The 143,887-nt window shown below is 32.6% G+C and overlaps 11 protein-coding genes and 1 pseudogene across 23 annotated transcripts in view; 7 read left to right on the top strand and 5 right to left on the bottom strand.

The window, feature by feature from the left end:
• Positions 1–8,604: 8,604 nt before the first annotated feature.
• LOC112293505 (uncharacterized) lies at positions 8,605–13,894 on the top strand. Its single transcript, XM_024542994.3, has 12 exons — positions 8,605–9,078; positions 9,477–9,723; positions 10,070–10,182; positions 10,661–10,740; positions 11,108–11,249; positions 11,374–11,454; positions 11,656–11,760; positions 11,956–12,138; positions 12,290–12,382; positions 12,581–12,720; positions 12,840–12,906; positions 13,257–13,894. The coding sequence occupies exons 1-12, from the start codon at positions 8,677–8,679 to the stop codon at positions 13,371–13,373; spliced, it is 1,770 nt and encodes a 589-aa protein (XP_024398762.1). The 5' UTR covers positions 8,605–8,676; the 3' UTR covers positions 13,374–13,894.
• Positions 13,895–14,682: 788 nt separating this feature from the next.
• On the bottom strand, positions 14,683–18,121 carry LOC112293506 (26S proteasome non-ATPase regulatory subunit 7 homolog A). The gene is made up of 10 exons (XM_024542995.3): positions 17,734–18,121; positions 17,291–17,383; positions 17,011–17,092; positions 16,739–16,835; positions 16,414–16,489; positions 16,060–16,118; positions 15,798–15,920; positions 15,603–15,660; positions 15,074–15,159; positions 14,683–14,869 (listed from the first exon to the last, which is right to left on the bottom strand). Exons 1-10 carry the CDS (start codon positions 17,921–17,923, stop codon positions 14,801–14,803), a joined length of 933 nt encoding a protein of 310 aa, XP_024398763.1. The 5' UTR covers positions 17,924–18,121; the 3' UTR covers positions 14,683–14,800.
• A 39,545-nt stretch (positions 18,122–57,666) lies between these two features.
• LOC112293412 (uncharacterized) lies at positions 57,667–61,801 on the top strand. The gene is made up of 5 exons (XM_024542781.3): positions 57,667–59,670; positions 59,822–60,298; positions 60,460–60,847; positions 61,100–61,337; positions 61,472–61,801. The coding sequence occupies exons 1-4, from the start codon at positions 58,601–58,603 to the stop codon at positions 61,226–61,228; spliced, it is 2,064 nt and encodes a 687-aa protein (XP_024398549.1). The 5' UTR covers positions 57,667–58,600; the 3' UTR covers positions 61,229–61,337; positions 61,472–61,801.
• Positions 61,802–62,513: 712 nt separating this feature from the next.
• Positions 62,514–65,499, bottom strand: LOC112293414 (proteasome subunit beta type-7-B). Its single transcript, XM_073539553.2, has 8 exons — positions 65,288–65,499; positions 65,004–65,145; positions 64,582–64,678; positions 64,279–64,348; positions 63,971–64,075; positions 63,251–63,353; positions 63,056–63,142; positions 62,514–62,699 (listed from the first exon to the last, which is right to left on the bottom strand). The coding sequence occupies exons 1-8, from the start codon at positions 65,432–65,434 to the stop codon at positions 62,623–62,625; spliced, it is 828 nt and encodes a 275-aa protein (XP_073395654.1). The 5' UTR covers positions 65,435–65,499; the 3' UTR covers positions 62,514–62,622.
• A 6,032-nt stretch (positions 65,500–71,531) lies between these two features.
• LOC112293726 (uncharacterized) lies at positions 71,532–76,981 on the top strand. Its single transcript, XM_024543496.3, has 12 exons — positions 71,532–72,492; positions 72,859–72,959; positions 73,275–73,352; positions 73,458–73,576; positions 73,777–73,836; positions 74,192–74,293; positions 74,456–74,691; positions 74,797–74,892; positions 75,133–75,620; positions 75,753–75,958; positions 76,092–76,255; positions 76,401–76,981. Exons 1-12 carry the CDS (start codon positions 72,272–72,274, stop codon positions 76,570–76,572), a joined length of 2,043 nt encoding a protein of 680 aa, XP_024399264.1. The 5' UTR covers positions 71,532–72,271; the 3' UTR covers positions 76,573–76,981.
• A 584-nt stretch (positions 76,982–77,565) lies between these two features.
• LOC112293727 (uncharacterized) lies at positions 77,566–81,370 on the top strand. 3 transcript variants are annotated; one of them, XM_024543497.3, is made up of 6 exons: positions 77,566–77,801; positions 78,541–78,804; positions 79,049–79,429; positions 79,688–79,939; positions 80,160–80,382; positions 80,721–81,370. In XM_024543497.3, the coding sequence occupies exons 2-6, from the start codon at positions 78,616–78,618 to the stop codon at positions 81,143–81,145; spliced, it is 1,470 nt and encodes a 489-aa protein (XP_024399265.1). In that variant the 5' UTR covers positions 77,566–77,801; positions 78,541–78,615; the 3' UTR covers positions 81,146–81,370. The 3 variants fall into 3 exon arrangements, with proteins under 3 accessions (XP_024399265.1, XP_024399266.1, XP_024399267.1); XM_024543498.3 differs by having other exon boundaries at positions 77,672–78,025; XM_024543499.3 differs by having other exon boundaries at positions 77,716–78,248.
• A 684-nt stretch (positions 81,371–82,054) lies between these two features.
• Positions 82,055–84,527, bottom strand: LOC112293729 (chlorophyll a-b binding protein 8, chloroplastic). The gene is made up of 4 exons (XM_024543500.3): positions 84,093–84,527; positions 83,195–83,311; positions 82,967–83,028; positions 82,055–82,837 (listed from the first exon to the last, which is right to left on the bottom strand). Exons 1-4 carry the CDS (start codon positions 84,510–84,512, stop codon positions 82,222–82,224), a joined length of 1,215 nt encoding a protein of 404 aa, XP_024399268.2. The 5' UTR covers positions 84,513–84,527; the 3' UTR covers positions 82,055–82,221.
• A 17,647-nt stretch (positions 84,528–102,174) lies between these two features.
• On the top strand, positions 102,175–105,455 carry LOC112293241 (putative calcium-binding protein CML21). Of its 4 annotated transcripts, XM_073539503.2 has the most exons (6): positions 102,370–102,728; positions 103,040–103,085; positions 103,259–103,483; positions 104,031–104,230; positions 104,394–104,568; positions 104,692–105,455. In XM_073539503.2, the coding sequence occupies exons 3-6, from the start codon at positions 103,297–103,299 to the stop codon at positions 104,817–104,819; spliced, it is 690 nt and encodes a 229-aa protein (XP_073395604.1). In that variant the 5' UTR covers positions 102,370–102,728; positions 103,040–103,085; positions 103,259–103,296; the 3' UTR covers positions 104,820–105,455. The 4 variants fall into 4 exon arrangements, with proteins under 4 accessions (XP_024398214.1, XP_073395604.1, XP_024398212.1 ...); XM_024542446.3 differs by lacking the exons at positions 102,370–102,728; positions 103,040–103,085 and adding an exon at positions 102,175–102,347; XM_024542444.3 differs by lacking the exon at positions 103,040–103,085 and having other exon boundaries at positions 102,371–102,728.
• A 10,525-nt stretch (positions 105,456–115,980) lies between these two features.
• On the bottom strand, positions 115,981–119,273 carry LOC141046390 (uncharacterized). 2 transcript variants are annotated; one of them, XM_073539943.2, is made up of 4 exons: positions 118,767–119,273; positions 117,601–117,646; positions 116,708–116,775; positions 115,981–116,486 (listed from the first exon to the last, which is right to left on the bottom strand). In XM_073539943.2, the coding sequence occupies exons 1-3, from the start codon at positions 119,271–119,273 to the stop codon at positions 116,732–116,734; spliced, it is 597 nt and encodes a 198-aa protein (XP_073396044.1). In that variant the 3' UTR covers positions 115,981–116,486; positions 116,708–116,731. The 2 variants fall into 2 exon arrangements, 1 of the variants encoding a protein (XP_073396044.1); XR_016497820.1 differs by lacking the exons at positions 115,981–116,486; positions 116,708–116,775 and adding an exon at positions 118,472–118,572 and having other exon boundaries at positions 117,093–117,646.
• On the top strand, positions 118,929–123,708 carry LOC112293123 (inorganic phosphate transporter 1-1). 5 transcript variants are annotated; one of them, XM_024542236.2, is made up of 7 exons: positions 118,931–119,070; positions 120,389–120,480; positions 120,782–120,888; positions 120,992–121,180; positions 121,354–121,555; positions 121,696–121,949; positions 122,327–123,708. In XM_024542236.2, exons 3-7 carry the CDS (start codon positions 120,810–120,812, stop codon positions 123,223–123,225), a joined length of 1,623 nt encoding a protein of 540 aa, XP_024398004.1. In that variant the 5' UTR covers positions 118,931–119,070; positions 120,389–120,480; positions 120,782–120,809; the 3' UTR covers positions 123,226–123,708. The 5 variants fall into 5 exon arrangements, with proteins under 5 accessions (XP_024398003.1, XP_024398004.1, XP_073396042.1 ...); XM_073539941.1 differs by lacking the exon at positions 118,931–119,070 and adding an exon at positions 119,426–119,564; XM_024542235.2 differs by lacking the exon at positions 120,389–120,480 and having other exon boundaries at positions 118,929–119,070.
• Positions 123,528–130,313, bottom strand: LOC112293019 (sedoheptulose-1,7-bisphosphatase, chloroplastic-like; annotated as a pseudogene).
• A 5,856-nt stretch (positions 130,314–136,169) lies between these two features.
• Positions 136,170–143,887, top strand: part of LOC112293613 (uncharacterized) — an 8,221-nt gene continuing 503 nt past the window's right edge. The window contains exons 1-9 of one of the 3 annotated variants that reach the window (XM_024543253.3): positions 136,170–136,823; positions 138,093–138,458; positions 138,960–139,219; positions 139,504–139,645; positions 139,955–140,329; positions 140,574–140,705; positions 140,858–140,986; positions 141,362–141,551; positions 141,692–143,887. The exon at positions 141,692–143,887 is cut by the window's right edge and continues 503 nt beyond it. In XM_024543253.3, coding sequence (XP_024399021.1) covers positions 136,695–136,823; positions 138,093–138,458; positions 138,960–139,219; positions 139,504–139,645; positions 139,955–140,329; positions 140,574–140,705; positions 140,858–140,986; positions 141,362–141,551; positions 141,692–143,887 — 3,919 coding nt within the window. In that variant the 5' untranslated portion in view covers positions 136,170–136,694. Of the gene's footprint in view, positions 136,824–138,092; positions 138,459–138,959; positions 139,220–139,481; positions 139,646–139,954; positions 140,330–140,573; positions 140,706–140,857; positions 140,987–141,361; positions 141,552–141,691 lie in introns of those variants that run through there. The other 2 variants (XM_024543254.3, XM_024543255.3) reach the window with 2 other exon arrangements.

The raw sequence follows: 143,887 nt of genomic DNA, 5'->3' as shown, positions 1-143,887 counted from the left end.
GTCTAGATGTGAAAGCTTGCAACTATTATCAAGTGAGATTGGTCAATTGATTAATTTGACAATCTTGAATTTGTCAAGTTGTAAAAGATTAGAACAATTATCAAGTGAGATTGGCCAATTGGTTAATTTGACAACCTTGAATTTGTCAAGGTGTACAAGACTGAAACAATTACCTAATAAGATTGGTCAATTAGTTAATTTGAAAACTTTAGATTTATCAAATTTAATTCATTTGCAACAATCATTAAGTGAGATTGATCAATTGGTTAATTTAACAACCTTGAAATTATCATGATATGAAAGTATGGAACAATTATCAAATGAGTTTAGCCAATTGATTAATTTGACAATCTTAGATTTGTCATGGTATAGAAGATTGCAATAATTACCAATTCAGATTTACCAATTGGTTAAATTGACAACCTTGGCTATGTCAAGATGTGAAAGCTTGGAACAATTACCAAGTGAGATTGGCCAATTGGTTAATTTAACAATCTTAGATTTGTCATGGTATACAAGATTGAATCAATTATCAATTGAGATTAATCAATTGATTAAATTGACATCCTTAAATTTGTTAACTTCTTTAAGCTTGTGGCAATTATTAAATGAGATTAGCCAATTGGTTAATTTGAAAACCTTAGATTTGACATGGTGTACAAGCTTACAATAATTACTAAGTGAGATTGGCCAATCAATTAATTTAACAATCTTGAATTTGTCAAGATTTGAAAGCTTGCAATAATTACCAAGTAAGATTAGCCAATTAGTTAATTTGAAAACCTTGAATTTGTGAAGTTGTAAAAGCTTGGATCAATTATCAAATGAGATTGCCCAATTGATTAATTTGAGAATCTTGAATTTATCAAGTTGTAAAATTTTGGAATATCTATCAAGTGAGATTAGCCAATTGATTAATTTGACAATCTTATAATTGTGGGGATTAAAATACTTACAATCATTATCAAATGAGTTAACCAATTAATGAATTCAAATATTCTAAAATTGTAAGCATGCAATTACTAGTTGAATGGTTTAAAGATCTTTAGTTTATAAGTTTGTAGAATGATATTAGCTGCAAAGTTGTTGTAGAATCGACACTATATAGATACCCTTCAACGAATGGGGGCAAGATGAAAAACTGAGAGGAACAAGACAGTAACGAATGGGGGAACAGAGGATGTGGAGTAAGTAGAGCAAAAATTCAGTTTCTGCAACACAACCAGGTAGACCAATTTCTCCCTTCAACAAGTAATGCAGTAGAGGGGAAGATTAATGGAGTAGACTAAAGCATGAGGCTCAAGAAGACAAAAAAATACAGTAATAAGAGCCGACTAGCCGTCCGAATTACAAAACTCTTTGGCCACTAGGTTTTGTTCCTTTCGATTGCATCTTTCACTGAAAAGAACCAGGGTGGGAAAAGGATTTATCAACCAAGAGAAGATCTTTTAAGAAGGAGGCGGATGATGTCAAGCAGTATTTCGCAACTACAGTTTCTCAAAACACAAACCGTGAACCAACAAAATTGTTCATGATCCTGTCTCCGTTGAACCACGACTCAATTGCGATATATCATATGTTTACGTCGTGGAGCATCAAGTACAAGTGATAACTGTTACAAAGTCAAAAACTGGTGGATCTGATTCAAACCGTGAGTGTGTTTCAAAAGTGGATTACAAAGGCCATAGTGAACTGTGCGATATTTTCAAAGAGTTGGTAAAGAAATATATGCTGTAAGGCAGTCAGAGGGTGATTATGTTCCAGGAGCAGGTAAGCAGGGAAGTGGTGATAATGGAGAAAGAGAAAATGGGAGTGGAAGCAAGGGAAAGAGAGAAAGTGACAATGGAAAAAGAACAGGAACGAGCGAGGATAAGAGGAGACGGGTAGGGGAACGGAAAGGTGGCAGCAACGAAGGGGTCAGCAGTGGATGTGTAGAGCGTGCCGAAGCAAGCGAAGCCGAAGGAAGGCATGCTGGCACCCACACTGGAAGCAATGTGATGGTCAGCAGAGAAAGTGGAGGCACACGAGGAGGTGGAGCAGGTGACTCCATAGAAAGACCTGCAAGTACCCCACAGCAACATCATCTGGAAGGAAATGAATCAGATGATACATTTGAATCAGACTGCGATTCTGTTCGGGAATATCCCAGTCCACATTCTCTTGTAGAATGTGAACTCACTGAAGATCTTGATGATCTGGATTGGAGTTGGGATGGTATCAGTCCATGGTTACCAATGTGTACCGAAGAGGTATGCTTGTGCTTATTTTTCATAAATTTTGTGGTACTGGTTGAGATATGTGATGGTACGAGGGAATTCGTAAGACCTCGATCAGTTTATATCACATCACTCCTAAGGTAACTTGCGAAGCCCAAATGAAGTGGTATATGTTAATTAATGAGACAAACAGGAAATAGTACTCCCATTTTCAAATTGCATAATGTTTTTGCTTATCGCCAATAGATGCAGATGCAGCAGCAGTTAGTGCTTAACCCTGTGTACTTACTCTACGTTATTTTCTACCAAATCGGAAGATTATTAGAGCATACAATATTACAATTTTAGGATAACCTTAATCCTTAATTTCTGCATCCGCTTTAATCTTATTTTCAAATTTAATAGCTTGAGGACTTGAATCATAGCACTGTTGTGTCTTCTAACTGGAGAAGGTAAGATAGTTGTTGCAATTCATACAAGCACATTTATTTTATATATATGTTTTTTACTTACTTATTTTAATAAGTTTTTTGTTCAATATCATACCTTCAATATACATAAAATTACTAATAATTCTCTAAAGGTTTTAATAGTTCTTTTAAATTTTAATGATTCAATATATGATTTTTTTTTTGAATAGTAACTATTTTTTGAAATAACTACTCATATGAACTATTAAAAATAAATTTTGTAATGTTAAAAGTCATTTTAGTTTTTGTGAACATTAACTATTTCTATTATTTTTACTACCTTTGAAAGATGTATCTTCCAAATGCTGTTTTTTCTATTGTTGGATGGTATTTCTACTATTAGATAAGCTTTGTATCATCAATATTTCTTTCTTCTACTAGTAGACCTTCATATTATTGCTTTGACATAGATTAACCATACAAATACCAAATCAATATTGGCAAATTCTTTATCATGAAACTAATTTAATTTTGCATACTGTATTAGCCAATTTTTTTAAATCAGTACTCCAGAATGTGATGATATTCATGTGTAACTTTTTTGTACGACTGTAGCACCAAACCAATTCGCCTTTTGAAACCTAGTTGCTTTGAATCATTATTAGAAAGAACTTTTGTTTTAATATTTGGTTGAATTTGTACCAAATATTCACTTTGAACATAAAACTAGATCTGTGTATTTATATAAATAAAAAATTATAGTCCTAACTGGTCAATTTAAATATAATAGCACAGTTTTAGGATTTAAAAAAAATCCATTTGCATTTTGATATTTAATATCTAATGTGTTTTATAAATTTCAAAATAATTTAAGTGCTTATTATTTAAAATAATATTTTTACTTGTTCTAAGAATATAGAAGAATATAAATAATATATTTTTCTTATATTAAAAAAATAAAGAATCTAATACTATATATCAAGATAAAAAAATATATATATAAATTCTACACAACTCAAGATAGAATTTTTAAATGTATTATTTTGATGAATAATTTGCAAGTAGATTTTAGAAGCTACAAAATATTATAGATTGAAAAATACCAAATATTATTTATAATGTGTAATGTTTTTTAGAATTATTTGTAATCTATAGTCAAATATTTATCAAGTATCTATATGAAGTTTTTATTCTACTTATAAGATTAATTTGCAGAAAGAAATTAGAGAAGAATAAAGATTGAAGAGCAACAATTTGAGGTTTATATCTTATATCTAAATTCTTTATATCAAATTCCTTATCTTTTCTATCTTATATCAAAAGAAAAAGATGCCACATTTAATCAACCTCTATCCACTTTTTGTGATATTAAAAAATTAAGATGTAAAACCTATAATTTCAGTTGACTTTTAGTCATTTAATAAATTTTGTTCAAATATATTAATAGACTCTTTTATTTTAGATATGAAAAATAAATTTTATTATAATATTCATAAATTTTATTTTTAAATATAATTTTTTATTGTAAAATATATACATTTAAATACTAATCTTAATTTTTTATATATATATATATATATATATACATAGAGAGAGAGAGAGAGAGAGAGAGAGAGAGAGCAAAATATGACTTTTAAACAACATAAAAAAAATTGGTAAAATAAATCTTTAGAGCTCATTTGAAAACAATTGATGGCTTTAAATATGGAAAGTTTTCAAACATTTATTTGTTCTTGTAACACTTATTCTAAAACAAAGACTTTATGTCATTAATCATGTAGACTTTTTTAACTTCTATCTATTCCAAAACAATTTTAGTCATCTGCTTGAATGAACTTTATTACAATTTTTTTAATATTTGATTTTTATAACTTTCTTTTTGTAATAAATAATTTTTTGAATAAAAGATCACATTTGGTACTTTATTTTTTAAAAAAATATTAGAAAAAAATTAAATAATTATTTTTATTATATTTATTAATATTATAGAATTTCTAATTTGTATCAAGGTCTTTCAAGATGTTTTTAGTACATTTAATGTTGATTTTAAATTAGCTTCTATTTTTAATCATCAATTTGATAGACAAATAAAAAAATATAAATCAATTTTATAAATTATATTTATAAAGTATGATCAATTGCTACTAAGATAATTTTAAAAAGTCTTGCAAATAAATAAAAAAAATATATTTACACTCAATAAATACTATTCTTTTAACTATAATTATTACTTATAATTTAATAATATTAACTATTTAAAATTTAAAATTTTAATTAATAAATATTTATTAAAAATATAATATTAAAATTTTTATAAAAATATAAGAAATAATTAAAAAGAAGTTAAAATAAATAAATAAAATAAAATAAAAATAACAACAAAAATTACAACAACTAATGCAAATAATTCTAAAAAAAGTAATCTTTATTTATAATTGGTTATAATTCCTACTAATGCATCTTAATTTGTAGATTTATTAATCTTTTAATATTGTTTAAAAATATATATATTTAAAAAATATTATGTTATAGAATTTATTTGATTCTATAAATATTGATTAAAATTTAAAAGATCTTATAAGTTACAAGGTTGGTTTTGAGTAAAAATTTATAATAATAGATTCTTAATAAAATTTTTTATAGATTTTAGTAGTTTTTAGAATATTATATTTTAAGATTTCAGTAAGAATAATTTTACTACTTTTGGAAGCTATTATGAAGAAATGGAGCAAGATTTGAAGGCCTCATGCAGCTACTTAGCTAATACGATGTTTTTTTTTAAATATGTTATAATTAAAATTTTCTAAAAAAATAATTTAACTAATAGAATTAGAGTGACGATTAGTTATAATAATAATTGTAAGAAAGAGGGTGTACATATTCCATAAAAGTTGTAGCATATTAGAGGTAGTTAAGAGGATAAAATTAAGGCCTTGTGGACCCTCTAAGACATCCTATATACTACTTGTGAACCTAGGTGAGGCTTGAAACTTTGACCACATAATTAAGGTATCTTTGAGACAAAATCCAAATGACTAAATTTTTTTCTTTTCTGTTTTAAATCTTCAAATTTTAATAATTAATTAATGATATTTTTTAATTTATTAAAAAGATAAAAGAATTATCTGTATGATTTTTTAATTATTAAAATATACCAAGTAAAAATTTAGTGAACAAAATATAACTAGTTTTAGAATGTATGTTTGTTTGATTGTCTTTTTCTCATTTGTCTTTTCTCTCTTCTTTTTTCTTTCTTGTTATTTTTTTTTTTATTATTTACAGCACTAAATAAAATATAATTTTATTTAAATCTAACTTTTAATTTGAAGTAAGAAGTGACTTTTACACTCAGATATTCATCCTTAGATATCTACCTTAGATATTCATTACAAGACTAATTTGGAATTTATAGTTGATCTTTGTTTGATTAAATTATTTTTTTTATTTAAATTAATTGAGTTTATTCTTGTATTTTATATTTGGCTTCAACAAGACCAGTTCAAATATATTTGTGTTTTTTTAGTTAATTTATTAGAGATAATCATAAGTTAACACTTATCACCATTAATTATATATTAGTTAGATTTATTAGCTACTAATTAGTAGCCTTAAGAGGATGTACATCTATATGAAATTATTAAGTTATATAGATATATTTTATTATCTAAGTATTAATTAGGATTTAGAAAGTTTTATATGAAATTATTAAGTTATATAGATATATTTTATTATCTAAGTATTAATTAGGATTTAGAAAGTTTTATAAGTCATAAGAGTATTGTTGAATAAAATAGCATAAAAATAGAATCTTTATAAGTCTTCGAGGCCATTATCCTAATTGGTAAGTATTCTTTTTATTTGTGATAATTGATATTTAATTCTTGAAATCAATGTCTAAAAAGGTATTTTGTTTATAAGTCTTACTTTTTATAAAGCTTTAAATAATAGCTAAAAGATAGAAAAAAAATTAAAAAATATTATATCTTTTTAATAATTTATATAGAAAGTAGAATTTTTAGTTTATTTAAATTTATTATTTTTATAAATAAATACTAAAATATATTAAAATATCTCTAAATATAATATTAATATTTCAAAAATATTTAAATATTTTTTAGAATTTACTTAGAATTTATCAAAATTATATGTTAATTTTTAGAATACATCTTAAAGATTTTAGTAAAAATATTTAAATTATTTTTAGAGGATATTATTAAGAATTGGAGTTAGATTTGAAAGCTTCAAACATCTATTATGCTAGTTAGGTGTTCTTTTAAAAAATAGAAAAGTCAAAATTGCAAAAACAATAATTCTACTTATAAAAACTAAAGTAATTAGTAGATATAATAGTTGTAGAAAATGAAGTCTATATGTCATATATAGGTTATAGCACTTTAGAAGTAGTTAAAAGAATAAGACTTAAGCCTTATGGTCCCTTTAAGATATCCTATACACAACTTGTGAGCTTTGGTGATACTCAAATCCTTGACTATTTTACCAAATTATTCTTGAAGCAAAATCCAATTGCTTAATTTTTCTATTATTTACATTCTATCTTCAAATTGTTATAACTTATTCATAGTAACTTATATTTAATTATGTTTTTACATCTTTAGAAAGATAAATAAATTACTTATTAAAAAATATATTATTTTTAATTTTATTCTTTACTATTTACTAAGTAAAAATCCAATAAATAAACCACAACTAGTTTTGGAATGTATATTTCTTTGATTGTCTTTCTTGTATTTATTTTTCCTTCTTCTATCTTCTTTCTTTCTTATTTTTTTTTTCTTACTTTACACCACTAATTCTAATAAAAACTTAATTAAAATTATCTTAAAATTTGAATTAAGAGTGAATTTTACCTTCAAAATATTCATTTATTTTTTAAAAAAATTTGGATGTATGAAAATTTAGGAGGTCAAAAATTTTGGTTCCAAATTTTATTGGAGATAGCTTTAATAAAAACAAATATATATATATATATATATATATATATATATAAACACAAATTTAATCTCAAAAGGTGATACTCATACTTCTAAATCTCAAAAAGTGAAGGTAAAGAGTGGATTAGAGATTGTCATCCTACAAACAAAAAAAAAAATCTAATTAATTAATTAATCAAATTAAATATAGAAAACAAAAGCAAAGGCATGACACCCCACACTTGTATTAGAGATGTTTCTTCTCACAATCATCATTGCAAAGCCTCAAGGCTCTGCCCTAATATTCCATCTTAAAATATTTGTATGAAGAATTAAACAATAAGTTTTCTGATAATATAATATGTTTCAAATTTCGCACATTGTTTCTGTCCATGGGCACCGCGCTCTTTCAACGAAAGCGCTCCCCGCACCCTCTATCCTGCCCGGTTCGCCTTCTGCCCGGATGGCCCCATGGATGGGTGCCCGTGCGGGACGTTCATCCACAGGACATTCCTGGTTCGGGGAAGGAGGGTTCTTTCCAATCCAGCGTAAGGACGAGGTTCGGATAACCCAGAGGGCTCTACTGGATGAATGTTCTATGTCGAGGATGAATGCCCATCCGCTGACGTAGCCATGGTAGGAGCTTGGGGGTGTCTCAAAACACAAAGAACCAAATCTGCAGGAAAAAAATCTCCAGTAAGACTTGGTCAATTATAAAGGCTGCGGCTGGCGTTGCCGTAAGGGTTGATTCTACTCCCGTGAAGCTGTGAAATTTATTTTTAGGATATGTCAATGAGTCACGGTACCGTAAAACCACAGTAGCATAATTACTCCAGGGAGGAAGGTGACAAACTTTGCGGGGGTAGATTACATTAACTTTAAAGTTTGCGTTATTTTATTGAGCATCTCACGATGTGTGTTGCAGAAACTGAAATGAGCGACGTTGTTCTAGAGGTGTCGTAGGGGACGGGAACGCCATGCTGGAACCTAGCGCTAAAGGATGCCACAACTGACACCGCGAGGCGCGCCTTCGTCACTGTCTTTGATTGTGGATACGAGAGTGTGAGATAGACGGCACGAGGTCGTCGAGTTTGAGGGAAGGAGGGGCAGAAGTGAAGGATGGCGAATATGGCGATGGTGGACGAGCCGCTGTATCCTATAGCCATTCTCATCGACGAGCTCAAGAATGATGATATTCAGCTACGCCTGAACTCGATCCGGCGCTTGTCCACCATTGCTCGAGCGCTTGGGGAGGATCGGACGCGCAAGGAGCTCATTCCGTTTTTGAGCGAGAATAATGACGACGACGATGAAGTGCTGCTGGCAATGGCCGACGAGCTGGGAGGGTTCATCCCATATGTTGGCGGGGTGGACTACGCACATGTGCTGTTGTCGCCGTTGGAGTCGCTGTGCACGGTGGAGGAAACCGTGGTGCGGGACAAGTCTGTGGAGTCGCTTTGCAAGATTGGCTCGCAGATGAAGGAGCGAGATGTCGTGGAGTGGTTCATTCCGCTTGTTAAGGTTAGCAGGGGTTTTTACCATTTTTCTGTTGTGACGTGTTGTGTTGCGGTGTTTTGCGTTTTTTTGCAGCATTTTGCTAGGGTTCTTAGGGGAGAGATGTGCAGGGAACTGTCATTGGGGCGTTTGGAGAGGAAATGTCGTCTAGCGAGAGTTTGAAGCTTTCGGTTTCGGACCTATCTTCTAGGGTTTCGATGTATCGAGGTTGGATTTTGCAAGCGTTTCGTGTGAGGAAGTAGAAATTTTTTCGTCTGGCCAGGCAATGTAGCTGGTGGAATGTAGCGCGGAGGGAAATATCTTAAGTTTAGGTCTTGTTGCCGTAACTAGGCAATGTACGGCACTATTTCAGCATTTTCAACCTGTAGGTTCCCTGTGTTGACTTTCTCTGTCGATGATAACAGAGGCTCGGTGCTGGGGAATGGTTCACCGCACGAGTGTCAGCCTGCGGGCTTTTCCACGTCGCTTACCCTAGTTCTCCAGATCTTCTTCGGGCTGAGTTGCGTTCGGTCTACAATCAGCTATGTCACGATGAGATGCCTATGGTGCGACGATCAGCTGCACTAAATTTGGGAAAATTTGCGGCTACCGTCGAAGCCATGTACCTGAAGACTGATATTATGACCTTCTTCAGGGAGCTCACTCAAGATGGTACATCTGCATTCTTGAGAGCGTTGTATGCATTTTGTAAAATTTTAACAGCTCCTTGGGTACTGAAAAGTGAGAAATGGTGTGTGGTCATGGCAGAGGATTGGCATTTACCCACTCTCTGCTGACCCCTGATTTCTTCTGTCAAGAATATCGTGAATTTTCTCGGCTCACCGCTAGACTCATTTAAAATTTTCAAAGCATCTTTCTGGATCAAAAATCGATTTCTGTTGTTATCTCCCTTCTCCTTGTAACTGAATGTGCCAACTCTCAAGAGCGTAACGGTTAGGGAAAATTTCCACTCGGTGTACATTGGCCTGCAACTGAAAGAGCGGAAATTTGGTTGCAGATCAAGACTCGGTGAGGCTTCTAGCAGTGGAGAGTTGTGCTACTTTGGGCAAACTTCTGGAGCCGGCTGACTGCGAGGCAAATATTCTCCCCGTTATAGTCAGTTTCTCACAGGTAGGGACATCACATTTCAATCATGTACATCTTTCGGGATGTTCCTTCATTTCTCTCACCACTTCGCGGCTTATCTGTTCTATATGGGCAGCCACAGTGATTGACAAATCTCATTTTAAAGAATGCTATCCACTGAGTCAGTATGTTCCATCCGCAGTAGTCTTTTCTTAAAGGGCTTTAAGTGTGTCGCTTGTGTACTTTTTCCTGGAAATGTAGTTTGCTTGCTGACTGCCTTTGAGACAGGTCGTTAACATAAAAGGGTTACTCTAAAGAAAAAACGCCTCATCTTGCTGCTTGGATTCGAGCTAAGCAGACTCATTGGTTATAATTGATAGTTGTCTCTGAGACTACATTTTAAATATATTAACCTTGTACTTTTTCTGTTAAATCTTCTTTCAGAGCTAACCCCAGGGATGTTCTTTGAGTATAGTTATATACATACAATAATTAAATCATGAGTTTCCCTGTGGGATTCCAGGACAAATCATGGAGGGTACGATACATGGTGGCCAACCAGTTATATGAGCTTTGTGAGGCGGTAGGACCAGAACCAACCAGGTGCTTGTTTAAAAATCGACTACTGCAAATGTGTCATTTAGACTGAACTTTGATCTATTTATGACTGTTTCGTTTTGGTATTTTTACATGATTTTGGCTCTGATGGGGGATGATTGCGTCTACTTTGGCTTATGGTTCTTGATTAACGCTTATTGCATGATCCAACCGGGCTTTGTTGGGATGGGACATCTTATATTTGAATCTAGTAAGAAGACATGTGACAGGGCATGCAGATATTTTTTCGACCTTTCGTTAATGCAGCATGTCTGTCTCAAGGAGATTCAAAACACAACTTACGTAAACATCATTGGTCATAAGTTTCTTGAATGTAGGCACTGATTTGGTTATGTTTTTCATCTGGCTCTAGGACGGAATTGGTGCCAGCATATGTACGTCTATTGCGGGATAATGAAGCAGAGGTCCGTATCGCTGCTGCAGGCAAAGTCACTAAGTTTTGCGGGATTGTCAACCCTCAAGTTGGTCAACAACATATTCTTCCATGTGTGAAGGTTGGTCCTCTGCGTAACTGAAGAAGCTTGTTACTTTTATTTCAGTACATGCCTATATGTTGCCAATTCAGTTTCACAATATTTCACTCTTCCCCCACCTATTCAATGTGGAATGTTGTTGTAGGAGTTGTCAACTGATTCATCCCAACATGTACGAGCTGCTCTTGCATCGGTTATCATGGGCATGGCGCCATTGCTAGGCAAGGTTAGATTCATTTTTGCTTATCGATCCATCTGTTTGCATGGTAAAAAAAATTGTTTGAAAGTTCTTCGGTGATTATTGGTTTACTGTAATGTATTGTACGTGTTTTATAATTTTTAAAATTTTCCATGACCAACTGAGTATATATGCTATCCAATGAGAGACAACGTGTAATTCCGTGTTGCTTTGGTTTTATCTATGCAGGAAGCTACTATTGAGCAACTTTTACCCATATTCCTATCACTGTTGAAGGATGAATTTCCAGACGTGCGGCTAAATATCATCAGCAAGCTAGATCAAGTCAACCAAGTAATGATCAATTCTATTAGTGAAGGACATTTCATTACATGTCCCTATCTTGTTGCTCTGATAAATCTTTGATTTAGTTATGTATTGTGGCCTTTCTTTAATGGACATGACATTAGTTGGGTTCACATCAAGACACTGGATGTGTTCCACAAAGAAAAGAACCAATGGATCTGAATTTGGACTTTTTGATCACAGGTAATAGGCATCGACTTGCTGTCTCAGTCACTTTTGCCAGCCATTGTGGAGTTAGCAGAGGATCGGCATTGGCGTGTCCGTCTTGCCATAATTGAGTACATTCCTTTATTGGCCAGCCAATTAGGTGTCGACTTTTTTGACGACAAACTAGGTGCTCTATGCATGCAGTGGCTTGAAGATCAGGTTCTTATATTCCCATCAAGCAATATGTGGATGATTTCTAATCACAAGTTGCTGACTTATATCGCCAAAGTTGTCCTCGAGCTTACACACCTGTACCTTAAGGTTTATTCATATATTTCTTTTAATCGTTTTTTTTTTTTTTTTTGAACAGGTGTACTCTATCCGAGAGGCTGCTGCGAACAACCTTAAGCGTCTTGCCGAAGAGTTCGGTTCCGAGTGGGCATTGCAACACATCATTCCACAGGTACTTGCCCGACAAGTTTGTGATGAGGTCTAACTCGGTAATGAGTATGGAAGTTATGAGCTTCTCTCACAGTCGATACATTACAGCCTTTGTTCGTTAAACACACGAGCTATGGTTGAGAGACCTGTGTATTTGTGATAATTTTTATACTACTGATAGGCTGAGATTTTTTTCTGACCATGTTGTGAGGACTTGCAGGTGATGGAAAAGATCAACAATCCTCATTACTTGTATCGCATGACGGTGCTTGTGGCCATTTCCCTTCTTGCTCCTGTTGTTGGTGCCGAAGCCACCTGCCAGACAATGTTGCCTGTGGTCATCAATGCAGCCAAAGACAGGTGTTGTAGTATTCCGCACCCATGTAATTAAGCTTGATGATTGATTTGCTGCAAAACCTAGTATTAGGTAGAATTTGAATCTTGTGTATTGAGTTTACTCTTTGTAATTGCTTTGACAGGGTTCCTAATATCAAGTTTAACGTCGCTAAGATGCTGCAATCTATGATTCCTATTGTCGATTCCACTGTAAGCACACCATCTCGTATGCGCTTCCCTCAATCGTTTATTTAATGAATTTGAGTGTTGCAAAGTGGCACCTGCCGTATTGTGCAGCTTCATACTTATTAGCGTCTATTCAAAGAAGAGTTTGTGTAGTAGATTGACTTGAAACTGTCTGTTGTGCTCGTTGATTGAATGGCTTGCGTTGAAGTTGTGGTCATTTTTACCTCTTCAGCTTTTACAGACACTAATTTCTTAGCTTTACTGTTCACTTGTGCTCAGTAGTATCCTAGTGTTAGTATTTTTGCGATGCATACGTAACATGTGTGACGTTAAGGCTGTATTTATTTCGCCTTTCTGACATGACATCCTTGCAGGTTGTGGAGCAAACAATTCGGCCGTGCTTGTTGGAACTTCAGGAAGATCCTGATGTGGATGTCCGGTTTTTCGCTGGTCAGGCTCTGCAAGCCTGTGTCCAAGTTATGTGTGTTTAATTCGAGTAATGCACCGTTGTCTACATTCGTTCAATGACTGCATTGTCGTCGTCTCAACAAACTCCGCAATTTGTCAAGGAGATGTTCTTGTTAGTTCCTTAGGTTTTCCTGCACTGGTGTTAAAGACGGATGTACCAGATGTGTAGTACAAATTTGACTTCTCAAGGGAACCACACCAGTTGATGAACGAAATTATTGTAAAACTAGGCAACCAGCAGGGACCCCCTCTGGCCTTCACCTACGAAGGTACACAAGTAAATGTGCTTCTAGCAAATCTGATCCACATCTGTAGTTACTATTGTGTGTATATCTTCTACAGGATGAAGTTAGCGGAATGAAGCCTGACAACGTGGATTGGTTGAGGATTACTGTGTGACCGATTTCGTAATAGTTTTATCTTAGGTGACTTAGTCAATCCATAATTGGGTCTTTTGATCAGCGTATTCCTGAGGAACTCGTATGTAACATTCTTTTTAGTGTGGTTATTATATTCTGTGTTCTGCATAGTCATTTGGAATTTTTATTACTTGCAGGTTATGCCTGAATTGGAAATAACTACCTATCGTCCCATTGGTCACCACCAATCTGCAATGAACATGGCTTCTCTCATCACTGCGGATTTGTGCTGGCATTTGATGTGTCTTTTGACCTGGGCCCAAAGTAGTTTATATTTCGCGCGCACTCAACGTAAATTCTATGAAATGAATTCTGAAATGACTTTGTAGATTGTCACCTGATTGTAGTTTCATGTACATTCCATCTCAATTTGATCCGTACTACCAGTGTGAATGTGAAAAATTTACATATTTTGCTTCGCAGAGAATCCAAACAAGGTAAACTTGTCATTACTTGGGTATAGATACCTGTTTTTATCTACTGAAATATAAGAAGGAATTTGCTTGATCATAATTTTACAGTATAATATGTTTCTGCCATAAGCACTTTTGAACTTGGTCCATGCTGACTTGCACACAAACATTAAACTCGAAACGAAGGTGTGAGAAGTGAGGTTTGAGCCCAAGACACTTTCCAAGTCAAGAGCTCAAGTCTCGATCATGCTTACTGGATCGAGTACAAAATGGATATTCGTCCAAAACTCTTAATCGCAGTAATGAGATCATTAGAAGCACAACCACAAATCGTAGCCTAAAAGATCGTAAAAAATATTTAGAGCATTTTGGAGAAAAAATGCATACCGTTCTGAACTAGAACCTTGCAAATACAAAACACCACTGTATAAAATTCAGATTGTGCTCTAAAATAGAGTTTTAAGAACTATGTCCATATCAATCATGTGTCATGCTTGCAATTTGGAGAGAAACAGTGGGATTAACTCTTATGAAAATGTAACGATGAATTCACAGAGGATGAAAAACCTACAGCAGAGCAATGTCCCACTCGAGAGCCGAGCACCGGTGTTACACTACCTAAACTGTGATAGCAGAAACACTAGCCGATGCCGCATCTGCAATTCTCTCGTGCTCCTTATTCAAAATCTGCAAGCGACAACATTTTCATCACATTCCTAACATGATCTAAACTTTACCAGACACTCGAGCAAATTTCGAATATACTAAAGATATTCCCACTTGCTCTAGCCGAGTGATAGCTGATGATATACGCTAAAAGAGAATTAGCGTATATCATCAGCTACATCATTAAAAACTTAGAAATGGGCAGCCTCAACAAAAATCTTATACCTTGTTATTTATGAGGTTGTGTAAAGCAATAACACTCCGAATAAGGGAAGACAGGTAAATCACCAACATCATGTCGTTTGTTTTCACTGCATAACCAACACAAGTATTTAACATGAGCACCCTGACTTCTGAGACATGAAAACCAAATCTACACAGTCAAACCAAAACAAAACCAACTAATATTCTTTCATTTCAAAAATACCAGAAAAGCGAATTTAGTAGTAGTGTTTGACCACTAAGTATCCAGATTTTGTGAATGCCCACGCTTGAAGAACTTGACACAAATAACTCCCAAGAAATGATTTTTAACGACAAATGTTCAAAGTATCCGGAGTACTCGCCTTGAAGCTAGTCCATACTAAACATAATGATGACCCATTTCCAGACAGAGCTGCACTTCAGTATGCGACTTAATGCTAAACATGTTCACGTGATTCACTGGTGTATGAACTAAATAAAAATCAACATTACATCGAAAATGAACAAGCAGTATGGAGAAACGTAACAAACCCATACAACATTAACTCACCAGCAAAGGATTTAACAAGCTCATGGACATTGAGGTTGGGTAGCAGGTTGAATACATCCTGTTCGGAAATAAGAGACGAATCATCAGAACATCATTCCCGCATAATATATTTCGCAGTCAAAGCATGCTTCACAATCAAGATGCAACTGACTTGATTATATGAATGAAATTTATAGATGTAAGATAAGAACTTACTTGTAGATGGTACAAAATTTCATGATTCAAAGGCAATTTACCCTCCACAACAAGCTCCAGATAAGCATGGATCTCTTTCAGTCGTGCTTCCAACCCCTTTAATGCTACAAGCTTTCCCCCCACCTGTACAACATTCAACAATATGGTCAATAACAAGCAGACTGTTTAAGTTAGCAAGATGGTCAGTCAATTGATAATAAAATAATAAAATACTGCTACTACACCAATTACAAAAGGACAAGTTTATAGACTAATTCCGTACCTCGGTAGCAAGAGTGCTGATGGTCGCATCCTTCACATCCCTTAACAAATGTTCCACACCTGCACACGAAAATATCAAATTTGTTAATCTGATAAAGGTTATAAGCGTAGATTACTTGACGACATGTGCAAGCTTCCCTCAAAACGCAGGTTACAGAAGAAAGAGAAACTGAAACCATCTGCACTTGAACTGTATAAGAAAAATCTGCTGCCATCCTCAACTGGTCATTACATATAAAAAAAACATTACAACTCTTCTATTGACGCTGACATAAAGACAGTTATTTCAAATTAACAACATTCAGGTCTGAATGTGGAAGATCACAGAAAACGTTTGATGGTAGTGAATACACACCAATTTCCTCGGCCTCGTAGGCTCCAATCTCAGAGGCAACATGCACAAACGCCTTTTGGCTTTTTTTTGTAGCATCCTGTAGACAGATCATAGATCAATCCAATCGAGCTTCCAAATCGCGATGATGCCCACTGAAGATATGTTTTAAAAATGTTGGATTGCATCTAATTTGACGCATGATTAAGAAAGCTCTGTGGTACTCAAGTGCCCTAATCCCCGTAGAACCAGGGCAGAAGCTGAGACGACCTAATAATTCATGTGATCAAAAATAAATATCAAATTTTGCTTGCACACTTTGGAACTATTTGAAATCATGTATAATTACCACTTTGACTCCCTCCACCGCATAGTACGCCTTTGTGGGAATGCCAAGCTCCCTAGGCTGTACATCAATAATCACCAGGACTGGATTTGGACAATAACTGCATCAAAGGAATATGAAAAACTTCGGTTAAGAGTAAGACTCTTGAAGGGGTAGCAAATATTGCCAAGTATAAGTTCTATTCATTCTAAGAACTACTATACATGAAGTAGTTACGGCCACGTCGTACATCTACATAGTACGACATGCAGAGTTCAGAATAAAATTGGACTTACTCCCGAAATAGCTCATTAATGTCAAGATCATTTTCTCGAAGCTTAGGCCCAGTGCTGTACCACCCCACCACATGCTCTTTTGCTGAGCAAACACGTCTTACAACAGTCAGTTTTACCACAAACAGATTTAACAAATCTGCCATACTCAAAATGTTACGAGACATACCAGTCAAAATTAGAAAATATTGGTTAAAACACACCGCTAAACTTGCAGCTGCGTTCTTCATCCAAACAACTACAAAGAAGTTAATCAGTTGGAGGAAAGAAGTAGTAAGAATACCGTTAATTCTCTTGAACATGTCGAACATAGTCTCATGATAGTTGTGGTCCAAGAACCATATGCTGGCATCCTTGTCATCTTCCTCAAAGGGCACTAAAAAATCACTCCCATCCCCATCGCGATCGTTTTTCAGTCCCAAAATAGAATTTCATATCGCCCTATGGTATTATTTTTTCTTCCAATTTTATAGTCCATAAAAAGATCACTCATCGCGCTTGCAAAGTCCAAAAATTAGATATGAAAAATAAGTAGAAACGCGACACGTCCCTTGAGCAATCTCGCTTTTCAACTCCACCCCATGATCACTACCCTAACCCTAAAATGTTGACCTCAGCGTCAACAAGACGAAATCAATCACCGCGAACACAACCATCACACAACCAATCGCCGATGCAAATACTCAAGTTACATATCCAAGAGCGCTATGATCCACTCCAGCTCACCTGCATAGCTGTTGGTGATATCAACACGCCCGCGGAAGGTGGATCCCAGGAGCACACCCAGTACGCGCTTACGGGTGTCCTTAGCGACACGGTTGTAATTATCCACAATACTTAAAAGCACCAGCGGGTGCACCACAACATTCTCTATTCCAGTGGCCCCTGCTCCTACACTCGTACTTATCACATCCATGTCGATTGATTACGATTCCCAGCCCCGAAAACACCGACTCTCACAGAACCCCCTCCCCTCCCTGCTTCACCACACCCAGAAAAACCCACAACCGAAACCGCTCATGAATTCCTCCCCGAAGTTCGACGACTCCTCTCGTACAAATGCTGCGATTAGAACGATTGCCGCGGCTGCGATCTCGCGAGCTGGAGCTTGGCAATGTGACGAAACAGAGAGCATGTGGCCGAATTTTGCTTTTAAAGTCTGGCCATGATATTGTTAGGGCTAATCGAGGAACCCTTTTCACACATGCTCCCTGATGGATACTGACGGAGGGCTTTGAATCCGAGCTGGCATGATCGCAGCCAACCACATCGCGTGGGCTGCGTGTTGAGTGGTCTACGCCAATCAGTGTTGCCACGTAGGAATTGTAATTGCGAGACACTGTTGCCTTATGGGCTGTTTGGTTGTGATTTTGAGATTATGATTTACAACAGTTGTCCATGAAATGATATTTTCCTCTACAAAATATAATGGGAAAAAGTCCTCGTAGATTGAGTCCACTAACAGTTTCAATAAATCAGATTTAAGCTGCGGTATTATTTAAACAGTTTCACATATCATTAATAGGTGCACTTTTATATTTTTAATACTTTCTTTTTACTGTAAGTCCACTCCAATTGTAAATGTTTCTTCCACAAACATGAAAATAACATAAATATCAAACCTCAAATGATGAAGTCTCCAGTGTAAAATATATACATATAGGACTTTGGAATGTATATACTTATTTATGTATATATTAAAATAATATTGCCAGATATCATGAAAACAAATAAATCATACCATAGGCATCTAAAGAATAAAAATATAAATAATTCTATAAATCAGTAACTATTTTTATGTTATTTAAGTTTTTTTTAATGAATAAATATATAACATTAAAAAATGTTATACTATAAAAATTACATCCTACTAGCAATTGTGTATAATAGTTGATTATTTGGAAGGTGTTGAAAATAAATATTGGATTGGAGAGGATAACATTAAGTTGTGGTGAAATTTTCAAAAAAATTAGAAATTTATTTATTAAAACCAAAATCATATATAAATTTATGCTTGTATAGAACCAAGCCATATTAAGAGATGTAAGATTGTTATAACAAATAGCTTACATTCAATGTTTAAAGAAAAAATCAGATACAATATATATATATATATATATATATATATATCAACTTATTTGTAATATTTCCAAGGACATGAAGTTAAATAGATTTGTTAAAATGTAATAAAATCATATATAGTTAACAACAAAACAAATCTAAAAGAGATGTATTTATACTAAAATTACTAAAACATTGAAATGAATAATACTAAACATAAAAACTAAAGGACCTTGAATTAAGATAAAAAAATTAAAAAATAAAAAAATACAGGCATTAATTGCATTGATAAATATCTTAGCCTTGAAAAATGTCATGTAGAGGCTTTTTTGGAACCATAAAGCTTATAACTTAAGTGTTTTAAGTGTAAAATGTTTTTATAATAGTTTTTTTTTTTTTAATTTTTTAAAATTCTTTTTAAAGATATATTTTGGAGAAATTATTTAGATCCAATTAGCATTTAGAAAGCTCTTTAGATGATTTTCAAATAATGTATTATCTATCTAATTTATTTATATCTACGCTTACTTAAAACTATTTATATGAGTAATACAAGTATCTACAACTTTATTACAACCTTTGAAAATAAGATCTACAATGGACAATAAAAAAAATCAACACTTAGAATATGGTACAAATAATAATTTTGATAAGTACAAAGGTGTTTTACATGTCTTTTGGTATATTTTTTTATATAAAAATTAAGACCACTTAGTTATCATATCATTATTAATGTTTTTTTATAACTACCTTCAAATAATAATTTTAAAGTATTATTTTTTGTAAAATATGTACTTCTAAAACTATCACCAAGAACTAAGACTCTTTTTAAGATCATTGTCCAAAATATATTGCATCTCACCACTGATTTAATAAAGAATATGTGTTTTTTTAAAGAATCTTCATGTCAATTTTGTTGTCATGAAAGTTGCAACTACTTGAGTGGTTAAATTGAAAATTCTGCAAATAATAGTGGACATATCTATTGTTTTTTTGACTTTCTATTATGCTAAAGAAATATTTGTAAAAATTATTATAAATATATATAAAATAAAATTTATTCTTTATTATTTATTTATTTACTTATTTTTATCATATTATTATTCTTTTTTTGATACGTTTCTATTTTGGTTGAATATTATCTATAACAAATATACATATTTTTAGGTGTACTTTTATAATTTTCAAATGACTTCTATTCGTCCATCTATGCATCAATGATAGTATTTCTATAAAAATATATAAAAATTAAAATAATTTTTTATCTTTTAAACATAAAATCATTAATTATTCTTTAAAAAATAAAAATTAATATTATATTAATTAAATTTATTGAAAATAAAAAATATATGTTTTTAAAGACCGCAATGCTTGTAAATCTAATATCTAAGTTGTATAATACTTTTGTAGTAGTTTATTGAAGTTAGAAACTTATTTGAACAAATTTTTTATAGAATTATGGTGCTTTTGAAAACTCGGAAAACATCTAAGAAAATTCTTTAATGTTTCTTGAAGAAAATAGTATTAATTTATATTTTTATAAATCTTAATTTTTTCTAATAGTTTCTATTAATTTAAAAAATAAAGATAAATGACAAGCTACTTATTTATACATAAGTGAGGTATTTTCTTCAATATTGGCTTAAAAAAACCTTTAATATTATGTTCCATAAAAAATTAAATAAATCTCTAATTACTAAAAATAAATCAAATTTTACAAGTACTTGAACAAAAACATATTTAGAAGTATATAAAAGATCTATATGTATATTATATCTATAATTTGGAGATATATTTTTTTAAATTATCTATTTTGAAAGATTTAAATTCTAAAGTATCAAATTATTTGATAAGTTATTAACCAACTTAATTAACTTAATAAAAGATATAGATTAGTAAGCTCTAAGCAATGGAAAAAACTTCGATCAATAAATTAAAAAGGGATAAAAACATACTCAATCTATCAAAAAAATTAATATATATATATATATATATCTTATCATGTGATGTGGGATTGGATGCCAAATCACATTGGATGGATATAGTTTATTTTAGTTCAATGTATTTTTATCCACTTAGTATTTTATATTAATTTATCTTCTTAATATCAATTAGGATTGAAAATTTAGGTAGAAAAACATTTATTGACATCAAACCCTTGTTAAGTTAAGTCTTATGAGTATTATTAAGAAAAAAAATTCATGGTTGTAAGCTTTTGCTTGGCTATGGTGATTTAGCCAAAAAATAAAATTTTAGGTTTTATTTATACACTTGTACTTATGAATTCTTTTTTTTATAGAATAAGAAATAACTTGACTAAATTGTGTTTAGATACTTTATCTTTCATTTGACAAGAATATTTTTTCTTCTTTAATTTTGTAGAATATTTAATTAAAAATAAAACATAATTATTTTTTAAAAAAAGAACTTTTATCTTTAATTTTTGTAGGTTGTAATACTGAATATTTTTTTGTATTGTTGCTAGTCTTAATATAATTTTTTGTGAGTTGAGGCTACTAGTTGTTCTTGTAGTTCCAAGATGCAATGCAATGTGGGATTAGAAGGTTGTGACAATGATGTGATATTATTTTCATTTTTCATTGCTAAAATATGACATTGGTGCGATGCTAGTGGGAGTTTTGAGGTTAGACCATGAATATGCTATAGTGTTGTGATGCAAGGGCTTGATTATAAAAGTGACCATATACATTCTCTTCCTTGTACATGCTGCATTAGTCTTTAGAAGTAAGTTTTTAAAACCTATGTTAAGATATTTTTGCTTTTAAATCATATTGTTTTGATATTCGTTGTTGGATATTCGTAAATTTATTTTTCAAGATTAAATGAAGGCTTATAAAGGTAAAAATAAAAGAGGTAAAGGTGGAACTAGTTGCAATACTAACAGAAAACAAATTTCTTCACTATAATGGCCACAAAGTAGATGCCATATTAAGATGTTCATGAAATGAATAGAAAATTTAGAAAAATTCTACTAGAGAAGATTTAAGGTTTAAGGTGTTTCGAAAAGAAGAAGTACAAATAACAATTGTTGGCTGCAAATTTGATAATATCTAGATTTGAAGGTATTAAGTATAGAAAATTATCTTTAACATCTATTTAAAGCTCTTTTCTTGAATGTATTTTCAAGAAAGAATTCATTATAGACAATAGATTGTAAAAAACAATGACATGCAATAGCCTATTGTAGTACACAACAACTTACTATAATATTTTGTAATAAATTATGGCATACAAAAGAAGTGATACATAATAATAGGTGATTATAGATGAATGCATATTGATAATTTTTTTATTCATCTATTATTTTCATCCCATCAATATGAACTTATCTATTACATTGGAATTTTCAAAAAATAAAAATAAAATTTTTTATCTAAAATTCTTGTGTATTAAAGTTTCGAAGTTTATTCTTAAAGCATAAGGAGTCCAAACTTGATAGTTTTTGGATTATTTCTATATAGAATTTTTCCAAAAAAGCCAATGGTATTATTAATTTATAGATTGGAGGTTATCAAAAATATTTAACATACATTTATTTAATACTTATCTTTTTCTAGCTTAGTTTTAATCTTTTACTTCTTTATATTTTGGATTATGGATCTTCATGCAATTTTCCTTTATTGTTACAAGTTTTATGACTTGTAACCATTAACCATAGATAGTTGTCGATTGCTTTGATTTACTTATAAATATTGCTTCTATATTGTTGTGATAAGGATCTAATTTGGATTTTGACTTTTGTTTCTAGTATCATCTCTTAATTGTGGATATTATTGCCAAAGACTATCAATATTGACCCATTTTGTATTTTATTAGTCTATATTTTTAGACATATTATAGGAATGAGGTTGGACTGATGGCTAGTAAGATCCTTCTATTTACACTAATCAAACAATGCTTGTTGGCTTTATAGTAATTCAAAGATGATTGCCAATGAACTTAAAAGGTTGGTAGTAATTGTATGTGTAGATTGTCTTTAAGTCATTAGATAATTTCAAGTTGTTAAATAGTTTTATTTTTATTTTTTATGGTGTAGACTAAGGATCAATATTACTGTTTTGTCTCACTAGACTACTTTAAAAGTGACCACATTGAAGAATTCAAGTCAGTATTAGATGTTAACAAGGCTTTTTAACCTATTACAAGATTAAATATCAACAAAAGGCTTTGGATTTAGAGAGTGGACACATTTCAAGAAATTTAGGCCAATCTTTGTATTATGGTAAGAGATTGATTTTTAAAACAAGTAAGATATATGTCTTTATTAAATTAGAAGTTTCTATTTTAAATCTCAATAAAAAAATAATAATATCTTATTTTTAATGAATAGAATGCATTTGAATTATTGCCATAATATTTGAAATATAAAGCACTTGAGATATTTGAAAGATGGAATAAGAAACAATTACTTTAATTACTAGGAATAATTTTTTTTTAAAAAATTATAGCATTAAAAGTACTTTTATATAGCATCATTCTATTTACTTTATCACAAATGGTTTTAGCTATAAAAATGGCTTTGTTTTTAGTAAAAGAACTACTATCTTTTCAATTATTCCAAGTGTTTATTTGAAAATTGATTATAAAGGCTTTACGCTCAATTCAATGCAACATATTTAAGACTTCTAATATATATATATATATATATATATATATATATTTAAATTATATAATTATTTAATAAAATTTATAAATTTATTTTAATCTAAGATTGATAAGCAACTTTTAGAATTGGTAATACCAAGAATTGTTTTCAACTTTGATAGCAAGACAATATTTGTACAAGTTTTCGTTGACATTGAGAAGTGTGACAAGGTTATTTATCAACATTATTTTTATAATATGGTTTTTTAGATGGCAAATATTACTATGCCTAATAAGATTGCTATTACTACAAGTAGCTTGTCAAAACTTAGTCTAAATAGACTATGTATTGTAGGAAGTGTAGTGAATCTGGCCACACCAAAAATTATCTCAATTGTCTAAAAAGAAAAAAATAAAACTCAAACAAAATCCAAAATAAAATTTATAAATGCTAAAGATAGTAGAAAAATCTTTTGGTTCTTGTTTCGTAAAGTTTTATTTTATATTTTATATTTTATTTTATATTTTTTTATTGTACTAGAATTAGAGCCAATATTTTTTTTGTTCAAGATCAATTCTTTTTATGTGACTATTTTTTCTTCTATTTTCTTATTGATGGCTCTACAAACAAGGTGTGAAGGATTCTTTTTTATTTTTTAGTTATTTTTTGGTAACTACAATAAAATTAAGATGCCATCAAAGGCTATATATTTTTTTCTTTAAAGTGGCTCTTAATCTTTTGTGTAGTAGATCTATAAAGTTACAATTATTATTAATAAGGTCTTGATGGCCACTACTATCTTATTACTAAGCCTATTGATTTATGGTTGATAGCCACTACTCTCTTATTACCAAGCCTATTGATTTATGGTTGATTTCCGCTTTCATCACCATTTTATTATTATTATTAAGTATTTTTTAATCGATGAGCCAAAAATATCTTTTATAATTAAGTTATGTTTGATAATTTTTCTTAATTTCTTTGTGACCAATTTTGAATCTCATATTACCTGAAGTTTGACCAATTCTAATTATACTTGTGCCAAAAATGCTTTATTTTTATTTTTATTTTATTATAATTATTTATATAGAACTTCAATATTATTTTGATAATATTTATTTGATTTTTCTATTTTTAGTTAATTTAAAGAAACTATAAGCCTACAATAACTATCTTATTTGCAACTTTATATTAGTAGCTTTTTATTTGGTAGCAAATTTTGTATTTTATTAAAGATTGATACTATAAATATAAGTTCAAAAAAATAGTGTGGTAATAGAGCCCTTGAGGTATTTGGTTTGTTATCAAGAAAACCAGTTGATGTGTAAGATTGTTCTTTAGAACAAACAATAATAGATGGAAGAATTTTATTTGAAGGATACTTATTTTTGGCTTGTAGTAAATTGCATCTTAATAGTATTATAGGAATATGAATTTGATTTGAATATGCAAGAATATAGAATTGTCTCAATAATTAGTAAAAATATTATTGAAGGATTTAAAATTGAAGGAGTATTGGTAGTTATGAAGTTGAAAGGTATTCTATTAGAAATATTGATATAATATTAAAATTCTAAAGATAGATTTGGAATTCTATTTTGGATATATAATTTATAATTTGTAGAAGATAACTAGTTGGTGATGTAATTCATGCTTTGAATTAAGAGTCTTTTTTTATAGATTCACCTATTATATATGAAGTGATTATAAAAATGATTGTTATATTGATTTGTGGTGGTTTAGAAATCTATTTATTTTAAATATTATAATAGAATTTTTAGATAAAAATATTTTTATGCATTAGAAGCAAAAAAGAAGAAGAAAAATTTAAAAGAAGTGAATATTAGATACAAAGAAAATCTCATATTACATGAATATATTAAAATAAATGAAATCTTATAATAAAATATTTTTACGTCAATGAATTATATTAATTTTTATATGATTTAATTAAATAAAAGGAATTTAGAATTAAAATCTAATTAGATTTTAAGTTATATATATATAATTAAAATACTTAAATTATAATAAACTCTTGTATGACGTTTAATAAGCTACTAACTATAAGGAATTTATTGTAGCTAGCAAAAGCCTTATATTTTATTTTCAACATAAGATAGAAAAATTGTTATTAGAAACATATCAAAAAATTTACTTTACAAAATATTATAGATGTATGTTTCCTTTGATATTAACATATTGACTTTAAGTTATAAATTAACAAGGATTTTTCATCTAATTGATAAGATGTTGGAAGACAAAGTGTATATGTTATCTTTGGAGGTAACTTAAGTAGTCACTAAATCTTCAATAAATAAAGATTTTATTAACTTACAAATTAAGCTTATAGGTAAAAATTATTACATCATTTGATGAAGGTACTTTGCAGCAAATAAACCTAAGTCCTTTATTTAATATACTATTTGCTACAAAAGTAGCATGTTAGTCAAATATTGTGGCTAGATATGCTTAAGAACATTGAAACTTATGTCTAAGAGTAGTAAGGCTTGTTGATAATAATAATATATTTGTTATTAGCCTTATTGGTGGCAATACCACTTGTGTTAGATTTTTATAGGTTATAATAAAATGTAGTATTCAATTAGTCATAATTAAAAAGGAACTTGCTTAAAAATTATATATGATTGTTGTAGACCTTAAGCCTTATCATTTTATTGTTGTGATTGTAATAAAGAATATATAGTAGGCTATTAGCTATACCAAGCAACCATTGCAATTGATTTTTTGTATTGAGCATGAAATATTTTACTCATACTTTTGTCTAAAATATATAGTGGTTAATACTATCAACTATGGAATTATAGCTAGTTAGCATGTACTTTATTTTTTTGATTTTAACTTACACAATCAGATTAAAGAAGCATAGATAAGATAAAGTTAGTATCACTCACATAAATATATATATATATATATATATATATATATTTATTTAGATAAAAAGTATTAGGTAGGAAATAAATATAGGTAGATTTGATAATATCTTATGGTAAAGCTTTTTAGAAGCTTCATAGACATGTATTTGACTTTAGACATGTTTATAGTTGATTGATTGGTTGAAATCTTGGCCAATAAATTTGCCATATTTTGGACATGTTAGTGGCTTATAATACAAGTTAGTCATGTAACACATATTTATGAAACTTTTCTTGCAAGTTAAATATATATCATAGATCCAATAGAACATTAACATATAGCTTTTAGTAGATAGTATATATGGATGCAAAAATAAAGCCTTCTTTATTCTTATTAATGCATTTTTTGTTCTTATTTATTTTTCAAGATTTTTTAGTCTTCTTGTCTTTAATAATAGTCATTCTTATTTTCAATACTTCATCTTTTTTTGAATGAATATTTATTCTTTTCTAGTCATACAAGTATATTGAATATTTTATTATTTATGATTTATAATCTTGAAAATTTGACAAGAGTATTAATTCATTCTTTATGTTTTGTTTTAGAAGTGAATGAATTATCTCCACTTCTTTAGTTATATTTTAGAAGTTCTGGACTATCCATCTTTAAACTAACATTTTTTGTTTTTTTAACATTAATCCTTTCTTAAAGATACTTGAATATCTTTCTTTGTGGAAATTTTTATTTAATATTAGGGATTAAAAATTATCTTCCTCCTAATTTGACTAGTGGTTTTATTAAAGTTATATTTTATAGAGATGGAAGATAAAATTATAGATGCTATTCTTGACAAAAATAATAATAGATTTGTAACTATTTCAGATTATTATAAGCTTATTAATATTATTAAAATAGAAATATGATATATTATTAATATCAATTATAGAAGTATTATTTCTACACCTATGAAAGAAATTAACAATTAAGTTTAAAGTCTATACTAAAAAGTTGTACAATTAAAATAAGCAAGTAGATCAAACTTATAATTGAAATTGAAAAGTTTTGCTATTACAAATATAAAAGAGGCAAGATTAACTATGAAGGAGCTAAAGATATGTATTTAAAAGAAGTTTGATAGAACAAGATTAAAATTTCAAGGATTTCTACAATAAATGTTCTATTTAAGGTTGCATCATTCTCAGTAATTTAATGGATGTATTCAAGTTGAATTCATAGGTGTACTTTTATATGGAAGTACTATCTCTTTGTTTGTATCTTTGATAGAAAAAAAATAAAACTCTTCTATGATTTGAATTCATTTTTGGAAGTATTAATAGTTATATTAAAAAAAATATAATAGAAAATATAACATTGATCAAAATTATATTTTTATAATTAGAATCATGTTTAACTATCATATATTCTATTGAATTCTAAAACCTTCTTTATAATTTTGATTGAAATAAGAAAGTTCTTATCAATTAATTTTGATATAGATAAAAAGATAATATCTAAGATTTATTGTTTGTAATGTTAAAAATAGATTTATTAGAATAATTTATTTTGTAAGCTATTGCATGTGACAATCAACTCATTGAAAGATGCAAAAAGTCAAAGATTTGGTTAGAAATGTATAAATCAAATCATGGCAATAATATCTAAGTTTTTAGAAACAAATTTATAAAGTCCAAAACAAATATAAATTGATATAGTATATTTCAAATTTCTCACTGAGCAAAAAAAGACTCAACATTTTCAAGAAAGATTATGCTTATATTGTGGAGAACCTAAGCACATTGCTTAACATTCTTTTAAGAAAAAATATAATTAAAAAATGATATGCATGATTGCCAAAGATGAAAATTTATCAATTAATAAGTTTGCACAACTACAATAAAAACCATGTGGCTAAAATCTTGAGCAATTTTTAATACTATACTAGCTTCTAAAGGTCCTATTTTTTTTAAAAGATCCTTCAATGTATTTTACAATTGATATTTTTTTACGACCAAAAATTCATAAAATCTTTGCCTTATTAGATTCAAAAGCCTCAACTTCTTTTATAAACAAAGACTTTGATTAAAAACAAGAAATATCCTTAATTAAAAAAATTAAACTTGTATATGTAGAAGTCAATTTTTTTTGTTTGTTATCTTGTAAACATGCACTTATATAACTATTATTTTAGATGTATCAACTAATGGTCATGATAGCTTAGTAATACTTAATATTATTAGATTTCTATTTCTTTTTAATTTAGTTATTTTAAATTTATTATGACTAAAAAGGTATAATCCTTGAATAGATTTAATATCTTATAATTTCAATTTTTTCCATAGCTTAATCCATATCTCTACACAAAATTACAAATCCAACACAATTAAAGCTTTATTGGTAGGTGGAAGAGTTTTTATGCATACCACTAAAAATGGTCATTTTTTGCTATTTATGCCATACATATTTTTAATAGTGAATTGACTTCAAATGATATTCCAAGTTAGTATCAATATTTTTAAGATGTCTTTAAAAAGACAAATTCACACATTTTTCTAAAGCATTGTCTTTATGATTGCTCAATTGGTCTTCAAGAAAGAATTCAAGTACTATTTGAACAAATCTATAATTTATCATTGAATGAATTGGCTGCACTCAAGGAATATATTAATAAGAACTTGAATAAGAATTTTTTATGTCATTCTATATTTCCAATAATATCTTCTATTTTATTTGTGAAGAAAAAAAATTGATTACTATGGATATGTGTGAATTATTTATGACTTAATAAGATTACCACCAAAAATTGATATATTTTATCTTTGATTTTAGAACTTCTTGATATATTGAATCAAGCAAAGATATATATTAAAATAGATCTATAAAGAGTATATAATCTAGTACACATCAAAAAAGGAGATGAATAGAAGACTATATTTTAAAATATGTATCAATATTTTGAATATAATATCACATCTTTTAGAAGTATAAATATAGTAGCTGATTTTTGACATCTTATGAATAATTTTTTTTAGAGTTTCTAGATTATTTTATTGTTTGTTATCTAAATAATATTTTAATCAACTTTAAGAATACAGAAGAGCATGAATTTCATATTTGTTGTGCATAACAAAGACTTAAAGATGTAAGATTGAATGCTAAGTTAAAAAATGTGTATTTTACACAATTTAAGTTAATTTTTTAGAATAAATCATTTCAAATAATGGCCTAATAGTAGATCCTAATTTTTTTCAAATTATTAGAAATTAGACAATTCTAAAAACAATAAAAGATGTGTAATTTTTTTTTTCTGGATTTGCCAATTATTATCAAATCTTTATCGAGAACTTTTTTCAAGTTACAATTCTACTTATATATTTGACTTGTAAAAAAAACTAAAATAGAATAAAGAAGTTGAAGCAATATTTGAAGCTTAAAAGATAATTTTTATATTTATAACAATTTTGTATCAAGTTGATTTTTACAAGATAATTTTTATAAAAAAAAAAATACATTGGAATTTTTTTTGAATGTGATATTATTAAAAATGGAAAAAAATGAAAAAATCTACCTTATTGCTTTTTTATTTAAAAAATATTTAAATAATCAAGATTAATTAAGAGATCTACAAAAAAAGCTTTTTGTAATTGTGGATTCATTTTAAGAAAAACTTAATTATTTGGAAGGCACTTATAGTTTAGTCATTGTCTATATAAATTACAAGAATTAAAATTATTTTATAATAGCTCATATATTAAATCATTGCTAAGTCTATTAAAGCATATTTTTATCAAGATATGAATTTAAAATCATTTATGGAATATAAAAACAACAAGGTTTATAAGACACTTTTTCTAAATATTCTTAACTTGCATCAAATAAAAAAAATACAACATTTAATCAAAAAAAAAAAAAAAAAAAAAAAAAAAAAAAAACTTTTGAAGCTAGAGCACTTTCATCTTTTGATAGTAAAATCAATATTAATAATTAATTCAACTTTTTTTAAGCAAGTTCAATCAAATATGTCCAAAGACCCTCTTGTTTAAGATATTAAAAATAATCTATTTAAATCTTTGTCAAAGATATAAATCTCAAAGAACTAAAAAATCAATACACTCTTATGTCATTTAAAAATATTAGAAAATCATTCAAAGATGATATAATATTAAACTGTAATAATTATCGCTAAAGACAAGAAGACTAAAAATTCTTAAAAATTAGGCTAAAAATTAGATAGAAATTGACAAGAGTAAATAATACTTCAATCTTGCCTCCATATATACAATCAATTAGGAGTTGCATGGCAACATCCTATAGGACCTCCACATATGTTTAATTTGTAAGACACATATTTTAACTTACAAGATAAGTTTCTTATATGTATGCCATATTATTAGCTTGTATCACAAGTTATTTGCATGTGCAACATATGGCTAATTGGTTGTCCAAGTTTTTAATGTATCAATCAACTATAAACATGTATAAAGTCAAATATGTATTAATGAAGCTTCTAAAAAGCTTCATTAGAAGATTAAATCAAATATATATACATTTATCTTCTATGTAGCACTTTTTATCTAGGTAAATATATATGTCCATGATATTATCCTTCTTTTCCTTTAGACACAAGTTCCACAAGGGATGGTTATCATATGTTGAAGAAGTCCAAGATGTAGCAAATTATATTTGCCACATATTTTGATCTTTTTTTCCTTCTAAGGTAGTTGATATGTCTTCTCAGCTATTGATAATGTCTCATTATAAGATAGAAAGCCTATCCTATTATTTATTCATTATTGAGGACTTTGTAACTTCTTTCAAATAAATTATTTGTAAGACTATCAAGAGTGATTCTTTCTTCTAATAAAATTATCAAACATTAGAAATCTCTTGTAAGGTTGTAATATCAAATATGTTATATTTTTCCATCTATTTGAAAAAAAACTTATCAATCTTGATAGCCTTCATCTTGAAGACTATGGCAATGACAATATCTCATTTGATAAGTCAGCAAATAATAATTCTTGAGTTGCATTTGCTAATTGTTAATTCTCCATCTTTTTAGTACCACAAATATATATGAACTATAAATAAAGATATAAGATAAAATGGCTCAAGAAGGAATATGTGGAATACATGAAAGATCTTCATAAACTGCAATAGATATAATTAATAAAAAAGTGGGTTGATTTGCTTACAAATAAAAAAAATAGTTTAAGCCTACAATAATCCAACTTGTCATAAGAGTAGCTAATCTTGATATTGTGACAAAGTAATTATACCTTCTTGTCAACATAAAATTGAAGTTATTCTTTGCAATAGGTATCTGCAATGGTCTTTTGTCATTCTTGAGTTTTTTTTAGTTGTGTCTTTATTATTGTATGTAGTTCAAATAAAAAAAAATTTAAATCTTTTGCCACAAGTTTATCAACTTTTGAAAAATCAAAAGCATCAATTCATGAATGATAACTATAATTAGTAAAAAAAAATATATTATGTAGAAAAATGTATCATAATATTATAAGCATTTTCTGCCAATGATGAAAGACTTGTCAAATCATCTTATTGATAGTTGATGGTATACTTCAAATATTTCCTCAAAACTTAATTTAAGTACTTTTTATATTTATTGATTTAAGAATAAAAAGACAAAAATAATATTATATCTATCTTTAAAATCTTAAAAAAATCTTTAAAATTTTAATACAAATTGAGTCCTCCTATCCAATATAATATCTTTGGCCAATTCATGATAATAATATATATTATCAAAGTAAAGCTTAGTTATTTTTTAAACAATAATAGATTTTATACATGATACAAAATGTGCCATCTTGATAAAATGATCTACTATCACAAATATAAAACCATATGAACCTCACATTGAAAGATTTGTTGTTGGATAGCATGATTTTCTATCTAAGAAAAAATTAGATATCTAGTTGTAGAGAATTTAGCTTTAACTTATTGAATAAGTTCTGAAAAGTGATGTATTCTTATTATAAAAGCCAAATAAATATAATAATATCAAAAGATATTCTATTAATAAAATCCTTTTATATTTAAGAAGCTTTATGCATAATACTTTTTAAAGCATCTAGAAATGCCCTAACAACCTTTGCTATACCAAATCATAACTAACTATTTGTCAATGAGTTTGATTTTCTATAAGCTCAAAAAATCTATGATCTTTTTACAAAAATCTAACTTTATATCATATTTTTTTTATAGTTCCATATCTCTATTTTTAATATATGTATAAATACTTAACTGTCAAAAATCTTTTTATTTTATATAAATTGCCCAAATTGTAGAAAAACTTTTTTAAAATATTTTTTTTTTCTTATAAAAGATTTTTTTCTACAAACTTTAAAAATTCAAATCTTTTAATTTAATCATTCATTTTTTTTAAAAAAAATTAGATGATGTAGATTTTAACTTTAAACTTTACTACAAAAAAAATAAACCCTAAATCTACTACACATTGTCAAACATCCTAAAAATCCTACCAAGTACTTTAAATCCTAATTTATAAGCATTCAAGTACTATTTTCTTTATATCTCAAAAATAAAAATTTAAATATTAAAAAAAATTTGTATAAAATTTAAAAACATGATAATACACATTTTTAGAAAATTTGAGCCAAAATCTTGTCAAATTTCTTAAGCTAAAGCTCAAAATACAACCATTAGTAAATCAAGTCACTTACTACTCTTAGATTGCAAGTATTGACTTCAACTTCTTATATTTCTTTGATTTTAGTTTAGAATTCATCAAAAATTATATAAAAAGTATAGTCTAGAAAATATTCTTTTCAATCTTAATTTCTAATCTTTCAGTACTTTCTATACATGTGCATTATGTCTAAAAGAATGACAATAGGTATAAATCCAATATCTTAATTAAGAGCGCCTGTATCTCTTCTATAAAAGCTCTAAATTATACAAAATTTGTACCAAAACCATAGTCAAAAACCTAAATTTCTTGATTCTAACCTTTTAAGTACAAACGATGTTAAAAAAATAATCCTAATCTACAGTAAGTCTCAGGTAGCCTCTTTGAAGTCCATTGAGCATGCCTTTTGGCCAATAGCAATGGAAATTTTTATCATCCATCTCCATTCAACTATATGGATATCCTAATTATTCTTTTTGCTCTTAAAATCCCCCTCCAACATTTTTTTTATAAGATTTATATAATATATGTTCTAAATATCAAATAAAAGAAATAAAATAAAATTTCAAGAGTCACCATTGTCTAATGAAGGTGGCTCTAAATATATAAAACTATTATTAATATAAAATCAACTTCAATAATAGCCTTTTTAAACTAACTACTTCAAAGTAGTAATCTAATCATATTTTGTAATCAACTAAAATCTAATAATATGGCTTTTATTATATTATATAATAAATTATATATTAGATATATATATATATATATATATATATATATTTATATGGTAGCCAAACCACAACACAACACTGTAATAAAAATCTATAAAAATGAAAGACTATGATTGTTTTGAAATAAGTAATAGCTAAAGAAATCCATGAGGTTGATAAGGAGGAATTTCTTATCTTGAAAAAATGTCACATGATTGTACATAGTCTTTGACTACCTTCTATATTTCAAACCACTAAAAAACTTTCAATATTAGCTCCAAAGTCTTGTTGTATCTAAAATTGATCTTCAAGAAGAAACTTAACTATTAATTAGATCAATGTATAGCCTATCACAGGATAAGTTGGTTGCACTTAAAGAATACATTGACAAGAACTTGGCTAAGAACTTCATTGACCATTCTAAATATCCAACAAAGGACTTCTATCTTATTTATGAAGAAGAAAGATGAATCTATGTAGATGTATATAGACTATTGAAGATTAAACAAGATCACCATCAAGAATAGGTATCATCTACCATTAATTTCAGGACTTCTTGATCAACTCAATTAAACAAAGATCTATATCAAAATAGATCTACAAAGAATATACAATCTAGTATGTATCAAAAAAAGAGATGAATAAAAAGCTATGATTTGAATCAGATATTTGTATTTTGAATATTATGTCTTGTCTTTTGGATTCACAAATGCACTAATTGCTATTCAACATGTAATAAAAAATATCTTTTTTGAGTTTCTTGATGACTTTATCATCTATTATTTTGATGACATTTTAATCTATTCTACGAATACAAAAAAATATAAACTTCATATTTGCTGAATATTATAAAAAATAAAAGATGCAAGATTATATGCCAAGATAAAAAAAAAGTATATATTTGACACTAATTAATTTGATTTTTTAGGATACATCATTTTAAATAATGTTTTTATGATGGATACTAAGAAGGTTTAAACTATCATGGATTGGAAGATCTCAAAAATAGTCACAAGTATGTAATATTTTTTTAAACTTATAAATTATTATGGAATCTTTATTAAGAATTCATAAAAAAATTGATTTATTTATTCTATTTAGGCATGAATTTTAAAATAGAAAAAAAAGATAGTTTTATATCCATCTTCAAAATTATAAAAAGAGTTATTTAAAATCTTGATAAAATTGTGTCTCTTATGCAATATAATATGCTTTGGCAATCCATGATATTAATAAATATTATCAAGAAAAAACTTAGATATTTCTTTACTTATTATGTATTTTATATATGATATAAAATATGCCATTTTAATGAAATGATCTATTATCACAAAAATATAGTAAAAAAAACATGAAATTGGAAGATCCATGATAAAGTCCTTAGAAATAAAAGACCATGGTGCAATTAAAAGAAGCTTTAGAATGATAAAAGATCAATGTGAATACTTGTCACTAGAAACAACCTCAATTCTATATTGGTGATAAGGTATGGTTACTTTTTTGTAATATCAAATATAGCAACTCTTATAATAAATTGGATTATCATAAACTTAGACCATTTTCTACATATAAATAGATTAATCTAGTTGTTTATTGATTGTACCTATCATAGTCTTTGAAGATCCATTTTACATTCTATTTGTCTCTTCTTGAGCCATAAAAGATAATAGATATATCAAAAAGATGACAAATGTAACTTCTTATTATAAAAATTCATAATAATCAAGAGTAAAAAGTTGAAGAAGTCTTAGACTCAAGGCAGCATCAAAATATGTTAAAATATCTTGTTCAATGATATGGATATAATATTATTGAATGCACATAAGAGACAAGCAAGAATCTTGTAAATATAGCAAAGAAAGTTGATACTTTTCATTAACAACATCCATCAAAATTAAAATAAAGGATAAATAATCTCTACTATAAAAGAATCGTAATTCAAAAAGATTGCATTCAATCTTCTATCTTTGTTTGTTGTTTTTTTGTATTTGAGGCATTAAAAAAATGAAGAATCAACAACCAATAGATTCAACTAAGAAGCTATTGTTTGATGATTTAGTAAACAAGTTATTGTAATTATCACAACCTTCAAAATAATGTAATCAACATGAAGACCCTCAAGAATGATATTTTTTTTTTTCAAAAAGATGGTGAGATATAATTCATTTGATATCACAACCTTGAAATAGTCTTCTATTGTTTGGTGATTTTATTGGAGGTAGAAATAACTTCTAATAGTATTACAAATATTTTATTTAAAAAAAAGTTATAAAGTCTTCAATAATGATCAAATAACAAGGTGGTCTTCTTATCCTAGAATATGATATTATTAGTGGCTGAGATGACCTATCAACTATCTTCAAAAAGAATAAAGATCAAAATATGTAGCAAATATAATTTGCTGTATCTTAAACTTCATCAACATAAGATCACTACTCGTTGTAGAACTCGTCTTTAGAATGAAGGTAATATTATAGACATGCATATTTATTCCAATAGTTATTTAGATATTATGAATAGATAAAAGTAAGTTAATTTGATAATATCATATAACAAAGCTTCTTAGAAGCTTTACATATGCGGTTTCATTTTTATATGTATGTATATGTGATTGGTGGGTTAGAAATGTGGCCAATAAATTAGCCATACATTACATGTATTAGTAGCTTGTAGTACAAGCTAATGATATAGCATACATATAGAAAATTATTTTTACAAGTTAAGACATGTGACTTATAAATTGGACACATATTTAAGGTCCTATAAAACTTTGCTACATAGCTTCTAGTTATATAATATTGTTAAGGATACAAACTAGAAAAAGATACATAAACTCATGGAATTTGTATCAAAAGAAAAATGACAAAATAGAAGAAAGTATGTATATTTAAGGAAGAATTGGAATAGCTATTACCAAAGACTAGAAAACATAAGATTTTTAAAACTAGACTAAAAGCAAGAAAGAAATTGACAAGAGTGATGAAGGCCTCACTCTTGCCTCTATATATACTACTTAACTAAGAATTATATGGCGACATGCTATAGGATCTCTAATGTGTGTCCAATTTATAAGACACATGTTTAATTTGCAAAGCAAGTTTCCTAGATGTGCACCATATGTTCAACTTGTACTATAAATGGTCAATATGTCAATACGTGGCCTCCTTTTTGGCCAAGTTTTCAGTCTATCAATTACTTATAAACATGTATAAAGGCAAAGTAGCATTTATGAAGCTTTTAAAAAGCTTTTTATAAGATATTATCATATTTATGTATTTTGATTTACTTCTATCTATTCTTAATATCTAGATAATTATTAGGATAAATATGTATGTCCGTGATATTATCCTCTCTTCTAAGGATGAATTCCATGAGGAGCGGTGATTACATGTTGATGAAATCTAAGATGCATTAAGCTATATTTGCCATGTACTGTGATCTTTGTTCCCTTCGAAGGTAGTTGATAGGTCCCTTCAACCATCAATAATGTCTTATATTAGGACGAGAAGACCACCTAGATATTTGATTATTATTGAGGCCTTCATAACTTCTTTCAAATAAAACATTAGTAATACCATCAAGAGTGGTTCTTACCTCTAAACGTACCACTAAACATTGGCACTTCTTTCCAAGGTTGTGGTATCAAATGTATTATATTTTGCCATCTATTTGAAGAAGAATATGTCATTCTAGAAGATTTTTATCTCAATTTCATCATCTCAAAGGTTGTGATAGTTGCAATGTCTTGTCTAGTAGCTCAGCAAATGATAGCTCTTGAATTGAATATGCTGGTTGTTGATTCTCCATCTCTTTTACACTAAAAAATCCAAAGAAATTATGATACAAGATAGAATGAAATCTCCATTGGGCTAGCTTCATTTTATAGCAAAGAACTTCTTGGCTCTTCATCTTGATTTTGATAGATGTCGTTGATAAAAAGCTTTAACATTGCCTAATGCATTTGCTAGATTCCTAGATGGTTCATATATACATTCATTAATGTCATATTCATGCTAATGTACCAGATATTCTAATCTATTTTGGCACCACCTTGAATCTAAGACTTCTTCCAACTCAAATTTTTCATTATTGTCTACTTTTATAGGAAGTGGTGGCATTTATTTCCTTCTTTATATGTCTATTGTCTTGTATGGCTCAAGTAAAGACATATATAACACATGATAGATTTTTATAGACTCCGATAGGTATAATCGATAATCAACTAGATTGATTTGTTCACAAATGAAAAATGGTCCAAGCCTAAGATAATCCAGCTTATCATAAGGACAAATAAAATTTAATATTAAGATGAAGTAACCATACCTTATCCCCCATACAAAATTGAGGTTATTTCTTGCAATAGACATCATCATTGGCTCTTTGTCGTCCTTAAGCTTCTTCTAATTGTGCCTTTATTGTTGCATGTAGCTTTGACAATTGATTTGCCACATCTTTTACTATAGGATTATCAACTTTTAAAAAGTCAAAAGTATCAAATTGTGGATGATAATCATAATTGGTAAATAAAAGTGTTTGTTGAATAGAAGAATATATCAAATTATTATAAGCAAAATTTGTCAATGGCAAAAGAATTATCCAATTATCTTATTGATAGTTGATGGTACACCTCAAATACTACTCTAAAACTTGATTTAATTGTTTTGTTTGTCCATTAGTTTGAGGATGGAAAGTCAAAGATAGTTTTATATCTACCTTCAATATCTTGAAAAGAATTTTTCAAAATCTCAATAAAAACTGTGTTCTTTTATCTGATATAGTATCCTTTGATAATCCATAATAGTTATAGATGTTGTCAAAAAAGAGTTTAGTTGTTCCTTCACCTGTGATAAATTTTGTACATAGTACAAAATGTGCCATCTTGATGAAACGATCTACAATCACAAATATGAAATCATATGAACTTGAAATTGGAAGATCCATGATAAAAATCCATAGAGACAAAAGACCATGGTTGTTCTGGTATAGGTAATGGTTAGAAGACTCTATAAAGTTGATGACAAGAAGTTTTTGATATTGAACAAATATCACATGGATGCACAAATTTTTTAACAGCCTTCCACATTTGAAGCCACCAAAAATCTCTAGATATAAGCTTCAAAGTCTTATTATATCCAAAATGTCTTGTTGCAATGAAATTGTCACAAGTTTTAAGAGCACATTGTCAGGGTAGAGAGAGTTTGCCTCAAGAAAGCGCTAGGCTTCTGGCTGCCACTAAATACTCAATCAAGTCTAAGATATGAAAGTACCAAGTTTATATATATAATGTATTCCCTTTTAGGACAATTACATCAAAACATAAGCCCAAGTACTAAGAAAACATCCAAATGTATGATAAAGTATCTTAAAACCTAATATATCCTTATAAGAAATTTTTTCCAAACTTCAACAGCTCATATCTCATGATTGGACTATCCAAAAAATCCTAAATTTTACTAAAATACTTTCAAAAACTACCGTAAAAAAAATTCAATAACAAATTCATTACGGAACTTGAGATGTCACCAAAATCCTAACAATAGCTTTAAATCTTAGCTCACATTCACCCACGTGCTAATTTCTTCATATCTCACAAAATAAGTATTCAAATATCATGAAACTTTAATTTATAACTTCTTAACTTAATAAAACAGACTTATAGAAATTTTGAACCAAAAATTCGTCCAGAAACTCAAGATATGGCTCCAACCATTACTATCAACAAAATGATTTATTTACTGCCTTTGAATTACATGTGTTGTCTTCAATGCCTATAATTCCTTCATTCAGACTTGAAATTCGTCAAATAGTACATGTAAAGTATAGCCAAGAAAGTGTTCTCTCCAACTCTAGTCACCAATCTTTCATTTCTCTCTATATGCATATGTTATGCTTCAAAGAGTGACTGTAGGTACAAATTTGACACCTTAACTTTGAACACCTATATCTCCTTCACAAAAACTCGAAATCATACAAACTATTCACCCAAATTATATCCAAAACCATGAACTTGCTGATCCTAGCCTCCGAAGCTTGAATGACTTTGAAAGATGAACCTTAATCTCTAATAATGCCTCGAGCATTGTCCTTGAAGCCCATTGGGCATGGCCTTCAACCAATAGGAATGAAGATCTCCATTCCTTGCCTTCATTCAACCATGCCTTGCTTTCATGCCTCCCAATAAGCCTCCTATTAGTTAAGAATTTCTTCTTTAGGCTCTAATCTCCTCTCAAGGCTTCATACTAACATTTAGGTTCTATAATTTTTTTTCAAATGCTATAATTAAAAAGATAAAACTCAAAATAAAGTTTATTAGATCTACTCTCTTTAAATTAATCTATTAACCATTCTAACATACACCAAGACTTATGAACATATTACATGTTCTAATTAATTTTTACATATTATAAGCATTTACAGTATGACAACGTAAACGTGCTTCTTTTTTTAAAATATAGAAGCATTCTTTGAAATAGAGTAGGTTCTCTTTAAATTCAAACTTAGAAGTAATTTGAGACTTAGAAGAATTGTTTTTAATATCATGAACAAGAAGATCTAAAGACATACTTACTTGGATCTGCTTGAGAAAAGTCAAATCAACAATCAATGTTGATTTCATTACACAGAGATGAAATTATTTTGGCTTTAATAAAATTATCTTTTGTTAGTCCAAAGCTGCTTTTCCTTCTTCAGGTGTAAGATAAGAATGTCTAAAAAGGGCATCAAATAATCTTTGTTGTTTTTCTAGCCGATAAGTGATATTAAACTCGAATCTAAACAAAGACATGCTCCAATGAGCATGGCAACAATTCAAAAGACATGCTAACATAAAATACTCGAGATTCTTATGATCCATATACACAATGATTGGACTTGAAGCACCTTCTAAGTAATGATACCATTCTTAAAAAAAATCTACAATTGCAAGAAGTTCCTTGTCATGGATCTCATAATTAATCTCGACTACTCAAAATTTTTTTGAATAAAAAACTACTAGATGAAGTTTGTTATTTGCTCCTATTTGTGATAAGACTACACTCAAGGCAAAATCAAATGTATTTGTCTCCATAAAAAATGCTTTGGAGAAATCGACATGATGTAGGATTGGTGTAGAAATAAAAGCTTACTTCAAAGCTTTAAATAATGCTTCTGCTTCTTTACTCCACTTGAGCTTATATTTACAAGTTAAGTATGTAAGTGGTACTCCAACTTGAGAAAAATTCTTGATGAAGATCCAATAGTAATTGGCAAATCCCAAAAAACATTGTAGAGCTCTTACTGTTTTTAAAATCTTCCAGTCCATGATTGTGTGAATTTTTTTAGGATCCATCATTAGACCACTGTTTGAAATGATGTATGCTGAGAATTCAACTTGAGTAGTGTAGAATATACACTTTTCCATCTTAGGATACAATCTTGCATCTCTAAGTTTTTGTAATATACAACAAATATAAACTCTATATTCTTCTATATTCTTAGAGTAGATTAAAATATTGTCTAAGTAATAGACAAAAAAATCATCTAAAAACTCATGAAAAACATCATTCATAAGATGTTGAAAAGTAGCTCGTATAATTGTCAATCCAAAAGGCATGACATTATTTTCAAAATATCCATATCTTATTCAAAATGCAGTATTTCATTCATCTCTTTTTTAAATGAGGATCAAATTATATCCTCCTTATAGATCTATTTTTGTATAGATCTTAGCTTGATTTAATTGATCAAGAAGTTCAAATATCAAAGACAAAAGATATGTATTCTTGATGGTAATCTTATTGAGTCCTCGATAATCCACACACATTTACAATGATTTATCTTTTTTTTTCACAAATAAGATAAGAGCTTTTATAGGAGATTTTGAATGGCATAAGAAATTCTTAGCCAAGTTCTCATCAATGTACTTCTTGAATTTAGCCAACTTGTTTTGTGATAAACTATAGATTGGATCAAATGGCGGCTAAGTTCCTTCTTTAAGATCGATTGAGAAATCATATGGACAATGCTTTAGGAGAATATTTGTATTTTTTTTGTCAAAAACATCTTGAAAATCTTGATATTGACTTGGAATTTCACTTGAAATCTTTCCATCATTTAAAATGGATGTGGCATAAATAATAAAAGATAATTTTTTTTTGTAGCATGCAAAAAAGCTTTTGCACCTACAAGTATAAGTTTGGATATAGTAGATTCATATGGCTTTCTACTGAATTAGAAAAATTCTTAATAATATTTTAAAAAAAGTTGAATTTATGAAAAATCCAATCTATCACAAGATTATATTTTTTTAAGCACAATAAACCTAAAATGACTAGATTAGAGGGAGATCTAATTATATTAAAAATTACATGACTATTATGACCATTTATTACTATATCTATAAGAAGTGTTTCATGAGTAACATCTCCAAAAGATAACGAACGACCATCTATGACTTCTACGTGTACAGATTTAGTTTTTCGTATTAACTATATATTATGATTTTAACAAATTCTTCATCTAAAAAATAAGCTAAGGCTCCTAAATCTATTAAGGTAGAGGCTTTGTGATTATTAGATCTTAAATGAACATCTATTGTAATACAAGAAGAGGATTCTGAAGAGAGAATAGGACCTTTATTGGAAATTGTACAAGATTCCAGTGGCATGGTCCCTATTGTAGGTGAACAAATTCATTTTTTGACATGTTTTCATCTTTGATAGCAGTACTCTTTATTTTGTAGTTGCATCATTTCTTTGGACAATATTGAGTGGTGTGCTTAGCTTTTCCATAATATAAAAATAATTCTTTTTGACGACGACTAGTCTTTTCTTATTTAATAAGAGATTTAAAACGTATTGCATCAATTTGCATGTCTTCTACTTCCAAATATTTAGATTGAGAAGTTATTGGTGTCATCATTGAATTATAATAATATTGAGGTTTTTTTATGCAATTCTCAAATTGAAACTCAAAAAGTCGATTATCACATTTCACAACAAAGTCAATTGCTTGATGCAATGTCTAAGGATCAAGTAAATTGAGCATCAATTTCTTTACTTCATATTGTAATTTGTAGAAAAATTGGTTGATGAATGTTGCATCATCCCACTTTATATTTGTCGCTAATTGTCAAAATTGTGAAGTATATAATATTACTGATCAATTGCCTTATTGCAAGATATGAATCTTGTTGGTTGTAACATGGATTGCATCATGTTCTCTATACATAGATCAAAACTCCACTAAGAATGCTTCTAAATTATCCAATATTGAGTCATGTCATTCAAAAAATGATGAAAATCATGATAAAGTAGAACCTAAAAGTAGTGTTATAATAAACTTGATTGGTGATCCTTGAGTTGCATAATTTTGAGGTTGTAGTTTAATCACCACTTGTACATGATTGATGAATCTTCAAACCTTAAAACTTGTGCCATCAAACTTCTCAAGCAATCCAATTTTTGGTTCCTTAAAACTTAAACAATGTTTTGTTGTAGGAGCAGTAGTATAGCTTGGTGTAGATGTTGAAGCAACTTCAATCATCTTTATATCTTTATTACCTAATAATCTTATTGCTCCTTGTAGTGGTAGACTGAGTTGTTGCATTGCAAGTATTAACTCTCTCATTTGCTCTTATATTTGAGCCATTGCACTCTTCATTTCAGCAAGCTTTGCAATGCTAGCATAATAAAAAGAAACGTGTCTATTCTCACAGAATAAAATACTCAATAATCAAGAAAAAAAATTCTAAAAATAATATCAATTTAGAAGAGGATAATCTATAACTTCTAATAGACTTATGTCTTAATAAGAAAAAGGAGTAATCCACTCTTAATCAAGAAAAGATAAAGCTTTGATATTATATATATACTCTTGTCAATCTGTCAAGGACACAAATTGGAAGAAGATACATAAACTCATGGAATCTGTATAAAAAGGAAAGTGACAAAATAGAAGAAAGTATGTATATTCAAAGAAGAACTAGAATGGCTATTGCCAAAGACTAGAAAATATAAGATTCTTGAAATTAGACTAAAAGCAAGAAAGATATTGACAAGAGTGGAGAAGGCCTCACTCTTACCTCTATGTATACTACTTAACTAAGAACTATATAGTAACATGCTATACAACTTCTAATATACATCCAACTTACAAAACACATGTCTACTTTGTAAAGTAAGTTTCTTAGGTGTGTGTCATATGTCCAACTTGTATTACAAGTGATCAACATGTCAATACGTGGCCTCCTTGTTGGCCAAGTTTTCAACCTACCAATCAACTACAGATATGTATAAAGGCAAAACAACATCTATGAAGCTTTTAGGAAGCTTTCTATAAAATATTATCATATTTATCTATTTTGTTTTACTTCTACCTATTCTTATTATTTAAATAATTAATAGGGTAAATATGTATGTCCGTGACAAGTATATATGGAAGCAAGAATGAAGCCTTCTTCACTCTTATCAATGTCTTTCTAGTTATTAGTCTTGTTTCAAGAGTTTTTAGTCTTCTTATCTTTAACAAAAGCTATTCTAATTTAATATCATATAATCTTTGAGTGATTTTGTAGTCTTTTTGAGTAAAACAAGACTAAATTGATCTTTTAGTTCTTTTAGATTCATGTCCTTGACAAGAAGCCATATTGAAGATTAGGCATTAAATTCATGTGGATACCATAGTTATACCTAATCAAGTAATTCAATATCACTTCTAAAGGTTTTTATTTTTATATCTTAAGTAATTACTTATTATTATTCACAATTATTTTTATCAATTTTCTTAACATGCCACTTTTATTAATAACAAAGATTTTACAAGATTAAGTTACTTAAATTTAATCAATTTTAAATAGTATTTCTAATGTCATTTATATACCAAAGGAAGTTAAGATTTTGATGACATTAATCTAGTCTATTTGTGTATTTAATATGGCTCAAACAATAGTTGTTAATATATCAAATTACATAATGTGGATATATTTTTGAAAATGTGCTTTTATTAGATGATATTTGAACAAAGGTTTTAAAGATTGGATAATATATTCACCAACCTTTTTGTTCTCTAACTTTTAAAGATGTTTAAAACTTACGCTCTTATATCCATCAATTCTATTGGATTTGGATTAATTTGGCATTGTATCACATAGTCAAAGAAATTCTTTTTAAAATCAAATAGCCTACTTATTCCAAGATTGATGATTTTTGGAACGATCATTGGATTTTTTTTATTATGTTTGTAGTTGATGAGCCTCTTCTTACCTTAGATAATATATTTTTTATATTTATAACATATTCAAATTTATTTACATTTTATAGATTTAGAATCAAAATGGTTTGAGATACTAATTCTTAAACTCATGAAAAATCTAATGCAAATAAAAAGAAATATGCCACATGCTTTTTGACAAGCACCACGGCTACTTATGACTTCATAGAAGATCAATGCAACTTTTTTCTAGGTCAAGCTATAGACCTCAATACTTTGAGGTGGATTTTTGGCATTTATCATATTATTCAATAAAATCATGATGCTTATTTTTTTATTCTAAGATCAAAGAATAATGGTCAAAGAATAATAGAGCCTAAATTCACTAAAGCTAAAGACTTTAAATTTTTTTCTTTTTTTTACTTAATATAATATGTATCAAAAGAATTATAAGTTCAATAAGTTATTATTACTTTGGCTAAAGACTTCAATAAATAAAATTCTTAAAAAATATTTCTATCGATATTTTTGCAAAGCACTCCATGTCCTACTAATATTGCCAACTCATATACAAATTATTATAGTAAAGTTGCTTATTTTGCTTCAAGTGAGGATGTTGAGACACAAGAGTTGTATCATCTATAAATTAGTAATTAAAGATGGTATTGGCATGCAATAGTGTTTTATTGGTTTAAAAAAAAAACTACAAAGTTTAATACTTGGCTATTGGAATTAAGATCATATCATATTAGTACAAAATTTTAAGAAGTATAAACTTTTATTTGCTTGTATTGCACTTATTGTCACAGACATACACACGTAAATCAATAATTACCTAAATGATTAGATAAAAGTAGATAAAAATAGATTAATTCCATAATATCTTTTATAGAAGCTTTTTAGAAGCTTCATAGATGTTGCTTTGACTTTATAGATATCTATAATTGACTTTTTAGATTAAAAACATGATCAACAAGTTAGCCATGTGCCACACATGTTGATAGCTTGAAGAACAAGTTAACTATGTGGCCCACACATAGAAAACTTATCTTGTAAGCTAAGGCATATGTCCTGCAAAGTCAACACATATAAGAGGTCATAGAAAACAATGTCATGTAGCTCCTAGTTAAATAGTATATATAGAAGTAAGAGTGAAGTCTTCTTCACTCTAATATTGTTCTTATTATCTTCTTTGTTCTCAAATTTACTCATTTGCTTGTCTTGAGCAATATTACATATTTATTTTTAAAATATTATTATGACAGACCTTATTGAAATGAAGAGTGCAATAACACAAATACAAGAGTAATTGAGGGGATTAATGCTTATAATACATTAATTCAATTTACCACCACAATGACCAACAAGAATGGTAGGAAGTGATGATATAGATATGATAGGAGCTACTTCAACATTTGTACCCAATCATGTCCCTTCTCTTACAGTAGAACATCCTTACGATACTAGAGAATCAAGAGTTGCTTTGTTTAAGAAGTTTGATGGCACAAGATATAAGTTTCGAGGATTTATCAATCAAATACAATTTGCGATTGAACTTCAACTCCAAAGTTATTCAACTCTAGGATCACAAGTTAGATTTATTAATATTCTTCTTTCAAATTCAACATTATCGTCGTTTTCATCTTTTCTTGAATGATAAGATCCAATAGTAGATAATTTAGAGATTTTTTTAGTAGAGTTTCAATCCATGTATGAAAAACATGATGTAACTTGTATTACAACCAACAAGATCCATATTTTGCGACAAGATAATCAATCCATAATATTATATGTTTTATAATTTTAACAACTTACAATTGATATCAAGTAGGATGATGTTGCATTTATTAGCCAATTTTTCTATGGATTATAATATGACGTAAAGAAATTGATACTCAACTTACCTAATCTTCAAACATTGAATCAAGCAATTGACTTTGTTGTCAAGTATAACAATCAACTTTTCAAATTTTAAAATCAGATTCAGACAAGTAAGCTTCAACATTACTATAATTCAATTGCAATATCAATGCTTCTTCAATACATACATTAAGAAGTAGAGGATATGTAAATTGATGCAATATGTTTGAAACTTCTTACTGAGCAAAAAAAGACTTGTCACCATCGGAAAGGATTATGCTTATATTATAGAGAATCTAAGCACATTACTCAACATTATCTAAAGAAGTGACACAATTATAAAATAAAGAGTATGAATGTCAAAGAAGACAATATATTAGAAAACAAGATTGTTCAGCTATAATAGAGGTCGTGCGATTGGAACCTTTTACAATACCTAATGAAGTTCCTATTTTTTTCTCAAAATCCTCTCCTTGTTTTATATTAAACATTATTTTAGGACCTTTACATTACAAAGCCTCTATCTTGTTAGATTCAAGAGCCTCAACGTATTTCTTAGATGAAGAATTTGCTAAAAGACTTAACATATCTTTAATAAGAAAAACTAAACTTATTCACATAGAAGTCATAAATGATCGCCCGTTGTCTTCTAGAGATGTTACTCAAAAAACCCTTCTTGTAGAAGTAATAATCAATGGTCATAATAGCTTTATGGTATTTAATATCATTACATCTCCTTCTAATCCAATCATTTTAGGCTTATTGTGGTTAGAAAAATACAACCCTTGAATAGATTGGATTTCTTGTACTCTAGACTTTTTTAAAAGTAACAAAGAGTGTAGTTAATCAAGTAGAAAATCACAAGTCTAGCGTAATTATACATATGTTTGTAGGTACAAGAGCTTTCTTGCATGTTACAAAAAAAGATCACCTTGAATCATTTATGCCATATCTATTTTTAATGGTACAAAGACTTTAAGTGGTATCCTAAGTCAATATCAAGATTTTCATATTGTATTTAAAAAAAAGAATGCGAATACTCTTCCAGAACATCGTCCCTATGACTGCTCAAGAAAGAGCACAACCGCCATTTAGACCAATCTATAATTTATCAAAAAATGAATTGGCCAAACTCAAGGAGTATATTAAAGAAAATCTAGCCAAGAACATCATACGCCATTCTAAATCTTTAGCACGAGTCCCAATTCTAATTGAGAAGAAAAAAGATAGATCATTACACATGTATTGATTATCAAATACTCAACAAGATCACCATCAAAAACAAGTACCTACTACTTATAATATCTAGACTTCTTGATCAATTGAATTAAGCTAAGATCTATACAAAAATAGATCTACAAAGAGCATATAATTTTTTACGCATCAAAGAAGGAAATGAATAGAAGACTATATTTTGAATTAGATACGAATATTTTGAATATAATGTCATGCCTTTTGGACTTACAAATACACAAGTAGCTTTTCAACATCTTATGAATGATATTTTTTGAGAATTTTTGGACGATTTTGTTGCTTATTATCTAGACAACATCTTAATCTATTATAAGAATACAGAAGAATATGAACTTTATGTCTATCATGTATTACAAAAATTAAGAGATATAAGATTCTATGCCAAGATAGAAAAGTATATATTCCATACTATTCAAGTTGACTTCTTAGGTTACATTATTTTAAATAATAGACTTATGATGGATCCTAAAAAAATTTAAATTATTATAGATTGAAAGATTCCAAAAACAGTCCGAGACATTCAATATTTTTTGGAATTTTCCAACTACTATCAAATCTTCATCAAGGATTTCTCTTGAATTGCATCTCCACTTACATATTTGATTTGTAAAGAAAAACTTCAATGAAATTAAGAAGCACAAGTAGCATTTGAAGCTTTAAAAATAGCCTTTGTTTTTGTACCAATATTGTATCGCGTTGACTTTTTTAAGACATTCTTTATGGAAACACATGCATCGGACTTTGCTTTGGGTGTTGTATTATAACAAATAGAAATAGATGATAAACTTCATTCAATAGCTTTTCATTCTAGGAAATTTTCAACAATCGAGATTAATTATGAAATCTATGATAAAGAGCTTTTTATAATTGTGGACTCTTTTCAAAAATGACATCATTAACAAGAAGGCACTTTATTCAAAGGATGCTTATATGTGCTAGAAAGAGAAGTACATTTACATATTCTTCAAGCATGTCATGACTATCCAATAACAAGATATTTTGGATACAACAAGTCTTTAAAGCTAATATCTAAAGATTCTTTATAGTCACAAATGTGGAAGGCTATAAAAAACCTTCTTCAAACATGTGACATTTGTTCAAGATCAAAAACTCCTCTGCATTGTTCTTATCGACTTTTTTAGCCATTATATATTCTAAAACAACCATGGTTTTCTAATTCTATGGATTTTATTATGGATCTTCCAATCTCAGGATCTTATGATTATATAATTGTGATAAAAGATCGTTTAACCAAAATGGCACATTTTATACTGTGTACAAAATTTATCATGAGTAAAGAAACTACCAAGCTTTTTTTTTATAATATTTATTGATATTATGGATTGCCAATAGATATTATATCTGATAGGAAGACTCAGTTTATATCAAGATTTTGGAGGACTTTCTTTAAGATTTTAGAGATGGACATAAAGCTTTATTTGACCTTTTATCTTCAAGCTAATGGATACATAGACCGCATAAACCAAGTTTTGGAGCAATACTTAAGGTGTACTAAAATTTATCAATAAGACAATTAAAGAATCTTCTTGCCATTGACAAAGTTTGCTTATAATAATACAATGTATTCTTCTATCCAACAAACATCTTTATTTATCAATTATAATTACCATCCACGACTTGATACTTTTGACTTTTCAAAAGTTGATAATCTTGTAGCAAAAAGATTAGCAAATTGTTTGTCAGAGCTACATGCAACAATAAAGGTGCAATTGAAAGAAGCTTAAGAATTACAAAAGATCAATGCGGATGCTTATCAAAAGAAACAACTATAATTCAATGTAGATAAAAAGATATGGTTACTTTGTCATAATATCAAGATTACTTGTCCTTGTAATAAGTTAAACTACTTTAGGCTTAGACCTTTTCCTATTTATGGACAAATCAATCCAATTGCTTATCAATTACACCTACCAAAATCAAAGAAGATCCATCGTATCTTCTACATGTCTCTTTTTGAACCATACAAGGTTGTGAATATACCAAAAAGAAGACAAGCTCCACCTCCTCCTATAGAAATAGACAATAATGAAGAATTCAAAGTAGAAGAAGTTTTAGACTGAAGGCAGTGCTAAATTAAATTGAAATATCTTATCTATTAGCATAGATATGATATTAATAAATATACATAGGTGCTAATAAAGAATCTTATAAATATAGAAAAGGTAATGGAGGCTTTTTATTGATCACATCCATCAAAATCAAGATAAAGAATAATAAATCTTTCTTGTAAAAGAAACAAGGTCCAAGTAAAATTTTATTCTACCTTCTATCTTTATTTATTATTTTTGTATATTTATGACATAAAAGAAATAGAGAACTAACAACCAGTAGATTTGACTCAAGAGTCTTTATTTAGTGACTTATCAGATGAGACATTGTGATTATTACAACCTTAAGATGATGCAATCAAGATGAAGATCCTCAAGAACAACATGTTCATCCTATAGTAGATGGCAAGACATAATGCATTTGGTATCAAGACCTTGGAAAGAACTTCTGATGTTTGGTGATTTTACTAGAGGTAGGAACAACTATTGATAGTGTTCTAAATATTTTATTTGAAGGAAGTTATGAAGGCCTCAACAATAATCAAATAATTGGGTGGTCTTCCTACTTTAGTATGGGACATTATGGATAGTTGAAAAGCCCTATCAACCATCTTTGATGAGAATAAAGATTAGAGTATGTAATAAATATAATTTGCCGCATCTTAGATTTCCTCAACATATAATGATTGCTCCCTGTAGAACTTATCCCTTAAAGAGAGGGTAATGTCATAGACATATACATACAAATCAATAATAATCTATATGATTAGATAAAAATAAATAAAAATAGATTAATTTCATAATATCTTTTATAAAAGCTTCTTAAAAGCTTCATAGATGTTGCTTTGATTTTATAGGTATCTATAATTGATTTTTAGATTAGAAACATGGTCAACAAGTTGGCCATGTGCCACACATATTGATAGCTTAAAGAACAAGCTAAATATATGGTCCACACGTAGAAAACTTGCCTTATAAGTTAAGGCATGTATCTTGCAAAGTCAATACATATTAGAGATCTTATAGAACATCGGCATGTAGTTCCTAGTTAGATAATATATATAGAGGCAAGAATGAAGCCTTCTTCACTCTTATCAATTGCTTTCTTGCTTTTAGTCTAGATTTAAGAGTCTTTAGTTTCCTTGTCTTTTGGCAATAGTTATTCTAGTTTCTTTTTAATATATATATTACTTTATTGCTATTTTATCACTTTTCTTTTAACACAGACTTTTCAGGTTTATGTATCTTCTTCTAATTCATGTCCTTGAGACTTATTTAGCTTTCAATATTAAAGACCTTAAAGGCTAAAGAAGCAAACTTATTCACATTTAATTAAAAGATGATTACTCAATCTTTCAACTAATTTATAGATGTAGTGAATTAGAAAAAGTTAGTACCTAAATTCCTTCTTAAGAATTATTAGCTATAATTTTAATTAAAATTTTTGTTGACAAATAAGCTTATAATATAGTTATATCTTGTAAGAATGATGTTTTGGCAATTGAACAATGGAAATTACTATATTGTTAATTATAAGTTCAAATCAAAGTAGTAGCGAATGCCAATATCAAAGAAATGATTTAATGCAATAAAATTCTTTCAAATATTTAGCATGTCAAAATTACAATTTGATTATCACTAGTTGTTATTACTTATTGGAGATTAGATAAAGACAATGTTTTTAGAATTGATCAAGATTGCAAGGATTGATAGGCCTTCTAATTAACTAAGGAAGGTAGTTGAGAATGTATTTTTTAGTCATTCTTATTTGGTTTAGATTGCATACTTAATAATGATTTCTAGCACTCATTTTATTTTGTATGTGTGAAATTCAAGTGAACTATGGAAATTGAATGTTGGAAATTGAATTTTGGAAGATAATAAGGATTTCTTAGATTTTAAGCAATTTACAAATTGGATTGGAATAATATCTTTGTGTGTTAATAGTTGACTGATTTGTTTACATTCTTACAAATTACTTTAAGTACAAAGAATAAAAAATCCATTTAAAATATATATATATATATATATATATATATATAAGTGTATACATCTTCTTTTGCACACATTCAGCACGAGCTTCATCATTCAACTTATGAAGTCTAAATGAGCTCATTACATGTCCATATGTACAAATGTAAAAGGACATATTTTTGGATAAATAAATGATAATAATCAAAAATTAATTATCTACTACCATTTTGTAATAGTAACTTGATTATGGTTTACTTGATGTTGTGTCCTTTGTGTACATTAACCAAGACCACAATGGCCTTCAATCATGCCAGAGTATCCAGCAAATTGCAGAAAATATACAAACCTCACATTGGTATTCTTGACCAGTTTGCAGTCAAAAAAGGGTATTTTTTCCTGTCAAGCATAGGGTAGAGAAGGAAATTTTCAAATCAGAAGTCAAGAACAACGAACGGAAGATCAAATAAAATTCTTCTGACAATAAGCGAATCTGAAGCAAAGTGGGCAAGTAAAGAGAAGGTTGGAACCTTATCAAAGCAAAAGCATGCTCTGAGACAGTGCTCTGTGCGTGCAAGAGAAGAAAGTTTGAGAACTGTCCAGTAGTGGGCTATCAACCTGAATCATGCAATCAATGAAATAGCACCTAAAGCAATGTAGAGAGAATTTAAAAGTCTTCTTCTCCAAAAAATTACAATTCTGTGATTGACAGCTTTCATACGCAAACAATACGTGAATGAAAGTTCAATCGGCATTTCATTTTGTATCCCTGAAGTAACAACCACCCTGGAAGGTGACACGGGGTTGAGAGTGTTAGCACCTTGAGCTGTTTGATTCCACGACCTGAGAGCTCATTGGTGATTTTACCACCGCGTCCTTTATAAATTAAACCGCGGTATATTCGCTTGAAATATGATTGCACCAGTGTTTGTATCACTCCACTTTTACCAAGCTTTGCACAATGATGGGGAGCACGTCTTTCCCACTCGTTTGTTCTACGAGCTCACCCACAACTCCGTTAACTCGTTGAGGTGGTGGTCCCTGATCCATCATTCCTTCCATTCAACCTCTTGGCCCTCAATACATGCACCCCAAAGATATGTTACATCGTACATCGTTTGAATTAGAGAACCATTGATCACCAGCCCTAAAAATCTTCAAATAGATCTGGATCCGGAACCACCTAATTTTATAATATCTATTCTGCATGCTTTTAAACTTTCGGCAGTGATCCTACAGTTGAGGAGACCTTGGCAACCTGATTCAAAATGTAATTGGATCAATGAATGACCATGCCTTAAATTAGAAAACCACGTGTCTTATCCGACAGAGTCAATTAAAATCTGGATGAACGACACGCTCTCCAACCCCAACAACTGGTTGTTAGCCTATAACAACAAACTGTGGAGCATATTTCCACGCACAGTTGATCACTATGACCTTCAGCCCTCCGACTCGCTCCGCGTTTTCCTCTCCATATTCAAATGGATCCAATGAAGAAGCGTTATACTCCAAGATCCTAGGCCTTAAAAGCTATGAACCAGTCGAGAATCGTGAATCTCAGTCGGAATTGTGACCGAACAGTCTTCCTTTTTCGATGAATTGACCAATTTCAATCTCGAAATTCGACCAGCTTCCAAAGTTCCCTGACTATTCATAACCAATATTATTATGTTCCTTTCATCTCTTGCATTCAATTGGGTCTAACTTGTACTTGTTGACTTTGCAAATACATCGCAAGGACTGTCATGGAAGGAGTCACGCTGGAACCCACTCCACGAAGCCACCACGCGTGAGCATGGGCAACGCGAGATAGCCAACGACGGAGGCCCATCTGATACCCAAAATTGGAAGTAATCATGAAAGCAACCACAGTGGCTGTGCATTTCCGGGTTGCTCAAACTGCGGCGCTTGGGAGTAATGTGACGAGTACCAGAGCATCTGATCAGAAATGTAAACCAACTAGGCACGGAGACTCACCAATCACCCACTGCAATCTGAACCCAAGAACAGCAGCATCACAAATAGAAAACGACCAAGAGCGACCACCCACAAACTTCATTTGCAATTAAACAAAGATCGCACGAAGATAAACAGACAAGCACACACACACAGAATGGCAACTGCTGACAGGGAGTACTCTGAAAGCCAAATTCAGACGGAAGCAAAACCAAATTGAATTGCATCGACCAAGTGGGTCCCATGGATTCCTCCTGCTCCCAGAGATCGCAACAGAATCAGAAGCATGAAATCGCGAAACAAAACTGTTCGCATAGTATTCTGCCGGAACGGAATTGAGTAGAGCGAGGTGCAGTTCGCGGCGCTTCCAGGAGGGGGGGGAGACGGCTGCAGTGTTCTAATGCCACCGTGGCATGTCCACGTCGGACGATACGACACCCGGCATCCAGGCTGAGGTGGCATGCGGGGGTCTCGGTGTCCAGTCAGCTACCCCCTCACCCACCCATAGTAAGCATGTGCAGGGGTAAAGATGTGATGATGTGCGGAAATTCCTGCTATAATCGTCCTCTTGATCTGAGTCAGTGCGGGGAGAGGAGAGCAGATTCCACACGGAACCGTTGCCCGTCTGAGCCTGAATTCCGCATGAGGAGGGGTGGTCTCACCAAATGTTCAACCACTTCGTGGGTTTCCTTCATTCTGGGTACAATTGGGGGTTTGTGGACCCCACTGTCTTAGAAAGTGATGTTTCATAGACAGAAAATTCCATCCGAAAAATAATTAATTAGTTAACTAATTGAGACTTTAAAATGGATATTTTCATTTTGTACTGTAGTTGCTTTCATGATTTCAAGTATACTTGTTGGAATAGTAGTCAATTTTTTGGGGAAATTAAAAAAAAGAAGTTTGAGTGTTGTGCATTATTTCTTATTTCTAGAATTGGTGTGAATTATTATGTCATTGAAGAAAAATCTTGATGAACAACACGACAAGTGTAGCATTAATGATTGGTGATAACAGAAAATGATATGATTTAAAAAGAACATCTCACCAATTCATAATTGAATTTTAAATAAATTTTATTTTAAATATTACGTTAGAAATATTAAAAGGTCCTTAAATTATGTAATTTATGATTTCTTTCAAATAAATGGATGTTTAAACCCTCTCAATTCCCTTATTTCAAGTTTACTCTGCATATTATATTTTTTTAATGTAACATCATGTGTGAGTATATATATATGTATATATATTAATTATTACTTGTTATAACTTGAAACAAAAAGTGGAATTGCTAGCTTCAGTTGGTATTTTTTAATCAAAATGTTACTATTTTGGTTACTATTACTAAATAATAAAAGCATATCTGAGAATATTTTCAATGGAGCCAAAATAAGGTGTATTAGAATAATACAAGATACAAGAACACCTACACCAATTTATTATAATTATGATATTTCAGAAGTTAGCATGATATCAAAGGAAGAGTTAATAAGATTGAAGATGGGTTTGATTTTTAATTCTAAAATTATTTTTTACTATGTTGTTATGTACTTAGTTTATTATTGTAAAAAAAAAGATTGATATATATATATATATATATATATGCATAGATATGACAATTGTTTGTGTTTAGCATAATTTCAAAATTCTGATTTAAAATGATTTACAACTAGACAAACAAAACAAAACAAAACAAAACAAAATATTTACTTATTCAATAAACTAATTTGTAGACATATATGATGCAGCTTCCAGTAGCATGTTTATTTATTTATTTTTATTATTATTTTTAAATTCAATAAATTTTGATTCACAAAACAACATGGATCAAGACTTTGAAATTTACAGTACCAATTAGTTTGTAACAATATTATAACTAGTCCCTTTTAGCTACAGTGTAAGTCCAATGAGACATTTTATTGCTGACAAAGGAAAAATGTCAAACTTTTAGAACTTTTATAAAACTATGTGGATTGAAATTATACTAGAATGATGTTTTAGAAAGAAACTAAATGAATGTGTGTGTGTGTGTGTGCAAATATATATATATATATATAGATGTGTGTGTGTATGTATGTATGTATGTACCCATGCAATTACTAATACGCAATATTTGTGCTGCTTGTTCAAAAAATATTTATATATTTGAGACTTGATGCACACCTGGGATTTGGAGAAAAGTAAGAATTGATACTACTCAAGGTAGCTAAGGCTTTCTTACTTCATTCTTAAAAGTTAAGAGGAGTCGTTATTTTGATTTACTTGCATCTTTGCACATCAATATTATTGTTTTTTATATTTGATTTGTTCCAATAGTGGATTGTGCATTTGTTTGATTCTGAACGGATGCTTTTGCCAATGTTGAATTCTAAGACTTACATATGTTTGTGCATGGAAATGGTAATGTTCCCTAAGCTCCACTTTAGAAGGTCATTCCCCTTTCTCTTTACATGCTTTTGATGCCTTTGCTCTCCCCTTGATTTGTTCCATAAACAGTTGTCCATGCTTACAAGTAAAAGCTTTTTTCATTGAGCATACATAAGTTGCCAGTTCTTGGATATGAAACCATGTGATTTAGCATGCTGATCATCCCTTGCCAAACTGATAATGGCCTACTAGCAAACACTAAATCAATTGATTTTATCATACAATGTTTACAGAAAAGCTTGGAAGCGAACTTGAAAATAAAAACAGAAGTGGGAATTGGAAACAGAAACAAAAGTGGGAGTAATACTAACAACGCAACTAGGAACAAAACAGGACAAATTAGGAGCAAAGAAAAAAAGGGAAGGATCTCCAAGTAGCGGGGGACCCAATGACAAACTTAAGAAACATTTTGTCTTATTTTATTTTATTATCATCATCATTATTATTTTCCCATTCCCCCAAAACTGTACAACAATATTCACACACACACACACACACACACACCCCCACACACACCCACACATAAATAAAGGAACAAATTCATTAATGATTGGTAGAACTGACCCACACTATTTCGACCGACCAGAACCCATCCATCCACGAAATCAGCTCTCTCCTCATCCATCATCGTGTCACACAATCCATCCACGGGCCATCCAGTACTCGTAGGATCATCCACTCTTAATTAATTCATCTACTCGTTCATCCACCATCCAAGCCCAGTCACTTTCGATCTGAGTGAGGCTGAATCCGTCGAGGCTTCGGAGGGGCGTGGACTGAATCCGTCGAGGCTGCTGCCAAGTTCAGCGATCCATGCGAGTTTTCCACGCGATTGGACTAACGAGGGTGCGTGCCGCCCAATTTCACTGCGGCGGCTTGTGCGTCGAAATTGGCTAGGACGCCGGATTCCTGAAGCCGAATGGGCAAGTGTAAGTATTGGTGGGGTCAGCAGCCACAGCGAGGGTGTTTCTTTGACTTCTTCCTGCCGATTCCTCGCAGGCTTCTCGCCACGATTGCTCTCAAACCTCTGGGCCCTCCTCCGAGATTCCTAGGCCTTCTTCTCCGCAACGGTGGCTACTGTGTGACCAGATTTTGTTGAAGGTAACCGTATAGTTAGTTTCTAGGGAATTTCGCCTTCAATCGCAGCGAGGACATTAGAAAATGGTAGGATTCATGATAGTATCTAACTATCATGCAGCTAGCTCAGTATTATTCGAGAGAGGTTGAGAATGTGATAATAAAGAACAGCAAAGATAGAGTGATGTGAAATCGTGGAATTCGTCCTATGTGGGTTTTAGAGATGGTGTGGTGAGGGCAGGGAAGCCGCTTCTGGGTCTCGTTTGTCCCGGTCGCTCGATTTAGAGATAGCGCCACAGTGCTTTAGATAGCTTATGCGAGTATCTTTGTAGTCGTCAATTGGCCCACTTCTAAGGTGCGAGATCTGGCGAGGTTTGAGGTGTATCGTAACTCAGGGCAGCCAAACGACGTGGTGGTGTACATGTAGCCGCGAAGGAGCACTGGGGCATGTTCAGAGAATCAGAGTATGCAGTACTGTTTTCCGTTGGGCGGGGATCTCTGGAGGCTGTCAGGTTTGGACCTCGGGGTCGACCACGACGTGTTCGCAGTCATTGACCGTTCGATGTTTTGTGTATTTTTCTTTTTTTTGAAAGCAAATCCTGTCAAGCGTGTTTGTAATGGATGGACGAGTGCTTTAGGGGGGGGTGATAAAGCCTCCAGAAGTGATGGAGTTGCAGTGAAACATTAGGGTAGAGCTTGCCGTGTGCGTCTTAACCAGATGCTAGTATGAATTTGTTCGGTCAGATGTTTTGGTGGCCTTTGGTTACTGATCGGCCAGATAGCCGTGGGGAATTTTGAGGGGTTCGGGAGGGAGAATCCTTGCGCTTGGAATCAGATTACGGGCAGATTTTGAGGAAAGTGTTGCACTATGGGAAGACCAGTATCTGGTGTCAGCTCAAGGTTGCCACGTCTGGAAGGGATGGTGGCGAACTTGGAAAGGTTGCCACCGGTGACGAAACTAATGGCGGTGTCGAGGTGGGTGAAATGGAGGTGGCTGGGACTGAACGCCTGCATGCTCGGAAGCGCCATGGCTATGGCGCGCGCGAGTGGAGAAGCTAAAACGCTTGATAGCGATGATGCTATGAGACTGAACGCGCATCCGGCTTACTTACAAGGCTTGCAGCTTGCTGTGGTAAGCGGTGTGGTTGGGCGTTACAGCAGCATGGGAGTCGACACAGTTGGTACTGTTTGTTCTTTGTGCCTGATGTTCATTGTAGGTGTAAGTACTGGGTTTCTGTGGAAAGGTGCCCAGATAATACCAGTTCAGTCATCCTGTTCGCCACCTGCGTCTCCTTCGTGGCGTAAGAAGAGTAGCCCAGTTTTGAGCTCCTTGAGGCAGTACACCTTGAAGGAGATCGTCGATATGACGAATTGCTTCGAGCTGGAACTTGGGAGAGGTGGGCAGGGGATAGTGTACTGGGGCTCCCTACCAGAGGGACGTGGCAAAGCTGCAGTGAAGAGGCTTCAGAAGAAGACAGGGAACATTCCGGTAAACGGCAAACTTGTGAATAATTGCAACAAGGAGTTGGTTGAGAAGGAGTTTTGGGCGGAGCTTAATGCAATCTCCAGGCTTCACCATCGCAACCTTGTGGCTCTTCTGGGTTACTGCGTTGAGGAGGATGACCTATTTCTTGTATACGAGTTCATGGCTAATGGGTCCCTTAGGCAGCACCTCCATCCTAGAACCCTGGAGGACGCTGAAGGTATGCTGCTAGACTGGAAGGCACGGATGCGTTGTGCAGTTGAAGTAGCGCAGGGACTGGAGTACCTTCACAACCATGCGAATCCTCCTCTGGTTCATCGAGACATCAAATCGGGCAATATTCTCTTCGACGATGAAATGAATGCGAAGATTGCAGATTTTGGACTGAGCAAGGCTGTTATTTCAGGAGAGGATCCCACAGTGTCAATGCGCGTGCGGGGCACCCATGGATATGTGTAAGTAGACGGAGCTGATTACACTCCAAAGAGTACTGCATTTATCGGCAGTGGTAGAATGCGCTATTGATCACGGTTCTTACTCCTTGCTACTTGCTACTTGTTTTGAGATTACTGATGGAGAGCTGCCTCTATGCGCCTTTTTACGCAGAGATCCTGTCTACCTTCAGAATGGACACCCGTGTGATAAGAACGATGTCTACAGCTATGGTGTGGTATTGTTGGAGCTCATAACTGGTCGCCGTGCGCTCCAGCACAAACTCACATTGGTACAATGGTGTAAAGACTTTCTAGGTGTAGATGAGCATGTGATGCGCCATCTTCTTCCTCGAATGATTGACAGCCGGATTAGTAACTCAGACATTCCCCACGATCAGCTTTTTGAAGTTGTTAAGATTGCTCGAAATTGCATTCAGGAGAGGCAGTCGGACAGGCCGACCATGAAGGATGTGGTAGCTGGGTTGTATAACGCCAAGTGCAATGACTTGAGTCCAACTCATAGTACCGAATTTCCGACCTGGCACGTACCGTTGCAAGTGCCTGTCACTCATTTCGGAAGCAATGGTGGTTCCAGCAACGATGCCAGTTCGATTTACAATCCACACACTTCCATTCACCATGATTCTGGGTACACTTAAATCCCGACCTGTAGTTTAGAACTCTCGTATGTATTTGTGTTTATGTGCTGCATCTTAACTAACTGTTACATATGATTTTATGGGTGTGTTTACGTGCACGATTTCTCTCATCTGCAATCAAACTAACTACATTCACATCTGATCCCTTCAGATGCAGTTCACCTTCTTACGAGGTCAAGGACAAAAGTATCCGCGTCAGATGCAGCATTGGAGATGCTAACATTATGTTAAGGTGCAAGATATGGCCTACATCAAAGAACATTGGGTTGAACAAGGTGGAAGTTTCAATGAATGATGTTGTTCTCTGGAAGAAAGGCCTCTGGTGGTACAATGCAAAGAGCAGTCGGGAATTTACGATCGGTAATGATACTAAATTGACCGCCGTATGGCATGTCACACTACGAACAAAATACGATGGTCTGGCCGCTGATGATCCTCGAAGAAGTCTGGGTCCTTTCTGCGTCGAGTATCTGGCTCTCAAGGATAATAGAAAACAGGCTTTGGTTGAATATCATGGTGACAAAGATCCGCTTCCTATAGTAAGTGGCTTATTCCTGCTCGTTTTCTTTCTGGTGGATTGTACGTCTGGTTTTTTTTTCCTATCTTCATGTCAGACTTCTCACAGATTTGTCATGCATATGCTCTGTGGGATTTCCAAAATTGTCCATGTTTCATAATGGTTGTGTTTTCCAGATATTGTATGGAACATGTGACAACAGCGTAGTCAATGTCAAGTATTAAAATTCGAGGTTTGACTGTCACATTGACTATGAACTGCTATTTGTGACCAGCAATCGATGGAAAGGAATCTAAGAAGAGAAAGTAGCGGATCCGGATCCGGATCTGGATCGGGGTCTAGTTCAGAGCGCCGGAGAAGCAATCGTTCGCGGATCCGTAAACGATCTATTAGTCCCAGATGACTTGACAATTTTCCTACATTCATCTCGAACTAGGCTGTCCTCTTGGGTCCCTTGATGTACGAATCTGCGCACACGTACTCTCGAGAGCCTCATTTGCGCTGCTGATCAAGTAAGAACTATTATGTGCTCCTTATTGCGTTTTCACATATCCTTTCAGCACAACAATATATTTTGCAACATTATAGACCCTGTAAACTTGGAAAGGGGAGATTACTGACTTCGTGAATTGGTTGTGCTTAACAGGTCTGAATGCGCGAATTTTGGAGGAGATCCAATCAATGAAGGAAATATTCCGATCTTTGGAGCCTGCTGACAACGCACCTCTCTTCCTTTGATTTGAAGTGCCAATTTTGAAACTACAGTTTGTACAGATACGTTTAGATACCTTTTTATTTATTTATTTTATTTATTTTTTCCTTTTCGCCTTGATTGTGGAGCATAGATAACAGCCAAGAGTCAGCCCATCAGTCGGCATTCCAACTCAGAATGCGCCTGACTGGTTTTTTCCAACTGTAACGTTGTTGTGACTGCAATGAAATCTTTCCTGTGTGGAAGAATATTTAGACGGTGCAATTGGGATTTAGGTTCACACATTCAGTAATGAATAAAGACTAATAAACAACTTGGACAATGATAGGGTCAGTGTTCCAGAAATTGTCCAATATTGTGGACTCTCTCGTTATTTTTTCACATGACATGAGCGGGTGCGGAACACTTTGCAGTACACATCCTTGCTGCAAATGTTTTTAGGAACTCATGTAGAGATTTTTGGTCAACAGATCATTTGTCTCAATTTCTCTTGCTCATTCTCCTACTTTGTATGGAATATTTGGAAATCCTCTACTACTACTGAAAATTGCATTCCTAAGAACCGTCAATAGCGTAAATACAGAACAATTGGATTGTTCCACCACAATCCTCCCATTTTTCTATCTTCAACCTATTTCTGCCACGTTGCTGCTCGGCAACATGTGAATTGTCTCATGTAATGAAACTACTGTTCTATTGAAACGTTTTTAATCCCAAGATGTTAATTTCAAACAGCCGTTAAAAATTCTACAATCTATTACAAGTCAATACCGCACTTCCACCAAACTTCCACTGAAGAGGTCATGGATGCACACATTAGCCAGGACCTTTTTGACGTAATGCAAGCGAGGCAAAAAGAAGATGTACCAAAATGAAACAGTGAAACAATTTGATCGAGATGGGAAAATTAGCTGACTCAAAATGCAACAAAATCAGAATATTTCGACCACATGGGACAACTGGAAAAGCTCCCCAGTGAAAACAGAAAGTCTGGTTTAGAAATATTTCATAGATATAACATGCCGGACAACATAGAAATTAGAAACCCAGATAAACCGGAGGGAAACACAAACCCCATTGAACAACTACTCCTCATCCATTCTATCACCTTCCAAAACTTGTACATGTTGTCGTAGCTGTCTGATTTGTGTCGATAAAACAGCTGCAACACAATCACAGAATGGAGTCGCATCAGATGCATGCTTGCAGAAGTGGTACATTAACGCGCACACACACACATCTAAAGATATTTATAATACAGCTCATTGCCAAGCAATGCTGCCAGAAGTTCTGGATAACTCTTAGTTGAAAAAGTTTGACTTCGAGACGGAGAAGAACTGCAGTGGGAATATGAGACACCATGACACGGCGTTCTTCTGATGTTAAAGGACACATTCACTACAGCTTTTACAAAGCACAAATCACTTCTCGCACATGGTGCACTCTGCGGACAGAAAATATCGAGCGACTGAATAACGATTTCATGGCCCAGCCAGGAATCGTTGGAGAGTGGCTTACCAGTATATCCATTCATGAAATCGTAACCCTTGGAACGAGTGTAGCTGCGAGGATTAGGCTGCTGGTAGTTACGCAGGTACTCTTTCCCTTCCTGCTAGACTAACATAACGATTAGAATATCTAAAAAACGTCCAAGCTGCATAGATGCGGAACTTTGTGGAAAGGAGAAATCATATAAAATTGAAAGGAAAGCACTTGCCTTCGTTATGATGCAAAGATCCACGTTGCTACCACTGCCGAGATCGTTAAATATACCAGCGCATATGGCAGCAGACACGATCTCCATTCCCTCTTCTCTCTGTGACCCACGATGTGATATAAAAGCCATACAGAAAGAGGTGTCACTTCATATGTTTTATTTACTGCAAGTCTAAATACTGCGACTCACCCTCACAGTCGTTCTGCTCCAATCGGTCAAACTGGTGTATAATTGTGTACTGACCATTACTCTTTGAGGAAATTTTTTTCTTCATTATTATCAAAAACATATATCATTAAAAAAAAAAGTTCATCCTTGTTCTATTCACACTTATCATGGTAAATTTAACTAACGAGTGAAAAGTTTTAACACGCATTTCATCTATCTTTAGCGTACTTTGAATACTGTGAATATCTTATATTAGTGTGCCTCTCAAGTCGATTTATTTCCAACTTTGGTACGAATTTTCATTATCAATACGGCTTGCAATAATTGAAATAAAACGGTGTGGTTTTGATAGTCATACTTCGAGCTTTTTTCCAACTTAAACAAATCGCAAGAGGGGCCATCTTCAGACACTAGATGCAGTAGGAATTCACTCAGATGTATCCGTTTCGAAACAATCAAAATATTTCGCTCGACAACAAAGAAACGAAACCCTCGACTTAGTAGGATGGAATGCCACGGGACTTTTGTGACAAAAAAAACACGCTTACAGTCAGATTTTCCTTGTATCTGGATTCGAAGACAGACATAGCAGCCAGAGAACCTGAACCCATCGTGGCGAAGGGAAGCGTATCTGTGGATCCATGCGGATATATCTGCAAATCATGCCTCACGTTGTCAATCGCCTTCAGGAGGACAAGCACATGATGGAAATTGAGCTCATAACCAATTATTCTGTATCAATCTGCATGATTATGCAACTAGCTAAGCTGAGATTTAATTTATTTTTTTTGGAATTCCCAGTGGGAAAATCATAAATACTACGATCAATGAAACAAAGACATCTCCCAATACTTACCGCATGCAAGTGAGGTCCGGTGACATCCACTCCTCCGAGAACTAGGGCTGCACTAACATGACCTTGATACCTGCGTCAAGGAACTCACACTTTGTCGAGCTTGTTTCAAATGCCAGACAGTAAATTATACGTACATCAGACTGCATAAAATGAACATGAATGTTTTCATAGCAACATGCACTCCAAGCAAAGAAATGATTATATGACTAGAGACCATGATCATCAAACAGGCTATCCTCATGTACAACCATCGTCCATACTGTTCCAGATGATCAAAAACCGAAACTCAGAGAGGAATTGTACCTAAATAGGTGAGTTTTGATCATGGTCAATGCTGTTACAACGCGGGAATCTCGACCAGTGGCATATCGATGCAGAGCCAGCTGCGAACTAACCATATCTACACATCATACAACCAATCTAATTCAGAAAAACAAGATGATAGTTCATGGATTCAAAACAATTCAAGCAGTGTCCAATTTACCAAGGAATGCATTACTTGTCAAATTGCCTGCACGAACCTCCATCGAATGATATCCGAGCAATACGGACATTACCCAAAAGTGACAAACTGACACAGTACCCACCTCGTTCTACACTCACTCGGTGTCCTTCGACCAAAATCAATTCGAAATTCTATAGCACGGCTCCTGATTCACCAAACCCTAAAATAATCATCGGGGCAGAATTGGATGAGAAACGACACAGGGACGCGAGAGACCAACCTGTGACATTTTCAGTATCAGCAGCGGTACCAGCTCCGCAGCAGTAGATGTTCGGTGCAAGGTAATGAATCTTCTCACAATTCTTGTCGCAAACAATCTCACCTTCTGTCGCTCGCGTATCAGCTCCGAGGATAACTCCATCCTGAGGCGAAGCACGAGGGACACAGCCTCAACCCACCAAACCCTGACAATTACAAAAACTAAAGTAAAAAAAAAAAAAAAAAAAAAAAAAAAACACAAACAAACAAACAATGACGCTACTGATCCAATCAATCCGATCGAACCTTATAAACAAGACCAACAATGGTGGTTCCCGTTTTGCGGTACTTGGGCAATTTGGCACCCTGTTGCTGCAGCATAGCATTGCGACGACTCAAATCGAAGCTGAAACCACCTTTCGGCGGCACCTGAATTACGCTGGATTTCGTCATGGCGGGCAAAACTGATTGCGGATGGTGAGGGCGCAATTGTGACCTCGGGGATTGATTGATTGAGTGAGCGAGCTAGTGAATGAGAACACTACGAGCTCGCGATGAAGCAAGCAACGAGACTGGGTCTAGTCTGGCCTGGCCTGGCCTGGCCTAGAAGCGTCTCAAACCCTAAAACCATACCTTGCCCCCTTTTATTGCTTATTTATGCCTCCACATCAACACACTTCACCAAAATTCCACTCTTGAGCATCAGCGGAGAATTGTATTATGCATATGATTATTTACTCTTGTAAATACATGGCCAAGTTTTAAATAGTTCTATTACAACAAGAAAATTTTATAATCCAATAATGAAATAGCTGAAATATAAATAAAAGCAAAGATAAAAATTATCCACTTAAAAAAAATATAGATAGTTGCAATATTTTTTTTTCTTAAAATATTTCTTACATTCTAATTAATGAAAGTTGTAATCACCACTATGGAAGGTTTTTACAAAGTACAAGGTTAATCATATTCTAAACTAATCATTATTATTTATTTATTTATTTATAGATAATTAGTATTATTCATTTGTCTAGTTTAAAAATAGGGAAATGATAAAGTAACCCAAATTTTTACTAAATCGACCCACATGCCCCATTTCTAGCCATTCCCCTATTCCCAACCATTGCCTCTCGCACTCCTAGGCCATGCCTAAGTCGCTAGCAACAATTGACATAGGAGAATGGCTGAGAATAGGGATGGGGGCTCCAAGAGTGCAATGATGCTTAAGATAGAGTGGCTTGCTTTAGTAAAAATTTGGGTTGCTTTATCATTCTCCTTAAAATAACTGATTTTAAATTATATTTATTGAATATTGATTGATTTTATATTGATTAAGATATGTTTTGTTGTTATTTTACACAATGTAGTAAGTAAATGCATTAGCCTTACTAAGATACTACAAACATAATTTAAGTATGTAGCAAGCCAAATTTATTTAATATTGTTACTTGCAATTTAAATTAGTAATTATTTTGTGATAGTATTAAAAAAGACTATCAGAGGTTTAAACTATGTTAATATCAAAAATAAGAATATGCAATCTTCAATGATTATGAGATAAAAATGTACATCTTAGATTAAATATATAATGTGTATAAAATATTGAAATCTCAAAATGTAATTAGTGTTGTATTTAATTATTTTGTTGCCTTACATTGTTTTTAAAAATAAATCATATAATCAAGGTTTGAGCAAAAATTCTAAATATTATAAATTAATCTAAATTTAGACTACACTTATAAATTATACAATTTATAATCTTTGGATTATATATATATATATATATATATAATATGTACAAAATTGATGATAAGTTCTAAAAAGGATAAAATTTGATAAAGTTCATAGCATAGACTTGCTAAGACATCAAAAGTTATTTTTATTTTTGCAAAAGATATATTTGCAAGAATATTTAAGTTAAAAAAAAAACAATGGATTGAATATTTATAGCTTTTTGTAATTCTTTTCTTGCACCATAATTTTTACTACCATTTTCAAATTAAAGTGTGTTCAAAATTAATTCATGTAGAACATATTTAAACAAGACACAATAAACATGCATGTCTTTATTATATTATGTATATGAAAGTGCTATTGGAAAATCTACACTAAAGAAACCTAAATATTTGGAAATTTATTTTGTATTATGAATTTCATTGAAATCTAAAAAAATTGTTGGAAGGCCAAAGAAAAACAACACTAATAAGTTTAATTGTATTATGTACACATAGTGATGCATCCAAAAAAATCTTCTTTATTGTAAAACTCTAATGCATTGTACACAAAAGAAGAAACATGTTTTAATACAGATGCATAACAACAAAGAAAAAATTTAGATAGATGTTTAGTTGTAATAAATCTAAGATAGAATGTTATTGATTCTACATATATATATATATATATATATATATATCTTTACAGTCCTATTTCATTTAAATATCTAAAAAAATACATTAATGCAGTTTATTGTGTATTTTAATATGACTAGCAATTATAGATATTTCAAATTTGACATTGAATAAGAATATATATATATATATATATATATCACTAAAAATACTTAAATATTAAAGTATTATATGATATAAATTTTATGGATATGATATAAGATCATATTTACAAAATTCACTTGAAAAGACAATATTTTGCAATAAATGATTAATTGACCATCACTGTAACATTATCACATATCAATTTTTTTTTTGTACAATAAACAAAATCTAATCAGCTTTTCTAGATTGTATAAAAAAAATGATAGAATGGCTACTTAATTTATCTACACAAATGAAATCAAACTTCTTGCAAAGTGTATATTGTAAAATGTGATTATATATATATATATATAATTTATCATATTAATAATGTTGAAGAAAAATAAATACTTTAGTTAAAAGAGCTAAGATGTGCTTCTATCAATGTACTTTGAGAAAAATGGGAAGATTTTTGCTATTGTTTTTAAAATTAATATAATTGTCTTGCTAATTTAAATTAAAGAAAAAACTAATTTTACATTCAATATTTATTTTAATTTAAATGGCAAATAATATGGTACAATCATAAAAGAGTTATATTTACAAACACATGTTAAGGTTGAGATTTTATTTTAGAATGATGTGCTAATAACTAATAGTGCATAATTAGAAGTTGTAAATATAAAATTTATAATGTTACTATTATTAATGACATTTTGGAAGTAGTTTTTTGTTTTTTTTTTGTTTTTTCTTCTTTTTTAAGAGAATATATTATTTGATTTTATAAAGAAAGAGAGATTATAAATCTTACCTTGTTTCTAACTCTAGTTGTGTGTTTCAAAAATATACAAGTATAGATCTTACAATAGAAAAAATTAATCTAAAGATAATAAAATATGAACTATTTGCTATTTTTTGTTTGTATTAGTAAAAGATTAAAAAAAAAATGTGATGATTAAATTGAAAATGTAATTCGATAATTTTATTAAAAATAAGAATTAGTATGTTAAATAACTAAGATGATCTATAAAGGAAACTACTATTTATGAAAATAATAGAAGACACAATACAATGTTTGTTTAATCAAATATTTAATTTCTCCACAAGTTCTTAGATAGCACTCTGCAAAATTCTCTTAATGACTTCAATATATTTCGATAATAAATAATATATCCTTTGTAATTGAGTTCATTAACACACTGTAAATGAGTAGAATATCATCTCATTTCTTTACTCTCAAATTTGGACCTCTTATTTAGGTATTATGAAACACAGATGTAGGCTTATGCAACAAGCCATGCTTTTTTGGAAATTAACCAATTTAACTTCTAGTTTAATGTTAGAATGGTAAGTAGAGCACATACAAGAAAACAATCAGATAATCAGATAACACATGAGACAACAATTAAAGTGTACATTATTATTATTATTATAAACTAAAAAACTAATGAATGAAGACATAACATCTATCAAACACATTTTCCAAAGAACATGTATTCTTTATGGAAAGATTGAACTTCCTTAGAAGACGACTTGTTATCCATTATAAGAGACAGATATTACTTTAATATATTTTCAAAGTTATGTCTTTTGAAACAAAGATATGAGTTTCTTAAAGATTATTTAAAACATTGTTGTTGTTGTTGTTGTTTGTTTGTTTGTTTGTTTGTTTGTTTTTTTATCTTCTAGGTTTAGGGTTTAGAGTTATTACATGGTTTCTTTATTTATTGCTTTAAATACTTAATTCATAAAATATTTTATATATATATATATATATATATTCATATTTATAGTTATTGGATGATTTTATTTTCTAAAAACATTTGTTGATAAATATGATTTGTTCATGGGTGTCTACTTAAAAAGAGGTATTTATTTATTATAACATGCCATCATATATATATATATATATATATATACATACGAAGAAAGAGGTTCATTCATAAATTCCAAATAATAATTCAAAACTAACTATTGAACAAAACAATATAAAAGGTGTAATACTATTTAATGACCTATATACATATATATATATATATATATATATATATCTGATTTGTTCATGTTTCTTTGTCATTTGTTTTATGTGTGATACTAATGCAACATGATTATGTGATTCTTGGTTACATGGTTTTGCATTGTGATTCACCAACCTCTTGTATAATATGACTCATGAATATCTTGCTTTACCATATAACTTTCCCATCAAAGCAATGACACCCATTGGCTACAATGTGTACACACACTAATAAATAACAACAGTAATATTAATAATAAAACGCAACTAGAAACTCTTGAAATGCAGTAAGTAAAAGATGTTCCCATATGGGATTTCTGCATGATTTGGAATAGGTCAGAGAAAAACATTATTAATGATTTCTGCATGGCAGAGGGATTAAATAAATAAAAATTAAATAAAGCAAAAAAGTATAAGAACATCTTTATTTCTTCAAGGCCCCACAAGCACCAAGTAAACCAATTTGACTTCTCACCTTCATCAAAAAACTGACAAAAGGATCAAGTGTAAAGACCAAGTGAGTTGGGAATAATGATAATAATAATAAATAAAAATATAACCCTTTTCACACGTTTGGGCATAACCCACTCAATCCCCCTCTCTCACATGCTCCACCCACGTTTTGGTGAATGGCTCCACATCATTAAAGTCCTTTAATCCCCTAAAAGTAAAGTTTGTCCTTGTTCTGTTTTTCAACCCCGGCGAAAGTAGTGAACCACACACACTAGAGTCATTAACTAAAATTCCCTCACGACCAAAAAGGCAAAGGCAAAGGCCAAAAAATGTACGATGCGAATTGACGAATGTACACATTCATTCATCTTTAATCGCAAGCCCACGAACAGAATGCGGACACCATGATGTTGCGCTATAAATAGCGAGCGAGGTTGGTGACGTGGCATTCCGGAGCCATGCGGTCGTGGGAAACCCCAAAGGCTGCCAGGATCCTATTCTCTCCCCCACTGTACTCTCCTCATCATGGTCGAACAATGGACGGCTCCGATGTGGCCCTTCGGTCATTGCACGGTGGGGATCCAGCGTCGTTCCTGGGGTTCGGCGCTAGTGGGCTCTGTTCATTCACGTCGCTCCAGTCGCTGGCTTTGCTTATCACCGACTGGGGAACGCGTGGTGGGAACGCCACGGTCCCTTTGCAAAAAGGTTCCCGTTGTCTCGTTCCCGGTCCTGATCGCCCCCTCCGTTCCCCTTCGCTGCGGTAAACCAACTGCCCCCCTCCGTTAACCCCGATCCCCGCCGGTAGATTCTTCACCGGAGGGCCCCTTTCCGGTATCTCTCGTTGGCTGTGCGCGGGCCAGGGGTGGAATTTCCTGAGTGTGGGGCTTTCGTTCACCGAATGGAAATGTGTGTCGTCGACCTGTGGTTGAGTCGAATCGATTGGATTTCAGAAGCGGTTCGGGGGCGGGCAAATTTGGTCAGCGACGATTTCGATAGGAGGGGAAGCTAATAATAAAATGAGGTTATGGTGCGGATTGGAAGTGTAATTAAGACGGTGGGGAGGAGAGGGGAGCGAGAGAGAGGTAGGGATTAGGGGCCTAATGGTGGCGGAATGATTCATGGAGTGGCGATCTGAGAGGGAGGTTTTTGGCAGGATCGATCGATTGTCTATCTGGCATGCCATGAATGCGTTGGTCTGAATGGGCAGCCGTAATTGAGAGGAGTGAAAAGGGAAAAAAACAGTGATGTGGTCATGGTGCCTGCGGGAGACAAAGGGCGAATGTGCGAGGGGGAAAAGATGAGCTCCTTTACAGATCCGTTTATCTTACTATAAGCTATGTTAGCAAGGTAACGCCTGCCAAGGCGCCCTGGCTGGCTGGCAGTTTTTCCTTCGTCTCGTTTTCCGATAACGTCGTGCGCCGGTGCTGGGGGGGGGGGGGTGTGTCTGTGCCTGGTGTAGCTCTCCCTTTCGGATTCCATGGTCCATTTCCTTTTTTAATTTAATTTAATTTATTTTTTACATTTCCAGCTGCTTCCTACTTGACGCGATTTTTCGGAGCACAAAGGCGTCTCGCATCATCGTCATCACCATCATCATTATTATTATTATTATCAGCTGCGGAACTGCCTTGTACATGCTACATGCGAACGCTGTGATTTGTTGTTTCTATCCTAATTGAAACACCTTCTTTACCCACTTAGAACGTCCTCCCCTGCTCCGTAATCACGGGCTTCGAACACCGAAGATTCGTCTTCCTTTTGACACAACACAGAGATTTTATGCGCTTCCCTCCGACCCCTCATTTCTCTCCCAGGCTCTTGCGTTGGCTTGTTCTAGTATTCATTCGTGATCCCGTGTGAGGTTTTCATATCCTAAAGAAATTGACTGAGAGCTTTCTGGCTTATCGGGTCGTGAAATAGCATGAAGCAGCGTTGGCGCAGGGGCTTGCCTACAGAATTTTGTTAGTCTTGTTAAAGCAAGAAGTTTACGAAAGGGTGCACACCCTCCTGTTGCCGAATATGTTGACGAGGCGATGAGCGAGGCATTGTGCGCTTGAGTGAAGTAGCCCGTGTTGTGCCGCTTAACTTTATTCCTCACGTAAGTATGGTAGGTGATTGTTACGGACATATCATGCTGTCTCGTGGCTCGCAGTTTGAGTTAATGAAGGCGCGGAATAGTGTAGTGAGAGGGTTGCGGATCGGAGTAGGGCCAGAAAGACAGTGATTCGTGTGCCTCGATTGAATTTGGATTCTGAAAAGACTGACCTAAGAATCCACGGACTGTTTTGCAAAGAATCATTGATACTACTGAGGCTAGTTGGAAACAGGGTAGAGGGAGCTTGAGTAGGAATGTGTGGTGTGTTTGATTTCAAGGACATGGAGGGGTCGTCAGGGTATGGCGGAAATAACTGTAACGACGTAGGCACATCAGATGAGGGTTGTGAATCGCATTCTACAGAGGAGCAGCACCGAGAGGCAGCGCTCCGGATGCAGGACTCGGATGCCAATTCAGAGAGTGCTGCCGAAATGTCTTCTGAAGGAGAAATTGGATCACAGAGCGAAGATTACAGGTACATCATTAAGGTTCTCTGCCCCAAATATTGTGCGCTACATGAATTAACTATCCCTGTATATTCGGATACGCGTAGGGGAGGGCGATCTTTTCCTTAAGCATCTGCGACTGAACTTATTTTTGATGCTCTAGGTTGTAAATGTCAATGTACTGGATATTTAAGAATCACCACTGTGTGTGAGTCCGTCTTCATTTCATTTAATATGTCTTGAGCTTGGAGGATTTTAATGGACCTTCAAGGGAGATTGTGAGGTAATAGACCATTTGCTATCATGGCGACAGTATGATGAGTTTTAACTATGTTCTCGAATGTCAGGTCTTTCGTCTATTCGCTTAGCTTACTTCATGTCGTGTGTCTGTGCAGCGGTCACCACGATCAAGGGGATGCACATTGGGAACCGCAAGAGGCATTGACTTTCAACACCAGTCTTGCTTCTGCGCATACTTATCTTGGAGGTCTTGGAGGTGTGTTAGCTTTGCACAGTATCTTGGATGTTGCAGTACATAAGAAACCCGTTTTTTTATCTTATTTAGCTGCATCTAACCTGATACATTATATATATATATATATATATATATGCATATTTTCGTATTATGTAGTTTTACCTGTGTGGGTCACTAATTTTTCAAATTCCTACTTCTTTGGTCGGTCGCCGCCTTAAACTTACGTGCGTCAAGTTCTCGCTGGTTCAGGTGTATTTACTACGCGTGTGCCGCTCACTGCCAATCAAGTGTATCCAGGTCTTACGTCTTTTCTAAACCTTCTGTGTGAATTTGCAGATTTGGAGGATGTCGTCAGTGACGGATTCAATGGTGCAGGTGGTCAAGTGTTGAAGCTGCCGATGTTCTACTTGGAGGGTATGCTACTTCATACTGTTTCCTTGGGAGTACTGTAACGGTATGCTGTACTTTTTGGTTGCAGTAAACATTCTGTTGACTCACGAGCTTAGCGATGAGCTTCAGGTATCGTTTTGTTTCCACATCAGAAGCTTCCGCTGCGCGTGCTCCAACAGAGGTTCAAGGCTGCCGTAACTCATGCTCTGTGTCCGGATAGCAACGACGCGTTTCAAACCCTTGGCGTGGTAAACTGGGCTCTAGATTCTCAACCACAGTAATTTTTGTCTTCTGTCTTTCACAGCATTTTTTCAAACATTCCTTTATGAAATTGTAGGTTGGAGCTCCACCTCATGTTTTTCTCTGAACTAATATAATTGAGGGAGACAATGCTTCCTAGAAGTCTACTTTTTCTTTGATACCACGTTCTGCCTGTTTGACCTTGCAGATTCATATACGAGTTTCCCGACGTGGAATCCATGTGGCGAACTACGGAACGACCGCTAAGGTCTGAGTTTAAGAAATTCAAATTTACGACTCTTGTGTGGATTAAATAGGTTATCAGTGTCCTGTTTTGCATCTTGGGCCATTGCCTTCGATGTTGTGGTTCTAGTCTGTACCTTCTCCTTGATTGTAAGTCAATAAGCCGTTATAATTCTGGTCGGAGAGGAACTCCTCCAAGTTTTCAACCATGTCCATGATCGATTACGTGTGGGGTAATAAGTTTTCATTTAATTGAGCAGCAATTAGTTCTATGTTCGCTTTTAATGTGGACGGAGTTGTCCGAAGAAGTGATAAATTGTTTACAATAAAGAAAAGTTATTACTTAATATTGAGATCTTCATGATTTTTTGTCATCACAGATTTGTAAAGTGAAGGAACAGAGGGATGGATCTGTCAATGTCATGACGACAGGTGAACAACGCTTCAGAATCTTAACCGTCTGGACTCGACCTGATGGCGCTGTAATTCTCTAATCCCTCTTGAATCGTACTCATTGTATTCAGTGATATGAAGAAAGTGATCGTACTGGTATTGTTGCCTGTATTGCTGGCCTTCAACTTTCTCTAGACGTATTCTGTATTGTGACATCTTTTAAACATGACGCATGTGGAGATTTGATGCAGCTGTTTGCGCAAGTCCAAATTATTGAAGAAGATACCAAAAAGCTAGGTGATTTTCCTGGTCGTTTCAATCATGCGTTTAGTCCAATGGCCAGTGTTTTCAAACGAAGGACTGGCAGAGCCAAGCACAGCCCCACTGGACTGTTATCAGGTTATGCACCCCGAGCTGCAAGCGAGGATGAGTTTTTTGAAGAACCAGAGGATGCGGAGCCAAATGTCAATTACCATGCAGACATCAGGTGCACCATTACACTAGCTTGAACTTTCTAACGCTTTTTACTGTGTTGAGGATAGCTTATATATTGTTTGTCATAAGTCTAAGTTGGTATGTTTTCGCCTTGTAGAGAGGGGCAGATGGCACAAGGAGATCATGTTTTGCAAGAAGAAAGTGAGGTTGAAGATGAAGTCGCTGACGAATATAGGATTGAAGCCCTTAATGGGTGAGTTTCCTTGTTGAATATCTATACAGAGCATTGAGCTAGTGTATTGGCTAGTACTACCACATCCATATTCCCTATTCATCTCCTTTTTTATAACAAGATATATTTTTTGCTTTGTTTGTTTGTTGTTTGTTTTTTTATTGGTCCCCCTCCCCCCAGCATAGACATGAGTGTAATACATTTAAAAAATTACCTCGTTTAATCGTTCTGAAACTGAGTTGCTTTACCAATTTATCTCAGGGACGAAAGTGACGACTTTGTGGATGCTGTCGCTGGAGACGGGGACTGTAGCGATGAAGACTATGATGGCACCGGCTCCTTCTTCGAGAGACCTCCAGTTCGCCAACGACTGGATTTTGAGTCCTCTATTGCGCGACGTTTGGAAGAGATGGAATCTGTGGAAAGAGAACCTACGGAAGGCAGGAATCGTAAGCCTCCAGAACCTCTAGAAGTAAGTCAATATAGAGAGAAGGGGTTTCCTCTTGAGGGAGAACAATCTACTGAGGAGGTGGGAGACAAAGAGAGGCAACCTGCTCAAAGTGAAGAGTCTACGGCTGCTGAGACCCTTCCCCTCTGTGCGGTGGGATCACGAGGGGGTCCCTATGTCAATGCATATCGAAAGTGGCGAAAGGATGCCTCTCGATGGTCTATGAGGGCTCAGTTATCAACTTGGCCTCACTGGGTTTACCGTCAATATGATGCTTTCGACTTGGCTCGGCGGGCAGCTGGTGAGTCTGAGTAGATCATATCCTTAAAATCCTTTTTTCTCATTTACACTTGTGATGAATTTGAATAAGTCGAATGGTATGAACTGCATGTTGCTAACTTTTTTTTTTTCTTCTGTTACTTTGTTTTTACAGATATGATGAGACAAATGGGGAATCATCCTCGTCTGGAAGAACTTGTAACTAAGCCTACTGAGCTTTCGTATTACATAGGCAGTAACATGCCTATCCAGGATCACACTCGCCAAGAGCTATTGGAGATCGATACGACTCTAGCTCGTCTCAAACGTGAAATTCAGCTACTGGAGGGCTTGGATACATTGAGATGTAACTGCTGCCGCGTAAGTGATTTTTCTTCTTTGATGAATTGTCAAGAATGGAACGGAGTATTTAATGGAAGAATATGATGGCCATTTACATCCCCTTTCTGCTTTTTCAAGTGATATCTGAAAGTACCGTCGTTGAATATTTCAGGAAGTCATTGGGAGGCGTAGGGACGTTTTTGTTATGTCTACTGAGGGTGCTATTGGTGCCTACGTCAACGCACACGGCTACATTCATGAAACTCTCACCATGTCATGCGCTCGTAATATGCGCATTAAAGGAGCACCACAGACTGAGAATAGTTGGTTCCCGGGGTAAGTTCCTAGTCGTGGCTGCGACTTTATTTGCATGGTACGCCGTGGTTGCTTTGATGCTCTTACCTTGATCAGTTGATGGCAATTATGTGGTTGATCTCATTTGTTTTTGTGTTTCTCATGGCGGCACGGTTCTTTGATACAGGTATGCGTGGATTCTTGCCAAGTGCCAGACTTGTTATTTGAATAACAGGGAACAGCATATGGGCTGGCGCTTCATTGCAGAGGACCCGAACACCCGCCCCCAAACCTTCTGGGGCATCCGTAGGACTCAGTTGATTAGTAGTTCCGAATCCCGCGCGCCTGACACTAATTAAGCGTTTATTAGTTGCTTTACGAATTGGCAAACGGATGGTCCGTGACAGCTGCTCTTTGAGGACGAGACGGTGTCATGCTCATGCTAGTTCAACTACGGCTTCAATGTTGTAGTTTGATGCAAGATCATTAGCTGTCACAGACTATTCCTAGTTTGACCATATTTAGATGGTCAAGGTGTACATACTAATTCTAGCGCATCTGCGCTGATTGTTTTGATGTAGTTGTAGTTCTTGCGTGCATCTCAGATGCATCTCAGATGCAACTCATGCAATTTTTACAGTGTCCTTCCAGGTAAGGAGTCCAATCCCCGGACGAGATTCCATTATTTCTCTGGGTGTTTTGTGTCACGGGCATGCTGTAAATTGCTCTTTGAGCATTCTCGGGAATAGAGCCTCTTGGTCCGAATTATATTCGTCTTCTGCCATTATACTGTTTTACAAGCTATACTCGAGCTGGACATTTGTTTTGGCACTTGACTGTCGCTGAAACTCTAGCTAACTTGCTCGGCCGAAATCTTGACTAGAATGTGTATATCCTTACATCAGCATCACATGCTGATACCTTTACTACTAGTATTAATACCACTGTTGGTACCATTACTGTTATTAGTTTGCCGATTGTGTGAGCTTGTTTTGTGAGGTGCTCTCATATCCATATTCAGAAAAATCCTCTTCCTAGGATGGATTTTGACTTTCGTCATCTGGATTATTGACGTGACTGTAAAGTTTACTAATATTTCATCTTAGTACTGATCAAAGTGAAGACATGATTCAACTTCTTTTGTTTGAAGAAAAACAATTTCACCTCACACAAGGTCACGTCGATTTTAAACTAATTATACCTGATCAACTATCCAATCAAGTAACACCATCGTTTTACTGTATCACCTATTCAAATAAAGATTTCCAAGTAGAAAATGAATACAAAGTTAAACACCACCAGAGCGATAAGACAAACTAATTTATGCTGCGTGTGCATACTTAGCATTACAGGGAGAGCAACATAATGCGCACACAACTCTAGATAGAATTCGTATGCACATCGACGCATAGACTCTATTCATCGCTCTCAGCCATTCATCGCAGGTGTCTGCTCCGTGTTTGTGACTTGTGTAGCACAGTGTCACCATTTCCACGTTCAATCCACCACATTCAAGTTTGTTGCAACACCTCGCTCGTCTGTTCTGCTGGGCCCTGGAGCTTCGAAGAGATTAGAGCATTTTCTTGAGGTGCCCACCTCATTTTTCAGTTGAATTTGTGTATAGTTTTGGAGAACTCGATTTGCAATTCGGACCTTGACGCGGCTATCAAATTCAGCTGTTTTCGTTTAGTTTTGTGAACTGTTTCTCGTGTTTTCGTGGTTGAGTTGGACAGTTTTCTGCTCATCAGTGGCCTAATGATATTCAGTTCATGCGAGTATCCGTCAGATCCCTAGTGAGAGATTATTGTTGTGGTACGTGAATGTTTGTTCAATTCTTTGTCTGCGCCTAGTAGTGATTAGAGCTATCTTTCTATTTTTTATTAGGGTTTTAGCTCCAGGGCTTGCGATTTCTTCTAGGGATGTAGTGTTTCATTGTGTCCCATTGAGGATTGAAAATTACTGCCAGTTCTCTGTTTGATTAGAACTGGCTTCGATTCGGAATCCGGGATTTTTGCATATTGAATAACTCAGAGATGTAAGCCTTTGTGTGTCGCTGAATTGAAAGTAATTGCCTGGCGGAGTACTATCATCTGACCAAAACTAGTGAAGCATTTTGCCCATTTATCGTGCATTTCAGAATGGCATGCCAGAGCTCACATTTACATGCCCTACTTTTAATCTACCTGACTCTGTATTCGGAGTGTGATCATTGTGATGGTTACGAGGTTCGTGCAGGTTTAAGTGTCCTTACGAATTCAATATTTCATGCTATTTAGTGTAAGAAAACATTTCGGTTGCTAATGCTCATCATTCTCTGTGGTTTGAAGGTGTCATCACCCTAATCGTTCACTCGTTCCTGACTTGCTTCTGCTAGAGAAGGGTTGGGTTTGAATGAAATTCCGATGTGGGCATGCGGGCGAGAGTTATTTTCGAGACGCAGCTCGACTCTTGGTCAAGGAGCCCAGCATATTTTGCAAGCAATACGATGGATTCATGACGATGCACAAACTTTTCCCAAATTCAAAAATGAACTTCGCCGCCTTTACAAGCTTATTCATCCTGACTTACTCCATAATTTCCCTACGGAACAGGTCAGTATCCAGCGTGGCTTAATACTTCTGCGGTTTGGCAAATTTGGTTCGGATAGAGGACAACGAATGCAGGATGTTGGAGGTGTTATGTTGCTGAAGTTCGACTTCTAGAATTCTGAGAAATGTACTATGAATGGATACTGTATTGGGAGAGCATGTTGACTCTTACTGGGGAAGAGATCGGAATTCTGGAATTGTTTTTTTGCAAGTTGGCAGGGAGATTGATGTGCACTTCATCCTGCAGGCAACAAACCTACGTTCCTTTCAACTGCTCCAGGAGTATTTGAATGCTGCTAGAGGTAGAAACACTTCGAATCGTTACTCTTACCATTTTGAGTTCTTTATTAAGGACTCAAGTGATGATGAGACCAAACATGACAATGCGTTACAACGGGTTGAGGTCTCACTCCCTCCACCACAAGTCAAATTTCACCCTCAAAGAGGAGCTGAAATGTTGCCTGGGACCAAAGTGGCCATCGGAAAGCTATTTGCTGCTTGTGGCTTGTCTTCTCAAGTAGGTCAAGGTTGGGCAGGGGATGACCGTGTTAGTCTTTCAGATTTTTTGCAACACGCATCAGAACTTCAGCGGAAGAATGCTGCTTCAGTATTCAATTGCGAACACCAGGTATTTGGATGACTTCCAATTTTAGGTCATTATAAGGTTGTTTTTACTACGTACAGATTACCAAGTTGTACACAGTAATTTTGTGGCAAGGAGATCTCTACCATATTAAACTAGAGCATCTCGTGGAAGGGCGATACTCTGTTTTATCCCTTTGGATTAATTTGGTTCAAGTTGACCACATCATTTCTTTTAAAGGCGCATCTATTTAGGCTTGATGTTGGTATGTGGATGCCTGTGAAATTATCGTTAAAATTGCAGGTCATTATGGTGAGGAATGCCATGAGAATGAGAACTGGAGTTAATGTGTCTTTTCTACCGCCTCTAGTTGATTCTAGTCCCGAATCGATGGAAGCCTTGGAGAAGTTGGCACAAGTTTTAGACAGATGCATAGACATTCGACTGTCTGGATTTACAATTAAGATAAGCGATTGCTATGGAGTTGACGCGCTTGGGAATCTATGGATAGATCGAAATGATGGCGCTGAATCTTGGATTCAGTTTTTGCGTCAGGTATGGTTTAAACGCGCACTGGTTATTTGTACGAGCTTTCATTGTTCGTTTTACGTAAGTTAGAGATGAATAAAGACCTCGTTGCGGTATTCTCGTTCTTTCACTGTACAGTATTTCGCTCAGGTGCGTGCTCGTGCGTGCGTGCGTGTGTGTGTGTATATATATATATATATACACATTTTACAACCATAAAGTGACAGTCAAGGAGTTACTTTGGCAGGTGGATTTAGTGGATGCAGCAGATCGGAAAATTGTAGCCAAGAATTGGCGTACAAGAGAATCTGAGGTTGCTAAAGCAATGCAAGTTGCAGTGATCTTTACCCATTCAACTCTAGCAGTCACTCCTGCTTATTCCCTTTTCCTGTCAGGAATGGTTGAAGGGACTAAGATTCATGGCCCCATTGGTGCTGGAAAGTTTAAAGAACTGCCCATTCGAGTAGCTGGTATGCCCTCTCTCTCTCTCTCTCTCTCGCTCTCGCGCGCGGTCTTTCTCTCTTCACAACCCTTGCCCTAAAAAGAAAAATAGATGGAGCAAAGAAATTAAGGACACAAAGAACGAGAAGATAGAAGCATTACAATTCTTTCATGATGCTCGCTTTGCCTACTTTGTATCATTTACTTAAGGGATTCAACATAGCATTTTTTAAAGCATCAGAGTTTTTTAGTTTACATGTTTTCTCAATTTTGAAGCTAATGACTGGCATGTTAGATGACATGATAGTATGCGGAATTTGTTATAGAGTACACTCGTTAATTTTCTAGGTGATGTCTGTTGCAACAGCGGCTACCGAAGTCTTCGATTTGCAGATATCAAGTAATCACTCTTCAGGCTGCTCTGTTGATAAAGACACAGGAGCGGTTGTTGTGCCAATCTCAGCGAATTATCTGGTTGTATCTCGATTCATTTCTGAGTTAGGCCATGAGGCTCTCTTTTACAAACGGAAGTATGAGGAGACTAAGAAAAAGATTGAAGATCTTCAAGTGCAAGCAAGGAAGAGATTGAAACTTAGGCATTTATTTTTTGATCCCAAACTTTCTATTGATCAACAAGAATCAGCATGTGCAAGGTTATTAAGGAGTGTTCCGGAGTTCAGTAGGTACACAGAAGGCTTATCTCTAATGATATCAGACGAGTATCGTTTGCCAGTATCAGGCTCGAATGCGCCAGCATATTTGAAATGGGATTTTAGTATATCTGACTTGTGATTCTTTCGCTCGTTACTGGTTACCATTGATGTCAGTAAAACTGAGTTTGCAAATTATGTCCAATTACGGCTTGTAATGTTAGATGACATATGTAGAGAACTGGTGAAGGTATGGCTACAGGATATTGTTGGGAAATAATTGAACTGCGAATGCAAATGTAAGTACACTTGCTGAGGTCATTATATTTGGCCTTGACTAATTATGAAAGTGTAGGTGTTCAACTAACTGGCAATTTTTGCATTGTTACATATACTGCTTTTTGGCCGATTTTTGAAAATAATAGAGTTGTCTATTGAGTGTACGGATAATAACGTAAAGGATCATTATGAGTATGAATAGACGCGTGATAGTCCTCTTTATTCATTACTGCTCTTGAAGTGGATGGATATATGTGCAAAATTATCTTGCAATAAAGTTTTGGTTTCATAAATTTGGTACTTACATGGATCAGAGTATGTAGATGGTAAGAATGTCAGTCTGTACTATGCATAGGGTTAGAAGGGTGTGAATGCGATATTCACAGTGGAGCGAGAGGAATTTTAAAATATCACTGTGATAGACGATAGCTTTGATTATGTGAATGAAAGAAGTTATTCTAATATTGTTTAATTTGCATTTGAATTAAAATCTACTTTTTAGTTATATGGTTATTTCTTCAAGTCGATTTACTCAATCAAATGGCGCGAAACATTCTGAAAAATAATTAGTATCACTGTAACAATCACAAAATCGGTTGAATTTTGTTGCAAATTGTGTTAGAGCTAGTGTTTTGAAGGATTAATTGTTTGCTACAAGATTCCACTTTTGCATCATCAAAGATAGGTACACAGGACGCAAGAAAGGTACATGTTTAGGCACCATCGATCGAGGTAGCACGAAACAATGATCAGTTACACAGTGCTAGCTTCATGGTTTTGCAAGATATTGGTGCCAATTCCATAATACATTTACATTTCCTAAGACCTCGTCAACGAGTTGCAAAGAGAAGAGTCAGAGAAGAGGAGGCCTTCGTATGCAACCACACCCCGAGGAGACGACGATGCTATCACAGCCCACATCTACAAATCCCACAGGCTCTAGTGGATTTTCAAGTTCGTCAGCACATTGTTGTGCACTGGATCAGCCAAATGGTCCAACAGGTTCTGGAACGGGCCCACGCCCGTGAAGATGGCCTGGATGAAGTAGCCCAGCACCGCCATCATAGCCAGGCGCCCGTTCTTAATTTCCTTCAACTTCAGCTCCTTTAACTCTTTCTCGTTCTTCCCGAATCCCAAAAAGTTGAAGATGGGGCCTCCTGGGTATGCTGGGTTGCCAGAGCCTCCCAAAAACTTCTCCAGCCCTAGGAAGTACTGCTTGCCCATGGATCCGGGTTTGTAGTAGTCCTGCGCACGTCTGTGTTCGGCGAATCCCATCAACGCCAGCTCCAACACGAACAGCGTGTAGGGGTCGGCCCAATAACTGTAGTTGCCCACGGGTGGGATCACGCCACTCTGGAACCAAGGGATAGCGGTCTCCTGAGGGATCAGACCAATCCTGCCTAGGATCTCGGGTGCGATAGCACCGGCAGCTCCGAGCATGGCGAACCGGCCGTTGATGATCTCGGCGTATGGAAGCCATTGGGGGTCAATAAAGCCACCGGCGCCTTCAGGGTCCATCAAACCCAAAGGGTCGAAGCCGTAATCACCGGGCAAACTGCATCCACATTCAAAGGCAAACCCATTAGTGCTCCGAGGGACATATTCTACAATTACAGCAATCTCGATGAGCAAATCGACATCCAAACTCACGGGTGCTGAGCACTATGCTTGCGGATGAACTTACGTTCCATCGAGGTATGACAGACTTTGCTTGGAGGCAAAGATGAGGCTCCTCTTGCTTCCACCCTGTATACATAACAGACACAGATAGAGTCAGGAACTGAATACACTCACCATGACACGTTTTGGACACACAGGAGTACCCTAATGTGGACTCTGCTGAAAACACATGAGCTGAACCAGCTCGGAAGTTGCGTCGTGAAATGGTGCATTCCGTTCAGATGAGACTTACAGTAGGGCTAAGCTGGGCTTTGGTGACGACAGTCCTGGCAGACGACGCGGCCTTCTGGGGCACAATGTTGATGGTGCTCGGCACGTTGGTACCAAACACAGTGCTCCTCTTTCCCTCCTGCAGACAAGAAAAATTTCAACGTCAGAATTCGTCCTCTGGTTCCAGAGCAGTCACATTGCGCAGAATTTAATGGCTGTTGCATATCCTGAGACATTCTGTAACAGAGTTTGCTCAGAAGAAGTGCTATTGCAGACATATAGGGGACCTCTAGCATCACTTGTATCAACCAAGAAGTAAACTGACATACATATCGTAGAAACCCCTAGGTCTCTACACATTATAAATGATCGAGCAAAAGAAGATTCGGATTCACATCCTGTAGGTAGGTAGGTTACAAGAAGTATCGTCAACCACTAGTACAAGATATTTATTATTCAAGCGTTACAGTTCGGCTGAAAATCATGGATAAATCAACTTAATCTGACTGGCGAAAAAATCACAAAACACCCACAACAACCCAGAATTCCTCCTACTTAACCAATTCAAAACCAACAGACAACGCGATGAACCACCGCAGTGCAGAACATAAGTCGAATCCGAGCGCACTAAGCAAAGAGACCTCCGGTATGCAAACTACCAGTGGGAGTTCGAAAAGCATTCAGAGCAACACCAGGTTCTACAATTACTCAATGCATGATCCTTCACTACCCTGCGAGCTGCGTAAGTCTCAGCACTCGTCCACCCAAGTGGCTGACAGGGAACAACTCTCTGCGACAGCATCGAATTGCTTACATCACTGTATGTCCTTCCAAGACAGGGAAATCCAACAGAGACCGTGCGAGTCAACTAGCATTGAGCACAGGGGCATCAGCAACGTCAGGGGGGGGTAGCAACGTACGAGGGCGGCGGAGGAAACGGAGGCCTTGAAGGAAGACACGGCGCATCTAGCAGTCACTGTGGTCGCCATTGCTGTTGAGCACGCTGGACACACTGCTACTTCCCACAGCGCGGGGGGTGTGCAACACAGAGAGAAGGGGCGCGGGGAAGGTGGGACTCCGATCAAGAGAAAGAAAGGGAGCTCCCCACAAGTTGAAGCAGCGGGGACTGGAGCGAGGCGGGCACCGGATTGGGGCTGTGCCAGGCCCAGCAATGGAGAACTCGCGAGGCCACAGCCACACACTCGCGCGGCCACACGCAGCGCTGCAGCTCGGATATCGCAACCCACCGCCCACCAATGCCATGGCCTCGCCTCGGATGGGGCTCCCCACCCCCCGCTAAACCCGCCCATGTGGATGGGTGATGTCGCCTGCCCCTTCATTCGTTGCCACCTCCCCGCCCCCTTTCGTCGTCGGGAGACTTCGGGGGGGGGGGGGGGTTTGGGCGAGCGGAGAGATGTTGAGAGGAAAAATATTATTATTATTATGATTTAAAAAACTAATCAACATATACAAAAATATGGGGTCTTATCACCATTCACGGATTATGTTCATTTGCAATGTCTGTTGTTTTGACCATTTGACAACAAGTTGTACAATATTTGGTAGTATAACTTGTTTTGTCACCATCTCTTAAGATCCCTACTTTTAAACTATGAAAAGTGTGATTTAGAAGAGGCAACTTAGCATCATGTAGATAGAAGAAAGACTATGAGATTTCTTAGAAGTAGATTATGATAACAATGTAGATAAAATCTAGTTTTTATTTTATTGTTTACGTAGATCTTTTATAGCTTTTCAGATTCATGTAAGTATGTAACAACAAATTAGAAGATAAAATACTCCTCTTGTTTAATTTTTTTTATTAATAGGAATTATTTTTTAATATTTTGAGCCCCATCAATAAAGCTTAATTGGTAGAATTATTAAAAGTATAGTTTTTAAGTTATTTAAATACAAAAATATTAGGTTTAGAGAGAATTTTTTTATTATTTAAGTATTTATTAAAATTTAGAAGTTTTTATAAATTACAAGAGACTTATGAGGAAAAAAAAAGTTATTAAAATGGAGTCTTAATAAGTCTTAGAGGCAATTATCTTAGTTTATTTAGCATTTTTGCTTACTATTAGTATTTTGTTATTGAGACCAATATCTACATTTGGCCTTGTATCTATATTTATTATTAAAAAAAAAAAAACTTATAAATGTTAGTTAGTGGTTAGAAGAATCATAAAAAAAAAACTTCATACCTTTTTAATTATTTTAATGAGAAATAGGACTTTGAATTGAATTAAATTTATTTTATTATTATATTAAATTATCAAGTTAAAAAAAACTGACCTTAAATTAATATTAGTATTATTGAAATATTATAGAGAATTTTAAAACTTATTTAAAATATTTAAGGATTTTTTAGAGCAATTTTTAAGACTTTGATAAAAATAAATTTGACAATCTTAGTAGCCATTTTGAAAAAATGGATGAAGATGTGAAGGCCCTATAAGGTTCCTAGGCTAATTAGATATTTTTAAATATCTTTGTGAAATAAAAAATATAAAATTATTAGATTTATTAGTAGAAAATAGGAAAATTAGCAATTAATGTAGTCATTATAAGAAAAGAGGTGCATAAGTCTTATATGGATTGTAGCACCTTGGATGTAGGTAAGAGAATAAGATTAAGGCCTTGAGGCCTCTCTAAGACATCTTTATACAATACTTGTGAACTTGAATGAGGCTTGAACTCTTGATCTCTTAAGCAAGTTATTATTGAGGTAAAAATTACTTACTTAACATATTTATTGTTCACATTTTATCTTTAAATTATTATAACTTATTCGTAGTAATTTAGATTTGTATGTTCTTTATATCATTAGAAAATTTTTAAAATTCACATACTTAAAATTATATTTTCATTTTTTATTTTTTATTAGATGAAAAGCTAATGAATAAACTACAACTGGTTTTGTAATGTGCAATTGCTTGATTGTACTTATTTCACTTGTTTTATGTTTTATGTTTTATGTTTTTTTTTGTTCTTGTTATTTTCTTCTCTCACTTTGTACCACAAATTATAAAAAAATCTTAATTGAGGCCATCTTGTAATTTAGATTGAAGAAAGAATTTTATCCTTACATATATATTTTATCGATGAATTATATATAAATAAATATTTTATTTTCTTAGAATCAAAGAAATGTAAGATATCATATATTATGTTTTTATATAAATATTCTACATTAAAAATTTTAAATATAAATATTTAGTCTATGAATTAAATTTCTATATATTTCTAAAAATTATTTTTTTAAAAAAGTAAAATTATAAACCTAAAGAAACATAGATTCTATCACAACGACAAGTTAGAAAATTCTTAAAACTAATATCAATGGACTTTCATATTAGTAAAAAAATATTTCTCCTCTAAAGTATGGATTTAATTAAATCTTCAATGGCAATTATAGCAACACCAACCATAACTACTATCATTGCTACTTTGCAAACAAATATTGCATCTATTATTGTCAAAAAAATACATCTTATTAGTACAACACCAATAAATATAAGTGCTTTGGTTAATAATACTCTTCAAAAGCAAATCAACAAATTTATCTTAATTATGACAATAATAGTAATCAATAAATTTTTACTAATTATTAAGAAGTATAATTTTTTTTGACATTCTTTGGCAAAAATTAAAGAACAAGTTCTTTAATTCTAATAAATAGTGTCTTTTGCAAAGAGTAAAGTAAATTTATTTTTTTCAAAGAGAAAAAAATAAGAATAATTTCTTTAATATATAATTTAAGAGTAAATATATTTTTTTTGTAAAAATGATTATTAATTTTATTTTTTATATACATATAATTAAAACTTTCAATCAAAATTATAATTATAAAATTATTTTTATGAATAAATTAGTAATATTTTTTTGCATTTGGTTTTTATAATACTTGATTTGCTTGAGAAGAAAAGAATTATCTTTAAATTATCTATTTTTTAAAATTTAACTAAATTATTAAAATATAATATCTTATATTTATTAAATTTCAATTAATTAATTAAGTTACTATTAAATTAAAAAAATATAATATTTTTTAATTATAGAGATATATGTGGATCCACTTTATATTTTTTTTTCTAAATATTTTACAAACATAATCATCATAATTTCTTATAAATTTACCTTAAAATAAATTCTAAAATTTTTAAAAAAATTTAAAAATAAAAATTTTAATTTTTTAAATAAGTAAAACATATTTGGACATATGTTGAAATAAAATTGACTTTAATAATAATCAAATTTTCTTTTTTAGTGATTTGAAATTAAAACATATTTAATCTATTTTTCATCACTTATTCTATTTTGAATCTTTGATACTTTTTTAAAATGTAAAAGTTTTTGAAATTACTGCAAGTAAAGATACATATGAATTTTATCTATATTTATTAATAGAATTTTTTTTGTAATCAATAGAGTTATAAAGAAAATTTTTCATTAAAATATTTTTATTCTTAACTATGGTTGGTATTTAAAAAATATTTAAAAAATTTCATTAAAAATAATTTTATCAGTCAACTACATTTACATTATAAAAATTTAAAAAGTATGATTAAAAAAACTAAAAAATATAATATAGAATAAATTTAAATAAAAAAATATTTTTTATGATAACAATTAATTTTTAAATTTAAAAATAGGTATAATAATAGAGTGCAATCAAAACATAATCAATAGAATAAATTAATTATCAATATATAAAATTTAAAATTTATTATTTAATTTTTTTACTTAAAAGTTAATTGACATTTCATACTATTTTATACAATCTTATAACCATTTTAAAAATTAAAATATTAATTATTTAAAATATTTATTTTTAAATAGAAATGATTTTAGTTTTTTCTAATTTCTTTAAAAACATTATACTAGTAGTCTATTTTTTATTTTTTTTATTTTTTATATATATTTTTTGGTTTTTACGTGATATTAGAAATAAAACCATGTTTTAAAATCATCTTTTACAAATCAAATACAGATATTTTAAATTTTGTATATTACATATATAAACAATATCATGTTATAATACAGCTATTAGATAAAAGAAAAAAAAAAAAGATTATATTATAGAAGGACTTAATTAGAAATATTGTAACTAATTACCTTAACTATATAGCTAATAGTCAATGAAGTAATAAAACTAGCAAGTATTAATTTTGCCTCTTTGTAAAATAAGCTTCTACTAACTTTCTATGAAAATGATTAGTTGTAAAATAAGGTTGAAATCAAACCCTTAAGCACAATACCATGCATCCAAGGCAATTCTTAGGTTCTTTTGTTAGTTAAAGAATAAGATTTGAAAGCAAACTAAAGTAAAGTTCTTTGGGCATTGGGTTTGAGTGATTTGAGTTTGTAATGACTTAGTAAAGGCTCTACAAAGTCAAAGTTGTTTTGGAGTCGCTTTGTTTTTTTGAAAAATATAAAAGGTTTATATTTTGGAGACTTTCAAAAGACTGATGGTGGATCTGCAAATTAAAGTTTGTGGTTGTATGTTCATTGTTGTATTGAATGTTTTGTATAACTTTGAGCTTGATTTAATAGTGTATTTTAGGGTTATAAAAATTAAAGTATATTGAAATCTTAGAAATTAGAGTTTAGAGGACTAGCGAGGATCTCTAAGATTTGCAACAATTTGTCAATTAGATTGAGATAAAATTTTGTACATTAGTAGCATACTTAATTAACTACATCTATAAAAAAAAATTGAAAGAAATTAAATAGTGGGATCAATAGATAATAGTATTGAGAGATCGATATTAAGTATGGAAAAAGAAATTGATTGACATTCAAGTGGATTATGAAGTTTATCTTCTATTTGATATATTTGATCTTCCTTAATATTTAGAACTTCTAGATCAAAACTTATTTAAAACTTATAGATTAAGAGATGTGCAAATTTTGACTTGAAATCAACAAATATAAAATTAGTTATTAAAGTTTTATTTTTTTTTAGAATTTGATGAGGGTTTGCCAAGGTTTTGTTAGAATTTGATGCCGATTAGATTAAGATTTTGGATTTGATTAAGATTTAGGATTTGATTAAGATTCACTTTTTATGATTTTTTTATGATTTTTTAGGATTTATGATTTAATTAAGATTTTATTAGGATTTACGAAATAAAATTTAATTTATTTAGGATTTGATTAGGATTTACTAAGAATTTATTTAGGATATGTTTAGAATTACATAAGGATTTTATCAAGATTTTATTAGGACTTGATTGAGATTTAGTTAGGATTTTATTGGATTTTATTTAGAATTACATTAAGATTTTATTAGGATTTTTTTATATAGTTTTTTTTTGTGTTTTTTTTGTAATTTCTTTAATATATTTTTTTGGATTTGATTAAAATTTTATTATAAATTTTAAGATTTAATTCAGATTTTTGTAGGATTTTATTAGAATTAATAGGACCTTATTGTTGCAATTTCTAATTTATCTTCCATAGCCAAGTCTCCAATGCATTTTCAAATAAGATTTTATTTTATATACTAAAAATTTATGTGATATGATATAAATAAAAAATATATAATGAAGTATATTTAACAAATATATGATATGATAAATATAGTTAAAAAATATGAGATATGTATTTGTACACAATAGAAGTATATTGATATCAAATATATATGAGACTACTATTCAACTATTGAAGATTTAAGAGAACTAATTGCTTGAAATGAACCTTTTATTTTAGTTCTTATAGCTCAAGTTTGTGGTCTATTGACATGAACTTTCTAATGCAAATATACTAATAACCAACATAGTTTCCAAGGTCCAATTGATATATGGAAGTCAAATTTTGAACCAATTTTACATGGAAGAGACCCAAAGACTCCGTTGGCATATTTAATTTTTAGAATGGAGGTTATTTGGAGCATTGAAGTCAAATTTACTAAAATTTGATTATTTTTTAAGTAAATTTTGATTTTTTTTCACTTCTCTACATTTCATTTTATTATAATTATCTTTTATTGTCACATGTTTTGTAATTTGTGACTATCAATGGCGAGCAAGTATTGGTTGCTTTGATTTACTTTTGATTTTTGCTTATGTATTGTTGGAGATGAAGATCCAATGTGGATTTTTGAATTTCATTTTTAGTACCTTCTCTAAGTTGCAGATATTATTTTTAGAGGTTTTTTATGGTTACTCTATTTTATATTTGTACTATTTTATATTATTAGGTATAATATAGAGATAAAATCGGATTGATAGTAGGCAAAATCCTTCTATTTGTGGATATATTGGATCTGTAGTGATTCAAAGATGATTGCCAGTGAATTACAAAACTTGGTGGTTTTACAAGTATAGATTGCTCTTTTAGCCTTTAAATAGTCACAAGTATTCAAATAGTTCTTTTTATGTTACATACTAGGAATCAATATTATTGATCTCTTTCACCAAACTACTTAGATAATGATCACACCAAGGACTTTGGGCCAAAAATGAATACTAATGAGATTTTTTAATATGTTTCACCATTGGATATCACTCAAAGGCTTTGGATCTTAGAGGTAAAGATATTTTATGTAGGTTTTAGGCATGATAAAATATGATGTATTTAAGACTTATGCCATAAAAAATAAGATATTTTACATATCATATATACTCATTTGGCTTGGTTTGTAGTGGAGTTAAGAGATGTCTTTGTTGAGAGCCAATTTATTAAGATTTTCTTATTTAAGATTGATAAGAGACTCTTAGATTTAGCAACATCAAGAATTATTTTTAACTATGACAACAAGATAACATTCATACAAGTATTTACTAAAGTTAAAAAATACAATAAGGTACTTTGTCAATATAATAATATTGACATGGTAGCCTAGATAATAGATGTGTCTAAGTCTAAGAAGGTGGCAATTGCTATAAGAAAATTGGTAAAAATTTAATTTAAAAAGACTATATATTATTAGAAGTGTGGTGAATTTAGTCACATAAAGAATGATTCTAGATGTTCAAAGAAGAAAAAAACCTTGCATATGAAAAAATCTAAGCCAAAAATTGAGATGAATAAAATAAGAGATACATCTAAAAAATATAATTGAAGTATAGTTATTGCAGTAAGCTTAACCACAATTAAGATAATAGCTTTATATTACATCTACACAAATAATATGTTTTGGATTAAAAAAAGGTATTAGAATCTAAAATTGTAAGTTGAAAAAGAGATTTAATATTGTAGCTTTATTAGGCCAAGTCATTGGATTTCATGTGATTTCTAAAAGTGAAACAAGTTCTTCTCTAGAAAATTACACATTTGGTATATTATAACAAATAGTAGTTGTAGCTACCACACATGCCTAAACAAAAACTAAAATATATCACTTATAATAAGTGAGGTACTAGAATCTTTATTTAGCTATCAAAATAATTGTAGAGATCTTAATACTCATATGTGATTGCCTTTATCATTTGGTCTTGTAGATGTTAATTCTACAAACATACTTATAGCCAATCTTATTTGATTGTGGTACATTGGTATCTGATTTGCCTTATTTATGTTCCATTCTATATGGCCACCTAATCCACTGTCTTTAGAAGTTTATACAAAATACTAAACGGATCCATCTCTTCTTTAGAAAATATGTGCAAAATGTTTTTGCTAATGTGAAGAGATTGTAACTTCATTGAATATATTGAAGATACCAAAATCTTCTTTCTTAATTATTTTTTCCCAACCTATTTATTGGCATCCACCAAATAAAGGTATTATCTTTAAAGAACTCTTTGCATACATTGGTACATGTTTAAAAAGAATATTAAAAGCTGGGCTTATTGTTTGACAATACATTTATATGGATATTGGAATTACTTCTAATTAAAGAGCCTAACATCATATTTAAAGATTATTAATTATATATCCTAAATAATTATAATTTCTTTCTATTCTTAGTTATTTTAGTATTTTGAAATTAGAGAACAATGGTTAGGAAGCAATGGAGCCTAAAATTACTAAGATTAAAGAATTCAAGTCATTCTTTTACTTATAGATGCATGCAACTGATGAACTATAAGCTCAATGTGTCTTTGCAATTTTAGCTAAAGACTTAGAGAAAATAAATATTCAAGAGACTCTCTTATAAGATTTGTTTTTAGAAGACACTTTATGTTTTACCAACATTTCAAATTCATACAAACATTGTAGTGATGAAACTCCTCATTTAGTTAGAAATGAGGATATTGAAGGCATAGGAATTATTTCTTCAAAAAATTAGTAGTTAAAAGCTATGTTGATATATAATAGTACTCTATTGGTGAAGAATGAGACCACAAAGTTTGATGATTGGTAATTGAAGTTAGGGCTACATCTTATTGATGTCAAAGAAAAAACAATACAAGCATTTATCCGCTCATATCACTGTTATTTTAACTTTAATCTTAAAGATCTTAAATTTTATAAAAAAAAATCTGTTTATATCTAATTGAAAGATAATCATTCAATCTTCCAACAATTATATAAGCTTAGTACCTTTAAGAAAGATGGTGCCTAAACCTTAGATTTAAGATTTGATTATCATCAAATATTATTACTTGTTAAAGCCTAGATGAAGTCATTATTTTGGAGACTTAATCAAGATAACAAAGATCAATTCTATTATTAGAATTTTCTTCAATTTTATCTTAAAAATGCACTAATTAAATATTAATAAATAATGGACTAATTTTTATTTGGCTTATCATTTTTTAGATGCTACATTAATGGTGTTATTATTTTAATAACATGATGTGAGGTATTTATAAAGAATATTTGAATAATTATAATAATGGAAATTATACTTGCATCATATTAAGTATAAATTCTTCTATGAACAATTATCATACTTGGATTACATGATTATTCCAAGAAATCATGCCATATGACAAGTAAAGATAAATGCCTTGTATAAAATCTTGACACCAAATGTTGTTTTATAACTTTGAGTTTTTTTAGAATTGGTAAACTACTACCAAAGGTTTGTAAAAAATTTTAGCATCATTGCCAAGCCTTTAACTATTCTTACAAATAAAGATCAGCCATAGACTTGGAATTGTGAGCAATAACATGTATTTGACACATTGAAGCAAAAGTTGGATTCAATTCTAGTGCTTTGATGTCCAAATGCTAATAGACCTTTTCAATTACATACAAATTGGAGTGTAGTAGGATTGGAAGCAATCTTGATACAAAAAAAATGATGTAAAATAGAAATATTTTATTACATTTTTTTTTAGAAGTAATAACAATGTAAAGTCAAATTATTCATCTTTTGAAGGAGAAGCTTTGGTATCAATTTGGACCATTGCTCACTTTTGGCCTTATTTGTATGGTCAATTCTTTATATTGGTAACTAACCATTAATCTTTGAAGTAGCTTATAGAGTTAGATAAGCTTACTAGCAAGCTTGTAAGATGAGCTTTGTTGCTTCAAGAATATGACTTTGAAGTTGTCCATTGGATAAGCATTATCAATTTAGATACCAATGAATTTTCTTGTAATCCAAGTCCATCACAAGAAGACTTAATCAAAGCTTGATGGCATAGAAATTGTGATCAAGAATTAATCTTTGGATGGCATGCAATTATATATTTGTCTTTAATATTAGCTTGTACAACCATGGTTCTTGACCAGAATTTAGATGAGAAATTGGATAAGAATCAAATAATTAGTGATGTGTGGAAAGATCTTATATTTTTATATAAGCATCAATAAAGAAAATTTCTTTTAACTATCTCTAATATAAAAAGAAATAGAATTAGTTACCAAATAATGAGATTTTATTAGAAGAATAATTTTTTATTTTGTATGTGGCATCATAGAGCTAGGTACATAGTTTCAAGGCCAAATCAAAGAGCCTCCTTAATATACCAAGTACATGAAGAACTTGGATATTTTGAAGTACATAGAACATACTATATTGTATAATTAATATTGATGGAGTAATATATATTAAGAAGTGGCCACATATGTTTTTCAATGTGAAGTGTGTGATCAAGCTAAATCAAGCTTTAACACCTTACTACCTTAATTGAAGCCATTACCTATTATAGATTTGTATTATTATTGATCTTTAGACTTTAGTGGATTACTTATTGTTACTTCATGTGGAGTTAAATACATATTGGTGATGATAGAATATTTTGAGAAGTGGATTGAACTTGTGACTTTACTACCAAATTCATTAGAATTGGCAAATATCACTTTTTTTGATTGAGTATTGGCATGTTTTAGAACACTTGCTGAAATTTTAATGGATCAAAAAAAAGATTTTTTTGAGAGTTTTGAAGCTTTATGTACTAAAGCTTTGATAGATCATTGTACTATATCTAAAAATCATCTTGAGGTAGATGGCCTAATTGAGCAGGTTGTTCAGACTATCAAATATGATTTACGGAAGTGTATTTACAATATGAAGTACCTACAACACTTGATGTTAAGATACGACACTCAATTCTATATATGAAAGATGTATTATCTAGTGGTATTTTTTTGTTGGAAGACAAGAATAGATAAGAGTATTGAGAGCATTCAAAATACTATGTTCCTTGTTATCTTTTTATTAATGATTTTATACATCCTAAATTAGTAGTTATATCGATTGGTCTTTCTTGTTTTATATGTGGTAAAGAGAAAAGAACTACTACTATGCTTTTAAGTCATCAATGCCAATATAGATGGCATATGGCATGTTTGATATTACCTCTTTTGACTCTCTTATAAGGAGATTGGATTTGTCTTCATTATAAAAAGTCTTCTAGCTATACCTCATCTCTTGATCATAATTGATGATTTTTTCTACTTTGTATCTTATATTCTTTGGTGGTCTAAGTGCTACAACATTAGTTTGAAGGAATATAGTTAAACAATAACATCATTGTGGCATTTACCTTCAATGATGTATATTTTGTAATCTTAGTTGATTAGATATGACAGACATATATATATTATAATTATTATTTAGGTAATATGAATAGATAGAAATAAATAAAAATAGATTGATTTTAGAATATCTTCTAGAAAAGCTTTCTAAAAGCTTTATAGATACTGCTTTGACTTTACACATGTTTGTAGTTGATTGATAGGTTAGAAACTTGGTCAATAAGTTAACTACATGCCATACATATTGATAGCTTATAGAACAACTTAACTATGTGGTGCCCATATAAAAAATTTGCCTTATAAGTTAAGACACATGTTATGCAAAGTCAACACATTTTGCAAGTCCTATAAAACATTGCAACATAGCTCTTAAGTAGACAACATATATAGAGATAAGAGTAAATTCTTTTTTATTCTTATCGACTCTTTTCTCATTTCTAGTCTAGTTTCAAGAATCTCTAGTTTTCTTGTCTTTTGGCAATAGCTATTTTAATTTTTTTTTTAATATACATACTTTCTTATTTTTATTTTATTATATTTCTTTAAAAAAGTATAATTTTTTTATTTGCTTTCATTGAATTCTTATCCTTGACAAATTGACAAGAGTACACTTATAATATTAAAGCTTTATCTTTATTTGATTAAGAGTCGATTATATATATTTTTTGATAAGTCATAAACATATTAGAAGTTTGAAATTACCCTCTTATAAATTGATATTATTTTTTAGTATTTTTTTTATCCTGAAGATATTTTTTTTGCTTGTCTTAAGCAATATTAGATATTTTTCTTTTAAATATTATTATATAAAGCTTATCAAAATAAAAAGTATAATAACACAAATGCAAGAATAGTTAAAAGAATTAATGCTTGCAATGCATCAACTTAATTTACTACCACAAGAATGAATAAAAATAACAAAAAATAAAGATAAAGAGATGATTGGAGCTACTTCAATATCTGTACCAAATCATATTTTTTTTCTTATAGTGGAATACCATTCAAGCACTAAAAAATCAAGAATTCCCTTATTTGAGAAGTTTAATGATATAAGATCAAAGTTTTGAGGATTTATGAATTAAATACAATTAGCAGTTGAACTTCAATTTTAAAGCTATTCAACTCAAGGATTACAAGTCACATTTATTAAATAAATACTTTTTGGTTCTACATTATTAAGGTTTTTATCTTTTTTTGAATAACATAATCTAATATTGGATAATTTTAAAGCTTTTTTGGTGGAGTTTTGATTCATGTATAAAAAACATGATATAATTTGTGTTGCAATAAAAAAAATCTATATTTTGTGATAAAAAAATCAATTTGTAACATTGTATACTTCATAATTTTGACAATTGTAACTAACATCAAGTAAAATGATACTACACTCATTAGTCAATTTCTTTATGGATTATAATATGACATAAAGAAATTGATGCTCAGTTTACCCGATCTTTAAACATTGAGTTAGACAATTGATTTTATTATAAAGTATGACAATTGGCTTTCTAAATTTTGGTTTACAAATTACATAAGTAGACCATAACATTATCACAATTTAATGGTAATACCAATGTTTTCTCAACACATATCTTCAAAAATAGAGGATATGCAAATTGATGTGGTACGCTTTAAATTTCTTATTGAGGAAGAAAAGTCTTGTCATCAATAAGAAAGATTATGTTTATACTCTAAAGAATCAAAGCACACTACTCAATATTATCCAAAGAAGTGATACAATCATAAAATGAGAAGTACAATTGTCAAAAAAGATAGCATGTTGAAAAATGAGTGTATCTAACTACAATAGGGACTATGTGGTTGGAACTTTGCACAACATCTAATGAAGGTCTTATTTTTTCCTAAAATTCCTCTCTTTATTTTATAATAGATGTTAATTTAGGACCTAAATATTATAAAGCTTTTGTCTTATTAAATTCAAGAGTCTCAATTTATTTTTTAAATGAAGGATTTTTTAAAGGACATAACATATTATTAGTAAAGAAAATAAAACCTATTCATATAAAAGTCATAGATGGTCGTCCATTATCCTCTGGAGATATTATTCATAAAATATTTCTACTAGAAGTAATAATTAACAATTATAGTAGCTTTGTGGTATTTAATATCATTAAATCTCTTTTTAATTTAGTCATATAAGATTTATTGTCGTTAAAAATTCTTATTCTTAAATAGATTAGATTTTTCATAGTCTTGATGTTTTTGAAAGTATAATTAAAGGTGTAGTTAATTAAGTAGAAAGTCATAAGTCTACTACAACCAAACTTATATTTATAGGTGCAAGAGCCTTTTTGTATATTACAAAAGAAGAATAACCTTATATTATTTTTACTACACCTATTTCTAATGGTGAAAAGACTTAAAATGGCATTCTTAGCCAAAATCGAGATTTTCAAGATGTATTTGAAAAAAAATATATATATTCTTCCGGATCATTTTTCCTATTATTGTTTAATTGATCTTCAAAAAAGAACTCAAGTACTATTTGGACCAATTTATAGTTTATTATAAAATGAGTTTACTGAATTTCAAGAATATATTGAAGAAACTGTAGTCAAGAACTTCATATGCCATTTCAAATCTCCAATAAGAGCTTCAATTCTATTTGTAAAAAAAACTAAAAAATAAAAAATAATTTAGATGCGTGTCAATTATTAAAGATTCAATAATTTCACAATCAAAAACAAGTATCTATTACCTTTGATATCTAAACTTCTTGATCAATTGAACCAAACTAAGATTTATACAAAAATAGATTTATAAGGGCATACAATTGGTATGCATTAAAAAAAGAAATGAATAAAATATTATTTTTTAAATCAAGTACAAACATTTTAAATATAATGTCATGCCTTATAGACTTACAAATGTACCAAAAAAATTTCAACACTTAATAAATGTTGTCTTTTGAGAGTTTTTGGATGATTTTATTGTCTATTAGCTAGATGACATCTTATTCTATTCTAAGAATTTAGAAAAACATAAACTTCATATTTGTTGTATATTACAAAAACTAAAAGATGTAGGACTCAATTCTAAGATAAAAAAAAGTGTATATGTTATACTACATAAGTCAAGTTTTAGAATAAGTTATTTCAAATAATGGACTTATAATAAATCCTTAAAAAATTCAAACTATTATGGATTAGAAGATCTCAAAAACATTAAGAGATGTCTAATTCTTTTTATAATTTGCCTACTATTATCTGATCTTCATCAAGGACTTCTTTCAAATTGTAGCTCTACTTACATGTTTGACTTATAAAGACAAACTTCAATGGAATTAAGAAGCGGAAGTAGCATTTGAAGCTTTAAAGACAACCTTTATTTCTACACCAATCTTATATTGTGTCAACTTTTTAAAGCTATTTTTATGAAATTAGGTGTATTAGACTTTGTATTAGATGTTATATTATCATAAATAGAAATAAATGATAAATTTCATCCAATAGCTTTTTATTTTAATTTTTTTTCAATAGTCAAGATCTATTATAAGATCCACAATAAAAAACTTTTTGTAATTGTGGATTTGTTTCAAGAATGGTACCATTATTTAGAAGGTACTTTTAATTTTATTACTATATATACAAATTATAAGAATCTTGAATATTTTATGTCAACATACATTTTGAATTGTTGTTAAGCTTATTAAAGCATATCTTTGTCAAGATTTAAATTCAAAATCACTTATCGATTAAAAAAAAAATAAGATTTGTTAGATAAATTCTTGAGACAATCTTATCTCATATCAAAGGAAAGAAATACAACTTTTAATCAATAATAGATAATTTTCTTGAAGCCAAAGCATCTTTATTTTTAAGCAATGAAATCAACACTAACTATTAATTTAACTTTTATTAAGCAAATTCAATCAATTATGTCTTTTCATCATCTTATTCATAATATTAAAGAAAATCCTTCAAAGTCTCATGATACTTTTCTAAGTTTGAATTTAAGAATTATCTATTAAATTTTAAAAGATGCTTATATATTCCAAAAAATAAAGCTTAATTATGTGTTCTTCAAGTTTATCATGACTTTCCAACAATAAGATATTTTGGATATAATAAGACTTTATAACTAATATCTAAGGATTTTTGGTGGCCTCAAATATAAAAAGCGGTCAAAAATTTTGTACAACCTTATGATGTTTGCTCAAGATCAAAAACTCTTCGTCATCAACTTTACAAAAATTTTCAGCCATTATCTATTCCAAAACAACCATAATCTTTTGTTTCTATAGATTTTATCACAAATCTTCCTATCTTAGGTTCTTATAACCTTAATATTTTTAATAGTAAATCATTTCACTAAGATAGTACATTTTATACCATATACAAAATCTATCACAGGTAAAGAAACAACCAAGTTTTTTTTTATGATAATATCAATTGCTATCATGGATTGCCTAGAAATATTATATTAAGTAAGAAAACTTAGTTTGTATTAAGATTTTAGAGAACCCTTTTCAAAATTCTAAAGGTGGAGATAAAATCATCTTTGGCTTTCTATCCTCAAACTCATAGAGAAACAAAGCATGCAAATGAAGTTTTGCAGCAATATTTGAGATGTACCATCAGTTACCAATAAGATGATTGGATAATTCATTTCTCATTGGTAAAATTTTCTTATGATAACATGATACATTCTTCTATACAAAAAATATCTTTTTTTGCTAATTATGATTATTATCTATAATTTGATGCTTTTGATTTTTCAAAAGTTGATAATCATGTGGAAAGAGATTTGGCAAATCATTTATCTAAGCTACATATAACAATAAAGGTGCATCTAAAAGAGGCTTAAGAATAATAAAAAAATAATATGGATATCTATTACAAGGAATAATCTCATTTTTACATTGATGATAAGATATGGTTACTTTGTTGTATTTAAAACTATTTGCTTTTATGAAAAGTTGGATTATCATAGACTTGGACCATTTCCTATTTATGAAGAAGTCAATCCAATTACTTATCAATTACATCTACCAAAGTCTGTAAAAATCCATTTTATATTTTAGGTGTCTCTTTTGGAGCCATATAAGATAGTGAATATTTCAAAAAAAAGACAAATATCATTGCCTCCTATAGAAGTTAGTAATAATAAAGAATTTGAGATAGAAGAAGTCTTAGATTCAAAGAGGCAATGATGTAGATTAGAATATCTTATTCATTAACATGGATACAATATTAATAAAAGCACATGAAAATTAATAAAAAAATCTTACAAATGTAGTAGAAAAGGTTAAAGCTTTTCATTAGTGACATCTATTAAAACTAAAATGAAGGATAAAAAATCTTTGCTATAAAAAAAACACAATTTAGGAAAGATTATATTCTACCTTCTATTTTTGTTTATATTTTTTTATGTAATTTTGGCTTTAAAAAGATAAAAAACTAGTAGCCAATAGATTCAATTGAAGAGCCATCATTTGTTGACTTATAAAATGAGACATTGCAATTATTATAGTCTTCAAGACAAAAAAAAAAAAAAAGAAAAAAGGACAAAGACCTTTAAGAACAACATATTCTTCCTTGAATAGATAGTTATTTTATTAGAAGTAGGAATGACTCTTGATGGTATTACAAATATTTTGTTTGAAGGGAGTTACGAAGATTTTAATAATGATCAAATAATAGGGTGGTCTTTCCACCCTAAAATGGGATATTATCAATGACTGAGAAGAGTTATCAATTACTTTAAAAAAATACAAAGATCAAAGTATGTGGCAAATATAATTTACCGCATCTTAGACTTCTTCAACATGTGATCACCACTCCTTGTGGAACTTGTTTCTAGAAGAAAGAATAATGACATGGACATATATTTATTATCATTATTAATTAGATAATATGAATAGATAGAAGTAGGTAAAAGTAGGTTAATTTCATAATATCTTCTAGAGAAGCTTCTTAAAAGCTTCATAGATGCTACGTTGTCTTTACACATATTTATAGTTGATTAATAGGTTAGAAACTTGGTCAACAAATTAACCACATGGTACACATGTTGCTAGTTTGTGGAATAACTTAACTATATAGTATCTATATTGAAAACTTGTCTCACAAGTTAAGATATGTATTGTGCAAAATCAACATGTTTTGGAGGTCCTAGAGAATGTCACCACATAGCTCTTAAGTAGAGAGTATATATAGAGGCAAGAGTAAAGCCTTCTTCACTCTTCTCAACTCTTTTTAGCTTTTAGTCTAGTTTCAAGAGTCTTGAAATAAATACAATAAATTTTAAAAACTTTGAAATGGTTTTGAAAATATCTTTCTATGATTAGATGCTTCACCTTTCTAGTTTATTCTTGCCCTTGTAGACAATTGTGTAGATTATACACAATTCCAAAATCTTGTTTGCACCAAAAATTAAAATAATGTGGCATTTGTTGTCCGTACTCATTAGTGGCTGCATTATATTATTGCAAAAGGACCCACAAATTTGCAGGAGCATTCATGCAGCAATAATCAACAACATGCCTCAACAAAATACGTCTACAAAATACGTCTGTTTGCAAGTCTAAGAAGCAAAATGTTGCTCCAAAACAAGTTGGGATTCATTACATTTTGGGAGGATCACATGTCTGTGCTACAGATACAGAATAACGGCAAATGGCAAAAATGGTGAAAGTGCAGCACAAACACAGCAACACAAAGGAAGAAGAACATGGAGCAAAGAAATCAGTCACATAATGCACATTACTAAAATACATCAACCAAATCCAGGATTGTCCACCCCAGTTGTTTTTGTTGTTGTGGTTCACATTGTTGTTGTTGTTGTTATGTTGATAAGAAAGTGGTCAATACTTGGCATTTCTCAGAAGAACCCAAATGGGAAACAACCTAACAAACAATGGCATCAACACATCTGTGATTGCTACACAACAATACAATAGAGAGAGAGGAGGATGTGGAGAAGGGGAAGAAGGGGAAGAAGGAGAAGAAGGGGAAGAAGGAGAAGAAGGGGAAGGAGGAGAAGAAGAGGCAAGTGCCACAGAGAGTGAGTCAGTGGGGCCCAGATTGGTGGGGTTGGTTTTCGAGGAGAGTGAGAGCGCACCTGATTGACTGATTGATTCATTGATTGGGGATGGTAACTGTGAGTTTGTGGGCCTGGTCGTCACTGCTGCTGCTGCTGCGACGTGGTGGTGTTGTCTTTCTGTCTGTCGCATTTTATTATTGCCCATTCAAACTCACCACCACCTCTGGGGAGCTCTTGAACCTTACTGGACCCTGCGCATTGGTGAGCTGTTGTCGGGGTTTCGATGGGTAGGTGCCTGTTCACTCCGTTTTAGAATCGTAGTTGTGGTGGTCTCTCGCATGAAGGCTTGTCTTTGCAGTTGTTTTCTCGGGGTGTACATGGGCATATGGTTGTAAGGGGGTTCGTTGTTGGTTGTGGAGGAGCGGGGGAGTGGGGGAGTTCGTGGTATCCATGTATCTCGCGGCTTCTGGAGCTGGAATTAGGATTATGCTTGCAATTATTCATTAGACGGGGTTTTAGATTTATTTATTTATTTATTCCACAAATGGTAAAGTTACGGCTTGCTGCGTGCGACCCGCGGCGATTAGTAATCGTAGCGGCTCTATGGCTGTACGCATTTCGTCTTCCGAGCGACTTCACCCACATGGCAACGGGTTTGCAAAATTTTGGTACACGATTGTTTTCCCAGGATACCTTTACAGTGCCTCTGAATTCTCTACTGCGGTGGCAAAATTGGGAATCATAATCTTGGATCAAACCTTGCCAGGCAGTGTATCTAATTGTGTGAGGGGCAGCCCGAAGTCCATGATGACTGTTAATTTGCAAAATTGAAGTCCTGCTGGAATTTTCTTGAGGCCGGAATGGTGACCTAGAGAAAACATCATTACGTGAATTGTATGGAACGCAATCCATCAAGTGCATCATGCTCACTTGGGATGAATTTTGTGACTTAACCCAAAGTGACAATGCGTGTGTACAGTATGCAAGCATACCTACTGAGAATTGGGACGGCTACTGTAGCGAAGGTCTAATTCAATACTGTCAATCTTCTAGGAGCTAAACTAGACAGTGTCTAGTTAGAACCCAACCGAGGTTGCAAGAAGATGATGCTCATGTACATGGCTGTGCAATGTGTTGGCGTTGCAGTGGGATCGCTGTGTGAAATCACTGACAAGCTTTATGTTGTTGTGCTTTTAAGGTGTTAAGATTTGGCGACAAGTTGGCATCGAGTCAGTCATGGGGCTCATACAAAGTCAAGAACAGAAGGGACAATTAACCAAGATTGAGAGGAGGATGATTCAGGCCATGGCCGAGCGAGCACAGATAGCCAATGTGGTACTCAAAACTTTTAATACGTTCATCCTCAAGTTTCCTAAGATTGACGCATCATTTGAAGCTGTAAGAGAAGTCTTCAACAAAGCAGGTTTGAAAACCTGCCACATTACATACATAAGACTATCACATTTTCTGCAGCTGCGGTGATCACTTGTCAAGAGATTCACACTTGGGTGGCACGCTCTTCTACATGCCAAATCAATGTTGATTACGCCGCATTGACCATAATGTTATACAAATCCACCTGATTTTAACCGTCAAAATGTAGATAGTAAGTTCAAAAGTGGGGCATGTTCATTTTATGGGAAGCATGTAGGATTCGAAAGTTGTGACAGAAACCCAGAGTTTGGCTGTGCTTGATATTCTTATTACACTATCCTGCCCAATTTGACAGAAATGTGAATTGCTGAAAGCTGCTTCCCCTATATCTGAGAAATTAAATGTGGCAGCATGTTGCTGTATGGCTTCGTGTTCCTATGAACGTTCTTCCGAAACTTCATGGATGGTAGCCTGGTATATGCACTTATTTTTTGTATCAGTAGGAAAAAAAAAGAAAAAAGAAAAGAAAAAAAGAAAAAAGAAAATAAAATCACAAGGGCTCGATTGAGACACATGTTTCATTGTCTTGTTTTCAGATAAGAATGGAGATGGTTCCTTAGACATGGACGAGTTGAAGCAGTGTCTACAGGAGCTACAAGTGGAATATTCTGATCAAGAAATCGAGGAATTTCACCATGAGAGTGACATGGATTCCACTCATGGGATCCAATTCAAGGAGTTTATTGTCGTGCTAGCACTCATCTACCTTCTTGGCAGACCCACACACACAGGAGTGGTATCCTTTTCAATAGTAAGCTATTTATCTAATTGGCGCACGTTTTCTCCAACATAGCCGCGTGTACTTGTTTATGTCTGAATCAAAACGTACATACATGGTTAGATCTGTTAAAGCCATGCAATTTAGAGGATTTTCTTGACCAGAGATGTTCATGGTGAAGAAATCGGCAATTGGGCTTCCAGACCTCGAAGCCACTTTCGATGAAATTGCAGAGGCTTTTGTGTTTTTCGACCGCAATAAAGATGGCTATGTCAGCAAGAAGGAGATGATATGGGCTATCAATGAGGCATCACCATCTGGTCGGCACGGACACAGAATTGGCGTTCAAAGATTTGGTATGTTACTCTTTCCCACCTCACTGTCATGCATCAAATTATTTCTGCAACCGTTTTCAATTGCCATTGCCTTTCCTGTAAATGTGACACTGACTAAACGAATGCGAACCCCAACATGTGCAGAGGAAATGGATTGGGATAAAGACGGCATGATCACATTCAAGGAGTTTTTATTCGCTTTTACGGACTGGGTAGGACTTGAGAATGACGAAGAAGAAACAGGACACAACAATGTATCTTCGACCTCTTGACAACTTTACCTGAGGTCATGCAGCAAGTATCTGTTGCTAATGCATGAACCAATGATGACTCCATCAGCAATCAACTCACCTTTGATGGAGTGTCAAAGCCCCTGTGCAGTGTATCCTGTATACATATTCCACATCCGGTAGTTAGGAAGTTTGGAAACCGGAATTTTCAAACTAGGCTCTATTTTATTTAAGTTTTTTTTTTTTTTTTTTTTTTTTTTTTTAAATAGTTTTTTCACATTGCTCTTCTTCAAGTAATCCAGATTTTCTCAAGTTTCTGTAGCTGATAAGGATCTATTCTCTTGGGCTGATGGAACCAGAGTTGGAGCTGGCGTGCAACCATTCTTGGATATGTACCATATGGCATAGATGTTTCAGTGCCCTGGCATTTTCTCAGGTTTGAGTTTTCTTTGTACTTTCTGATGGCCAGGTAAGGTTACATACTTTTTCCGTCCCATTATTTGAGCTGCTGGTTGTCGGAACTGGGTTGAAGCCATGAGCCAGAGGTGGACGTTTGTGTGTCACTGCTGTTGGCTTAGCGTGCATAGCTTTCACCCATTGTGATGGTACCTGCCAAAACCTGGACGATATCAATATATTGTACAAGTATTAACATCAAAGTGCTGGCATTTCCACAAAGTTGGTTCAACAAAAGCCCATTCCCGCACTTGTTTTCACAAAAGGAGAGCCTTAAAATGGTCGCAAGTCATTATTTCATTGATGGAAGTATTTAACCATCTGGTTAAACCCCTTTTTTATTTTCGAGTTCACTGATCTTGAAGAACTGAGTTAATTTAACATGTTGAACCACCGTCATAAGTTGATTGCAGGGGTGATGGAAAATCATAGAGTATTGAGAGCAGAATGGTACTTTTTTGCAATCTACATGGAAAGTAACCTTGGATTTGATACTGAAAATAGGTCAACTACCACGATTCTTCAATGCTTTAGTATTTAATAGAAATAGCAATATCAAATTTGAGATTGATTTGGAAACAACCAAAGGAATTTATAAACAAAAAGTCTTTGACCATATATCAAGAAAATTAGAATGGATTGAAGCTCCACAAAAAGATTGTAATTTGAGTTGATCACTATTTTCTTAATCGAATATTGTGAAATATATTATCAAAAATTATAAATATATATATATATATATATAATTAAAGATATCCAGATATATATCTATAGGAAAATGACAAAGCAATCCAAATTTTTACTAAATTGATCCATATGCCATGTTCTCAGCCATTCTTTCATTCCCTAATGTTCCCCCATTCCTAACCGTTCCTCTATTTTCAACCATTGCCCCTGTTCTCAAGCCTCCACCTTTATTCCTAGCAATGGTTGGGAATGAAAAATGGTTGGGAACAAGGATGGGGGCTCCAAAGGTACAATGATGCTTGAGATAGAGTGGATTGCTTTATTAGAAATTTGGATTGCTTCATCATTTTCCTATATATATATATATATATATATATAATTATGAATTCTTTAATTACATAAAGAATAACAAAAATACAATTTTAAAGTTGAAATATAAAAATTTATTCTTATATTATTTTTTAATTTATAAAAAATAAAATTAAAGAATAATTGAGGTTGAAATATAAGAAAGTGATAATTAATTGTATGCTTTAAAAATTTTCTTTCTTTAAGTTTATTATATTTTTATTATATCAAATATTAACTTAAAATAAATACTACTATATATCATGCTATATATTATCTTATTACTCTTGAAAATTGGATTTATAATATGATTATTTATTATAACATAATATAAATAATAGTATAAAAATATAGTATTAAATAAAATATTAAAATGATAAAATAATGAAAAATAGAATTACATTTGAATATATATAAAAATAATAATATTCTATTAAAACACTATATGTATGTATATATATATATATATATACATAAATATATATATATATATATATACATACATACATACATACATAAATATATATATATATATATATATACATAAAATATATTAATTTTTTTTATATATTTTTTCTACTATTGCTTAAATTCATGTGAATCTAAATTAATTTGAGCAATTTCATATTGAATTCTAAATTAATATTTTAAATTCATATAAATTATTTTATCCTTACATATTTTTATAAAAATATTTATCAACATAATATCAATAAAAAATAGAAAGTCAATAAATTTATATTTCTTTAAGAAAAAGGATTTAAACATCTATTCAATAGAATTGAATTAGCTCTTCTAGCAATGTAATTTAAACAACTTCTAAACATTTAAGAAAAAAATATCATATATATCTTTCAAATATGCTAAAATATCAAGAATATCTATGTATTCTTGATAATAGTTAATATATCCATTACTTTTGTTATAATAGCAAATCTACTCTCAAATGTATTAAAGTATTACTACTTTTTTTTAGGTGCATATAGGACCCAAACCACAAGCCACACAGATTTTAGAGCAGCCTTTTTTGGCATTTTTTGGCTCTTTTTCTTTTGTCAATGATTCTTGCTATCCACTACAATCTTTTTCCTTACCTATCATCTCTATTTGCACATTAACTATGGTAGGACTTTGTAGCTTCATTTGCACATTATTCACTATCATATTCACTCTCCCTACCACAAGTGCTACAATATTATTTGCTTTTGTTGCTACACCTAACGCCTTTTTTTTACACTATTACGCTTTTTCCTTGCATGTTCTTAGATACATGAGTGAGGTCAAAGACCAGTGTTAGCTAGATAATTTTGTGTATCTTCATTGCATTCACCATATCTTACACATCTCTAGTCATGGCCAGCTTCCAATCTAGTTTGGTCAAAATACGTCTTGTACTTGCCACATACATTAGTGCTATTATAAGGCTTAATAGAAGCATGTCATTTGTTGCAATCATGTTCTAAAACATTAAGATCTATTACATAGATCAATATGATTATAGACTTCTAGAATATTAGAAATAGCTGCTAACTTTGTCTAGCAACTAATCACATAGGACTTATATATTGCAATTTTGCATTGTAATGACAAGTACAACAAATTCAAGTCCCTTCTAACCAAATTTGTAGGCAGCACGCATCTATTTTTTTTTGAATTTAAAGAGATCAAAGAATCTATATGCATGGAAATGAAGCAATGTATGTTGCGAGACAATGATATACATGATAATGGTATACAAACATTGACAAAGAAAGAGTCAAAAAGTTTCGAAATGGACTATTCCAAAATCTTTGTGGCATGATATATATATATATATATATATATATATATAATTTTAATAATATGAATAGATATAAATAAGTAAAAATAGATAAGTTTGATAATATCTTATAGGAAAGTCTTTTAGATGCTTCATAAATGCAATTTCACCTTTATACTTATCTAAAGGTGATTGGTAGATTGAACACTTAGCCAATAACTTAGCCACATGTTCATAGCTTGTAGTATAAGTTAACCATGTGGCACATGTTTAGGAAACTTGTCTTATAAGTTAAGACATGTATCTTGCAAATTAGATACATGTCGAAGGTCCAATAAAATGTCACCATGTAGCTCTTAGTTATATAATATATATGGGAGCAAGAATGAAGTTTTTTTTATTCTTGTCAATTCTTTTTTTGCTTCTAGTCTAATTTCAAGAGTCTCTAGATTTTTAGTCTTAAGCAATAGCCTTTCTAGTTTCTTCTTAAATATATATACTTTCTTATAATCATTTTGTGATCTCTCTTTGATACTTATCTCACTTATTTATATATCTTCCTTGAGTTCTTATCATTGATAAATTAACAAGAGTACACTTATAATATTATAACTTCATCTTTTTTTGATTAATAGTGGATTACATTTTTTTTCTTAATAAGTCATAAACGTATTAGAAGTTGCACATTACTCTCTTCTAAATTGATATTGTTCTAAGCAATTTCTTTGTTTTTCAAGTCTTTTCTTTTATTTATCTTGAGTGATATTAGACATTTTTTTCTAGTATTATTATAATAGTGTCTATTGAAATGAAGAGTACAATAGTATAAATGTAAGAGTAATTAAGAATATTAATACTTATAATATATTAAATCAATTTACCATGACAAATAGCAACAAGATTGTCAAGAATTGAAGACATAGAAATGATTGGAGGTGCTTCAATATGTGCACTAAATCATGCTCCTTTTTTAATGGTGAAATATCATTTTAGTATTAAAAAATCAAGAAATACATTGCTTGAGAAGTTTGATAGCATAAGATTAAAGTTTTGAGGATTTATCAATCAAGTATAACTAATTATTGAACTTCAATTCCAAAGCTATCCAACTCTAAGATCACAAGTCAAGTTTATTCGAACATTACTTTTATATTTTATAATATCATGATTTTTATTTTTTTTAATAATAAGATCTAATAATAAAAAACTTTGAAGTATTTTTAGTAAAATTATGATCTATATATGGAAAATATGATGTAATTTGTCTTGCAATAAATAAGATTTATATTTTATAATAAGAAAATTAATTTGTAATATTATATGCTTCACAAATTTATCAACTTACGATTGATATGAAGTAAGATGATAGTGCATTCATTAGCCAATTTTTCTACAAATTATAGTATAAGGTAAAAAAATTGATTCTCAATTTACTTGATCCTCAAACATTGAATCAAGTAATTAACTTTTTTGCAAAGTGTGACAATCAATTTTTTGAATTTTGATCTAAGAGTTGCAAGAATATTTTTCAACTTTATAATATTAATTTAGGACCTAGATTTAGGAGCCTTAGCTTGTTTCTTAGATGAAATTTTTTTTAAAAGACATAACATACCCTTAGTAAAGAAAACTAAATATGTTCATATAGAAATCATAGATAGTCATCTATCATCTTTTTAAAATGTTATTCATAAAGTCCTTATAGAAATAGTAATTTATAGTTATAGTAGCTTTATAATATTTAATATCATTAGATCTTCTTCTATTCTAATTATTTTAAATTTATTGTAGATGGAAAAATATAATTCTTGAATAAATTAGATTTCTTATAGTCTTGATTTTTTTGAGAGTATTACTAAGAATTTTGTTAATTAAGTAAAAAGTCATAAGTCTAGTATAACTAAACATGTATTTATTTATGCAAGAGCTTTCTTCCATCCTAAAAAAAAATAATCACCTTGTGTTATATATGCCACATATATTTTTAATATTAGAAAGAATTTAAATATGATTTTAAGCCAATATTAAGATTATTAAGATCTCTTTGAAAAAAAATATAAATATTTTTTCAAAACATCATTCTTATGATTATTTGATTTATCTTCAAGAGAGAGCCTAATTACTATTTGGACCAATTTATAGTTGATTATAAAATGAGTTGGCTAAACTCAAGGAATATATTGAAGAGAACACAACCAAGAATTTCATATGCCATTCAAAATTTCTAGTAGAAGCTTCTATCTTGTTTGTGAAGAAAAAAGATAGATCATTATTGATGTGTATCAATTATTGAAGACTCAATAAGATCACCATCAAGAATAGGTACTCTCTATTTTTGGTATCTAGACTTTTTGATAAATTAAATCAAGCTAAGATTTATATAAAAATATATCTATAAAGAGCATACAATCTAATATATATCAAAAAAAAGACATAAATAAAAGACTACATTTTGAACTAGGTATGAATATTTTAAATGCAATGTTAAATCTTTTGAATTTACAAATGTACCTATAAATTTTCAATATCTAATAAATAATGTCTTTTAAGAGTTTTTAGATAATTTTTTTACCTATTATTTAAATGACAACTTAATCTATTCTAAGAATATAAAAGGACATGAACTTCATATTCATTGTATATTGTAAAAATTAAGAAATGTAAGATTCTATGCTAAGATAAAAGAGTATATATATCACACTACTCAAGTTGATTATTTCAAATAATGGATTTATGTTAGATCTTAAAAATGTTCAAATAACTATAGATTGGAAGATTTCAAAAATGGTAAAAGATGTCCAATATTTTTTGGGATTTGTCAATTACTATCAAATCTTCTTCAAGGACTTCTCTCAAGTTACAATTTTACTTACATGTTTGAATTGTGAAGACAAACTTGAGTAGAATCAAGAAGTAAAAGCAACGTTTGAAGATTTAAAGAAAGCCTTTGTTTTTGTACCAATCATACATTGCATCAACTTTTTTAAACTATTTTTTATAAAAAAAAATGCACCAAATATTTTTTTAGGTATAATATTGTTACAAATAGAAGTAGATGAAAAACTTCATTTAATAGCTTTTCATTCAAGAAAATTTTCAACAGCTAAGATCAACTATAAGATCCAATATAAAAAAATTCTTGCAATTGTGGATTCATTTTAAGAATGATGTCATTATTTAGAAGGTCCTTTCAAATCTAGTTATTATGTACATAGATTACAAGAACCTTAAGTATTTCATATCAATATATATTTCAAATCATCACTAAGCCCGTTGAAACATGTACTTGTCAAGATTTGAATTTAAAATCACTTATGGAAACAAAAAATAATAAGATTTATTAGATGCATTTTATAAATAATTTTATGTTATACAAAATATATATATATATATATATATATATAGCTTTTGATTAATAACAAATAATTTACTTGAAGCTAGATCAATTTCATCTATAAGCAATGAAATCTATAGTAATTATTGATTCAATTTTTTAAAATAAGTTCAATCAAGTATTTTATTTAATCCTTTTATTTGTAATATTAAAAAAAATCTTTAAAATTTCATGATACTTTCAAATTTGATTTGAAAAATAATTTATCCTATTTTTAGAAGTAATTATATATTTTAGAAAGTGAATGATAATTTTATATTCTTTAAACTTATCATGACTTCTCAATAATATGACATTTTGAATACAACACATTTTGGAGCTAGTATAGAGAGATTTTTGGTGGTTTCAAATGTGGAAGGCAGTCAAAGACTTTATACAATCATGTGATATTTTTTTAAGATTAAAAAATCCTTATTATCAATTTTACAAAATTTTTCAACTATTATCTATATCTGAACAACTATGATCTTTTATTTCTATGGATTTTATCTTGAATCTATTTATCTTAAGTTCTTATGACTCTATATTTTTGATAATAGATTATTTTACAAAGATGGCATATTTTGAATCATGTAAAAAATCTATCATAGATTAAAAAAAAAAAAAAAAAAAAAAAAAAAATAGCTAAATTTTTCTTTGACAATATCTATCACTATCATAAATTATCAGAAATATTATATTAGATATGAGGACTCAAGTTGTATAAAGATTTTGAAGAATTCTTTTCAAAATTTTAAAGGTGGATATAAAACTATATATAGCTTTCTATCTTCAAATTGATGAACAAATATAGCACATAAATCAAGTTTTAAAGTAATATTTGAGGTGTACCATTGATTGCAAATAAGATAATCAGAGAATTATTTTGCTATTGACAAAATTTACTTATAATAATAAAATATATTTTTTTACTTAATAAATATTTTTTCTAATTATAGTTATTATCTAAGACTTCATGCTTTTGACTCTTCAAAAGTTAATAATTATTTGGAAAAAAAATTAAAAAATTATTTATTTGAGTTATATATAATAATGAAGGTACAACTAAAAAAAGCTCAAGAATGACAAAAGATTAATGCAGATGCTTATTACAAGTAACAACCTTAATTCCATGTTGGAAATAAGATATGGTTATTTTGTCGTAATATTAAGAATATATATTTTTTTTTGTGACAAGTTAGATTATTGTAGACATGGACTATTTTTTATATATAAATAAATCAATCCAATTGCATATTAATTATATCTACTTGAGTCTATGACAATCTATTTTATATTTCACATATATCTTTTTAACCCATATAAGATAGTGAATATCTTAAGAAGAAGACAAATATCACAAAAATAGATAATAATCAAAAGTTTAAGATATAAGAAGTCTTAGATTGAAGGCGGCGCTAAAATAGATTAGAATAAATTATTCATTTACATAGATACAATATTAGTGAATGCACATAGACATCACAAATATACCTATAGTTACCTAGATAATATGAATAGGTAGAAATAGATAAAAGTAGATTAATTTGACAATATCTTATGGAAAAATTTCTTAGAAGCTTCATAGATATGATTTCACCTTTATACATGTTTATAGGTGATTAATAGGTTAGAAACTTGTATATTTGTTGCACTAAAGAAATAAAAAATCAACAACTAGCAGATTCAACTCTAGAGCTATCATTTGTTGATTTACTAGACAAGACATTGCAATTTTCATAGCTTTTAAGACAATATAATAAAAATAAAGACCTTCAATAATGACATATTTTTTCTCATATAGATAGTAAGATATTACTTATTTCATATCATGATCTTGAAAGAGACTCTCAATGTTTGGTGATTTTATTAGAGGTAGGAACAACTCTTGATGGTGTTACACATGTTTTGTTTAAAAAAAGTTACAAAGGCCTAAACAATGATCAAATAACAAGGTAGTCTTTAGGCCCTAGAATGGAATATTATTGATAGCTAAAAGACCTATCAACTATCTTTAAATGACACAAAGATTAGAGTTTGTAGCAAATATAATTTGTCACATTTTAAACTTCATCAACATGTGATTATTACTCAATATAGAACTTCCTAAAAAAAGAATTAATGTCACAAATATATATATATATATATATATATATATATATATGTGAATAATTACTTAAATAGCATGAATAGATAGAAGAAGATAAAATTAAATAAGTTTAATAATATCTTATTGGAAAGCTTCTTAAAAGCTTCATAGATATGATTTCACATTTATATGATAAAAGATGATTGGTAGATTAAACACTTGGCTAACAATTTAGTCATGTATTGATAGCTTGTAGTATAAGCTAAACATGTGGTGCATGTTTAGAAAACTTGCCTTATAAGTTAAGACATGTGTCTTGGAAATAAGACACATGTTCAAGGTCTAACAAAACATCACGATGTAGCTTTTAGTTAGATAGTATATATGAGGACAAAAATAAAGCATTTTTCATTCTTATCAATTCTTTTTTTTACTTCTAATCCAAGTTCAAGAATCTTTAGATTTTTAGTCTTTGGAAATAGTCATTCTAGTTTCTTCTTAAATATATATATTTTTTTATTATCATTTTGTCATCTTTCTTTGATATTTATCTCACTTATTTATGTTTCTTCTTTAAATTCTTATCTTGACAAATATACCTAAAAAAAGAAGAATATTGATACCTTTTTGCATCGAGGGTAGATTTTCTATTATCACAATAGTAAGAGATAGATTTGCTATTATCAAGAATACATAGTTATTCTAAATGTTTTAGCATATTTTAAAGGTATATATAATATTTTTTCAAAAATTTGAACTCTACAATAAAAATAAGACTTTTAGAAGTCATTGAATTTAATATCTTTTGTTAAATTTGGCTTCTTTTTTGTATTAAATTTATCACAATATCTGCATGTATAATTTAAACTTACAAAAAAATCACTAATTTTTTTAAAGTTAAAATTTATTCAAAGTATAATAAATTTATTATTTAAATATATTAATATTAATATTAATATTAATATATTATTATTATAATACTATTATTTTTTGAATTTAAAGAATAATTTTTTAAATTAATATATAAGAATATTATAAGAATATTATTACTATTTTACATAATAATCTCATTTAAATCTTAAAAATTATATGACCTTTATACTTTATTTTTTATTTAAATAATAAATCTATATTTTAAAATTAAATTGGTTCTAGAAATAATTACAATTGTGGTAAAGTTTGTAACAAATACAGAAGTCATATTGAAATCCACAACCAAAAACTTACAAATATAGTTTTTATGATATTCTTATCTTAGACTTTAAGAATTTATTTAAATATATTTTTTTAAAGAAATATCTCTTCATTAAAAAACAAATACAGAAGGCCAATGTTAAGATAGATGACTTATATTCTACATTATATATTGCATGAATAATTTTTGGGTTTTTTAAAATTATTTTCAGTATTTGTGTATTTATGAATTATAAGTATGTGTGTTCTTTAAAACCTTATTTTACCATTTGATTACATTTTTGAAAATAATAATAATTTATTATTTGTATACTATAAATTTTTAATTTTTAATTTTTAATTATATTTATATTTATATTATTTTATATTAAAATCATTATTGGTTAAAAAATTATTAATCCGATTATTTTTATTAATTATTATTTTAGAACTCACTCTAATTTTATCCTTTTATTCGTCAAAAGCTTTGTAGTTGTACATCTTGTATCATTGTATAATTGAATAAAATTCTTTCTTTCAACTTTTTTATATTTATTAATTTCAAAGGGATCATAATTATAATTAAAATATACACTTTGAATGCATTTTTATTAATTTATTATTACTTTTATTTTTTTAAAAAAATAATCTTCTTGCATACTATATGTTATTTTGTATAACTTTTAATGTTTTACACTCTGATTTTACTGATTGATTGTAATAATATAGAAAAGAGTGAAAAATAAAGTAACGTGCACAATCTCTCATATTTGGATAGCACTATAAAAAATAAAAATAAAATATTTAAAACATTAATTCATTAAATATTGAATTAATTTATAAGTTATTTATAATTTATTATTAAATTATTTACAGCTTGAATAATAACTCACTAGAAGTTTCAATAAGATTTTAATTCAATTAATGGCAAAAAAATGGAAAATTCTAACAATTTTCATTTTAATTCCTGTTTTACTCTTCTTTTTTGCAATATGTGATTTATGCATATGATCATATCCATGTGGCTATTTATTATGTACTATTATTTGCAATGCTTACAAGTACCTCTGAATTGAATCTACATGAAATGATTTGTTCATGTTTGAAGTGACACATTATCCCTTTGACACCCTACTAGCCCAATGCATCTTTCAAAGTTACAAAATAGGCATCAGAAAACACATCTTCACCTATTGTAGACCATTTTTTTTAATCAACCCTTGCTCTCAAAAGTGGTTGAGAAGGAAACTTAGAACCAAAGAGCTTGTTTTCCACACGTACATGGAGTCCAAAAGTACTATTTTTATTTTATTTTAATTTATTTTATTTTTAAAAATCCCTTTACTTTACTTCTTCCAAAGAATGTGTTAAAAACCAAGAAGAGAAACCTAATATTCTACACCAAAGCCTATTTTGTCAAAATAATGACACTTTATTTTTAGAAAAATGATAATATTTAACAAGCACGTTTATTAAGAGAATGTAATCAGCCAGAAGTCAAGATTCTGAAACCACATGTGATGGGAGCCCACGGCAGCACAAAAACACTGTGTTTTTTTCTTTCTTTTAGGGTCTTGTTAATTTTTTTTTTTTTTTCCTGTAGGACCTTCATTTGAAATAGTGGCTATCTTTTTTTGTACAATAAACGACTCGTGAGATCCAAGCTCTCAATTGTACAGTACTATGGGCACACCACATGGTTGGGTAGCATTAATGGGGAACAATTGGCACAAGTTAGAGAGCCCAACTTATTGTACATTGGCTTTGGTACCTTTGCTTTCATGGATTGCAGTGTAGATCCATTCTTATCATTGCACTAGCTGACTGCAAACAACAACAACAACATACACATGGGTTCCCCTTTCTTTTCTTTTGTTTATTTATTTATGATTTCTTCTTAAATTTATGTATGTTTTTAAATGGGTTTACTTTCCAGCACACTATATTTAATAATTGATTGAGTTTGGTTGAATTGAGCCATTGTGTTTCCACAAAGAACAAGCAACTTGCCACATCACAGACTGTTGACAATAGTTGTGCTTTACCCATTTGAAGGCTTTTGTACGTCCTCATTTTGATTCATACGTTTCAAGCATCAGTTGGAGAGATTGCCCTGTTGTGGGCCACAACCCAGGATATCCAAAATAGACATACTTAACTTTAGTCCATTGTAGGAGTTCAATAAATGAAGCAATCATATATATATATATATATATATATATATTTAAGCACATACACATACTTATAAATTATATGAGGAAAATCTGAGGTTTCTTCCATGACTACTCTCCAGAGAGACACATGCCCAGTTCTGCATCCCATGACAAGTGTTGTAAGGCTGAGCATGCCAAGTTGTGCATGTGGAATTGAGAGTTCCCATTTTTCATTCCTAAACTAAAATTTCAAGGGCTATTATAATATATCTATATAAATATATATATATATATATATATATATTATTGTTGATGAAGGGGGAGAGTCATTGAAATGATGTAACCAAAAAGTTTACAGGCATTAGTTTGTTGTGTGATAGTGTCACTTCTCTGCATTCTCAAAATGTACACATTTCTTCAGGTGGAAAAAGTTTGGATTGTGATGTGGATAGAGAACAACATCCATCTGTATTGTCTTCTACATCAATTTTTTCTCAAGATAAAAAAAACAAAAACAAAAAAACAAACGAAAAAACAAAAACAGAGGTTTGGAAGGATAAAGTCACCCTAATGAGAAACTCAGGGTATATGACACCAACTGTGTGCCTTGGGAATGTAGTCAAGAGGGAGCTCCACTGAGCTTAGATGCTTGTCCTTGAATGTGAAAAGATTATTCCCAGAAGAATAGATAAAATAAAATAAAAGTTAATTAAATGAATAGATTGTTAACTTGTCAGATGAATGGTCATTATCTTTGGCAGTACAAATCACACCACCAAACTTACCATGAATGGGCTGTTTTATTATGGAAGCCAGCACCATTCCATATTCCTGCAAAAAATTATGCACATTGGTGAGCATTGGACACCCTTTTACATTCCCATTCTACATGATTTTTGTTTATATATATTCTTTTAATATTTTTAATGTTTTTTTTAGTTGTTATGAGGGCAGTTTAGCTTGTAAGACATCTTTGGAAGAATAAAGAAAGAAAGAAAGAAAGAAATAAAAACCTCCAAAAGGAGTGTCTGTCTCCAGTGCAAAACAATCATTTGGTAATAACACAACGTGATGGAACAAGGTAAACTATAATTATTCGTAACATATCAATTGAATTGATAAACATTAGTTACTCAAGGTATCAAAGCATTCATACAACTTTGAAAATGGCTGTGGATGTGTGTTTAAGTTTATTCTTCTACAGACAGAGGAGAAAGCAGGATGAAATTCTTTGATGCAGGACAAGTGCTACTGGATCTTCCACATAAGACTTAAAAAAAACACTAGAAATTCATTGATATCCCAAAGCAGAACTCCTTCCATACATGAACCACTGAACTTACCAAGCCATGCACAATGATGACAACAACAGTCCTTCAAAGAGGAAAAACAACAACATTAACAATAGGACAAATCATGACAAAAACTATAAAATACCGCAGTAAGAGATATAAAAGAAAGAAAGAAAGAAAAGAAAGGAAAAGAAAAACAGTCGAATATAGACACCGAAAGCGGTGAGGAATGATGTAGTGAGATGAGGAATCCACCATAAATCCGAAAGAGGAGAGAAGAGTGGGCGCGAGTGGGAACAGGAAAGGGATAGGGAATCAGGAAGGAAGTCCACAAAGGGCTTCCAGTGAGAGAGACAAGCCCTACCTATTGAAGGGCAAGGGAAGCATCACGGCACCGCATCCGGGAATATGCGACTGGCAGTTGAACACCTTCGCATCAAGAGGACCAGGCTATTCAACGCAATTCTGTTGGCCAAGGGAAGAGCCAGCCAGCACACCATATTCATCTCCCTATTCACTTTCCTCACTCAAACAAACAAACCTAAAACTCAAAAAAATCTTGAACAACACCGCCGCAACAGCACAAAAAGTAGAAGAAGAAGAAGGAGAAGAAGCAGCAGCAGGAGGAGGAGAATACAAAAGGAAAAAGAAAAAGGGACCTGGCACAAGGGTAGCAGCAGAAGGAGCAGTCCACCATCGCCAGCGCAGCCTCGAAATCCGCAAGCCTGTAACGGGAACCGTACCGAGGGACTTGTGTGCATAAAGCGAGTGCCCGCTTTTCTCCGCCTGTGCCATGAGCGTTCGCTGAGAACGGGCTGCATGTTAAGGAGGAGGAGGAGGTGAAAGAAGAAGAGGCTGGGAGACGTGTGCCCCGGGGTCCCTTTGTTATTGCTGCTGTTGTGACATTGTGGGGAGAGTGCGCTCCTACATTGATTGCGATTGCACCGAGTAACCCCGTGCAAAGTGGGTAATTGCGGCCGCGGCGTTTGTTGTGATGCATTGTGGGTTCTGTGACGTTTCTTGAGATGGGTTGAGTGTGTGGGTTGGGGTGGGATGATGGAAGATCTGGGCTTCGAATTTGGCGGTACTTTGGGTTTGTGTTTCTTCTGTGATTTGAATTCTCTTCCTTCGAAGGATTTGAAGTTGGGAATCATCACCACCATCATACTCCAGCATCTATTTTATTTTATTTTCTCTTTGTAAAGTTGGCCTGCTGTCTAAGTCGTCCAGAACTCGTTACGGTCCTTCGCTTGATTTTCTTTCCCATCGCATGCGAATCTTCTTGTTGAAGCGTTTTCTACCGCCAGTCTTGCCAGTGTCGTGATCCATTCTAGTCTGTAGAGATGTCCTGTATGCAGTTCGAAGATTTCTTCACCCTTGCGTCGATTGATTCATCGCCGCGCGGTGTGCGCGGTAGGCAGAGAGCCTGCAGATGATCAGTTGCTGCCCAGACACAGGTACCCATGGCTGTGGTTTACGTCCCCCAAGACTGAATGGTTGGTCGGTTAGACAGGGGATTTATGATTCCTTATCAGCCGTAGGGATTTATAGTCCCTGTACTTTTCCTTGGAAATCTAGTTGATATTCGAAGCAATCAACTTCACCATTGAAACGTCTGGGCTCGTTTTTGTTTGAATGACCTGATATGTTTTAACTCTGAGTTTTCGGAACAGAATCAGAAGATAGCTTAACTGATTGAATAGGACTCTCAAATTTTCCAGATATACGGCTGGGTTTGTTATCTGAATCTCTCGCTGCCATGAAAGTTTCAGAGCGAGGGTCTTTGAGTGAGTTCTGACTATGACTTACTCTTCGATTGTTTTGTCCATGCTTCTGTTCTTTAACCGACCTTCTTTTGGTACCGACAGACAGGAGGTTCGCACGGCGAAATGCAATTTCACTTGCGACTTTATCGAGTGAAACTCCGTACGGTCTCATGCTTTCGAGAGTAGCTGTAGCTAATGAGCCGTTACTGTTCGACATTATTGTGCACATAAAAATCCTGTTGTCTGATCAACCATCGAGATGTGGTGGTTGGCGGAAGAGACTGCTCACAAATTTAGCGGATATGGCTCAATTAGAGAAATATGAAATCGCGTCGCCGGTAGTTTTGGAGGCAGTCTCCTTGTCCGTGCATGCATGAATGCGCGTACGAGCGTAGATAAGCTTAAACTTCAGGCGTCTCGGGTCGTTCCTCCATTTAGTATTCGTATCGTTGTGTGGTACCTTAATGTTCCCATGTCTCGAGTCTTGATATCTTGCGGAATACCATGGATGTTAGGTGAACGCCAAGAAGTTTAATATTTTGCATTCACGGCGAAATTTCTGGTCACCAAGCCACAGAAGAAGATCTTCGCAACATGCAAAAATCTGGTATATGAAGAAGGGTGAATGTTTTTTCAGAGTGGTTGTGTGAACCATGTTGTGCTTGGCTCCACGATTTTCTACTCCAAGAACCTTGAGAAGTCTCCTTTACTAACCAATAAAAGGGTCATACTGTGCAATGCTTATATTTCAGAAAGATAATTAATAAACGAACTCGAATCGATTAATATCACAACTGAATTAACTTTCTTTGTAGGAGAAAATTGTCAATGGCAGCTCAAGCTATGATCTACTGGCTCTGCCCTTCTCTCCAGGTGTTCTAACGTCTCTCGGCTCCTGATCTTGACAGAAGGTGAAAGGGCCACTGAGTGTTGATCATGGCGCAGCTCGAGGTCTTGTCCGCCTTGGACAAAGCGAAAACGCAATGGTACCACTTTACGGCGATTATTATTGCTGGTATGAGATAATTTTGCAATCCTTAACCCCATAATTTCCCAAAGCATGATTTAGTTGCACCCCCTGAAATTTTGTGTCGGTAACATCTTCTGTTTCCTCACAGGCATGGGGTTTTTTACCGACGCTTACGATTTGTTCTCTATCCCCATCGTTACGAGACTTCTTGGGCGAATCTATTATTATGACCCTCTCACTGGCAAACCTGGAAGCCTACCCGCAAACGTGAACGCTGCAGTTAATGGAGTAGCCTTGTGTGGAACTTTGGCGGGCCAACTGTTCTTTGGGTGGCTTGGTGAGCGGTACACTCACTCTCTTGGCCTTTGATCGCGCACACATATTGATCTATTGTTTTCGTCTTTCATGTAGGTTTGTTACCGCCAAATCACAAGGCCCAGGAAAACTCTCTGTAAGATTGTTTGAGCTGATCATGATGTTGATCCTTATTTATTCGGTCAAATTGTGCAGGTGACAAACTGGGACGCAAGAAGGTGTACGGAATGACGCTCATGATGATGGTCGTATCTGCTCTTGCATCTGGTCTTTCCTTTGGCCATACAGCGGCGTCTGTGATGACAACACTTTGCTTTTTCCGGTTCTGGCTCGGATTTGGAATCGGTGGCGATTATCCGCTGTCAGCGACCATCATGTCAGAGTATGCGAACACCAGGTAATATATGCCTTGAGTATTTGCATGCTGGTGGGGTTTAACGAAGGGAGGTTGATGGCAGAGTGTTCACTCTTGCCGTTCCACCCGACAGCTGACATAGGTTCCATGTTCATCTGTCTAATTATTTCACTTTTTGATAGGACTCGAGGTGCATTCATTGCGGCAGTATTTGCTATGCAAGGGACGGGTATATTGTGTGCTGGGGCGGTCGGGTGCATTGTTTCTGCCATCTACAACCATGCAGTCCCTGCACCGCCTTTTAATGTCGACCCTGTTGCCTCGGTACCGAACTCTGCGGACTTTGTGTGGCGCGCCATCCTTATGTTCGGTGCGGTACCAGCTGCTGCAACGTATTATTACCGAATGAAGATGCCCGAAACAGCTCGATTTACAGGTAATACAAACCTCGCTACCGGCAGAAAATTGGTGGGCAGCTTAGAATGTGATTCGAGTCTGATAACAACAGCTCCGAAAGCTCTGTCCCAGATAAACCTTAATTTCTTTTTAACTTTACCTATCAAGTTTCGGAGAACCATTTAGAAGAGAATTTAACCAGTTTCGACACGTTTGGTACATCATTCATTTTCTTTCTCTATACTCAACGCTTATAGGTTGGCAATTTCTTGAAAATTAATGCTACAATAATCGAAAAGAAGATAAGTCTAGATAGACTAGAATCTGTGGAGAACGTTTTCAGTGTGCGAGATAATTTACTGGTCAGTGATCGTGATGTTGACGTGGGCACCTTCTAACCGGTTTTTGTTTTCACAGCGCTTGTGGCTGGGAATGCAAAGCAGGCTGCCCAGGACATGTCCAGCGTACTTCAAATGGAAGTCCAGGCCATCCAAACACGTACTGAAAAAAGAATTGAATACGGTCTGTTTTCGGCCGAATTTTTCAGGAGGCATGGCGCTCATCTGCTAGGCACAACCTCGTGTTGGTTCTTACTGGATGTGGCCTTTTATTCACAGAATCTGTTCCAGAAAGATGTTTACACTGCTGTTGGTTGGCTCCCTTCAAGCAGTTCCATGTCTGCCGTGCAAGAGGTTTTCAAAATCTCAAGGGCGCAGTCACTGATCGCACTGTGCTCAACCGTGCCAGGGTACTGGGTCACAGTATTTCTCATCGACCGCATTGGGCGATTTAAAATCCAGCTCCAGGGCTTCTTCTTCATGACGGTGTTCATGTTAGGCCTCACCATCCCCTACGATCATTTAAAGAAGCACAACAGCACTGGCTTCCTTGTCATGTACGCACTTACCTTCTTCTTCGCAAATTTTGGTCCAAACAGCACGACCTTCATCGTTCCTGCGGAGCTCTTTCCCGCTCGCTTCCGGTCGACTTGCCATGGCATTTCTGCAGCGGCTGGAAAAGCTGGCGCAATAATTGGATCTTTCGGGTTTTTGTACGCCGCCCAAAGCCCCCACCAGGCCGAGGTTGAAGCAGGATACTCCAAGGGAATTGGTATCAAGAACGCGCTGCTCATCCTTGCCGCCACCAATGCTTGCGGCTTCTTCTGCACATTTTTGGTGCCCGAGACAAACCAATTGTCATTGGAAGAGTTGTCTGGAGAGAACGACGAAAATGCTCAAAGCGCTGCAGAAGGAAGGGAGATGGCGGCTGCCAACGGACATCAAAAGGGCACGAACGGAGGAAACAGTGTCACCTAGAAAACTTAGTTGTTCCTCCAGAAACATGATTCCAAGTAGAATCTAGCTTGCTTTACAACTCTTGAGGGAAGATGTCATAATTGCTAGGTACGTTGCTCAAATCATTAGTAGGGTCTTCAAACCTGACTGCAGATTAACATCACTATCTCCAGGATGACTCCAGATATACTTTGCCTACAAGAACTTACACGACCCAAGAGGTGTGTTATGAACACCAGTAGCAGTTGGCAATCAAGAATATAGATTAGCGACTTGTCTGTAGTGAAGTCGACATGCCTAGAACTTGTTAGGACCTTCGTCGAGAGGAGAATAAAAGGGAGTGGAGCTTTACAATCTTAGGCATTAGTGGGGTACTGTCAGTAATTGGAAACTTTGTGGAGGGGTGGAACTCCTGTACAAACAGCTTCCCCATTACATGTTGATCCTACGACTCCTGGTCGAACAAATTAGATTGCTTTCTCCAATTCATTTGATCCTTTTCTATACTCTGACTAGCCCTCCGGTGTTGCGTCCCTTGAGTCAGTGCTTTGCAATTGGTGACATTGAACAGAAGCCGATCAATGCTCTAGTGTTGTGGGCTGTACTTCAGCGCTTCTAACCATTGTATGCACTTATGGTGTGAGTTGCGAGATGCGCCTAGTGTTATTCGTTCTCTCACCGGAAATGAAAGCACAAAAGCGTCTTTTCCACGATTGAAATGCAGGGAATATTGAATTTTCCTTAGCTTCGCCTTGGTAGTTGGCGAGATTACGTACGCACAGATGCCTCTCCTTGACAGTAATCTGGTGCACGTCAGGGACCATGCCTCCAGTGTACCGCAGATTGTACTTCTCGCTCACGTAGTAGCTGATCAGCTTCTCGTAGTCAGGGTTGTCGCAGGTGGCGCTCAAGTTTCCGGGGGAGAAGAGCTTGCCTTCCTTGATCTCAGTGATCTCCTTCACATGCTGCCACTTGCCGTCGTCCATGAGAAGAAACTCGTGAGTACCGGGGAAGCCGTCGATGGCGATCACGTAGGTCGTCCGTGGCTCGTAAATGCCCATGGCGGAGGCAGCTTGGTCGCGTGAGATTGTCGCCAGGCCAGACACCGAAGATGGTGCCGACGGTGAAGTTGGTGTCGACGATGCTAGACCCGTCCAATGGGTCAAAGGCAACACAAAATCCCTCATCCCTCCATATCCTGAAGCACGGGCTTCTCCTCAGAGCATGCGTACTTGCAGACGTGAGAGTAGCGGAGAGCCTCGAAGAGATGCTTATCTGCGAGCATATCGACCGCGAGCTGCTCATCTCCGAAGGTGTTGACGCAAGCGGTGGCTTCGCAGAATGCTGGGCGGACCTTGAAGGCAATTGTGCGGGGAGCCTCCCTCATGCACACCAGCAACCTGGCCAGATTCTTGTCCAGGATAGCCTTGACCAGAAACTCCTCCAAGCTCAGCACGAGTTAAGGCCTTCCTCGCAGTAGACGAGGTCCTCCGGGAAACTGCATTGAATGCAGCACGCATGTAGGTGCCATACAGAGTGCTGGCCTTTCCTCCCTGCCTACAACAGAAACGATATCGCCTACCAGTTTCTAGAAAAGATGACTACATGAAGATTAGTGAGATGTTAGATTGTCTTCTACACCCTACTTGTTACTAAAATTGGATGTGTTATGAAAGTTTGTTCCAAACTAAATGTTATAGAAGCCAAAGGGGAGGGCACTTCTAGTATCTTTGATAAGAGCTGGATAAGTCACAGTTTTTGGTACACTCCTCCTCAAAAAGTGGGACTTAATTCTCTATTGAAACAAGACCTAACATATCTCTAAAAGCTAGAAACTTATCTTTAGGAAGAGATTTTATAAAGATGTTTGTCACCATCTACTTTGTGAAATAATACTCCAAACTAATTTCTCCTTTTCTGGTACATTCTTTAATAAAATGATGTTTCCTATCCCAATGCTTTGTACAACTATGATATACTAGATTCTTCGCAATAGCAATGGCATTCTGGTTATCCTCATATATAAGCAACTTTTCTAGTTCAGCAATGTCATAATTCTTTACTTTATAATGCAACAAAGTCTTCTTTGCTACAGTAGCCAAAGCTACATACTCGGTATTTGTTGATGAAATAGAAACTAAAGATTGCTTCTTGCTTGACCGAGTGATAATTGCCTTGTTCAATATAAATACATAATCTCCTACTGAACACTGTGTCTCCACACAACCTGCTCCATCTGCATCATTATAGCCTAGAAGTTACAAATTTGCTTCTTTTCTTCTATATTATAACATCAAATATTTTGTTCTTTGTAAATAATAAAATATTTTTTTGATTCCTTACCAATACAAAATATATGGATATGCCATATATTGACCAAAGTATTCATAAGCAAATGCAATGTCATATCTTGTACTATTTGTAAGGCACAATAATGAATCTAAAGCTTTTTGATAAAATTTTATACCTTTTGCATCCAAAAGATCATCATTCTTATGCTAAGTGACGTGACTTCATATTATTGGTGTAGCAACTACCTTTGCAACTTTTATCTCAAATTCTTCTAACTTTTGTCATGGATATACATAAGTACTCTAGTAAATACCTACATAATTAGGTAGAAATAGATAAAAGTAAATAAAAGTAGGCTAATTTCATAATACCTTTTATAATAGCTTCCTAGAAGCTTCATAGATGTTGCTTTGACTTTACATATATTTATAGTTGATTGATAAGTTAGAAACTTGGTCAACAAGTTAACCACATATTGGTAGCTTGGGGAACAAACTAACTATGTAGCGTACATATAGAAAACTTGTTTTGCAAGTTAAGATATGTATCTTGTAAAGTCAACATATTTTGGAGGTCATATATGACATCGCCATGAAGCTCCTAGTTAAGAGTATATATGGAGGCAAGAATGAAGCCTTCTTCACTCTTGTCAATGCCTTTTCAATCTTTAGTCTTATTTCAAGACTTTCTACTCTTCTTGTTTTTGGCAATAGCCATTCTAGTTCAATATTATATCATCTTTGAATGACTTTGTAATTCCTTTCAGTGATACAAGAATATATTGAGGATTTTCTTTCTTTGAGATTCATGTCCTTGACAACTTTCGGCAAATGTACTTAGTTTGGTTCAAACTAATAGTACCATTTTTCTTATCTTTCAAAAAATCAATGCAAAAAATATCACTAAGTTCACCAAGATCTTTTATCTTGTAGCACTCTTGTAATTCATCTTTGTATTTCATAAGGATCTCAAAGTTCTTACAACAAATAACTACTTCATCAATATATATATATATATATATATATATATATAATGCAAAAACTAGTCTCTTAATGTACATTGTGTACACACAAGGATCTGATCATGAGTGCTTTCAACTAATATTTAATAAAGATTTATCAAAAAAATTATTCCATCCACATTCAAATTGCTTCAAACCATATAAAGTCTTTAGCAGTCACAACACCTTGCCTTTGTTTTTTGATAGAACTTCCAAATCTTTTCAAAGCTTTATATAAATATCCTCTTTTTTAAGTTTGATATTTAAATAACTTGAAACAACATCAAGTTGCAATATATTTCAATTAAGAGTAGTAGTAATTGCAACAAATATGCAAATTGTTGTAAAGCAAGCAATTGATGCAAAAGTTTCTTGATAATCAAGACTCTTTACTTGATTAAAATCATTTATAACCAATCATCTTTAAAATGTTCAATGGAACCATTACTAATAAGTTTTTTCTTTAAAACCCATTTTGAATCTATAGCCTTCCTACTATAAAGTAAAAATAAAAATTTCCATAATATTTTAAAAAATCAAGTTCTTCTTTCATGGCATGACTCCATTCTTTGCAAAAAGGTGAATTCATCGCTTACTCAATAGTCTTTGATTTTGCATATTCATCAATGTGAATCACATCTACTATTTGAATTGGCAAGTCATAATGTCTTCAAATAAAATTGTAGTCTTTTTTCTAAGGCATGTGATGCATCCTACTACTACTTATAATATTTGTTGGATCAATACCACTTATATAATGACATCTTAGTAGTAGAGCTTGAGTGATTGCTTCTACTTCAAGTTGATGGATTCTAGTACTTTTGTTGATATAGGATTTGCTTCTTCTTCAACCATTTCTCCATCCAATCCATCTTGCACATATAATCTTGAGGCTTGAGGTTGGGATGTATCTAATTACTTAGATGTTAAAAATCTAGCAAATTAAAATTATTTATATGATCTATATCTTCTCCAATTCTCTCTTGAAGGGTCAGTGGCTTACTAAGTAATTCATCCTTGTTATTGAAAAAAATCACATCTCAACTAAGGATTATCTTGTTTTCCTCATGTAAAAAAATTTCATATCCTTTTGTCACTTATGAATATCCAACAAAAATATCTTTTCTTGCCTTTGCATTGAGCTTTTGATATATTTTTTTGGTATATGATACCAAGTAAGAAAACAAAAGCAATGAGCATTTTGAAGATAAGATTTTTTATCATAAGAAACTTCTTATGGTGTCTTACCATTGAGTCTTACAAGTGAAAGGCGATTGCAAGTTCATGTCACAAATTTTGCTGCAAACATCTAATATTGACGATCTAGCTTGGCATTGTTTAGAGGTGTTTTTATTCTTTCAAAAATAGTCTATATCATATGCTCTTCTATGCCAACAATTTCATGTGTATATATAGGAGTGATCATGTACTAAATGCCTTCAACTTTGAAGTGAGAACGAAGCTTATTATTCAAAAATTCAATACTTCCATTAATATATATATATATATATATATATATTTATTTTAATTCTTCTTTGTATTTAAGCTTGCCAAGTCTTATAAAAAACATGTACTTGGCCCTTAGCTTGAAGAAATGAAAGGCTAAAATAGCCAAAATATTCATCAATCTACACAACTAATCATTTGGTGCCACCAAAGCTAGTTATATCAAAATAATCAAAGTCAAACACTATTACATTTAAAATACCATTAGCATACTTATGCTTATGTGAAAAAGATTGCTTATGAGCCTTGCTAACAATGCATGATTTATATATAGATATTTTATCCTTATCCTCTTTAATCTTTAATCCTTTAACATAATTCATCTGCTCTACCTTCTATATTATATGCATTAATGTATGTGCTAATGCTTGATGCCATTTAATAAGTATACAAATTAAAATAGATAAACTAAAAATTATTGTAACTTCTTCAATTTCACAAGGCAATTGTGAGTAAGTCACTTGAAGGTAGAAGCCAATCAACTCCATTGACATCTAAGTTAAATTTGCAACCTTTCTAGCATAAAGTTGCAACTGATAATAAAGTATCAAATGTTCCAAGAACCTAGTAGACATCCTTCACAACCATAGGAATGTATTTTTTCTAAGATCTAAAACTATAAGATGCATCTCACTTGAGTCTTGTGATTTGCTAATGCCACCATCATAGCTTTGAAGTTGGATAGTCTCATTTTCATCAAAATTGAGAAGTTTATTCCTATCTCTTTAGATATATACATCTATTGTAATGTCAATACATACATAATGTCATAATTGAGACAATGATGCAATCATTGTTTTTGAATTAAATGATGCCTCTCAAGTTGAAAGAACAATATTAACTCAAATAATTATTATATTCTTTTTGTTTGTTTTAAGATATTTTACATCACCTTGTCAATGCCCCTTCTGTCTACAAGCTCTACAATTACTTCTTGACTTATCAATCTTAAGCTTTTATTTTTATTAAGGATGATATTTCTTTAAGATTTTTTTTTTCTTATATGTACTATTAAAGCAAAAAATAGAGAAATAGACCTCTCTTTCTTTCACACCACCTTATGGCAATTTCTTCTCTTTTTTTCAATCCAATTGTCTGAATAAGTAGATTTTAAGATTCTTGTAATGCAATAAGTAAAAAAAAAATACCATGCTCTATTTACCTATTTTACCACGAGCTTTAATATATTCATCCTTCAAATCAAAAATCTCTCTTAGAAAAATCTCCATATATTTTCTATCTATATATTGAAGTTTATATAATTTCTTCATTAAAAATATCTCAATAATAACTCCTAAAGGCTTGTGGATTTGAGCCAATATGTCCCATATCTCTTTTATAATATTATATTTGTATATATGAGTTAATTGTGAAGACTTAACATTGATTGTAATCAATGCTTGTGCTTTTTCTTTGCTTGATTTTCATTTTAATTTTTCATTAATACCCATAGGACATTTTAATGTCCCATCCACATGTATATAGACCTTATGAATGTGCATCAAGTATTTCACAACAAATGCCTATATGCCATAGTTTTTTCATCTAATCAATCAATGCAATGATCCATTAAAGATGCCATTGCCCAATACAATTAATGTAGTAGCAACAAATAACTATAAGGGAATAATTCACAGATAATCTACAAAATGCAATATTTGGGGAGTAGTAGTAGTACCAAGCTATACTGGAGCAAAAAAACACTTATTTTCACCACTAGCAACAAATGGAATTTAATAACGCAGTGAGGACCGTGCAAGATTCACTCTACTAAAGCAAATTGTCCATACTCTAATACCTACGCAAGTCTTGGCAACGGAGCAAATGCTGCTTCAGACAATGATGTCCGACGTGTCTAGAAGTTGTGAAAACTGGATCTCTCTGATTCCAGGAACGAACAGAAAAGCCGCAACTGAAAGGAAATCAAGTGCCGCGACGACTAAGAACTGTGGATAGATTAAGACATTTAAAGAGGGATAAGTTCAATGGATGTCGTGCTGTAGGTGAGCAATGGAGCCTAGAGTTCCATCGATAAATCAATGTTATCACTACAATCAAGTTGTCACACATCGGGGAGAATCAATCACCACCCAAACTCACCACCTCACTACTGAACAGGCAAAACCAGAAACTGATCCAAGGCAGCAATGTCAGCATACAATGCAAGCGAATTGTAGTGCAGGAACGCATTTACTGCGACGATGCATTCGTGTCTCGGCGACGACGGAGACCATGCATTCGCGCCTGGATAACTCCACCGGCTGTAGTGGGTGCGGGCGACCGGGTTATCCGGCGGACAAGCACTTCTCATCTCTTCGGATAAATGTAGTTGTGCTATTCTCAAGGCACACGTTTGAATAGTTTTGTTCCATTTTCCTTTCACGTTCTGCACATTCCAAAACTGGTCTTCCGAAATTATTCAAAGTATGGTTGGGTTTTGTGATAAGTTTTTTAAACGAACCATGTGGGATTCACAGCTTTATTTGATTGCGGGAAGAAGGGACACCAAAAGAAGATGACACTAGTGGGAAAATACAGTGCCTTACTTGATGAGCTTTTACTATAGACACTAAGTTATTTATTTATTTTTTATCTGGAATATTATTTCACAATTCCCTTGAATGAATTTCTTATGATTCTATACAGGTTAGTTTTTATTTATTTATTTATTTTTATTTTATTTTAGAAGATTTAGAAAATTGCATTAAATTAAATGTTGTCAAATACTTGTGTGTGTGTATGTGTATATATATATATATATATATATATATATGTGTGTGTGTGTGTGTATGTGTGTGTATTTGTATGCATAACCAACCTCTAGGGACAAAAGAAATTGATGATTATATAGTGTAGTTGCCTATATAATATTAAATATATAGTTTAGTGTAGATGGTGCATATTGGGACCAACGAAATGGATTGATTATAATCCAAAGTTGACTTTACCAAGGTTCGTTTTAACAAGAGCTAATTGTATCTGTGTATATATATATATATATATATATATATGCAAGATATTAATTTAGGATTACTTTTTCTTTGATGTTAATACAAAAAAAAAAAAAAAAAAAAAAAAAATCTATTAAATAGTCTTTAACAAAAATATCTTTACAAAGAATATTAGAAATTATATTAATAGTAATGTTAACATATAAAATATTGATGTTATCACTTATAGAGATAATTTGAGCAAATCTTTTATATTTTCAAACAAAAGCTTCAAATTAAATTTAAATTTGAGATAAACAAATATGAATATAGATAAATTTGTAGACACACATAAGACCAAAAAAGAAATGAAGTTCAAACCTTCAAAGAATTAAATGGAGATGGTAGCAACATTAGCATGTAATAAAATCAACATAAAATCACAATTGCATGAAATAAATGTAGAAATTTTAAAATCACTAAAATATATATATATATATATATATATATATATATAACAAAAGACTTGTAGTGAAAAATTTCAAATTTTTAATCATAATTTAAATAAAGAAATTATGTTTAAATTTCTACAAAATTTTAAGAATAATCATACTTAAAAAAATGATATAATCTATATATATTTTGAGTTTTGCTAATACCACCATAGTTATTTCTATTGGTACTATTAATTATTTATATTAAAATTTTAAAAAATATATTAAAACTAAATTTATTTTAATTTATTAATATAGCCAAAATTGTGCTTACTTATGGAGGTGATGACACTTATGTAACATTTTTTTCTACATGAGTTTACAAATTATCTAAAACATTATATGAAAAAAGTGTTAAATAAGTTCTAGAAGAAGGATGAGTATTTCTAATTTTACTTCAAAAAATTGGACACGAATATAAAATTATTATTTATTTTTAAGAAATTATGAATTTGAGCCCAACAAAAAAAAAATCTCCCTAGTAAATAAGTAAGATAGTAGCAATAGAAGCAAGACCACTATTAATTATCTATCTGGTTCCTATTTTTTAATTTTTTTTTGCAGATTGCAATGAATGTAGTTGAATGCATTGATATTAAAGATTCTTTCTTTGTCTATTACTTTTATAGTACAAAATCTATGGTGGATAAAATGTTAAGTAGTAGTTGCAAATCAATTTGGCTTGAATGAGTGATTTCTTTTAAGTATTTTTTTTAATATATATATATATATATATATATAAAGGCCTATTTTGCAATTGCAATGGAGTGTTGATCACTCTTAAAACTAAAAATATTAATAATTGTTCCAAATACACATCTTTCAATGCTAAAAAATCTTTGTGCATCCTAAACTTAGTCAATTAATTATACCACAAGCTATAGAAAATTAGGATTTTATGTTTATTCTTTTTTGACTCAACTATGATTTCAAGGGAGATGAAGAACACAAAGGAATTAACAAAAACATAGGAAACACATAAGAACCAACAAAAAATCAAGAAATATGTAGGAATAAATAGAAACCTACAAGAATTCAAAGAAAACACAAGAACATAAATTCTAAAAAAACATATAAGAACATTTTTCTATGCCCAACAATATGAGTTTTCACTTCTCCAAATGTGATGAAGGTCTACTCCGAAAATAATCAAGTTGAAAATATTTTTGTAAATGTAATTTATCTCAAAGTTCTTTTAACTTAGTTATTCAAGTTGTCATAATAAATAAAAATTATATTCTCCAATTACACTAAAAAAAAATAAATGCTTTCATTATTATCCATAATTTTTTTGTTTTGTTTGTTTGTTTGTGTTTTTTTTCTTAGTCAACATTCTTTTAGAAGTGGTTGATTTTTAACTTAGCTACCATAAATTAAACTTTTACAACTTTTTCATGGCCAATGACACATGTTTCTATATATATATATATATATATATATATATAATTTATCATTAGTATTTAATATATTATTAGAAATATCCAAAAGATAAGTTATTCATTTTTAAAGGTGTTGTTAGAAATATTAAAATGAGATATTTTACTCAAATAATACAAATTAAAAATTAAAAATAAATTTAATAACTTCAAAAGTAGCTTAGACAAATATATATCAATTTAATAATTAATTAAAAATACATACATTTTTAGATAATTTTCTTATGTGTCATCATTTAATTTATGGGAAAGATAATTTCTTTTATCAAAGGATGGTTTGTAATTCAATTTATATAAACTTTGATAAAACATGAAAAAAAATGTAGTTAATTTAGTTTTGTGCAATGCTTTAATATGCATTATTTTTTAATTATATTGTTACAATATATAATTTTGCACAATTGGTATTTAATTTTTTTTTATCAATGTGTGATATTGTAAAGTTAAATAAGGTTAAAATTTTCTGCAGTTATATTTTGAACAATTTGATGTAAGTTAAGTATATTTTAATTTTAATTTTAATTTTAATTTTTAACCTGTTAATTTAAAAAAAAAAAATTAAGAAAAAATTATCATTATAAATAAATACCTTAATGTTATAAAAATATTTAAGTAACCATCCTAATTTGAGTCTTTTTTGATAGAATTTATTTCAATTTTTTTATTTAAAATATATTTTTAAAATATATGATTGTTTTTTACTTAAAAAAATATGTTTTTAGATTTAAGATGGTTCTTTTAGAATAAATTTAGATGATGACAAGATTATATAATTATAATTATTTGACATTTTAAAAACTTGATCATTTTTAATATATAAATTATATTTTTTAAATATTTATTATTGTTAATATATATATATATATATATATATATATATATATCCACAATTAGAGTTTTTTTCCATATATTTATTAGAATTTGTATTAATTGGTTGTTGTTATTTAATCTTACTTAATTTGTTTAAATTTTTATAATGAGTTGGTTCATATTTAATATATATACTTATATAAAACTTCTAGCACATTATAATACAATAAGAATATGAATTTTTACAACAATAAAACTCCAATATCAATTATATCTTCTTATGAACCTTTGTTACAATTTACAATAATGACCAAAGAATATTATTTCTTTTAATTTGTTTTTGTTTGTTTGTTTGTTTGTTTGTTTTTGTTTTTTTTCGTTTTTTTTTTTGTTTTTTTACTTTTCGACAAGCTCTCTATATGTGTTAAAATACTTAAACAATATTGTATACATGTATTTTTAGGCCCAATTGATTTTATTTGAGAGGCCTTTATAATATTTCTAATTAAATATAATGAATATTATTTCCTTAAACTACTTAAACAAATTAGCCATTGAAAATTATTGAATGCATGGATGCCAATGTATTTTATTTTTATTTTATTTTTAAAGATGCAGTAAATTGTGCTAAAATTATTATTTTTCTAGTCATTGGAAGGCCATGAAATAATCATGAAATTTTTTTTGTTCCAAATTACATTACTACCTTCAGTGACATATTAATTTTCCAGTCAATTGAATTACTTTAATATCCTAAATATTACAATAATCCTTGATATCCAGGGTTTTAAATGTTCTTTTTAATACTAAAATGTAACAAATCTCAATCATTATTGAATGGTTCCACTTGCGTTTCCAGAAGACTTGGAAATTTTTTTAATGGAAAATATGCATCCTCATAGTTTTTCAATTAGGCAAGGCATAAAATACTCTTTCAATTCTCAGATTGAATAAAAATTATACAATACAAGGAAAAGAAAAGTCTCACTACAAAAGAAGAAAAAAGCCCTCATCAAACTTACAATTTTTTTTTATAAGAAATGAAAAAGAAAAAGAAAAATTGAAACCAAAGGTTCAACACCATTGAAAAACTCGTGAGGTGGAAAGATTTCCTCATATTGTGATCAAACTCTCTTCAAATGCAAAGTTGTCAAGCAATTCAAAATCTATGTTTAGAAAGATTGAAGTGGAGAGGGGGAGAGAGAGAGAGCATGCTGACTTCGCATCGGGAACCGAAGAGTGCGCAATAAAAACCTCACTGTTCCCAGCTTCAGATGAAAGCACACGGATGAATCATCCCGAAACCAGTGAACGACATTCATCGCAAAGTGACCGGTACTCCTGCCCGAGGACGAAAAATATCAGAAGCGGGCAGGGGGTGGGGGGTGTGAAGGAAAGCAGGAAGGAAGGAAGGCAGTGGAGCTGGACCCACACACACACTCACACACTTACTTACTTACTGACTGACTGACTGACTTGCACATAGCAGGAGCAGGAGCAGGAGTAGCAGTAGTCTTAAAGGGAGGGAGGGGGATTCATTCTTCGGTGGTGCTGTAATTTCCTTCTTTTGACATTACTACTGACATTCCGCCCTCCCCTCGTATTCATTCTTCCGAATGAACGCTGCAGGAAGGACCCAACGACATGCTGCGTTCTTATGGAACTGACTGTTGCTCTCTCTCTCGTGGCATTTTTACAATACTACTGCACTCAGTCAGGCAGTCAGTCAAAGGTCATGAGGGAGGAGGAGGAGGTGGAAGCAGGTGTCGTCGACGGAGACCAACTGCGCATGATGATGCTCATGCTGCCCTGGTCCATAAGATGGTGTGAGTGGCTGACTGACGCATGCCCTAAAGCGATAAGAGAGATGAAAGAAAGACAGACAGACAAACAGAGTCATGGAAGGAAGGAGTGCAGGAGATGAAGGCGATGGATCTGGGGGTAATGGAGAGACAGTGACCGAGCGAGAGAGAGAGAGCACCAGTGGAGTCCCCCCTCCTCTGAGTGATTGAGTGAGTATGGGTTAGGGTGGCATGGGCATGTTTGTGGTTGACAGAAACTGGGGCCATAGTACACAGAAGTGGCGATGGAAGGAAAGGGAAAGCGAAGGAAGGGGAAGGAATGAAAGGGGGGGGGGGGGATTGAAGTTGGGGCCATGTATGTCCCCTGGACTGTCACCCTACATTGACACATTCTCATCACCTGCTCTCTGTTGTGGTTGGGTGGGTGAGAGAGAAAGCAGCCCCTTTTGTCAAGCAAGTACTGTGTATCTCTGCTCAGTCTCCTCCTCCTCCCCATCCCCTCCCTTTCATTCCATTTGCTGTTCCTGACGGAGTTGCTGTCAATGGGTAAAATTTCATTCCAGCTAGGGACCACCAGGCCCTCAGGGCCCCCACTCACAATGAGGAGACCTGTGCAAGCCTCGCTACAACAACAACCCTAATCCCCCATCATCCCTACTCCTACCTCACTATTGCCGTCGCAGTAGTTTGCCTTTTGTGGTTCCTATTTTTTTTTTTTTCGTTTTTGCCATTTTTCTTTTTTGTGTTTTGTATTTTGCCTTCCCCCCCTCTATTGCTTGGCTATTGGACTCGCGCTCTCTCGTGTTAATTTTACATCGGATTCTGCTCTCATTCAGGTGGTGTCCGTGGTTGATTCACTTCCATGTCCATATTCATCACCATCTGCTCTTCCTCCTACCGCTCCTCATTCACTTGCCTCCTCTCTATCCTTGATTGTTTCTAGATTGTGCTCTCTGAGAGAGTGGGTGTTTTCCTCGCACTTGTGCCAAGGATTGATCTTTTGTTGTTGCGCTAGAGTCCTTTAGATGCCTTCGCTTGCTCTAATAGTTCTATCTCGCTCGGTGCCCAATTGAATGTGAGTTGGATCTAGTGAGGGCTGCCTTGTTGGGAAATCATCAGGCTCTCACCGATTTACCCCAGCGTAAGTGTATGGGAGGTAGTGACATATGGGCGACACGAAGGACGCAGTGTAAGACGTGGCCAGGGATTCTTCACAAATCATGCCGAGTCTGTTGCACAAAGCATTGCCATCGACGTCCGCCTCGCATTTCAATGTGTCGGATGCACGCCCCACCGCTGTATGGACCCGCTCCAATACTGACGATGTCACTCTATCCCAGCTTCACAAGGTTGTACACTCTTCTTCTGACCTCCCTCCCCCTCTCCCTCTACCTGTCAATTTAAAACAGCCATTGTGTGTTAACGAGATTCCACACAAATCCCTCATTTGCTGAAGATAGGTAACCCCTGGATTCAAATTATCGGCTATGGAATACAGTCATCTTTTCCACTCTACAGTTGACCTGGTGCACTTCGATCCGTGAATTCCTGCCCAGATTTGATTGCTGATTCAGGCAGATTGTCCAGATGAATATGCCCCTTGCCTGGCTTGAGATGCAATTCTTATCCAACAATGGATAGTGTTTTCAGCCGACTTGTCTGCGTAATTTCTAGTCGAAGAATTGGCAGGTCTCAACGAGTTGCGGATTTTGTTTTTGATTTTCAATTTGTGACGTCGTATCAATGTAGCTCTGTTGCTTCAGCAGTTGTATAGTTTTCATAGGTCTCATCTGATCATTGTATGTCGGATGTTGCTCAATTTTGAAATTCGAATATTTTATGTTAGATTGCAAGGCGGAAAGAAGTGGTTCTCATCAATGAAGATTTTGGAGTCTCAGGTCCTGTGAGAATAGGTTGTTGTTGGCAGGCGGAGCCGATTGAAAGTTTTATAAGAGACAGTTGCTGATACTGCGGTAGTAAATTCAATTGGGGTTACTTTGTCACTCTCCGAGTCTTTTATGGCCTTAAACGGTCATCGCCCTCATCTTGTTTCTAAACAGATCAGCACAATTCTATGAATCATGAGTACTGCTCCTCTGTCTTCATGAAGCTCTTGGAATTTTGACTGCTTCCATTGAGAAGGAAGAAATTAGGTTGTGATACAGCTAAGTGTCTTCACATTCAAATTTAAATTCAGCTCAAAATAGTCTATTTTTTATGGAAAGTGAGGTCCAGTGCGACAGTGCGGAAAGTAATGTATTTGATTATCCACTGGATTGACTGATGTGGCGGTGATCTACAAACTTCTTTGTGTTGGATCTTTCAATGCAAAACAACCGTGCATTGTTCTAGTTCTGCAATTGACTCTCCTCCAGGATTTTGTAGTCGATTGCTTCTGTTCGTCTGCAAGACGATAACTATCCAATTAATGGCACTCTTGGTTTCGTTGGTGTTGGGGATACGGGTTTGATGACAGCTGATGGATCAGTTAACGGAGAAGTTGGTGCCCAACCTTCTCCCGAAACAATTCATTACTGAAGTTCTTATATTGCAGCAGGACTGCTATGCACTTCGAATGCAGCAAATGTCTAAACCTAGGATTTCACGACTTTTTGCAGTTCTGGGGTGGTTTGTCGGTTGTGGCTCGCCGCGACTTGCTACGCATCGACAAGCAGACACTTTTTGAGCAAGTGCGCAAGAACCTTTATTGTTCGCGGTGCCATGGACTTCTGGTGGAGGGGTTTAATCAAATTGTATTCTATGGGAAGACCTTACAGGCAGGCATGGTGGGGCACACCAATGGCTCAGGGACTAATAGCAGGCAGGTGATACAAAATGGATACAACGCAGGAATTGCAGACTTATCAGATGACTCGAGGGATCCGTCTGTCCATCCTTGGGGTGGCCTAGCAGCCACTCGTGACAGTATGTTGACGGTCTTGGATTGCTTTCTGGATGGGATGCAGCTTGAGGTGCTTCAAAATGTACCTCCCACATTTCTTTACTTTTGTCAATGATTCCTGATTCTGTCGTTAGTCCTTGTGAAGCGAAGGAAACCAAAATCATGTCTTAAATACCTGACTGATTCCTGTCTACTAAGTAGCTGGTCAATGGTAAAACTCATACAATCATTCAAGTGTTAGTGTCCTTGAATTAGTCATATAGTTCTTTCAATATTCCAGGCTTTTAGTGTAGTGGGTCTAACTGTAGGTTGTCACTCTGCGATGATAGACACCTGGGCTGTTTAGGCCACACTTGTGCTGGCATGTCACAGTTCTGGAGTGCATAGCTTTATTTTGAGTACAACCTATATGTGAACTCATTGGATATTCAATCCACCAAGATGTTTGCCGACAGACTGCTACTTTTGAAAGTTGGATTCCTAGCTCAGAACGTGATGACAGTGGTAGAGCGTAAGGCAGTCTGATGATTGCAACTCTCACTTACAAGTAGCCTCCGTGCTTACATAGAACTTCTGCTGGCAGGTGTTTGAGAGTGCTCGGGCAAGAGAGCGAGAGCGGGAATTGCTGTATCCTGATGCGTGTGGTGGAGGTGGACGAGGTTGGATTAGTCAAAATGGGAGCTTTAATGGACGTGGACATGGACTAAAAGAGGCATGCGCGTTGCATACAGCGAGGCTCTCTTGTGAGGCGTTAGTGGACTTTTGGTCTGCTTTGGGAGATGAAACCAGGCGCTCTTTACTAAGGATGAAAGAGGAAGACTTCATCGAAAGACTAATCTTCAGGTAAGATTGCATGAAATTCCACATTTTAAGAGTGGCTATTAGTGGAGACGATGTCCATCTGCAAGTTCAAAGAAACGATAAATTGTGTTTGGTTTTCTGATGGTCTTTACATTAACTCTGTTTCCTTGAGAACGCGATCACATTTTTTTTTTTTTTTTTTTTTAAATTAATAATTATTATTTTTTTAATTTTAATTTTTTTCATTTTACTGAGTAGTGTTAATTAATTCTGAATAGATACTGGTGTACTGAGGTTGTAACAGATGTACTTGCTGTGAATGGCAGATTCAACAGCAAGCGATTTTGTCGAGATTGTAGGCGTAATGTTCTTCGTGAATTTAAGGAAATGAAAGAGTTGAAAAGGTCTCGCAGAGAACCTCAGTGTACTAGATGGTTTTGCGCTGCTGACACTGTATTTCGATACGAGGTACATTAGTGAACTCTAAGTTGAATGATTAATGGGCTATCCAGTATGCTCCTAATACAATGCTCAATTAGAATTATGTACGTTGACAGTCTTAAGAGAAAGGGAATGAGCGAGCTGCAGTAGTGTTCCTTCTTTGTCCTTTACATCGCCTCGAAGTGGGTACTTACAATATTGGTTTTCGAGCAAAAAAAATGGAAACAAGAAAAAAAGAAAAAGAAAAAGAAAAGAAAAGAAGTTATACATGTGTTTTTACCTCGGCGTTCTAGAGGGTGATATTGATAATCTTGAACTTCATTACCTTTTCCTCAGGTCTCAGAGAGTGCAGTGCAAGTAGATTGGCACGACTGCTTTGTCGGTGATGGGAGTATTGCATTTCAGCGTTTTGAATGGGCACTGGGCACTGGAGAAGGAAAGAGCGATATTATTCCTTATGAGGACGTGGGTCTATCTGAGTCTGCTTACGTGGATAGCCTTGACCTTGCAAGTATTAGTGCTTGTTTCATCACTGTACGTGGTTGGAAGCGAGATGGTCGATGTACAGAGCTTTCTGCTAAAGCACATGCTCTGAAAGGACAATTGTGTGTTCATCGACGGCTGATTGTTGGGGATGGCTATTTGTCTATCACCCAAGGGGAGAGTATACAGAGATTTTTTGAACGCGCAGAACAGACTGAAGAAGAGGAGGTAGTTAACATTGTCCACGAAGGCTTTAACTTGGGATGAATTATGTAGGCTCATTCTGCTTCTGCGTGAAAATGCTAGAGATTTTGAGGAGGAAGACAAATAGTTTTCATTTCGAGCAGGGAGCTCTCTTGTTCGGGCTGGCTTTCGTATGATAGCTCATGTCGTGGTTAAAGACACAAGATGTAGATTGAAGGAGCTGAACTCGATTATTATTTTTTATTATTATTATTTTTTTTACCTACAGGATGAAGATGCCATTGACAACGATGGGAATGATTACGAGGGTGAAGCTTCTCGCCCTCAAAAGCATGCGAAAAGCCCTGAGCTTGCTCGGGACTTTTTGCTAGATGCAGCAACAGTTATTTTTAAAGAGCAGGTATACGTTTTATGCTTCCAAGGTCTTCATTCCAGTAAATGTATTTTTCTTCTGTGTATCATTGTTTTGTGAAGTTGAGGGTACTCGCTGTAGGCAGTGTACGTTGCGATTGGGATCAGGCGTGCTGATATCTTTCATTTGTTTGACAACAGGTAGAAAAGGCTTTCAGAGAGGGCACAGCTCGGCAGAATGCACATAGTATTTTTGTCTGTGTAGCTTTGAGCCTACTTGAAGAGCGTGTTCGTGTTGCTTGTAAAGAAATTACAAGCCTTGAGAAACAGGTTTGTAAGCTGATGTCTATTACCTTTAAATCACTAAGGACCTTCTATTTTTCTCTAATCTGTATAGACAGAGTGGGCGTCATTATCGTTGTGCTTTGCAATATGATCAATCTTTTTCATTTTAGCCTCACTCGTATAGCTTAGTTATCACCTCCGCATGTATATGAAGCAAAGCCTCTCGAAACAATCTGCCTTGCTCTATGAAGCAGCGCTATGCATTTGCTTGTTATGAGCAAATGACTGACACTATCTTTATAGTTTCGAGACTTCATGTTTGTTTATATCCTTCTACCATGACTTTATTAGTTGAAAACAAGTCTGAATACACTGCAAGTGCACATGCTTTAATATGTAAAATCAATTCGGCCTGATCAGAAGAAGCTCTTGGAAGAGGAAGAGCGTGAAAAGCGTGAAGAGGAGGAGAGACGGGAGCGAAGAAAACAGAAAGAGAGAGAAAAGAAGCTACGGAGAAAAGAGAAGTTAAAAAGTAAAGTGAAATGCAATAGAATGAATTGTACCCTTGCCACATTGGCTTCTAACGAATGTCTGACAGCAAGCTCACAAGGTGAGTGTCGAATTTGAACACTGAGGGTCAAATACTTTTGAAAAGAAAAGAGGCTCTTTCTTTCTTTTCTCTTCTTTTTTAATTTTTAATTTTTTATATATGTTATTATACAGAACATTGATCTTGTTGGACTTGTTCAGATGAAGAGCATGAAGAGCATGAAGAGGAGCAGGAGAGCAACTCAGGTAGTCAAGTAGAAGGAATTGAAAGTAACATTAGTGAGGATAGCAGGTCTGCAAGACCCTCATCTCCTGATATGATTGAAGCGAGGCCCTCAGCTGATGGCTTTGATCGTGAGAACGGAGGTACCAGCCAGCATGAAACCTTCGCTCCTGCACAAGTTATCGACGATCCTCTTGGTTTGAGGAATGGGAATGGTGCTTTCATTGTAGAAAGGTCAAAATCTGTCAGAAGAAGAACGCGGGATCGAAAACCTACGTCACCAGACAACTCAAATGGAAGTTGTAGAACAGAAGCTGAAAACAGTACCTTTGGTAATCCACGAACGGTACCTAATGCTCATTTTTTTATAAAGAGAGGGGCCATAAGCTCTCAAGTACAGCAGAGGAATGGCCCTCATAAATTTGATGCAGGGACTACAGAGAAAGAGGTCGATATATCATGTAATATAAATAACAAACATGAGATACTTCAGTCCTGTGCATGTGGCAGTCCTCATGTAGGATCCCGGTTTAAGATTGGGAATCGAGGTCCTGGTAAGTTAGGAATTCGAGATGCAAATGGAGGTAGTAGATCAGGAGAACGTGTCGATCTTGGGAGTCGTTCAAGTAAAATGCCTAATGAGGTTGGAAATCTGGATCCTGCAATTTCCCAGAAACCAATCGAGTATTCCCTGGAGAAATCAATCACAGCTACCACTTTTGAGCGAAGGGGTCAGAGGGCAGGGAACAGCACAGATAAACCCACTAAAGCAGTACATTCAAGAAGTTCCTCATTGGATTTATCAAATAGCTATCATGGGGGATCACGATTATCTCCAAATGGCTTCGCAAGAGGACATGGGTATCTTGACAATGGCCCTGGTTTGCCTGTTGTAGTAAAACCTACTTGGACTCCGCGCGCAGTAAATTCTTCAATTAGCTCAAACGGAGTGACAGTAAAGGTTTTAGCAGCTGGCCGTCGTCCTTTAGATAGTGTGCATGAGAGGAGTGACAGTCTTTGTCATGCTCAAGCAAAACCTGGAAGTCCCTGGATTGCTGGACCTAAATCAACCTCACCCAAGGCAATAAGTGTGATAGCCGTAGAATTTTCAGAGAGTAGGAAAGATGAGCCTTGTGTATCTGAAATTTCATGTACTTCGGAGGAGGGAGAAGACTTTACATTGACGGACTCTAATGCACCAATTCCGGTTCAAACTTGTATTACAGCTGATGATGGCCAGGAGGGTGACCTAGCTACCGGGACTGATACCAAAGGTGATAGTGTTTCACTAACAACGTCGACATCTGACTCTTCGTCCAAGACTTTGCCCGTGCAGAGGGAGCCATTAGTTGCAAACGCTCAGGGTTATGCTGTACCTGAGGAGAGAACAAATACTGAATCTCGACCAGGGGCTTCTTGTTCGGAACAAGGGGTACAATCTCTGCATGTACCGAGTTCAGTTGCAACAACACAGATAGCAGCCAATATGGTACTCTTAGCGGACTCGCCATCCCCTCGAACACACTGTAGTTCTTCACCCTCAGGTACACTATCGGAAACCTGTCCTCATCTTCATGCGAGTGGGCACCAGCTTGTGAACTGTCCTCAGGACAATCTTTTGAGGCCTCCATGTAACGGACCCATCTATCCATTTGCTACCGACATGTCTTCTTCCCAAGGACCCTTGCATTATGCCATACCACCTCCGAACTTAGCTCCTAGTTCGTTGAATATGCACCACCCTTTCGGGTTCTATCCAGTGAGCCCGTGGGCAGCGCATGGGAGGACTAGTGTGTTGCAAATGCCTCAAGCAGGTGGATATACCGTTGCTGGACCTGGGGGATTATGTATGGCAGTACTTCCTCCAATGTCTTTGAACGGTCCAGGGCCCATGCCTCCTGTGGGGCTAGGTCATTTGCCTGCTATTCTGGATGGGTTGAATCCCTTGCAACTGCGAGAGCAACATCAGAATACCATTCAGCAGGTGTTTCTGTCCCGGTTTGGGATTCCAGGGAAGGAATTCTCTAGTCGAGGCATTGCTGAAAGAGTCCCTTGTTTTTCGTCTGAGAACGGTTGGTCGGAAGGCGCTGTGGCTGCAGATGTTGGGCATTCTAGTGAGAATCGGAATGGCCATGTTGGTCAGGCTGTCTCAAATGCTTCATCACCTTTCCCTG

The sequence above is a fragment of the Physcomitrium patens genome, chromosome 16 (assembly GCF_059467195.1).
Source record: "Physcomitrium patens ecotype Gransden chromosome 16, ASM5946719v1, whole genome shotgun sequence".
Lineage (NCBI taxonomy): Eukaryota > Viridiplantae > Streptophyta > Bryopsida > Funariales > Funariaceae > Physcomitrium > Physcomitrium patens.
This window is presented reverse-complemented; position numbering and strand designations above follow the sequence as displayed.

What these genes read in the sequence shown, in the direction of transcription:
- LOC112293505 (XM_024542994.3), top strand. Translation starts at nt 8,677, where the DNA reads ATGGCGAATATGGCGATGGTGGACGAGCCGCTGTATCCTATAGCCATT. An exon ending in TTATAGTCAGTTTCTCACAG is followed by an intron (nt 10,183 to 10,660) that starts GTAGGGACATCA and finishes GTGGGATTCCAG; the next exon opens with GACAAATCATGGAGGGTACG. An exon ending in ATCAATGCAGCCAAAGACAG is followed by an intron (nt 12,721 to 12,839) that starts GTGTTGTAGTAT and finishes TTGCTTTGACAG; the next exon opens with GGTTCCTAATATCAAGTTTA.
- LOC112293506 (XM_024542995.3), bottom strand. Translation starts at nt 17,923, where the DNA reads ATGGATGTGATAAGTACGAGTGTAGGAGCAGGGGCCACTGGAATAGAG. An exon ending in CTACGAGGCCGAGGAAATTG is followed by an intron (nt 16,119 to 16,413) that starts GTGTGTATTCAC and finishes TTTCGTGTGCAG; the next exon opens with GTGTGGAACATTTGTTAAGG. An exon ending in GCTTGTTAAATCCTTTGCTG is followed by an intron (nt 15,160 to 15,602) that starts GTGAGTTAATGT and finishes TTGGTTATGCAG; the next exon opens with TGAAAACAAACGACATGATG.
- LOC112293412 (XM_024542781.3), top strand. Translation starts at nt 58,601, where the DNA reads ATGGGAAGACCAGTATCTGGTGTCAGCTCAAGGTTGCCACGTCTGGAA. An exon ending in CGGGGCACCCATGGATATGT is followed by an intron (nt 59,671 to 59,821) that starts GTAAGTAGACGG and finishes CTTTTTACGCAG; the next exon opens with AGATCCTGTCTACCTTCAGA. An exon ending in TCCATTCACCATGATTCTGG is followed by an intron (nt 60,299 to 60,459) that starts GTACACTTAAAT and finishes TGATCCCTTCAG; the next exon opens with ATGCAGTTCACCTTCTTACG.
- LOC112293414 (XM_073539553.2), bottom strand. Translation starts at nt 65,434, where the DNA reads ATGACGAAATCCAGCGTAATTCAGGTGCCGCCGAAAGGTGGTTTCAGC. An exon ending in TTGCATCATAACGAAGGCAA is followed by an intron (nt 63,143 to 63,250) that starts GTGCTTTCCTTT and finishes TCTAGCAGGAAG; the next exon opens with GGAAAGAGTACCTGCGTAAC. An exon ending in TTTCATGAATGGATATACTG is followed by an intron (nt 62,700 to 63,055) that starts GTAAGCCACTCT and finishes ATTGTGTTGCAG; the next exon opens with CTGTTTTATCGACACAAATC.
- LOC112293726 (XM_024543496.3), top strand. Translation starts at nt 72,272, where the DNA reads ATGTGTGGTGTGTTTGATTTCAAGGACATGGAGGGGTCGTCAGGGTAT. An exon ending in GGACTCGACCTGATGGCGCT is followed by an intron (nt 74,294 to 74,455) that starts GTAATTCTCTAA and finishes GATTTGATGCAG; the next exon opens with CTGTTTGCGCAAGTCCAAAT. An exon ending in GAGAATAGTTGGTTCCCGGG is followed by an intron (nt 76,256 to 76,400) that starts GTAAGTTCCTAG and finishes TCTTTGATACAG; the next exon opens with GTATGCGTGGATTCTTGCCA.
- LOC112293727 (XM_024543497.3), top strand. Translation starts at nt 78,616, where the DNA reads ATGTGGGCATGCGGGCGAGAGTTATTTTCGAGACGCAGCTCGACTCTT. An exon ending in GGATTCAGTTTTTGCGTCAG is followed by an intron (nt 79,940 to 80,159) that starts GTATGGTTTAAA and finishes TTACTTTGGCAG; the next exon opens with GTGGATTTAGTGGATGCAGC. An exon ending in ACTGCCCATTCGAGTAGCTG is followed by an intron (nt 80,383 to 80,720) that starts GTATGCCCTCTC and finishes CTGTTGCAACAG; the next exon opens with CGGCTACCGAAGTCTTCGAT.
- LOC112293729 (XM_024543500.3), bottom strand. Translation starts at nt 84,512, where the DNA reads ATGAAGGGGCAGGCGACATCACCCATCCACATGGGCGGGTTTAGCGGG. An exon ending in CCGTTTCCTCCGCCGCCCTC is followed by an intron (nt 83,312 to 84,092) that starts GTACGTTGCTAC and finishes TCTTGTCTGCAG; the next exon opens with GAGGGAAAGAGGAGCACTGT. An exon ending in AAGCCCAGCTTAGCCCTACT is followed by an intron (nt 83,029 to 83,194) that starts GTAAGTCTCATC and finishes TTATGTATACAG; the next exon opens with GGTGGAAGCAAGAGGAGCCT.
- LOC112293241 (XM_024542444.3), top strand. Translation starts at nt 102,446, where the DNA reads ATGGTTGTAAGGGGGTTCGTTGTTGGTTGTGGAGGAGCGGGGGAGTGG. An exon ending in AACGGGTTTGCAAAATTTTG is followed by an intron (nt 102,729 to 103,258) that starts GTACACGATTGT and finishes TGTGCTTTTAAG; the next exon opens with GTGTTAAGATTTGGCGACAA. An exon ending in AATTGGCGTTCAAAGATTTG is followed by an intron (nt 104,569 to 104,691) that starts GTATGTTACTCT and finishes CAACATGTGCAG; the next exon opens with AGGAAATGGATTGGGATAAA.
- LOC141046390 (XM_073539943.2), bottom strand. Translation starts at nt 119,273, where the DNA reads ATGATGGTGGTGATGATTCCCAACTTCAAATCCTTCGAAGGAAGAGAA. An exon ending in TGCTGCTACCCTTGTGCCAG is followed by an intron (nt 117,647 to 118,766) that starts GTCCCTTTTTCT and finishes AATTTTTTGCAG; the next exon opens with GAATATGGAATGGTGCTGGC. An exon ending in AATAAAACAGCCCATTCATG is followed by an intron (nt 116,776 to 117,600) that starts GTAAGTTTGGTG and finishes GGCCCACAACAG; the next exon opens with GGCAATCTCTCCAACTGATG.
- LOC112293123 (XM_024542235.2), top strand. Translation starts at nt 120,810, where the DNA reads ATGGCGCAGCTCGAGGTCTTGTCCGCCTTGGACAAAGCGAAAACGCAA. An exon ending in TACGGCGATTATTATTGCTG is followed by an intron (nt 120,889 to 120,991) that starts GTATGAGATAAT and finishes GTTTCCTCACAG; the next exon opens with GCATGGGGTTTTTTACCGAC. An exon ending in TCAGAGTATGCGAACACCAG is followed by an intron (nt 121,556 to 121,695) that starts GTAATATATGCC and finishes ACTTTTTGATAG; the next exon opens with GACTCGAGGTGCATTCATTG.